Genomic DNA, 144,179 nt, shown 5'->3' on the forward strand with positions numbered 1-144,179 from the left:
GATCTCAGGGTCCTGGGATCGAGGCCCGCATCGGGCTCTCTGCTCAGCAGGGAGCCTGCTTCCCTCTCTCTCTCTCTGCCTGCCTCTCCATCTACTTGTGATTTCTCTCTGTCAAATAAATATAAAAAAAAATCTAAAAAAAAAAAAAAAGAATTCTTCACACAGTCTGCATGCATGTTCCTTATATATGACCTGCAAATATTTTCTCCCATTTAGTGGCTTGTCTTTTGACTTTGTCAATGGGGTCCTTGGAAGCACAAAACTGGGATATTTTGGTTGAGTCCCATTTATTTATTATTTTTTTTAAGTTGCTTGTACTTTGGTGTTTGGCTGAGGAGCCGTTGTTAGATTCAAGACCACTAACATTTACCTTTGTGTGTTCTTCTGAAAACTTTATCATTTTACTTTATTTTTATTTTTTAAAAGATTTTATTTATTTGAGAAAGAGACAATGAGAGAGAGCATGAGCGAGGAGAAGGTCAGAGGGAGAAGCAGACTCCCTGTGGAGCTTGGAGCCTGATGCAGGACTCAATCCGGGATCTCCGGGATCATGACCTGAGCAGAAGGCAGCCATCCAACCAACTGAGCTACCCAGGCATCTCGAACTTTATCATTTTAATGCTTACACATATGTATTTGATGCATTTGGGGTTATTTTCTCTGTATGGTGTTAGGCAGGACTCCTGTTTCATTATTTGCATGTGGCTGCTTGGGAGTAAAATACTGTTCTTACCCCCATTGAATTGTTTGGGAGTCTTGTCAAACATTAGTTGACTGTAATTTATTTTCCTTTTTTTTCCCCATTGAGGCATTTCACGTGCCATGTATATTATATTTCTAGGAAAAAGGAATCCCAGGATTTTCCCTCCTGCCTGGATTCTTCCTTCTTCATGGTGCATGATGCCAGAAGAATTTTTCCATGCAGTGAAACCAAACTGAGGGGATGGAAATATTCTGCCACTTTTCTAGATCTTTCAGTTATACAAGTCTAGGGCTGGTCATGCCACACTTGTTTAACTTGCCCGTGAGGTTCACAGCAGTTTTCCCAGCTCTGTGGTCATCAATAATTTCAAATTTGCCAATGTACTCATGCTTCGTCATCACAGTGAGGAAACGGGACGATGACTTTGGTGCAGGGCCTCCTAAGAACCTGACCTTCGCCCCCCCTTTCAGCAGTGTTAATGTTCTTGAGGGCATCTGTGGGACATTTGTTCACACTGTTACTGCGGCACGGAAAGATGGCAGAAAAAGCTTTTTTCCCTTTTATTAATATTTGGTCTTGTTCTCCTTCCCTTTCTCATAACCGAATGCGTATTTCCCCTTCGTCATTTGAAAACTGCATACTGTTCTCCAGCTGTTTTCCCCAGACGAGACCTTGTGTATCAAGAATCCTTATTTCACGGTTATTATACACAATCTTAAAGATTTATGACTGTCCGCTTATTTTACACATGCATACACACGAAGCACTAAATACGGACTTTATCTGAATGGCTAAATGTTGGCCAAGACAGAAGCCAGTTGTAGTGGGAACTGATAGGATAAAGATATAGTCTGAAGTTTTTGTTCTTTAAAAAAAGCCTTCATGGGGCGCCTGGGTGGCTCAGTGGGTTAAGCCGCTGCCTTCGGCTCAGGTCATGATCTCAGGGTCCTGGGATCAAGTCCCATGTCGGGCTCTCTGCTCAGCGGGGAGCCTGCTTCCTCCTCTCTCTCTCTCTGCCTGCCTCTCTGCCTACTTGTGATCTCTCTGTCAAATAAATAGGTAAAATCTTAAAAACAAAAACAAAAACAAAAAAAGCCTTCATGGGGCGCCAGGGTGGCTCAGTGGGCTAAAGCCTCTTGTTTTCAGCCCAGGTCATGATCCCAGGGTCCTGGGAACAAGTCTTGCATCGGATTCTCTGTTCAGTGGGGAGCCTGCTTCCCCCTCTCTGCCTGCCTCTCTGCCTACTTGTGATCTCTGTCTTTCAAATAAATAAAATCTTAAAAAAAAAAGGCCTTCATATTTTATTAAAAATTTTAGGTGTCCGAATTCAAAAGGTTAACAATATAGTACAATAATAATAATAATAATAATAATATATCATCTAATAATAAAATAATAATAATTTCTCCTGCATAGTCACTGCTGCACACTAGTAAAATGAGATGTTTCTTTTCTTTTCTTTTTTAAAGATTTTATTTATTTTATTTATTTGACAGACAGAGATTACAAGTAGGCAGAGAGGCAGGCAGAGAGAGAAGGAGGGAAGTGGGCTCCCCGCTGAGCAAAGAACCCGACGTGGGGCTTGATCCCAGCCAAAGGCAGAAGCTTAAACCACCCAGGCGCCCCGAGATGTTTATTTTCATTTGGGATTATGGAGGGGCAAGGTGTTTTTGGCTCTCCTGCTGAAGTAGGGACTCAGTCAGCATTGTCTCCACCTTTTCCCCTAATAGTAGCTCTGGAAGATGAAGACGTCCCTCCATCTCCCAGACATGAGGGTTTGACCAGGACATGGGATGTTATAAGCTCATTGACAGTCTCATGAACTAAGCCCTGGTTTATTGGTCACAGTCGTTCTCCAAGTATTTTCAGGAATAAACTTCAGGTGTTGCCCTTACTCTAATTTTTCTTTCTGAGATTTCTGACTGCAATTGCTACTTCCTGCAGTCACTCAAGGAGAAACGAGGCATGTGGCAGCGCAACAGTGTGTTTTTCTTTCAAGATGACAGAATCACTCTTGATTTCTGTACGCATCTCGGATTTTCATATACGAACATGAATTTTGGTGTCTACCCTGAGGAGATAATACATATGGTGTAAGCTACACATGTATTCTCATGACACGTCACCTGGGTTACCCAGAAGTTTCTGGGCCCGGCAGAAAGGCAGAAACCCAGGTGAATTCCTCATTGTTCCAGCAGGCTGTCAGCCCTCAAAGGCCTTCTGGATGTGTTTGTGCATCGCAGTGTCTGCTGTGTAAGATACAGAAAGAGCACAGTAGTTCAGGGGAAAAATATTTAGGAACACATTTTCCAGGAGGAACCAGGATTCAGTTTGGGTGACTCTTGACCATTTTTCATCTTCTGACGACTGAAAGTGGTAGTGAATCTACAGTCATGGTTTTAACATGCATTTCAAATGTAATGTGAGTTTCTATCAACATAAAACTATAAGAACTGTCTTCCTAAAGGGCATTCATGTAAGGCCCGTTATTTTCCAGCTTGATTAATGAAAACAAAATTTTTCTGTAATGCTTTCTTCCTACTCTGTATTAGTTTTCAGGACTGGATTGAAAGTGATTTATTGTGGATAGGGTTATACCTGCTCGTGGAATTTTTTTCTGTTCCTGGGTTTTTAAAGGTGGCAGAGTTGACTTTCTGATTTTAATTCATCTTCACTAGATGAAGAATTCACAAATAGGACTTTTTCTTGAAATAACCATAGCCTGGGGGCGCTTGGGTGGCTCAGGTCATGATCTCAGGGTCCTGGGATTGAGTCCCACATCGGGCTCCCTGCTCAGTGGGGAGCCTGCTTCACTCTTTGCCTCCCCCTCTGCTTATGCTTTCTCTAATAAGTAAATAAATAAATAACCTAAAAAAAAAAGAAGTTGTATTTGACTGGAGCTTCATGTGGAGTGACAGATCAACAGAAAGACAAAGGAATAAGAGACAGGAAGCAATGAAGGAAAACACAGAGGCGCACAGTATAGACAGATGTTCCTCAGCTTATGACGGCCTCGGCTTCTAATAAACCCATTGTTCAGCTGGAAATCTCTTTAGTTGAAAATGCATGGAAAACACCTAAGCGACTGAACATCAGAGCTTAGCCCCGCCAAACTTAAATGTCTTGAGAACACTTACAGTATTGCACAGTTGGGCAAAATCCTCTAACACAAAGCCTATTTCACAATAAAGTGTCTGGTATCTCATGTAACTTACTGAACACTGCACTGAAAGCCAGAACAGGACGGTTCAAGTGTGTTGGTTGCTGACCCTCGTGATCACGTGGTTTGCCTGGGGGCTGTGCTCGCTGCCTCTGCCCAGCATTACAAAAGAGGACCCTACTGTAGATCGCCAGCCTGGGAAAAGATCCAAACTAAATGCATATTACTTCTGCACTATTATAAAAAGTCAAAAAACCATAAACTGAACCAAGGTGAAGTCAGGGATCTTCTGTACCAGGTGTGTTAGGGAAGGTCAAGTGCTCCTGTCTGGCCAGGAACCATAGTGGTATGGGGGAGTTCTACAGCGGAGAACCACTAGGACTCAAGCACCAACGGTCACAGGTTACACCAGGAAGACTGGATGCTCTTCTGTGGGCGATGAGAAGCCACGAGCGACTCAGGAAGGCTGAAGAGCTCTGGGCAGGTGGGACAGCTGAGGGCTGCAATGAAGAGGGACAGGTGGAGCTGGGAGACCAGGTGGGGAGAGCCCGCTACCCTCGAACAAAAGGCAACAAAGGTCTGGACTGGGATGATGGAGATGGTGGAAGGTAATGGGATATTCATGAAACAGAACTGGAAAGCCATGGAAATGAAATAAGAGAGGGAGGGAAAACCGTTCATGACTTTAATTGCCATCAGTATAAAACATGTTGAATTAAAATGAATTGGTATTTCTAGACCCATGATGACATCACAATAATGGAAGGAAACCAATTTTGATTTTGAGCCTGGTTAAGGAGACAGTATAGACAAGAGAAAAGCAGAGGCTCTGGAGTCACACAAATGTCACCATTGAGATACGTCCCCACTCTTCATTCCCTTCCCTGTAAACCCAGGCAAGTGACACCTGCCTCACAGCACTGGTAACAAATAGGGAAGAGCACACGTTCCCACGTTCCCGGGTCAGACAGGACAGCCAGGGATCAGCGGCACATGAGGAGGTGACAGGTGGTCACTAAACTGAGCTCAGGTGCATACACAGCATTTTACGTCACCTTGAGATGGCTCCTCTTGTGACCTCTCGAAGAAGGTGGCAAGGTGAGGAACAAACTCCAGGAGCTTATTAGCATACATGATCTTCAGGCCGTCTGGATGAGACTCAACGATCTGCTCTACAATCACCTAGCAGAAGGAAGAGCGTTTTATTTTTATTTATTTATTTGTTTGTTTGTTTGTGTTTTTGTTTGTTTTTAAAGCACCTAAAAGAGAAGTATGAACTATACACTACAGAGAAAAGAATCGTGTAAACCTTAAAAATGCACTTCGTCCTTCCTCCTCCCCACTCAGTATGCTTTCTAAACAGGAGGTAAGTAACATTGGCATGAAAATCTAGGTCCTGGGATTTGGGAATACTGCTCCAACCCTGGGGGACACAGAGGCTGAGGGACAGAGACTGGCCTGAAGCTAAAACATCACGCACACTCATCTGCTTCCCTTCTGAGCTTAAAAGCAAAATACTGTATCTGCAGACAACAGCTCTGTATCATCTTCACCCTGGCCTTATCCTCTACCGTCTCCAGAACAGGGAAAGGGCTGAGATGGAAAGTGATGGAAGAAAACACATCTTATTTTGCTTTAGTATTTAATTTTTTTTGGTGAGGCTGAGTTGCAGGAGGTGAATGACAAGCATACAAACTTAAAATACAAACGTGGCCACAGTTCATTTAATGACATGGAAACGTAAAGTACTTCCCCAATTTAGCATATTAGATTCAGTTCAATGAAAAGGGCATAAATTAAATAACTAAAATATTTTCATTTAGTGACAAAGAATAATGTGATCTTTTTCACCCCCACAGAGAGAGCTATGAACTATAATAGGATACATACAAAGAACTGACAGATCATTTACTTTTAGTAGTCTTAATGAAGCTGAGAAGATTACTGAAATTAATCCTTCAATTTCATTTCTATCACTGGGATACTGTCTCGTTTTAAAACTGGAAGCCTTTCATCCTGAAGTCATGGTGGGTAGCTTTATACTTACCAGACAGAAAGAACACTCGCACTGGCAGGTGACTGGAAGAAAGCCCTCAAACGCTGAGACTGGCTTCATGACTTCTGTCCGCTTGAACTAGATGAAACCGACGCTCTCTAAGTTGGAAGCTGCTGATTGCTGGCGGCCTCACATGGTGCAGCCCATACTCCGGCCGCTCAGAGGCAGGATACACTGACTCCCTGTATTTTCCTGTATCCTTATAGGTCAAGAACACTGGGTAACCAAGTTCTGGACTTAAGGTACTACCCGGCTAACTCGCCCTTCAAAGCCCTTTATCTTTGAATATTCCCTCCCTCCAACCTTCCTAGCCTGGCAAACTCCCCCATGGTCTTCAAGACTTAGGCCACATCAATTCTGCGAAGACGCTTCCCCTCACAGACTTTCCCTGCGCACAGAGCTGTCTTCCAGCTCCTCCAGTGGGCACGGGCGCCTTGGTGGGGTCACGCTTTTCGGCAACTTCATTAACGTATAACTTATGGAAATGGAAATTGACCTGAAAATGTTCTGATCCGTACCTTCTTCCTAGGCAAGTCCCTCACCCCTACTAAATTAAGATGATACCTGAGTTATGGCATCACTGGAAGAGACCAGAGCGCATGCCTGATTCCTGCCATGCTGATGGGCACCAAGCGGAACCAACCTTTTCTTACAACCAGAAGATCAGGAACTAAGAGCATCTTCAAGGAAGAGCCCTGAGCTCTCTCGCACCCAGTCAAGAAACAAAGCCAGATTAGATGCTCTGTGTTTGTGGAATGAGGTGCATGGGGGCACAAACCTCATCCATGTATGGTTTCACCAGTACTTGACCGACTAACGCCTCTGCATCCCGTGTCTTGTCAATTGTAGCGTAAGTCTGGAGGCAGTGCCGTATGATGTCCACATTGGAAGTCTGAAGCCCTTCTAGCAGCAGGCCTCCCAGGGACTGCTGCAGCATGGCCGTAATGTGGGCTATACGCTGCAAGAACAGAGAGACCAGGAAAGAAGGTTCAGGTACCACAGTTTCTAAAAGCTCAAATATATGTGTATAATTTATATACATATGTGTTATATATATAAAGCGAGCCTCTAATTCTACCAGAATATATGTAAGATTAAAATCCCAACATTTCCTAGAGAATAACAATGAATCTCTTCTCCCCATGATTGCTTTCTTTCTTTTTTTTTTTTTAAGGTTTTTATTTATTTATTTGTTGAGAGAGAGCACAAGCACACAAGGAGACACAGGCAGAAAGAGAAGCAGGCTTCCTGCCAAGCAAGGAGCCCAAGGTGGGACTCAATCCCAGGACCCTGGGATCATGACCTAAGCCAGAGGCAGTGGCTTAACTGACTGAGCCACTGAGGCGTCCCCTCCCTATGATTTCTTTGAAAGTAAGTCGGCTTCATCAAAGTGAAGTTCAGACAATTACGGAATGACAAAAAGTTATTTGCCTCTTAAGCTACGGAGTAAATCTGACAAACGTGCATTTAAACCCAGTCAAGGGCTTTGGATAAATGAACTCTGACTACATCATATGATGTGTCAAGTTACATGAAATTCAGAATTAATTTTACTTGCATAGTTTGGAGACTACGCTTGTGTCTTTACACAAAATCTATCTAGTGTGACATAATGGAAGCAGGGTCCCAAGCAGGAGACACTGAAAAAAAAATAATTCAAAGCTAGCTTCAAAATCCTGTAGAGTAGCAATTATCAGGGGCAATGCTAGGTCAAACCAAAATCATCCAGGAAATTCGCAAACAGCAAATTGAAAATCGAAACCAACACTTGCTGGTCTTACTTTGTCCAGAAGAGGCATGTCTTTGCTCTGAACAGCATGAAAGTGTAACTGGTTAAATTCTGTGGCAATTCTCTCCAAAATCTGTCTAGTCCAGAGAGGGCTAGTAGAGACAATTAGAGAAATGTAATTCCCAAAGTTAAAAACCTGCCACCCCCACCGCCCCACATGCCTTACAGGGCTCAGGCACCTGCACCTGAACGCCATCAATTTTCATGACAAACTGTCTGTGCAGCAGGCCCCAGTGCAAGGGGTGAGGAGCGGGGAGGTCGTAGAAGCCACCAACGCAGCCTGGCCCGGGCCACAGGGCCCAGGCAAGGGGATGGAGCTATTTTAGGTCAGTGTGGGTACAACTGCATGATTCCTCCACGTTCCTCGGGCTCTCCCATTTGTGCCCTTCTTCTCCCTTCTTCTCCCATTCTCTAACCCCCTCCTCTCTCTTGCCCTGTCCTACCGTTCATACCCGAAGCCCCCTCTTCTTCTCTGCCTGCCTCATTCTCCCTCCCAAGTACCTCCCCAGTACCAACTACTGCTGTCTCCTCAATCAGCTAAAACTGACCGCCTAGCAGCAACCTGGGAAATCGCTCAGAGCAGCGGACTCCAAGTTTAAATTTACCCAACGGCAGAAAGAGCAAGCTCGGTGCTCCGGGAGCTGGTGAGAAATCACTCACAGTGCATCTGCCATCAAGTGGACTGGATACACTTCCCTCTTGCCCCCCACATTAGAAAGCGTCAACCCCATTCAAAAGGAAGTCGAACAGTGAAAGAAAAAAAAAACACACAACAAAGGCCCCAAAGCCCCTGCTGGGCTCTATGAGGCATCCCACATCTGAGGATGGGCAGTCAGGTAGTAAGGAAACACACTGTAAGAAAACCCAAAATCGCTGGAGACCTGCCATGGTGTGCCCCATCCCAGAGCATCAGAACTGGTGTGGAGGGAAGGCAAGCGCTTGGCACGACCAATGCAGAATCCTAATCCCAACCTCTACTGACTGATCCCATGTGCATTTCCTATTTATCCTTTTCTCGGCATTTCTGGGCCTGGCAGAGCATGATGGATTTACTGTGCACTGACGCTGCTCTGGCTTTCCTGACTCTAGAGCTCAGAGCTGCTCTTCTGGAGAAAAAAGTCCTCCAAGGTAATTCTGAGCAAGAAAGTGCACAATGTCTGTTTATCAAGGACAGTGTTGCAAAGGGACAGGATTGTAGACACAGAGCTCACTGAGGTGTTTCTATCCGATGAGCACAGCAGCAACAGCAAAGACGGGAAGAACACTGGAGGGCCAGCTCCCCAGGGGCCGAACGTGGACATGGCTGGAGGGGCTGCAGGCGCTGCCAAGGGCCGCAGTGAAGCAGAGCCGCTGGAGACACACGGGCTGCAGAAGGGCCGCGTGCAGACTGTCTGCTAAGTGTGGACGAACGGGGCAGAAGCACGAGTGCAATGGGCTAGAGACACAAGCACAGTGGAGGCTGACCACTTAGTTGAATGCCTTGATGTGAAAGGGGACAGAGACCTAGGACCAGAGAATCGCTTCCTTTGGGATGTGTCCGTTCTTAATCTCCATCATGAGACATGCGGAGCATATGGTCTCTCAAGTTCCTTCCAAATCTAAAACCTTAATTCCTAAAATTTAGAAACCTAACTCCGCCTGCAAGGGGAGGGACTGTTAGCGTCACACAACAGAGCACTCAGGGCACCAGGCGACCTTGACGCAGGCAGCCCAGCTGGTATGTGTAGGACCGGCCCCGGCTACTCCCACTGCACCACTGTGCGTCTCACAGTGCTGACAGGACCTAACTACTCATTTTCTGAGTCACTCATCTACCCTGGATGATTGAAAATTCACACCAGGAAGGGAACAAGACAATCACAGTGTAACAAAGAGAGCCATCATCTTTTTCCTATTTCATAAGTTTTTCCTTTCCTGTTTGTAAATTTCAACTGGATATGTCCTATACTGTTTCATAATAATATAATGCTGGTGCAAAATACATCAATGGTAATACTCTGGGCATGTCTAGGAAAAAAAATGAGATGGAGAAAAACCAAGATGAATGGTAGGTATGCCTTAAAGATCAACAGGACTTTGCTAGTCCTCAGGGAAGGTTATTCCAAATATACTTTTACACTGCAAGCATAATGACGTGTTGGAACTGTGGTCTATAACCAAAGCGTTTATAGGAACGTGTTATAGATTTTACCATTTCATGCTCTCCACTCTCCTGGAGCTACATTCTAGCCACAAACCTGGATTTTCTTCTTGTTCAGAAATGAATTCTAACTAAGCCGTCCCCGCCTAATTAGATTGGATGTGAAGTATTAATTTATGTGCTACTTAGTTAAAAAAAAATGCTTACCTGCTTGCTTCTAGTGCAGAGGTTTCTTTCGAACTTTGTGAATTTAAGATTTTTTCAATCTTTTCCACTGATCAAATAACTTGTATAAGCCTCAACACACACATCTATAAAAATAAAAATTAAGCAAACAAAAAAGTCACCATCTTTACTCTTAATCATCTTTATTTCCCATGCTAAATGCAGGAAAATATAAGACCAAAAGTTAACTTCAAATATATAGGGCATGCTATATTTTGAATATTTCTATGAAACACAGAATTCTCAAGAATGCAAATCTTAGTTCTAGAATAAGCATACTTCCATATTCTATTGCAAGTTTATAGAGGAAAAAAAAAAAACCCTAGACTTTGCTTTCTCATATTCTATACTCTTATTTCTTTTTTTCCCCATCCTGAATCTTTCTATGGGCATTTCTTTCCTATTTTCTTAAAAAAGATTTGTTTATTTGAGAGAGAGAGAGACTGCATGTGCGCGTGCAGGGGAGGGGCAGAGGGAGAGAGAGAATCTCGAGCAGACATCCTGCTGAACACAGAGCTCCATGCGGGGCTCAATCTCATGATCCTGAGATCATGACCTGAGCCAAAATCAAGAGTCGGACGTTTAACCAACTGAGCCACCAGGCGCCCCTCCATTTGTTTTCTTATGGCCCTTTATTCATGTTTTAACTTTGGCTTCCGATTGTACTGGCCCTCTCAGTTTACATGTGCATATAGCTATATGCCCAAGCACCAAATCATTAAAGACCTTTTACACTACAAATATTATCAAAGAGGTTGAGGGACATTATGAAAACTCTCATCCTTAAAGAACAAAAAAATACAAAGTCATCCATTCAATAAATAATAATAATAATGAACACCCCTGGGAGCTCGATATTCATTCCAACGGGGGGTGGGGGGGGCACGAGAAAATAAAGCAAGAAATACACCCTGCTCTCACAAAGCTTACTGTTTTGTCTGGAAGCGCACGACAAGCATTCTTTGGACAAAAGCTGTGAGGAGATCCAGAGGCGATTTAAACAGAAGGTCCCTCAAACAGGCTTCTCCCCGCTGAGATTTTAACAAATATGCTAATAATACACATAGAAAACATTGTACAGAGCAGCAGGCGAGAGTCAGAAGCCCAGACTCCAAATGCCCGCTGTGCCCCTACATCGTTATGCTCATGAATGATATCGGGGACACTTGGAACTGGAGATAGCACTAAGGGGCACACTCCCGGGGTGAGCCCTCAGATGTACAGAGCCATTGCCTGTCTCACACACCTGAAACTAAGCCAACACCGCATGCTAACTACTGGGAATTGAAAAAATTAAAGTGAACACCAGAACATAAAGAACACAGGATCAGAAAATAACAGCAAACCTACGGCAGAATCCTGAGTTTGCTTTGGAAAGCCCACTTCTCCCCTAGTCTCTAATATAGGCCTATTTTCTTTACAGGGCCGCTGACAATTTATACAGTCATTAACTGTCAAGCGCTGCACTGACAACAGTTATCACTGTTTCTTGTTCTGGAAAAAGTGGGTGATCTTGAGATCGTGTGGGTACCTCTGAAATTCTGTCTTCTTATTTCAGGTAGATAACGTGACATAATGCATAAAATGCACATGCGTGAGAGCTTTGAAAAAAAGCTAAATTTAAAAAAAAAAAGAAAAAAAGCTGAATAGTGCTGACAAGTTCGCGGAGACAAGAGGAGAGGGCTTCAACTGGCATGCAGCATAAGAAATCTACTGGAGGGTACCTTTTTCTTCCTTATGTCCTCTTGTTTACACATTCGTTCATCTACTGCCCGAATTCCTTCACTGACTGATGACCTGAGACTCTTTAAAAGAATAATAAAGAAAATGTATTACAGACATTGTTTTGTCACATTATCAATTTCCTACATCTCATTCAATTCCACAGAAATTAATACCTGTGCACCAGTACTATGCAGATATTGACAAAAAAAAAAACATGATATACCAGACACAGTTACTGTTGAGGGGACTCATGACCTGGGGGCATAATGACACGAAGGCAGGGTCGCATGGCTAGAAGAAGAATGACATATACAGTGAAAGTTATGGGGATGAGGGGGCTTAGAATGGAGAACAGATAATATGAAGCAAAGTACAGGAGAGTCTGGAAATGCGACGGGGCTCGAATCGGACTCTGAAAGCCATGTGTACACAGCTGCCGAGGTGGGGAGGGGATGGGGAGCAGATGTAAGTGCACACACACTCAGGGGCAGGGTCAGACAGGCACACAGCCATGTGCACTGCAGGCTTCCTTCTGGAGAGAAGCAGAAATAGGAATGGAGGGCCAACTTCACTGAGATGAAGTCTTTAGATTCTGCATATTTTGGAGAATGAAAGAATGTCAAAGCACTGATGCATGATGATGAAATGTGGGTATGGAAATACCAGGAATCAAGAATGAAGAACAGAAGACCAGAAAAAGGCAGAGCACAGAGGTAGAGAAACATGTCCAGAAGCTAATGAATAAAGAGATAATTAGGAATTAGGGCCAAAACAAAGGTTAACAGAAACAACTAGAATGAAGTAGGCAGATCACAAAAATTCCACAGGAAGGTGAATTAATTCACTCCATCAACATTATGAAACACCTCCTGGACGTCAGTATTGTGGCAGCCTACAGGGATGCAATGAAGACAGATATAGTCGTACCCCTCAGTGATCTGAGAATCTCACAGAACAGCTTCAGAGTTGGGACCAGAAAGGCAGGTCAGGCCTGTGGCTGAGCAGGACCAAAGTGGCCATAAAAACAGGCCATGGAAAAGGGAGGGTATATGGTGATGGCAGGGGGTGAGGTGGGACGGGAGCCTGTGTGAGTAGAGCAAATCTGCCTCCAGGGAGGGGGTTCGAGAGAAGAGTGGGAGGCCAAAGGAAGGCTAGGCTTGGGAAACAACACCACTATGAGGCCCCGGGAGGAAGAGGCACACCAAGGAGGCAGTGGGAGAGCCCCACAGCGGCTGGTGTGGAATCCAACAGCGGACCATGAAAATCCCTTCCATTCCAAGGAAAAGTATCTTTAACAAGATTTTGTAAAATTCAAATGAGACATAAACCATGGAAAGTATTGGCTACCTCAAGGCACAACTCAAGATTTTTACCTGTTTCACGAACTCTTTCCTGCCTGCCCCTCCCCTAGGCTTCTCAGCACTGATATTTCCATTACTTCGCATTTTTTTTGGTTCTAACCATGTACTGTGTCTTCCCTTAAATTATGTTCTCTTTATATTCTCTCTAGGATGCAGGCACTGTCTTAGGGGAGGGACGCAAGAGGCCACTCAAGCTAGAGGAGACACACAAGGAAGGATGGTGTTGTTTTTGACAAGTTTACGACAGGGCATCAGAAGGGACAGAGGCCGTAAGTCAGGGCACCAGACACAGACGGGGAGGGGGGCCGGAGGGGAGACAGGGCAGCACAGTTTTCTGTTAGAAGTGATGCCACAACTGCCCCTCCACTGTTCACCCAGGTGGAGTTCCTATTCCCAATGGCTTAGAGGTGGGGAGTCCCATTCCCACAACAGAGATTTTTCTGAGAGAACATGCAAATGTAACATTTATTAAGTATTACATTTTATTTATATTATCCTTCAGTTCCATTAGGGATTACACAGTTTTTGTAGATCAGCCCAGGAACCTAACCACACGTAGCTTACATGCGGTGGGGGGGGATCTTTACAAGATTACAAACTGTTAAAATACAAGTCATTCGTAAGTTAGAAACCACTTACATATGACCAAAGTGGCATTAATAAGTTGAATTTGGAAATATGCTTCCTCTCCCCTGACATTTTAAGGTTGTCTACTCTGAGAATAGGTCTTCTTCAATTCGAACATGTTTTTTTAGGTTTTTAGCATATGCAAAAACAAAATCATTTACAACACTTCTGAAGGTGAATATTATAACCATGAACCGTTAAAATACAACCACCAGTACCACCAAACTAACAGATGAAAAGAATTCTTAGAGAAAAGCCGAAGAGGACAACAGGCGTCAGAGCAGACTGTTTTCATTAATTGGGGACTTACCAGAACTTCTCATAACTGTCGCAAAGGCACAGAAAGTTGATTGAGGGCTTTGTCCATGCCAACCTAAAGGGGCACTTCCCCTCTACCACTGTTGCCAGACTAACCTTACCTATCCTGCAGGGTCAGGTAGGCCTGGCCCTTTATATGTTGCTCTCTTCTGAGTGGTTAGTATTTCATAGAAACTGTGCTTTGCTTTTGTCAGGATTTACCCTGGATTATCAAAACCCTTTCCTTGTGCCAGTGAAGCCTAAGAAACAGTCCTAATGAGAGAACCAGGAACTCAAACAGATCATATTTATCCTGAATGTTCTGTCCAAAATGAAAAATTCCTTTCTGAGGAGCCTCAAGATCTCTGAGAAGGGAAGTTTCACCAACTCTGTCATGTAGGGGCATCAATTCCGATTCTGTGTCAATTTTACTACTTTCCCAGCTAGTAATTCTCTACCTCAGAAAGCCCACTGTCAACCGTTTTCTCTTTCAAAGGCAGTTGCTCTTAGAGTATGCACATGACACTTGGAGCCTGCTGGTCCTTGGCTACTGCCCTCTGTACCTTGGGTCTAACAGCTAAAGGGCATCAAGATGAGCACGTCTCTTGTTCTAGGACTTAATATAGTTTGGGGCACATGGTAAGCAATAATCACTTCTTTAGTTGATCCAAGTGTTGGATCATTCTTAATTATTCTACTACCACAATTTACTTGTTCTAAGATTGGTCCCCCCCCCTCCATTTTAATATATCTTAAGGTGGCACTCACCTTGCACTTGATGACATATCCTACTTTAACTGACAGCATTTCTCTTTCTTAGTCGAACATAAACTATAGTGCATCTTACACTTGATGAAAGCTAGGATGCAATGAAATACTCTATTATGGTTACGATTCTGATATTTGAAATCCTCCGGTAGCTCCCTGTGCCCCCACAGTGTAGTACCTCACCTCCTCGCCATAGTATACAAACCTTCTCACCCCCAGTGTTAACCCCGGGGCTCAGCCTCCATCCCCAGGTGATGCTGCCAGATCAGCTGTCGGTTGTCATGAACTTGCTGTAGTTTCCCGAATGCACTGTGCTGCCTCCTGGCACTCTGAAACTTGACACACTCATCCTCATTCTTCGCTTTGCCCTTGTCTATCACCTCCCTTGAAAATCTGTTCCTAAGTGGCTTTTCCCAGCTCCCACCTACCCTTGGCAGTCTATTATCTCCCTGTGGTAAAGCCTGTCACACTGCACCATGGACATGCCCGTTGTCCCCCTGAGAAGAGAAAAGGGACAATGAGGGCCCCCAGCATTTGCAGCTCTAGTGCAGAGCCCCATGCCTGGCTTGCAGGAAATGCCAGATCATGAAGACAAACGGAGATCATCCTCTGGCTAAAACCAGCTCTTCTTTGCCTACCGCAGGATCTGGATCAATAAAGAGCAGCCAGTTATTATTGCTGTTTGTCTAGGGATTTTTACCCCATATATTTCCCAGGTCTCTACTCTTTTTGTGGCACTTTAATTCAGGCTTCAACCACTTCCTAGTCAGATCAGGTGAAATCATTTTCCTTCCCATACCCTCGATGTATTTCACATCTAGTAATTCTTTATTTAAAGATCTTATTTACCCATTTGACAGACAGATCACAAGTAGGTAGAGAGGGAGGCAGAGAGAGAGGGGGGAAGCAGGCTCCCCGCTGAGCAGAGAGCCCGATGTGGGGCTCCATCCCAGGACCCTGAAATCATGACCTGAGCCGAAGGCAGAGGCCTAAACCACTGAGCCACCCAGGAGCCCCCATATCTGGTAATTTTTAACCAACGTGGATTTGCTGCATCAAATAGTTCCTTCTTCTTCAAATATAAATATATAAATAAAGTGATCAAGTCACTCGCATGTCTTAGGAGAATGTCATACCTTTAGTAGCAAACTTGAAATCTTGGCCATTGGTTTTGATTTTTGTTTTGGTTAGATTTGGTTCGGTTTTTGTCATTTTAAAAATCCCTCCAGCCCTTGGCTCTGTCTGACCTGATTGCTTTCAGCTGTTTCTGCAACAAAATTGTCCCGGCAGCGAAAACTCTCATTGTTTACAGTGGCGCCCCCTTCTGAACACTTTGTTAATAAAAAGCTTTTTGTTTGTTTGTTTGTTTTTCGGCTTTGGTAAATGTGGAACAACAATGAGGTACTTCAAAGAGGTGAACCACAGATAAATTTCTCTAAGGGTGGGGTGAGGGTTACTCAAAAAGGAACTTGACAAGGCTTTTAAAGATATCGACAATCATTATAACATAACGTGACTGATTGTTACCGCGCTCTTAACTGGGCAAACACTTGTTGGCTTCCAAGAAAAACTAACATAGTTGAAATGGTTCTAGTGGCCTTCTAGCACAGGGTATGATGGGGTAGGTATTCTAGCCACTGGCTGTGCAAGGCATGAGGCCTATTAGTGATTCTATTTTTTCCTCTGCAGAATGGGTCTTTCTACATTCCAGGTCCTTTCTACCCCAATAAATAATGCGGCGATTCTCTCAGTGAGTTGTACTTTGGGTTTAAACAGCCAACTGTCTCTTAAAAAGGTCTTTTGTTTAAATTCCTTTAAAGAAAAGTCCTTTCAAAAAATTTTTTTTATTTTTTATTTTTAAATCCCATATGTTTACTCTGATCATGGAACTTTGTCATTTTGACCATCTCTGCTGATTAAAATATTCTTTTTTTTTTTTTTAAAGATTTTCTGTATTTATTTGACAGAGAGAGAAATCACAAGTAGGCGGAGAGTCAGGCAGAGAGAGATAGAAAAGCAGGCTCCTGCTGAGCAAAGAGCCCGATGCGGGGCTCAATCCCAGGACACTGAGATCATGGCCCGAGCCGAAGGCAGAGGCTTAATCCACTGAGCCACCCAGGCGCCCCTGATTAAAATATTCTTCATCATTAGCACCTACTGCTCTCCTCTCTTGGTGGTCTCTCCGGAAGGGGTCTTCTCTAGCTCTTCTAGCAGGAGATGGGCAGTTCCCAAATACCCCTGTACCAGACTAACCTTACCTATCCTGCAGGGTCAGGTAGGCCTGGCCCTTTATCTGTTGTTCTCCTCTGAGGGGTTAGTTTTTCATAGATACCGTGCTTTGCTTTTGTCAGGATTTACCCTGGATTATCAAAACCCATTTCTTCTGCCAGTGAAGCCTAAGAATCTGTCCTAATGAGAAACCAGGAATTCAAACAGATCATATTTATCCTGAATGTTCTGTCCAAAATGAAAAATTCATTTCTGAGGTGCCTCAAGATCTCTGAGAAGGGAAGTTTCACCAACTCTGTCATGTAGGGGCATCAATTCCGATTCTGTGTCAATTTTACTACTTTCCCAGCTAGTAATTCTCTACCTCAGAAAGCCCACTGTCAACCGTTTTCTCTTTCAAAGGCAGTTGCTCTTAGAGTCTGCACATGGCACTTGGGGCCTGCTGGTCATTGGCTACTGCCCACTGTACCTTGGGTCTAACAGCTGCAAGGCTTCAAGATGGGCACGTCTCTTGTTCTAGGACTTAATATAGTTTGGGGCACATGGTAAGCAATAATCACTTCTTTAGTTGATCCAAGTGTTGGATCTTTCTTAATTATTCTACTACCACAATTTACTTGTTCTAAGATTTGTCCCCCCCCATTTTAATATCTCTTAAGGTGGCACTCACCTTGCACTTGATGACATATCCTACTTTAACTGACAGCATTTCTCTTTCTTAGTCGAACATAAACTATAGTGCATCTTACACTTGATGAAAGCTAGGATGCAATGAAATACTCTATTATGGTTACGATTCTGATATTTGAAATCCTCCGGTAGCTCCCTGTGCCCCCACAGTGTAGTACCTCACCTCCTCGCCATAGTATACAAACCTTCTCACCCCCAGTGTTAACCCCGGGGCTCAGCCTCCATCCCCAGGTGATGCTGCCAGATCAGCTGTCGGTTGTCATGAACTTGCTGTAGTTTCCCGAATGCACTGTGCTGCCTCCTGGCACTCTGAAACTTGACACACTCATCCTCATTCTTCGCTTTGCCCTTGTCTATCACCTCCCATGAAAATCTGTTCCTAAGTGGCTTTTCCCAGCTCCCACCTACCCTTGGCAGTCTATTATCTCCCTGTGGTAAAGCCTGTCACACTGCATCATGGACATGCCCGTTGTCCCCCTGAGAAGAGAAAAGGGACAATGAGGGACCCAGCATTTGCAGCTCTAGTGCAGAGCCCCATGCCTGGCTTGCAGGAAATGCCAGATCATGAAGACAAACGGAGATCATCCTCTGGCTAAAACCAGCTCTTCTTTGCCTACCGCAGGATCTGGATCAATAAAGAGCAGCCAGTTATTATTGCTGTTTGTCTAGGGATTTTTACCCCATATATGTCCCAGATCTCTACTCTAATTGTAGCACTTTAATTCAGGCTTCAACCACTTCTTAGTCAGATCAGGTGAAATCATTTTCCTTCCCATACCCTCGATGTATTTCACATCTAGTAATTCTTTATTTAAAGATCTTATTTACCCATTTGACAGACAGATCACAAGTAGGTAGAGAGGGAGGCAGAGAGAGAGGGGGGAAGCAGGCTCCCCGCTGAGCAGAGAGCCCGATGTGGGGCTCCATCCCAGGACCCTGAAATCATGACCTGAGCCGAAGGCAGAGGCCTAAACCACTGAGCCACCCAGGAGCCCCCATATCTGGTAATTTTTAACCAACGTGGATTTGCTGCATCAAATAGTTCCTTCTTCTTCAAATATAAATATATAAATAAAGTGATCAAGTCACTCGCATGTCTTAGGAGAATGTCATACCTTTAGTAGCAAACTTGAAATCTTGGCCATTGGTTTTGATTTTTGTTTTGGTTAGATTTGGTTCGGTTTTTGTCATTTTAAAAATCCCTCCAGCCCTTGGCTCTGTCTGACCTGATTGCTTTCAGCTGTTTCTGCAACAAAATTGTCCCGGCATCGAAAACTCTCATTGTTTACAGTGGCGCCCCCTTCTGAACACTTTGTTAATAAAAAGCTTTTTTTTGTTTGTTTGTTTTTGTTTTTCGGCTACGGAAAATGTGGAACAACCATCCGGTATTTCAAAGAGGTGAACCACAGATAAATTTCTCTAAGGGTGGGTGAAGGTTATTCAAAAAGGAACTTGACAAGGCTTTTAAAGATATCGACAATCATTGTAACATAACGTGACTGATTCTTACCATGCAATTCACTGGGGAAACACTTGTTGGCTTCCACGAAAGACTAACATAGTTGAGATTGTTCTAGCGGCCTTCTAGTACAGGGTCTCATGAGGCAGAGATTCTAGCCACTGGCTGTGCAAGGCATGAGGCCTGTTAGTGATTCTCTTTTTTCCTCTGCAGAATGGGTCTTTCTACATTCCAGGTCCTTTCTACCCCAATAAATAATGCGGCGATTCTCTCAGTGAGTTGTACTATTGGTTTAAACAGCCAACTGTCTCTTTAAAGGACTTTTGTTTAAATTCCTTTAAAAAAAAGTCCTTTCAAAAAAATCTTTTTTTTATTTTTCATTTTTTAATCCCATAGGTTTACTCTGATCATGGAACTTTGTCATTTTGACCTTCTCTGCTGATAAAATATTCTTCATCATAAGCACCTACTGCTCCCCTCTCCTGGTGGTCTCTCCGGAAGGGGTCTTCTCTAGCTCTTCTAGCAGGAGATGGGCACTTCCCCTCTACCCCTGTTTCCAGACCAGCCTTACCTATCCTGCAGGGTCAGGTCGGCCTGGCATGTTATCTGTTGTTCTCTTCTGAGTGGTTAGTTTTCATAGATACCTTGCTTTGCTTTTGTCAGGATTTACCCTGGATTATCAAAACCCTTTTCTTGTGCCAGTGAAGCTTAAGAAACAGTCCGGATGAGAGAACCAGGAACTCGAACAGATCATATTTATCCTGAATGTTCTGTCCAAAATGAAAAATACATTTCTGAGGAGCCTCAAGATTTCTGAGAAGGGAAGTTTCACCAACTCTGTCATGTAGGGGCATCAATTCCGATTCTGTGTCAATTTTACTACTTTCCCAGCTAGTAATTCTCTACCTCAGAAAGCCCACTCTCAACCGTTTCCTCTCTCAAAGGCAGTTGCTCTTAGAGTCTGCACATGGCACTTGGGGCCTGCTGGTCGTTGGCTACAGCCCACTGTACCTTGGGTCTAACAGCTGCGGGGCATCAAGATGAGCACGTCTCTTGTTCTAGGACTTAATATAGTTTGGGGCACATGGTAAGCAATAATCACTTCTTTAGTTGATCCAAGTGTTGGACCTTTATGATTTATTCTACTACCACAATTTACTTCTTCTAAGATTTGTCCCCCACCCCCATTTTAATATCTCTTAAGGTGGCACTCACCTTGCACTTGATGACATATCCTACTTTAACTGACAGCATTTCTCTTTCTTAGTCGAACATAAACTATAGTGCATCTTACACTTGATGAAAGCTAGGATGCATTAAATACTCTATTATGGTTATGATCCTAATCCAATCCATTACTCTAACACTGACTACTACATAACCCTGTCGTTGATACTAATGTGGACTTTAAACCAATACCTGATCCTGACCGTAAACCTGACCCTGGCTCTAGACTTCACCTGACCTTGACTAAGGAAAACACCAGAAACCTAACTCTAAACCTAAAATTGACCCTGACCCTGACCCTAACACTAACCCTGACACTGAATGTGAGCCTGACCCTAACTCTAACCCTAAACCTAACCCTCCCTGACACTAACACGGACCCTGACCCGAAACCTAACGCTGAACCTAACCCTAAAACTAACCCCTAACATTATCCCTGACTATGACCCTAACCTGGTCTAACCCTAACCCTCAACCTACCTCTTCCCTAACCCTAACCACACTTTAACAATAATCCCGAACCTCTCCCTGACCATGATCATAACCCTAACTCTGAAATTTGCCTTTGTCAGATCTTAAACTTAAACCTGACCCTGGCCTTGACCTTAACTCTGACCCTAACCCAGACTGTAATCCTAACTCTGACGCAAACCGTGATGCTGAACAGAATCGTAACCCTAAAGCTAACCCTGATCCTGAACCTACTCATAAAACAGAACCTAAACATAAAGCTGACCTTACCATAACCATGAACCTAACCCTGACCCTGACCCTACCGTGACACTAAACCTGTCCTAAACCTAACCCTGAACTGACATGACCTTGCCCCCAAACAAAAACTTGAACCTGACCCTAAATCTGACCATCATCCTGAACCTGACACTAAACCTAATAGTCACCCTAACACTGACCCTGACCCTGACTCTGACCAAAACCCTAACCCTGACCCTACTGTGAGCCTGACCCTAAACCTAACCATGAACCTAACCCTAACCCTGACCCCTACCCTAAGCCTCGCTAACCCTGACCCCAACGAGGTCTAAACCTAAACCTGACCCTAAGTCTTTCTTCTCCCTAACCCTAACACTAACCTGGTCTAAACCCAGCTCTGTTCCCTCCAGTGGGAACAGCAGCTGCACCCAGGCCTCCCAAGGGCTGGGGGAAGGCTGTATGGGGGTCACTGGATGGGCACTGCATTGAGTGGAGTGTGAGCCTTGAGCAGCTTGGGGACCAGCGGCTCAGGGAGCTCTGGTGGAGCAGAAAGTTTGGTAAGGAGCCCCCAGGCAGTGGTGACCTCACTTCCCTGACAACAGAGCCCAACAGAATTGGAACATGTATCCAGGCACCCCATAAAGAGAAAACCCTCCTGTCCAGCTCATTTCTAGAAACATCCTAAAGGAAGCGACATGTTTTTCTGCTGTACTGAAGCCGAAAGGATGCAGGGAGAAGAGAGCTCGCCGCTTGACACGTCCCCTCCCTGGCAGGTCATATCAGGTTTCACCAATGCCTCAGGCCCTTTGGCTAATAAAATCAAAAGGTGACACCAGGGGGCTCAGAGTCAGAGAGTCCCACACCTTCTGATCCACTGGTGTAGCCCTAGGTCTCTTCGCAGTCTCTCTCTCACTGTGTGTGTGTGTGTGTTTGTGTGTGTGTGTGTGTTTGTGTGTGTGTGCGCCTCTGAGTGTCTGTGTCTTTGTGTGTATAGAGACCTGGCCATGCCATCATGGGTGGAGATGACCCAAGCAGGATCAGGCTGATGAGGGTTTAGATGTCTGGTGGGCAAGTCATGTTCACACCCCGTTTAAGGCTGGTTAAGTGGGATCGGGTGTAGGGTCTACACCCTTCTGCTCAGGGATTATCCTGAGACCTTGAAGAGATGGGTCCATAGCCAGGAGCGGGGCTAACCCCAACAGTAACCACTAACCCTGACCCTGACACTGACTGTGAGCCTACGCCAAACCCTAACCCAAGCCCTGACCCTGACCCTGTATGTGATCCTGACCTGAACCCTAAACCTAAACCTAAGCCTGACACTCACCCTGATGTGGACCCTGAACTAAACTTAAATCTGACCTTACCGTAACCATGACTCAAACCTAATCATGACACAGACCCTGACCCTAATCCTAACCCTGACGCTGACCTAACCCTGACACTAACCCTAACACAGACCGTGACTGTGAGCCTGACCCTTGCCTAAACCTAAAGGTAACTCTAACCATGACCCTAATACGGACCCTGAACCTAAACCTAACTCTGACCCTGACCCTAACACTAACCCCTACCCTAAACCAAACCCTAACACTGACCTTACGCTGTCTAACCCTAACCCTATCATAACCCTACTTCTAACTCTAACCCTAACCCCAATCCCAAACCCTACCGCCAAAACCTAACTGTGACACTGAACCGAACATTGACCCTAAACCAAAGCCTGACGCTAAACCTGACCCTGTCCCTGACCTTCACCTGACCCAGACCCTGACCCTAATCCTAACCATGACACTAACACTGACCACTACATAATCCTGTCCCTGACCGGAATGTGGACTTTAAACCAATACCTATACCTGACCCTAAACCTGACACTGGCGCTAAACTTCACCCTGACCCTGACCCAGACCATGACCATAAACCTAACCCTGACCCTTACAGTGACCCTGACCATGACCTGAACAACAAACTGACCCTGACTGTGAGCCTGACCCTAACACTAACCCTAAATGTAATCCTGACCCTGACACTAACACGGGCCTTCCCCAGAATCCTATCGCTGAACCCAACCCTTAACACTAACCACTAACCCTACCACAGACCCTGATCCTAACAAGCTCTAACCCTAAACGTCAACCAAACGCTAACCCTAACACTAACCCTAACTTTAACAATAACCCTGACCCTATACCTGACTATGATCATAACCCTAACCCTGAACTTTGCCTATACCAGACCCTGACACTATACGTGACCCTGGCCCTGAGCCTAAACCTAACCATGACCCTAACACTGACCACTACATAACCCTGTCGCTGACCCGAATGTGGACTTTAAACCAATACCTGATCCTGACCGTAACCCTGACACTGGCCCAAGATTTCACCCTGACCCTGACCAAGACCATGACCATAAATCTAACCCTGACCCTAACAGTGACCCGTCCCTGACCTGAACACTGAACCTGACCCCGACTGTGAGCCTGACCCTAACTCTAACCCTAAACGTAACCATGACCCTGACACTAACACGGGCCCTAACCCGAAACCTAACGCTGAACCTAACCCTAAAACTAACCCCTAACATTATCACTGACCCTGACCCTAACCCGGTCTAACCCTAACCCTCAACCTACCTCTAACCCTACCCCTAACCCCACTTTAACAATAATCCTGACCCTCTCCCTGAACCTGATCATAACCCTAACTCTGAACTTTGCCTATGTCAGCCCTTAACCTTAAACCTGACCCTGGCTTTGACCTTAACACTGACCCTAACCCTGACTGTAAACCTAACTCTCACCCAATCCATGATCCTGACAGAATCATAACACTAAAGCTAACCCTGATCCTGAACCTACACATAAAACATAACCTAAACTTAAAGCTGACCTTACCATAACCATGAACCTAACCCTGAACCTGAACCTAACCTTGACACTAAACCTGTCCCAAACCTAACCCTGACCCTGACATGAACCTTGCCCCCAAACCTAAACTTGAACCTGACCCTAAATCTGACCATGACCCTGAACCTGAACCTAAACCTAACCGTCACTAACACTGACCCTGACCCTGACTCTGACCATAACCTTAACCGTGACCCTACTGTGAGTCTGACCCTAAACCTAACCATGAACCTAACCCTAACCCTGACCCCTACCCTAAGCCTTACGCTAACCCTGACCCCAATGACGTCTAACCCTAACCCTGATCCTAAGTCTTTCTTAACCCTAAACCTAACACTAACCTAGTCTATACCCAGCTCTGTTCTCTCCAGCGAGGACAACAGCTGCACCCAGGTTCCCAGGAGCTTGGGGGAGGCTGTATGGGGGTCATTGGATTGGCACTGCATTAAGTGGAGGGTGAGCCTTGAGCAGCTTGGGGACCGGTGGAACAGGGAGCTCTGGTGAAGCAGAAAGTTTGGTAAGGAGCCCCCAGGCAGTGTTGAACTCACTTACCTGACGACAGAACCCAACGAAATAGGAACCTTTGTATCCAGGCACGCCATTACAGAGAAAACCCCCCATCCAAGCTCATTTCAAAGCAAATCCTAAAGGAAGCGACATGTTCTTCTGCTGTACTGAAGCCGGGAGGATGCAGGGAGAAGAGAGCTCGCCTGCCAGACACGTCCCCTCCATGGCAGGTCATATCAGGTTTCCCCAACGCCCAAGGCCCTTTGGCTAAAAAAATCAAAAGGTGACACCAGGGGGCTCAGAGACAGAGAGTCCCACACCTTCTGATCCACGGGTGTAGCCCTAGGTCTCTTCCCCGTTTCTACACCCTTCTGCACAGGGTTTATCCTGAGACCCTGAACGGATGGGTCCATGACCCAGGAGCGGGGATAACCCTAACAGTAACCACTAATCCTGACCCTGACACTGACTGTGAGCCTGCCCCAAACCCTAACCCAAACCTTGACCCTGACCCTGACCCTATCTGTGATCCTGACCGGAACCCTAAACCTAAACCTAAGCCTGACACTGACCCTGATGTGGACCCTGAACCTAAACCTAACATTGATATTACTGTAACCAAGACTCATAACTAACCATGACCCTGACCATGACCCTAATCCTAACCCTGACGCGGACATAACCCTGACCCTAACCCTACCCATGACCATGACTGTGAGCCTGACACTAACCCTAAACCTAAATGTATCTCTAACCATGACCCTAATACGGACCCTGAACCTAAACCTAACGCTGACCCTGACCCTAACACTAACCCCTACCCTAAACCAAATCCTAACCCTGACCTTACGCTGTCTAACGCTAACCCTAACCATAACCCTACTTCTAACTCTAACTCTAACCCCAATCCCAAATGCTACCGACAAACCTAACTGTGACACTGAACCGAACATTGACCGTATACCAAAGCCTGACCCTAAACCTGACCCTGGCCCTGACCTTCACCTGACCCTGACCCTGACCCTTATCCTAACCATGACACTAACACTAACCACTACACAATCCTGTCCCTGACCCGAATGTGGACTTTAAACCAATACCTATACCTGACCCTAAACCTGACACTGGTGCTAAACTTCACCCTGACCCTCACCCAGACCATGACCATAAATCTAACCCTGACGCTAACAGTGACGCCGACCCTGACCTGAACACTAAACCTGACCCTGACTGTGAGTCTGACCCTAACACTAACCCTAAATGTAACCCTGACCCTGACACTAACACGGGCCCTCCCCCGAATCCTATCGCTGGTCCCAACCCTAACACTAACCACTAACCCTACCACAGACCCTGATCCTAACAAGCTCTAACCCTAAACGTCAACCAAACGCTAACCCTAACACTAACCCTAAATTTAACAATAACCCTGACCCTATACCTGACTATGATCATAACCCTAACCCTGAACTTTGCCTATACCAGACCCGGACCCTATACGTGACCCTGGCCCTGAGCCTAAACCTAACCATGACACTAACACTGACCACTACATAACCCTGTCGCTGACCTGAATGTGGACTTTAAACCAATACCTGATCCAGACCGTAAACCTGACACTGGCCCAAGACTTCACCTTGACCCTGACCCAGACCATGACCATAAATCTAACCCTGACCCTGGCAGTACCCTGACCCTGACCTGAACACTAAACCTGACCCTGACTGTGAACCTGACCCTAACTCTAACCCTAAATGCAACCGTGACCCTGACAGTAACACGGGTCCTCCCCAGAATCCTATCGCTGAACCAACCCTAGCACTAATCCCTAACCCTACCACGGACCCTGATCCTAACAAGTTCTAACCCTAACCGTCCACCAAACGCTAACCCTAACACTAACCCTAAACTTTAACTTTAACTTTGACCCTATACTTGACTATGATCATAACCCTATCTCTGAACTTTGCCTATACCAGACCCTGACCCTATACCTCATCCTGGCCCTGAGCCAAAACCTAACCATGACCCTAACACTGACAACGATATAACCCTGTCGCTGACCCGAATGTGGACATTAAAACAATACCTGATCCTGACCGTAAACCTGACACTGGCCCTAGACTTCACCCTGACCCTGACCCAGGCAAACACCAGAAACGTAACCCTGACCCTAACAGTGACCCTGACCCTGACCCTAACCATAACCCTGACACTGAATGTGAGCCTGACCCTAACTGTAACCCTAAACGTAATCCTGACCCTGACACTAACACGGGCCCTGACCCGAAACCTAATGCTGAACCTAACCCTAAAACTAACCCCTAACATTATCACTGACACTGACCCTAACCTGGTCTAACCCTAACCCTCAACCTACCTAGCCCTAACCCTAACCCCACTTTAACAATAATCCTGACCCTCTACCTGACCCTGATCATATCATACCCCTATCTCTGAACTTTGCCTATGTCAGACCTTAACCTTAAACCTTACCCTGGCCTTGACCTTAACACTGACCCTAACCCTGAATGTACACCTAACTCTGACCCAATCCAAGATCCTGAACATAATCGTAACCCTAAAGCTAACACTGATTCTTAACCTACTCATAAAACAGATCCTAAACATAAAGCTGACCTTACCATAACCATGAACCTAACCCTGACCCTGACCCTAACCCTGACACTAAACCTGTCCCAAACCTAACCCTAACCCTGACATGAACCTTGCCCCCAAACCAAAACTTGAACCGGACCCTAAATCTGACCATGACCCTGAACCTGCCCCTAAACATAACCGTCACCCTAACACTGACCCTGACCCTGACTCTGATCGTTACGCTAACCGTGACCCTACTGTGAGCCTGACCCTAAACCTAACCATGAACCTAACCCTAACCCTGACCCCTACCCTAAGCCTTACGCTAACCCTGACCCCAACGAGGTCTAAACCTAACCCTGACCCTAAGTCTTTCTAAACCCTAACCCTAACACTAACCTAGTCTAAACCCAGCTCTGTTGCCTCCAGCGGGGACAATAGCTGCACCCAGGCCTCCCAAGGGCTGGGTGGAGTCTGAATGGGGGTCACTGGATGGGCACTGCATTGAGTGGAGTGTGAGCCTGAGCAGCTTGCGCACCGGTGGCTCAGGGAGCTTTGCTACAGCAGGAAGTTCGGTAAGGAGCCCCCAGGCAGTGGTGGCCTCACTTCCCTGACGACAGAGCCCAACGGAATTGCAACCCATGTATCCAGGCAACCCATTACAGAGAAAAAACCCCTGCCCAGCTCATTTCTAGGCACATCCTAAAGGAAGCGACATGTTCTTCTGCTGTACTGAAGCCGGGAGGATGCAGGGAGAAGAGAGCTCGCCCGCCAGACACGTCGCCTCCCTTCAGGTCATATCATGTTTCCCCAATGCCTCAGACCCTTTGGCTAATAAAATCAAAAGGTGACACCAGGGGGCTCAGAGTCAGAGAGTCCCACACCTTCTAATCCACGGGTGTAGCCCTAGGTCTCTTCCCCGTTTCTGTGTGTGTGTGTGTGCCTCTGGGTGTCTGTGTGTCTGTGTGTAAAGAGGACCTTGCCATGCCATCGTGGGAGAAGATGCCCCAAGCAGGATCAGGCTGATGAGGGTTTAGATGTCTGGTGGGCAAGTTATGTTCACACACCAGTTTAAGGCTGGTTAAGTGGGATCAGGTGGAGGGTCTACACCCTTCTGCACAGGGTTTATCCTGAGACCCTGAACGGATGGGTCCATGACCCAGGAGCGGGGCTAACCCTAACAGTAACCACTAACCCTGACCCTGACACTGACTGTGAGCCTGCCCCAAACCCTAACCCAAACGCTGACACTGACCCTGACACATTATGCCCCGCCCATGCTTAGGTACGAAGAGGGCACAAACACGCATTTTGACCCTCAGCGTGAGTCCTGTCCTCTAGTAAGTCTTCTCAGTGGCTGGACCATTAGACGTCATAATGGGCTTGCCATGCCCCTAGGCCCCAAGTTTTAACCAGCTTTCTGGTTGTCCCCTCGCCCCTCCCCAGGGCTCTGCTCTGGAAACTCTCTTTTGGTGGGACACCTGAGGTAAAAACAAAACAAAACCAACTCCTCCCATCTCAAAGAATAACCCCAAACTCTTCGGATCGGGCCAAATGCCCAGAGAGGAAGACTCGTCCATGGCCCATGAGGCCACCCGGACATTCCACGGCCATCAGTGACACAATATCCAGAGACAAAATCTTGAGCAAGCGTCTCACACTTGCCCCCTTGTTCATATCCTGAAGAGTTCTCCTCACTGTCTGTAGATCAGTCCTGCAATACCTACGACCCGAAACCTAAGCCGAGTTTGTGTTTTCAGACAACTGTCCCCACAGCCCTGGCCCACAAAACCTACAGGCACAGGTTCTTGGAGCCAAACCTGAGGACTGTACCTGGGAATTCTGCCCATTCCATTGGCCACAAACCTAGAAATAGGATGATAAACCTCCAAAGTGCCCGGGGCCATCCCAATAGTGTTGACTGCCCAGGAAAAACAAGGGCGGTCTGACACCAGCTGAGCATCTACCTGCACTTAGACCCGTGGACAGATGTCCCCAGAGGTAAATTGCAGTGAGCAGGCCCCTAGATCTTAATCGGATCCATTGCTTTGTTGTCCAGGCATCTCTCCTCAGAGGCCTGGATTCCAATAGCAGCATATGGCTGTTTCTTGAGGCACCCATCAGAAGAAATCTCGTCTCCACGTGGGAATCTTGCACGTTGGAGCTGAGTCAAAGCCTCTGGTTAGGAGAACCCTTCAGGGACCCTGTGCCACTGCCTCATTCCAAGTTCTCCATGGACACAAACCCACATTAGGACCCATCCACAAGAGAGTCCATTTCAACTCAACCCTCTCAGTTTCTCCCCCAGATCCAGCAGATCTAACCTGTCTTGTCACTAGGACACAAGAGGAATGAGAGTCGGGCTCCCCAGCCATCCATCCTTAGAACCCTACTTGGAATCGATCCGTATGGGAAGTCCTGGAGCCAACCAACAGGTCTCAATCGCCCTGCAGAAGAATCTTTACGGTTTGGAGAATCTCACAACTCCCATCGTGGGAAAAATTCCATGGCCTCGTGATCCACCACCTCTTCATGAAGAGGGCCATAAGGGACAAAAAATCCAACCTGAGCATTTGTCAGATCCTCACCTGATTTCAGATGCACGAGATCTTGTTTCATCTGCAGAGCGTACCTGCCATGTCCTTGCCCAGACCCTAAGGTTGCTTGTGTTCTCAGACTTCTGTCCTCAACTCCTGGCCCACAAGCCCTCCAGTTTGGCAGTTCCAGAACTACAATGCAGCCCTCTGCCTGCCCTCCAGAAGAAAAAACATTGCCCTCTGGGGCTAACAAGAAATCCCCGAAATATATGGGGGAAATATCCCTAGAAAAACAGCTATAATAACTGGCTGCTCTTTATTGATCCAGGTCCTGCGGTAGGCAAAGAAGAGCTGGTTTTAGCCAGAGGATGATCTCCGTTTGTCTTCATGATCTGGCATTTCCTGCAAGCCAGGCATGGGGCTCTGCACTAGAGCTGCAAATGCTGGGGGGCCCTCACTGTTCCTTTTCTCTTCTCAGAGGGACAACGGGCATGTCCATGATGCAGTGTGACAGGCTTTACCACAGGGATATAAAAGACTGCCAAGGGTAGGTTGGAGCTAGGAAAAACCACTTAGGAACAGATTTTCAGGGGAGGTGATAGACAAGGGCAAAGTGAAGAACGAGGATGAGTGTGTCAAGTTTCAAAGTGCCAGGAAGCAGCACAGTGCATTCAGGAAACTACAGCAAGTTCATGACAACCGACAGCTGATCTGGCAGCATCACCTGGGGATGGAGGCTGAGCCCCGGGGTTAACACTGGGGGTGAGATGGTTTGTAGACTATGGCGAGGAGGTGAGGTACTACACTGTGGGGGCACAGGGAGCTACCGGAGGATTTCAAATATCAGAATCGTAACCATAATAGTGTATTTAATTGCATCCTAGCTTTTATCAAGCGTAAGATGCACTATAGTTTATGTTCGACTAGGAAAGAGAAATGCTGTCAGTTAAACTAGGATATGTCATCAAGTGCAAGGTGAGTGCCATCTTAAGAGATATTAAAATGGGGGGGTGGAAAAATCTTAGAACTATAAATTGTGGTACTAGAATAATTAAGAAAAGTTTGAACACTTGGATCAACTAAAATTGTGATTATTGCTTACCATGTGCCCCAAACTATATTAAGTCTTAGAACAAGAGACGTTCTCATCTTGATGCCACGCAGCTGTTAGACCCAAAGTACAGAGCGCAGTAGCCAATGACCAGCAGGCCCCAAGTGCCATGTGAAGACTCTAAGAGCAACTGCATTTGAGAGAGGAAACGGTTGAGATTGGGCTTTATGAGGTAGAGAATTATTAGCTGGGAAAGTAGGAAAATTGACACAGAATCGGAATTGATGCCCCTACATGACAGAGTTGGTGAAACTTCTCTTCTCAGAGATCTTGAGGCTCCTCAGAAATGTATTTTTCATTTTGGACAGAACATTCAGGATAAATATGATCTGTTCGAGTTCCTGGTTCTCTCATCCGACTGTTTCTTAAGCTTCACTGGCACAAGAAAAGGGTTTTGATAGTCCAGGGTAAATCCTGACAAAAGCAAAGCACGGTATCTATGAAAAACTAACCACTCAGAAGAGAACAACAGATAAAAGGCCAGAACGACCTGACCCTGCAGGATAGGTAAGGCTGGTCCGGCAACAGGGGTAGAGGGGAAGTGCCCATCTCCGGCTAGAAGAGCTAGAGAAGTCCCCTTCTGGAGAGACCACCAGGAGAGGAGAGCAGTAGGTGCTGATGGTGAATATTTTATTCAGCCGAGAAGGTCATAATGACAAAGTTCCATGATCAGAGTAAACATATGGGATTAAAAAATTAAAAATAAGAAAAAGATTTTTTTAAAAAGACTTTTTTTTTAAGGAATTTAAACAAAAGTCCTTTTTAAGAGACAGTTGGCTGTTTAAACCAAAAGTACAAATCACTGAGAGAATTGCCGCATTATTTATTGGGGTAGAAAGGACCTGGAATGTAGAAAGACCCATTCTGCAGAGGAAAAAATAGAATCACTAACAGGCCTCATGCCTTGCACAGCCAGTAGCTAGAATCCCTGCCTCATGAGACCCTGTGCTAGAAGGCCGCTAGAACCATCTCAACTATGTTAGTCTTTCTTGGAAGCCAACAAGTGTTTGCCCAGTTAAGAGCACGGTAACAATCAGTCACATTATGTTATAATGATTGTCGATATCTTTAAAAGCCTTGTTAAGTTCCTTTTTGAGTAACCCTCACCCCACCCTTAGAGAAATTTATCTGTGGTTCACCTCTTTGAAATACCTCATTGTTGTTCCACATTTATCATAGCCAAAAAAAAAAAAAAAAGCTTTTTATTAACAAAGTGTTCAGAAGGGGGCGCCACTGTAAACAATGAGAGTTTTCGCTGCCTGGACGATTTTGTTGCAGAAACAGCTGAAAGCAATCAGGTCAGACAGAGCCAAGGGCTGGAGGCATTTTTAAAATTACAAAAACCGAACCAAATCAAACCAAAACAAAAATCAAAAATCAAAACCAATGGCCAAGATTTCAAGTTTGCTACTAAAGGCATGACATTCTCCTAAGACATGCGAGTGACTTGATCAATATATTTATATATTTATATTTGAAGAAGAAGGAACTATTTGATGCAGCATATCCACGTTGATTAAAAATTACCAGATATGGGGTCTCCTGGGTGGCTCAGTGGTTTAGGCCTCTGCCTTCGGCTCAGGTCATGATTTCAGGGTCCTGGGATTGAGCCCCACATCGGGCTCTCTGCTCAGCGGGGAGCCTGCTTCCCCCTTCTCTCTCTGCCTCCCTCTCTACCTACTTGTGATCTGTCTGTCAAATGGGTAAATAAGATCTTTAAATAAAGAATTACTAGATGTGAAATACATCGAGGGTATGGGAAGGAAAATGATTTCACCTGATCTGACTAAGAAGTGGTTGAAGCCTGAATTAAAGTGCTATAAAAAGAGTAAAGACCTGGGAAATATATGGGGTAAAAATCCCTAGACAAACAGCAATAATAACTGGTTGCCCTTTATTGATTCAGATCCTGTGGTAGGCAAAGAAGAGCTGGTTTTAGCCAGAGGATGATCTCTGTTTGTCTTCATGATTCGGCATTTCCTGCAAGCCAGGCATGGGGCTCTGCACTAGAGCTGCAAATGCTGGGGGGCCCTCACTGTCCCTTTTCTCTTCTCAGGGGGACAACGGGCATGTCCATGGTGCAGTGTGACAGGCTTTACCACAGGGAGATAAAAGACTGCCAAGGGTATGTTGGAGCTGGGAAAAGCCACTTAGGAACAGATTTTCAGGGGAGGTGATAGAGAAGGGCAAAGCGAAGAATGAGGATGAGTGTGTCAAGTTTCAGAGTGCCAGGAGGCAGCACAGTGCATTCGGGTAACTACAGCAAGTTCATGACAACCGACAGCTGATCTGGCAGCATCACCTGGGGATGGAGGCTGAGCCCCGGGGTTAACACTGGGGGTGAGAAGGTTTGTATACTATGGCGAGGAGGTGAGGTACTACTCTGTGGGGGCACAGGGAGCTACCGGAGGATTTCAAATATCAGAATCGTAACCATAATAGTGTATTTAATTGCATCCTAGCTTTCATCAAGGGTAAGATGCACTATAGTTTATGTTCGACTAAGAAAGAGAAAGGCTGTCAGTTAAACTAGGATATGTCATCAAGTGCAAGGTGAGTGCCACCTTAAGAGATATTAAAATGGGGGGGTGGAAAAATCTTAGAAGTATAAATTGTGGTACTAGAATAATTAAGAAAAATCATACAAGAACACTTGGTTCAACAAAAAAATTGATTATTGCTTACCATGTGCCCCAAACTATATTACGTCTCCAAAAATTTTATATCATTTGAGTATACATATATATAAAATTACATTTAAAGTTTTAAAAATATCAGCAAATATTTTCATTTAAATGCAAATTTCAAAGAAAATCTACTTTTCCAAACTCGACTTTTTATCCTATTGTTTTTTAATTTTGTCGACAACTGATAAAAAGTTTAGCGAGACTATAAATGTTTGATCGAAAAAAATGATTAATACATGTAGGTTCAAATTATTATGTTCCATTAAAAATGATTTATTCTTTGATGAACATCTGTTTGGTAATATGTTGTGTCCAGATATAGTAAATTAATGACATATATAAAATTATAGGGAAATGACACCTTCCGTTCCATTATGAGTAGAGCTTTTAAAATGCTATTTGTCACAACCTGTCATCTTGTCATTATGTAGCATTATGTAACATTTAAAAAATGTATACTCTTCACTTTGAAGTCTTTTAGAAATCTAAAATATGACTTTCTATGGTTTGTGTTTCCATATTCCTTTATTGCCAGTTTGAACAAATCCACATGCTTTGATTCAAAGGTAATAAATTCCTCTTATTTGGAAAAATGATGTTTATTTTTGTTCTCTCACCCTTAGCAGGTGGTTTCATTTTAGCACACTTCAGAGTTATAATTTCATGCTTATTAAAAACATTTATTATGATCTACGTAGATGAATGAAACTTTTATTTATTAAATTATTTGCCAAAAAAAATCTGTCATTTTTAAAAATGTATTTCCTTTGAAGGGTTATTTTAGAGCATTCAGAGAGGATTGAGGAGTGTGGTATTATGCAATTTTTAAGTAGGTATGAAGTGGTTATTTATATGATTGTTTCTTTAAGGCTTATGTATATTGTCCATTATATGCTATAAAATATTTTGAAAGTAAATTTAAGGCATGTTTTACATAGTTTCTTTTTTGGAAAAAAATATTGAAATGACTTATGAAATTCAGTATACTCTCAACATTATTTTTTTCTGAAATTTACAAATTGTCTACTGAACCTATTATATGGCAGATATTTTCCAAAGTGGTGGTATCATGATATATGCCAACAACAGTTTAGATTTTTTGTTGCTTCTCAATCTAGCTCAGACGAAGTACAATTAGCCTTTATAATTTTAGCCATTCTAATAGATATGTAAGCATGTCTCATTATGATTTTAATTTGTATTTCTTTAATGTCTAAATGTTGAGAAATTTGTCATGTGCTTATAAGCCATCCATATCCTTTTGGTGACATGTCTCTGCAATAATTTTCTTCACATTTAAAATTGGATACTCTGTTTGGTTATTAGTAAGGTTTTTTATTTTTATTCATTTTTTAATAATCAGAATAGATGTCCATTATCAGATATATAATTTGCAAATCCCTTCTCCATCTTTACGGTTTCTCAATGGAGCTTTGATAGCTGTGTCTTTCAAGAAATATGCTACTTCTTTCCTGGTACACGGATGTATGACTAGAACATTATCAATGTTGACCTTTGCAAAGAAAATCAAGGCTTAAGATATGTGTAGTCTGCGGTTGTTGGGAGTGTTCTGTAATATCAAGCATATCTAGTTAGTTGATAATTTTGTTCAAGTCTTACATATCTTACCAATTTGATGACCATTTGTCTATATAATCTTAAAATAAAAGTGTTGAAATTTTTTTCCATTTCTCTTCTAAGGTAGAAGTTATGATTTTTGTTCTTAGTTTTTCCCTATATATCACCAAATCTGTTATTAAGTATTAAAAGTCAAGAATTATTATACTCCCTGATGAATTCATCCTTTTACTCTTATGTAATTTTGACTTGATCTTTATGTCTGATAATGAAATTTGCTTTAAAATCACTTTTCATTATCTTGATATAACCACCAAAGTTATAGTGTGATTAGTGTTAATATAGCATATTTTTTCTTTTACTTTTTAAAGCACTTCTATATTTAATCCTGACAAAAAAAACAAAACAGCTTTTTAGCTCTGGAAGCACATTTCTAAATTATCTTTTTTTTTTTTTTTAAATGAAGCAGTAGCAATTTTTGTTAAGGGACCTAAACTGAAAGTAGGTTTAGAAATTTATTTATTTATTTATTTATTTATTTATTTAAGAAAAGATTTTATTTTGTTTATTGACAGCAAGAGAGAGAAAGAGAGAGAGAGAGAGTGGAAGCGCACAAGCGGGGGGAATCACGTGCAAAGGGAGAGGAAGAAGCAAGCTCCTTGGGGTGCAAGTAGTCCCATGCAGGGCTGGAGCCCTGTACACTGGAATCATGACCTCAGCCAAAGGCAAACATCTGCTTAAACAACTGAGTCATCCCGGCACCCCTAGAAAATTTAAAAAAAAAAAGACCTTTCAAAAACATTTTGTTTCTTTCTTTTTTTAAAATATTTTATTTATTTGAGAGACAGAGAGATAGGAAGAGGAACTATAAGCAGGGCAGAGGGAAAAGGAGAAGCAGGTTTCCCACTGAGCAGAGAGCCTGATGTGGGGCTCCATCCCAGGACCCTGGGATCATGACCTGAAAAGAAGGGACACTTCTGGAGGAAGCCACCCAGACACCTCTTTTCTTTGTTTTTAATATATGGCAACTGATGCTTCCCAGCCACGAGGAGCATATTACCCATTGATTAAATCTTTGATAACAACCTATTTAAAAAGGTGTGTAAATATATACTTACTCAGATTTATACACTTTGTGTTTTCTTCATAGTTTGGGGCTGGACCCCATGGTCACAACACTGCTTTCAGTCTTTGCCTTCCCATCTTTTGATACCAGGTATTTGGTCAGCAAAGCAAATTAGTATCAAAATTAATAAGCCCTTGGCACCATATCTCTGGAGCAGGGGTTGCTCTTAGCCAAGGCCCACAGCAGTTGACCTCCCCTCGCTAGTGCTATAGCACCAAGGACTAGGTCCCTGCCACCAGAACTCAGTCTTACATGTTATGCTAAGCAGACAAAACCAAAACAGGAAAGCTCCAACAGCTTTCACTGGCATGCCTCATCTCCCACTCCCTCAAAGTCCAGGCAGTACCAGATGCCAGGGAGGGGTCTTGGTCCAACATATGGGCGGGAAGGAAGTAGCCACAAGCAAGTACCTGCCTCTCTGTGCCTTTCTTTTATGAGCAGGTTGTAAGGAGGAGGAAGAGGAAGGGGAAGAGAGGTGAACTTCAAGGGGTGAAGGCCTCAGGTAGGCTTCTGGCTCCTGCCAGTAGGAAAGGGACAAAGGAGAAGGCAGTGAGTCTTGCAGGGAGGGTGGGGGGTAAGGGTTACAGCTTACGACGTAATCTGGACAGGAGTAATAGGGATACTAGTCATTTGAGTCCACCATTGGCAAGCTGGGCTGGGTGTCAGGGCAGATAGGCCTCCCTGGGCAACGGCACATGAGAGAAGGTGAAATTCTTCTCTGAGGAGCAGGTGGAGCTTCAGGTGTTGGGAAAGCATAGACAGTATTGTTCCAGGGCCAAGGACAGGTCCAGGTACTCCTGGTTGGAGGTCAAGGCCACAGTATGATCCAGGTCTTCTACCAGCAGCTTGAAGGAACCACATGCCAGCCACCCCTCATTATTGTGTATAACTGGTGCACTTATTGGCTTATCCATCAAATGACTCCTTCAGCAGCTTGAAAGCCACCTCCACAGGCACTCCAGGATATGGGAGGCTTCCAGATTGAAGATTTTGCACAGGATCACCCCAAAAGACCAGAAGTCACTCTGGTGGATGTAGCTCTGGTCAAACATGGCCTTAGGGACCATCCACTTCACAGGCAGTCCACTGTTGGTTGTCTTTTTATAGTAACTGATGTGGTGATATCTCTGGCAAGGCTGAAGTCAGAGATCTTCATCATGTTGTCCTTTGTCACCAGCACTTCCCTGGTGGCCAGGTCTTGGTGTATGCACTTCTTGGAGGCAAGGTACTCCATGCCTCAGGCTACCTGATAGGCACAGGATACCAGGTCCTTGGAGGAGAGTTGCTCTGCTGCATTGTGGCTGATATTGTAACAGTACTCCAGGTCAGGAGGCCTCTGGGCCTGCAGGTACTCCTGTATGTTGTCTTTGGAGGCATATTCCATGAGAGTGTACGAAGGACCATCCTGTGTGCAGGACCCAGCAGGATGATGGTGTCCTTGTGCTGTCCAATCATCTTCATCATCTCCATTTCTGAGATTAGGTTTAACAGGTCTTTCTCTGTTGCATCTGACTTCAACATCTTCACAGACACTTTAGTCAAATGGTTGGATTTGTCTTTGTCCAGCCCAATGGCCTCCTCCAACACCACCTGCCCAAAGTAGGCCTGTCTTAGGGGTCTGCCTAAACTGCCTACAACCAGCCTGTCTCAAGGCAGTTATGAACTCTAGATTATCCTCAAAAACATTAAACCACAAGCTAAAAATTCTATTCACTAGGTCTCTCTCGCAGTTCTAATTTTCTTATCTTTCATCATTTATCTTTTTCCTAATTCTTATTTTCAGTATAGTTTATTTTGCTTCCAGGTGTTTCCCCTGGTTTCTGTATGCTGTTTCATAGGGAAGAATTATCCTGTCATAAAATTATTTCTTGAGCATTCATTACATCTCTCAGTTAAAATGGGTTCTTTTATAGTATTGATTCATTTGAGTTTTCTCAAAATGGGAAGAATTTTCAAAATGGTGTTTTCCTCAAGGTTCAGAGTATGTCTTAGCCTCATCTTTAAGCTTTTTGAAATTCACTTTACAAATTCTTGTCCCTCTTTTTATCTTTTTAAAATAAAATGTTTTATTTTTACTATTTTTTTATTTGAGTATAGTGATATTCAGTGTTACATTGGTTTCAGGTTTTCAATATCTCCATACATTATTCTATGATTACTATAAATATAGCCACCATCTGTCACCATATAACACTATTATAATATCATTGATTATATTCTCTACACTGTCCCAGATCTCTTTTTAAAATCTCTAATTTTTATGTTTTCTGTTATTCCAATTTTCAACCATCATTTTACATGGTTACTTTAATAAAATATGCCTGATTACACACTCTTTGCTGAAAACCATAGCATTTGATTTATAGTAGTCTTCTTCTTCCTCTTTTTTTTTTAAATTAACATATAATGTATTATTAGCCCCAGGGGTACAGGTCTGTGAATCGCCAGGTTTACACACTTCACAGCACTCACCACAGCACATACCCTCCCCAATGTTCATAACCCCACCACCCTCTCCCTACCCTCCCCTCCCCCTGGCAACTCTCAGTTTGTTTTGTGAGATTAAGGGTCTCCTATGGTTTGTCTCCCTTCTGATCCCATCTCGTTTCATTTACTCTTTTCCTGTCCCCAAGCACCCACATTGCACCTCCAGTTCCTCATATCAGAGAGATCATAAGATAGTGTCTTTCTCTTGTTGACTTATTTTGCTAAGCATAATACCCTCTAGTTCCATCCATGTCATCACAAATGGCAAGATTTCATTTCTTTTGATGGCTGCATAGTATTCCATCATATATATATATATATATATATATATATATATATATATATATATATATATATTTATACCATTCATTTGTTGATGGACATCTAGGTTCTTTCCATAGTTTGGCTATTGTGGATATTGCTGCTATAAACATTTGGTGCACGTGCCCCTTTGGATCATATACTAGTCTTCTTTACCTCTATCAGAAGCCCAGGAAGCTTTATTTATTTATTTACTCACACAAACACATGATCCAACACAACGTTTTTTGTTGTTCAAATGTATTATAATGTCTTACCGCTTAACACTATGCTTACTGTTCTCTTTCACTGTCTGACTAAATCCTCATCATCACTATGCCATTTAATGACAAAGAACAATTGAACTCAGAGTTCTCTCCATATCAGGGAATGAAGACTCCACCCTTCTGTTTGTGCAGGTAAAATAAATGTTGATATTGTCTGTCCTGCACATACCCCATCCTGTTCACCGGAATATTCACCATCAAAATATATACAAAATAAAAACCATACCTCACCACTTCTATTATCACCCAGCATGCTAAAAACACCATCATATGTTCCTGAATTATTGACTTGATTGATAGCCCCACTTCCACACATACTGCACTCCTTTCTCCCTGCAAATTTATTTTGGTACAGCAACTTAACCTAAAAATCAAGTCAGATGATTTTATTCTGCTGTTGAAAGTCTTTTGGTATCTTCCCCTTTCATATTAAATAAAAACTGAAGGCATTTCAATGTACTAGAAGGTACAATACGTTCTTCCTCTCTCCACCACTATGAACTCCTCATTGGCCTCCTTGCTTTTCCTCAAAAGTAACAGACAAGCTTTTCACACAAAGTCTATATACTTACTTGCTCTGCCTAGAGCAATCTTTTTCTTTAATATTTGTATAACACCCTCCTTCACTTCCTGGGTCTTTGTGCAAATAACATCTCCTAAATGAGATATAACCACCCGACACAAAATAAAATTAACTTTCATCCCAGCATTCTCCAATGGCTTTTACCTTTCTTGTATTTCTTTGTAACACTTATCGCCATCAACCATCAATCATTATTCTATTACTGGTTTATTTCCTTATTTGAGACAGAGAGAGAGAGAATTGGGAGGGTGCGCAGAGGAAGAAGAAAACACCCCACTGCCTAGAAAGCCTGCTGGGGAGTTACATCCCAGGACCCTGAGATCATGACCCAAGCCAGAGGCAGTCACTCAATGGACTGAGCCACCGAAGCGCCCCTCTATTATTGGTTTATTTCACTATTATATTTCAAAAGAATGTAAGCTCTTTGTGGTCAGCTATTTTATATGTTTTATTAATTGAAGTATTCTCAGAAAGGTAGCTGGCAGATTGTAAGGGATCACTAAACTGTATTTTGTTGTTATTATTGGGCTCCTTTATGGGCTTTACCTCTTACGCTAGAAGTCTATCCTTCAGATGTAAGCAATAAGAATAGAACCCTGCTGCCGGGTTCAAATGAGTAAAAAGCCTGTATTAAGTGGATATTTTAAAAGCTAAATGAATGGCTTAATAGTTGTATATAGGGAGAAAGGGAACATATTTTCCACAGTTTAGAAGTGGAGTTCTTTTATAGAGTTCTTGTACAAGCCTACACTATTGAACGCTAATGGGCAGTTGTACATTACAATTATACAAACACTTTGGTATTTATATCATTTTTTTGTAATTCATGACTGGATCATTTGATTCCTTAGGAGCATTACAGCATTTCAACTTTTCACGTTCAATAAACTTATTGGAGTTGCAACCTTTTTTATTCAAATGGAGAAATAGTCATGATTTAATCTAAATAAAGTGTTATTGATTGTGTTGTTTTCTAGGAATGAGTCGCACATGCTAGTTTAAAAGTTTTGTTAAATTCCCAAGTCGGTCACCGATAAAAGCCTTTTGTAGATTAGTAACTTGATCAAAACAGAAAAGTTATGTAACACTCAATTGTTATACTATCTTTGTTTCCATCTTGCATTGTAATAACGCCCATCTTAACTCTATTTAAGACAAGTCATCGACAGATGGCTTTCTGGCATTGATGGCATGATATGAAATCTAGTATAACTAAAAGTTTTTGGTTTTAATAGCATATAAATCAATTTAGAAAAATATATGTATTTGAATATAAGGTAAAGTTTTAAATTATTTGGCAATAGTAAACTAAACTTTTTTTTGTAAATTTTTATTTTCTAAAAGTTTATTGAGCTCTTTTGCATATTGAAACAAGTTACAAAAAGTTAAGGTTTATTTACCCCAATTCAAAATTATTAGGAATATATTCATAGAGGTTGAAGTATTTAAAATATTGAACCCAAAATATTTTATTAGGTAAATTCATGAATGCTGAGCATTCACTGTTAAAATATACTAATACTATTGATAGACTGGTAGAAGCCTAAAATCAAATATTTATTAAATATTTATATCCATATCTTTTCATGGCTTGGTAATTCATTTCTCTAGCATTAAATAATATTCCATTGTTTGCATGTACTACACTTTATTTGACCTTTCACCTGTGGAATGATATCCTGGTTGCTTCCAAGCTTTTGTCAGTTATGAATAAAACTACTATAGACCTCTTTGTGGGTATAGATTTCATCTTCTTTGGATAAATACCAAGAACTGCTACTGCTGAATCATCTGGCAAGAATATGATTAGTTTTGTAAGAAACTGCCAAGTTGTTTTCCATTCTTTATTCTCAATAGACATGGAAGAACATTCCTGTTGCTCCACATCCTCACCAACATTTCGTGTTCTGTTTTCAGTGTTCTGAATTCTGGGTATGTACGGGTGTCTCTTTTTTGTTTTAATTTGCATTTTCCTGATGACATATGATGTGAAGCATCTTTTTATATGCTTATTTGCCATCTGTAATATTTTCTTTTGTGAGGTATCTGCTAAGGTCTTTGGCTCATTTTTAATCAGGTTTTTCCCCCATTGTTGAGTTTTAAGGGGTCTTTGTGTATTTTTGATTAACAGTCCTTTGCCAGATGTGTATTTTGCAAATTTTTTCTCATAGTCTGTGCTTTGCCTTTTCATTCTCTCGGCATTGTGTTTCACAGAGTAGACATTTTAAAATTCAGTGCTTGTGCTTTTGTAGCTAAAGTTATTGCCAAAACCAAGGTCATTTAAATTTTCTTCTATATTACCTTCTACATGTTTCATGTTTAGGTTTATAATCCAATCTGAGTTAATTTTTGTGAAGAGTGTATGATATCTGCCTGGATTTATTTTATTTTATTATTTTATTTTATTTTTATTTTATATTTTTACATTTAGCTTCACCATTACTCCAGAACCATTTGTTTAAAAGATTGTATTTTGCTCTCTTGTATTGCTTTTGCTTTTATATTAAATATAAAATATAATTGATAATATATATTCGGTGCCTTTAATCTAGTCTTTCTGTGGTATTACAATATCTTGCTTACAATTATCATTATGGTCAACTTTTTTAAAAAGATTTTATTTATTTATTTGACAGAGAGGGATCACAAATAGGCAGAGAGACAGACAGAGAGAGAGATGAGGAGAAGCAGGCTCCCTGCTGAGCAGAGAGCCCAATGCAGGACTCGATCCCAGGCCCCTGGGATCATGACCTGAGCCGAAGGTAGAGGCTTAACCCACTGAGCCACCCAGGCGCCCCATCGTTATGGTAAACTTTGAAGTCAGTCCTCAGTCTTTGTTCTCCTTCAACACTATGTTGACTATTGTGAGTCTTTGCCTCTTCATATAAACTTTAAAGTAAGTTTGTTAATATTAAAAAACAAAGAACTTGCTGGAATGCATTAATTGTATAGATAAATTTGGAAACCAGTGACCTCTTGAGCTTAGCAGGAGATAGACCATGGTCATCAGTTGTCACAGTGGTGCCTCTGGCAGAACCTTTTGCAAATCCCTAGGTAAAATGAGACCTCAAGAATCTGAGAGATGTCTAAGAAGTACTTGATACATCCCTTGGGTATGGTTTATTGAAGTGTCCACCTGTCTGAAAGCTGGGGAATCTAGATAAGGGAGGGAAAATTAGTTATGATAAAACATATCAACAAACATGAATAAATTTTGTAAAACTAATTGTCATGGCTCATATACAGTATGACCAACAGAGGGACAATCAAAAGGAAAGCATCAGTTATGTTTATTGTGAAATTTTTTTTATTCAAAATAAAGCAATGTGAGGGGAACACACTATGAGAAAATTACCATTTTTTAAATGGTAAATATCTTACCAAATGGAATAGGTTTTATATTCTAAGTAGTATATTGAACAGTAAAACATTGGGGTGCCTGGGTGGCTCAGTGGTTTGGGCTGCTGCCTTTGGCTCGGGTCATAATCTCAGGGTCCTGGGATTGAGCCCAGCATCGGGCTCCCTGCTCCGCAGGAAGCCTGCTTCCCTCTCTCTCTCTCTCTGCCTGCCTCTCTGCCTACTTGTGATCTCTGTCTTTCAAATAAATAAATAAAATCTTTTAAAAAAAAGAAAAGAAAATTAAAACATTAAAAAATAAAATTTTAATTTAAAAAATTATGTAATTTTTAAAAAATGTTAAAAATAGCAGAACCATTTTTCTTATAACTGGAAAATACATTGTATATATAGCTATCAAAAATAACTTGTCATGGGGGCGCCTGGGTGGCCCAGTGGGTTAAAGCCTCTGCCTTCGGCTCAGGTCATGATCCCAGGATTCTTGGATCGAGTCCCACATTGAGCTCTCAGCTCAGCAGGTTTCCTGCTTCTTCCTCTCTCTCTGCCTGACTCTGCCTACTTGTGATCTCTGTCAAATAAATAAATAAAATCTTTTATAAAAAAATTTAAAAAAATAACTTGTCATGTCTGGAATCAGGAGCATATGGAAAAAAATAATATCTGAGGACAATACTTCTGCCGTTTTGTGCCTTGTTAATATTTTTAAACAGTCAGGCAACTTTTAGCTTTATTGAAATACCTGCTAAGATACCAGCAGTGCCTTTTGGAGCCCTATGACTATAAAAATTAATTGCAAATATTCAAAATGTTTACTATGGTGTCACTATTTAGGGCCACCACCAAGTATGTTTCAGAAGTAAGCATAACTGTTACTCTTCTGTAAGGCAAAAGGGCATATTTTCAGGAGTTCCATCTGCTGTACCAGGAGGTGAATCAAGTAATGATTTTGTCTATAAAATAATTCACTTTTCAATCTAACATTCCTTATTCTAACATTATAATAATAAAAACCAGGAGGAGACTAAAACAAACAAACAACTACAACTACAACAACCAGCTTTTCCTTCAGTGGAAAAGTAAATAGAACCTTATGAGTAGCCTGAAATTTATTTTTAAATATTTTTAAGATAAACGTTTTTGTTAGAAAACCATATATTTTATATTACTAAGAAATAACAGGCAAAGTTTTATTAACTTCTAAAAAGTCTAGTTACTTCTATTTATCTATTAACTCATATCTTTTTGAAGTAGAACATGATCACAACTATTGTATCTACCCAAGTTTGTATGCTTTGGTTATTTTATGTTTGCTATTTCCTTGCTTAATTTTTACAATATTTGATACATAATAGTATCTTTAAGTCCATCTATGGTTTCACAGAATTTGTTTGAACTTCATAAAAATGTACCATACTTTTTGCACTGCCATTGTTTTACTTCTCTATTAACTTTCCAAGATTTATTCACTTTAGAGTGTGTAGCTATCATTTATTTTTATTCCTCCATAATGCTATGTTTACAAATTTGTATTTATCTGTACTTTTAAAATTATCTTAATTATAAACCATTTCTCATCTCACGTAACACTCATGTTACTTCTACACTTATCAGATATTATGTAACTGAAAACCACAACTCAGCAACAATATAGCACCATTTTTCAAAATTAAATGGCTTACCAGAATTCTTTAATTCTATCCTTTATTTGTATTAGATGACCCTTTATTCTGGTATTTGGCATTTTTCATATGGAGGAAAGCTTATAAGTTGATATTCCATAAATAGAAGGATTTATTATGATTGATTAATTATTTTCATTTAGAATGCATAGAATATGGTTGATTTACTATTTCTTTCTTACTCTCTGCCTGGAACATAGTGCTATCTATGTAATAGCCACTAAAATATTAAGTTAATCACCTAGACTTTAAACTGCATATTAATAGGAATAACATACAGAACTCTTCTCAGATTGGGACACCTGGGTGGCTCAGTCAGTTAAACGCCTGAGCCTTTAGCTCAGGTCATGATCTTAGGGTCCTGGGACTCAGTTCTGCAACAGAATCCCTGCTTAGCCGGGAGTTTGCTTCTCCCTCCCCCTGCTGCTCCCCCTGCTTGTGCTCTCTCTCACTCACAAATAAATAAAATTAAAAAAACAAATTCTTCTCAGATAGCTAATATAGAATATCGTCTTTGTATTCATCAAAGGGAAAGTGCCATATAATAATGAAATTCAGACTACTTCAAATTCATTTTTTAACCAGTAAGAAAGTACTGGAAACAAGCCAAAAATGTCTTTAATGAATCAAAGAAATAGATTGATTTTCAATATCTTAATGTTTCTAAAATAAATTGCAAGATTTTTATACTAGATATCACTGTAAATATTCATTATACAAGGATATTCTAAAAACAAACGTGAGAAAACTACTTGTCATATATGATGACAAAAACGAGTTTGACAAAAGTCAGTTTGGGTAAAACTTACAACACCTACCACCTGAAACTCTTGTTCTATAATTTAATTATTTTAATTTACAAAAATACAAAAATAATATATCAGAGTAAGTCTATTGATAGCTTTGAAGGTATGCTCTGGTTGTGCACTGTTTACTATTGAAAGGGGAATCAAATATGTGATGCTTATGGTGTGACTATATTAAAATTCAACAAGTTCAGAAGCATGCGAGGAATAGAATAAAGACAAAAGATGACCCTTACTTATCCTAAAGATAGACAATGGTATATATGTGCTAGTTGGGGAGAGAATCCAGTCAGTAGATGGAGGATGTGGTAGTGGAAAAAAAAAAAAAGACACAACGTTTTGGTTGAACGTTTAGCACTATATTTAACAAAGTGAAATTGTGAGTTAATAGCCTTGGATAAAATCCAAAAAATATTTTCAATTCATTGAAGATTATTTAGGAAAAACTTGAAAAATACAACTTGATAAGGATTCCAATAAAAGATTCATAAGCAATACAAGTTTCAGAATTTTTAGTATATTTTCCCTAAAAAGCCATTTGATTTAAATTAAAAAGAATTCTATTTACCTGCCACTTAAATAAGAGGAAATTATTTGGTTTTGTAATACGTCAATAAAATAAATTAACATATCTTTAGAAAACAGATATGCACACTAATTTAAAAATAATAGTGCTTAAGCTGTTCAGCAAACATTTGTAAAATTCCTTGCCATCAGCTAGCTCTGGAGTTCTGCTAGGTGAGTAAGGCCATGTATGTTACTGCTCAGAGTACTGACGCAAAGCAATTGTCCCCTTCACATCCATTTTTTGCTGTTGATAGGTCATGCTATGTTGTTTAGAGATACATAGATGGCCCTACATGAAGGCCTTTTTTTGTGTGTATACGGGTGACTGTGATTTAACTTTCAAATAAGATGGCTCCTGATTTACAATGATTCAACTTACAATATATTTGGCAAAGATGTGAAAGTGAAAGTGATTCAGTAGAAACTGTACTTTGAATTTTGAATTTGGGTCTTTATAAAAAGGGCCAGTGACAATGGGTATGGTGCCGTCTTGTGATGCTGGGCAGGGGCAGTGAGCCACAGCTCCCAGTCAGCTAAAAGATTACAGGGATGAACACCTGATATTCTTACAACCATTCTATATATAACCATTCTTCTTTTTTTTAGTGTAATATTTAATAAATTGCATGTGATATTTGATACCTTGTTATAAAATAGGCTTTGCTTAAGATGATTTTGCCCAAATGCAGGCAAATGTAAGTGTTCTGAGTTTGTTGAAATAAGCTTAAGGTAAGCTATGATATTTGATAGTTTAGGGGTATTAAATGCATTTTCAGTTTTTTATGTGTTTCTCTGTACATAGCCCCCTTGTAAGCTGAGGAACATCTCTATATGTATATGTAGCCTTGGTATGGCTTACATATTATTGGCATGAAACATCTAGAACAGTACGTGTGCCATATAATTGTCTACAACATCCAACAAGTTTCTTGAAAACTTGTGCCAAAGGGGTTATGTCTTTAAGGATTCTTATTTCAGAAGGGTTCTCTCAAACGTAAGATTTTTCAGAAGTTAAGTGAAATTCTGACCAAACTAAACATTTTTCCATTTTCCCTACTGAGCAAAGATAGCTAAAATCTATCTGCCATTTTCAACACTGTACTCAACGATTGTAATTCTAATTTAAGAACAGATGATTTATATCAAAACCACATGTTGGCCTAATCTTATACAATATTCATAAATCTCACTCAGAGCCTTGGACATTTTTATTTGTTGAGTCTATATGGTACTACGGACATTCATCTTTTTTGACCTCATAGCTTCATGTATGTCTATACTTTTGAAAATACATGCATCATAGTTCCATTGTAAAATGTCTGGGTTATAAAATGTGCTATGCTATCAAAATGGTAATAAGAACATACAAATGACCTGATGTAATGAACTGGACCAGATTGCCAGATATCACATTTCATACCAGAAAGATTCAGTGGTAAGTTTTAAAATGGCCAGCTATACTTCGACTGAATTATAACTCATTTAACTTCTTTCTTTGTGTACAGTATTATACATTAGTCAGTATGATAGTAAATAAGTACTTTGGACAGATGTAAATATGCTGTAATAAAAAATGTTTTTCTTCTTTCTTTTAGTCCTTTTTACTTGTAAGACTAGCCACAAATACCATGCCTCCTCCCAAATAATTTGCAATCTAAATTTATCTCTAAATGAATTTATTGCACAGAAAAAAAATATATATATATATACACTTACAGTAGACATGTTCAAAAATAGTTACACAACAGCAGGGCCCTAAATGTAAGCAGTATAGTTGTTTTGTTTTGTTTTTTTTTTTTTCTTTTAAAAAAGAGGTTATGTGAAATATTGGAATTTTATTTGGAGGCCTAGTATTTCAAGACAGTTAACCACACTTACGATGTCAACAGCCTCTTGTTGGCAGTATGATTTTATTGGCTCCATGGAATAACAGCAAGAATTTACTATTGCTTCTTTCTTTTTATTACACACACAGAAAAAAAATTGACACATTTGCTCAAGACCATCCAGAATCATTTTAACCTATCAAAATTGATGGGAGGCCTTCACTGCCAAAGTCACTGCTGGGTTTTCACAATTCATTGCAGACAATCTGCTACTCCCATTATGATAAAGGAGAGAAGAGTCATAATCAGGGAAGAAAGCTAGATTAATACTTGTAATTATCATTGAATTATTTAGCCTGCTATAGGATTATTATTATTAGTGTCATTTGATAATTTTCTCTCATTTTATTAAACACAACTGTGAGTAATGACCCTACCTAATATTTCTCTGTATTGGCTGACTAGCTAGCAAACATTTATGAAAATATCCATTAGCCACACATATAAAATGCTGCATTATGATGCTGTTGAATCAGAACATACCACTACCTGATCCTGTAGCTCTTTGAGGATTTGCAAATCAATTAATTATATGTTTCTTTGATTCTTCCCATACAATTAGAAAATTTATAATAGAGTCCATGAACATTATTAGTTTTACCATTTTAAACCAGCAATCACACTTTGATTTTTACAACAAAAGCAGAAATATAAACACACACATTTGGGTCAGTTTTCTGTTAGTCTGTCTGGACTTCAAAATTCTATTCCTCAAGATAATGCACACCAAAGTTCTGGATTAAACAAGAAATTAGATGGCACCTGAACACTTGGTTTCATATTCTCAAAAGGACTATGCAACCTATTTCTTACATTATGACATTGTTTTACAAAGATCCACACTTTTATAATGTACTAACATTATTTTCAATCATGATTAAAAATCAAACATAAAAATTTCTACTTTTTGCTTTTGCCCCCTCCATTTAGAACTTATTTATAGCCTGATAATTCAAAGGTCCCTATGTTTATGAAAATCTGGACAGAAATAGCTCTAAGATCCCATTCAGAACTTGATATTAATCTAAGTCTTTTGGCTCCATTTATCCTGAGAGCAAAGAGTAGGACAAAGGATTTGAGTACTGTTAGTTTATCTGGGAGATTATCCAAGGTAGAAAAGAATGGGAAAGTGATACAGTGAAGAAACAACTTTGTCAAAGAGGTACATTGTTGATATAATTGTTGTGGATAGAAAATGAAGGCTTGCATTTACTGAAAGGTCCTGAGAAACTTCTTTAAGTTGTCCTCATGAAGACCTGAAAACTGACAATTTTATCTATGGCTCTTATTTCCACTTCACTGAGAGCTGTCCTCAGAGGACATTAACTCTCCTCCACTTTTGGGTTGTGTTGGAGACATTCTAAAATGAGAGAGAGAACATGAGATGCTATCAGTGTTAAGTAACTGCAATTTCCCATGGAACTATCCACCACAGGTTTGGCTATAATCAAGTGTTGGGCCTTGATATCAGAGGGATTTGAGGCAGTATCATTTTAGGTTAATCATTATATCTGAAATTTCCAAAAACTTCAACTGATGAAACTTTGATTATAAATCTATAAATATAACAATAAATCTACAGTATTCAAATTATTATCATAGAAATACACAGACAAAGCATCAATGGATTAATATTTAAATGTTACAAAATACTGAACTGAAAGGATTTGGTCATAGAACAACGTGTAAGAAGTAGAACTTAGGTTTAGGTTAGAACTCAGGATGCATTTGAGACTCAGTTAAGAAATTGAATGGAGGGACGCCTGGGTGGCTCAGTGGGTTAAGCCACTGTCTTCGGCTCAGGTCATGATCCCAGGGTCCTGGGACCGAGCCCCAAGTCGGGCTCTCTACTTAGCAGGGAGCCTGCTTCCTCCTCTCTCTCTGCCTGCCTCTCTGCCTGCTTGTCATCTCTCTCTGTCAAATAAATAAATAAAATCTTAACAAAAAAGAAATTGAATGGATGTCTGACTATCTTATAGGTTTGCTAAAAATCAGTGACTTTGTGTTCACGTGTGGCTATGCAGGAATTTTTAACTTTCTCTAAGAAGTCATTAGATTTGATTATATAATGGCAGTAAAGGATGGGGAAAAGCAAAGTACAAACCCCATAAAGACAAAGACACTGAGTATGAGAAAAGAGTAATAGATAAGAAGAATCAATGCATTTGAGGAAAATGGGAATTGAAATACACAATGATTGTTGATTTTTTTAGATGGAGAAAACAAAACTAGCTTGCAAGAAGGAAATAACAGAAGACATGTTGTGATGTGAGACAGAATCCCGGACAAGGCAGTAACGTGGAATAAAGGAGTAGGGAGAGCATATCAGGTAATTTGGATAGGAAGGAGTTAGGAGATAATTGCTTGATAAATTTTATATGGCCCACTTAAATGCACAGATTTCTCTTCTTTAATTTATATGGAGAACAGGGTGTCCTTTCTCTTCCCTTTCTGAGCACCAGAGGTGTACTCTTTCAGACTGAAAACCTGAAAAGCTCAGGACTCAGTTGCTTAAGCACAGCTGAGAGGACATATTTCAATTAAGATTTACATTTTGCTGTAGGTAGTAGACTTTCAAAAGTGGTTTAACCATATTTTTTCATTTAACAAGAAGACTACAGAGAGTGTTTTCTGGTGTTGGTTCAGCGTCTTAAGAAAGTGAAGTGAACTATCTTAGAGGTTTTCATGGCTTTTTATTCACAGTTGCAAAAATTGCTGTTGGAGTTCTCACTATTAAGCCCACATTTCTGGCAGAAAGATAGAGGTAAAGAGAATGATATATTGTACGACTGATACTTTCTCATGTGGTTACAATATAAATAGAAAAGAGACAATAAAATATTTGATGTTGTTTTAAGTTTCCTTGTTGTCAATCCCTCAGTGCTTTCTGAGATTCAAGGAAAAAGTAAATGGATATTGACCTGGCAACTATCAACACCTGTCAGTCTCTCTTGGATAACCAATATCTCTATAATCTCTTCTTCCCAGTAAAAAAAAATAAAATATATTCATAACCCACACTGTGCCATATCAAGTTACTGCACCAAGATAAAATTACAATGATTTTCAGTTGTTCCAAATGGACAGAATACCCTTCCTTATGATATCATGTCTTATAAGATAGATAATTGGCTTGCTACCAATATACCCAGATGTGACTGTGGAAGAGACAGGAAAAAAATAATAATATTTATTTATTCCTTGGGTTGACTCTGTTTACTCAGATGCATTAGTATTAGAAAAGGTTGGTTTCGGACATTGGAATGAATTTACTTAATGGGTCTGATGTAATTGTGTTGGAGGAAATTTTTAATTTCTACAAAAATTATTAGAATTCTATCTTATTCTCTTTTGTTAATTTTCACATGTTAACAAAGCCAATGTTTTTTCTAGAAGACAAGATCTTAAATCCTAACAAAACTCAATTTTTTCCTTTTTTTTTTTTAAGTTTGAGAGCCTCATGTTCTCTCATGCTGCTTTAAATACCACTCAAAAAAAAGGAGCTAAATGGGGCAGTAAGACCAGACTTTTTATTTTATTTTATTTATCTTATTTTTAATTAAAAAATTAAAGATTGTATTTATTTATTTATTTGAGAGAGAGAGAGAGCATGAGTGGGGCAGGGGGAGGTAGCTGCAGAGACAGACTGAGAAGTATACTTCCTAATGAGCAAAAAGCCCGATATGGAGCTCGATCCCAGGATCCTGACTGAGATCATGACCAGAGACAAAGGCAGATACATGTGCAAAATCCCTTTTTTTCTGGGAAACAATACTTTACAAGAGATGTTTGAAAAAGTACTGGGAAATCCACTTTAATAGGAGATACAAAAATTTTATTGACTTTTGTAAAGCTACAGGGATCCAAATGATGGAAATCCCAGCCCGTTTAGGTTGTGGACCACAGAGTATTCCTCTCTGTAATATTTTATTTTCTTCCATGTCTACTAACTCCAGTCCAAGTTCACTGATCTCTTTTTAGATAGTGCAAAACATGGCAAAGAATACCAAACGAGTGCCCAATATTCTACATTTCTTATATCATTTCTAACATATAGAAGTGTGTTATCAAGGCTGGTTCTGTGAACAAACATAGTTACGTTAAAGTGTGTTTTGTTCTCCAAGAAATTAAATGCATGATTATCACACAATTATAAAATACTTGTGTCAAGAATTTTTATTCAAAAATTAATAAGAAGCAGATATTAAAACTAGTTCACATGGTTATTTGGGATATAAGCAGAGTTGTGCAGCAGAAGTGCTCTGGGCCCATCATTTGGGTTATAGAATTTATGTTTTCTAATGAAATATCACTAACTTGCATTATTGTTAACAAGAATCTTGTGCATTACCATCAGTTTTCTACATTATAACCTCTTGCTCTACAGTTTGTAAATAACTTTGTCAATAGCAAGCTAGTAAACAGGGTGACTCCAATGGATTGAGATAATCTCCAGAGTTTCTGCTACATAATGCCCAGGACTCCATTGAAAGGACACCTAAGAATTTATTTTGCCCAAAAATTTGATCATTTTTTTCACTGTCCTTACCTATTTTCCAAACCTAGTCCTTTTGCTTCACCTTTCAGTCTACGGACAACCCTGTATCTGACTGACTTGTTAATTCTGGGAATGTCTTGCAGATTAGTTTGCTTGCCACAGGTGGTTCCTGTAATTGATGTCTAAGAACCTTAATTAGTTAAGAAAACATTTTTAAATTTTCATTGCTATTTATTATTATTATTATTATTATTATTATTGCTAATATCTCTATTATAAATAATTCACAAGGGCATCTTTCTGACAAAAGACAAAGAGCTGGCTACTAGTAGAAAAAGTACTTTTGACTCTGTCAGTGAAAGTGGTAAAGGGATTTGAGAAAATAAGGCAAAGCACTGGAATTATGTGTTAAAACTTTAAATATTATAGACACATTTACTTAATTTCTAATACTGTTGTTGCTTATAATTAAATAAGATGTTTTCCATGAACCACGCATACAGCAAATATATTGTTTATACAGATTAAATTTTCATCAAAAGGGACACCTGGGAGGCTCAGTTGGTTAAGCAGCTGCCTTTGGCTCAGGTCATGATCCCAGCATCCTGAGATCGAGTCCCACATTGGGCTCCTTGCTCGGCCGGGAGCCTGCTTCTCCCTCTGCCCCTGCCTGCCATTCTGTCTGCCTGTGCTTGCTCTCTCGCCCACTCTCTCTGATAAAGAAATAAAATCTTAAAATAAATAAATAAATTTTCATCAAAAAATTGTAAGTGTATTTTATTGTAGGATCATGATCAGCATTTTGCAGATGAGAAAAGTGAAATTTAGAAAAGTATGTCTCTTCAAATCCCTCATACAATATCTGGCCTAGATAGAAGGATATACTATCACAATTGAGGAAGATAATTGAGATTACTTAAAATGATAAACTTTATAGGGTTTTTAAAAGTTTGCCACAGATTCAGATTCTTTTAAAATATATATCTATTTTGTGTAAAGAGAATGCACTGAGAAGTAAAAAGAAAGTGATATATCAGTGCTACCAACTAATGGCTATATATCATCACCTTATTTATGAACAATGAAACAGTGTGCAATATTTAAATAATTTTAAATAAATTCCTATTTATTTTATATATTTATAAATTTAAATAAATTCCTATTTATTTATTATGAAAGAAATTCCTCTAACAAACAGTATGTTTTGAAGGTTGCTAGCAGGAAAGTGTTGTACTTCATGGAAGTAATCAGAAAATATGATCTAAATTTCTGCTTTCAAGGGCGCCTGGGTGGCTCAGTGGGTTAAAATTCTGCTTTCAAGAAGCTATAACAGTAAGTACTGAGCATTAGCTATTATATGCTATGGATGAATAACTGAAATCTACATTTGAAACTAATGGTACACTATATGATAACTAATTGAATTTTAAAAAGTTAATAAAAAACCACTATTTTATAAAACAATATTCCCAACAGGCTCTTTTGCTTTAAAATACTCACTCTGTAATGAGAGTCATTACTTTTGTCCAGCAAATTCTTACATCACTGTTTATCCCTTCCCTGCTTTATCCCTTCCCAGTATCAAGAAAGGCTCACTTGGATTACCTAGAAGCCATGAGAAAGCTTGTAATAGATCTGGCTGGTTTTCACCAGCAATTTGACCACCATGTGCACAGGGAAGTCTATTGATAAAGGCTTTATTGCAATAAATTGCAAATACATGGATGATTTTGAATTCTCTTTCTTGAGGTCTTGTTTCATGATAATAAATGTAGGGTGGCTTTTTGGAATGGATGTTATTAACATATCTTCATAGTTCTAAGTACATGGAATTGTAAAATAGATAAATGAATGTGGCATTACTGACAACCGTCCTCATTTTGAAATCAAATTACAGTGTACTGAGCTGAGGAGGCAAAGCAGATTTGGGATTATGAGTGAAATAATTTTAAAAAGTCTTAGGGGTATGATCAGACTATTGGGTAATTCAGTAGAAAAATATCAACTGATTGAGATTCTGTGTTCCCTGATTTCAGAGAGACGTTAAGATAAATAAGTAACACGAGGAGACTAGGAAGCCAAACATAAGTGATACTTTTGTGCCAGGGTGTGTATACATCTGTTTATCTTCTTGCTTTACCACTAAGGTTGCTCCTAGAGGAGAGTTTAAATATGTGTTGGAGCTAATCTCTGTGGATTACACAAGAAACCACATCCTACAGCTCTCCCTGAAACACCGCTTATGATTTCAATGTAATTTGGTTTTTGCATTTTTAGAAATAACAAAATACTTTGCAAACTCATCTACTTTATTACCACCACAAGTGAGTCAGCTGACTCCACATTTTAACACAGTGACAGTCACAGAGGAATGGAGGAGTGAGTAGAGTTATCAATATATGTGCTTTAAAGAAGTATGACAGGGTAGCAGCTATTTCCAGGAACCAAAACATGGGTCAGCAGCTGTGCAGGAAAAGTGATGGAATAAATGACTCATTTCAGAGGAGTTCTATAACATATTAGTTCTATAATGGATCTTCAGCACCCAATTACCCGCTTTGATCTAAAGATAAGGATTTACAGTTAAGATCCCATTTATGATTTGTCTGGTAGGGTCTGAATCATGTTTACTATTGTTTTGACTATTACTTGAAACCTATAGTAGTACTTGGGATATGTGTTGTGTATTCTGTGAACATGTGCTATTTTTAGATTAGATAATTCCTGTCTCGAACCCCTGTTAATTTGTTTGCTTTTGTTTATTTGATAGTGCTTTCAGTAAATGGATATATCTGAAAAATTGCAAAGCCACTATTAAAATAAGTTATTATGATATATAGCATGGAATTGCACATTCCTCCTTTGAATCCGACAGAGCTTCACCATATCCTTGACAATTTGGGAAAAACACGCTATTATTTTTCTTCATAAAATTTCTCCTGTTAGGCTGTGATGGTTGTCATCAGCAGTAACTCCTCTGAAGGCTTTGTCAAAAGAGTTGAAAAAATTGGAAAGGTGTGAATGAAGCTGTTTGCTGAATATAAAGAAAAGAGCATTGAAGTACAATTCACACTCTTACTTCTCCTTCTATGCTTTCAGATGTTTGACATTTGAAAATTTTGCTTCTAGAAGAGATGCCCTATATAATTCTTACTTAAAGGAGCAAGTTGCTTTAATAATTTTTTTTATTATTCTACCATTCAAGTATTTCCATTTAAATTAAATTCAATACCATTTAAAAAAAATCAAAAGTGCAGCCAGTATTCAATTCCTGGGCTAAATAATTTTAGAAAGCTTTGTGTTATTGAACCTACGGGGTTTTTCTGTAGTTTTAACTCTTTCTTTCTGTGATTTTTCCCATTAGTCACATAAGTGACTGCAATATAACAGATAAAGGACTGAATAGAACAATCCTTGGCCTCATGAAGTTGAGAATCTAGCAAGGGAGTCAAACAATTCAATCATTCAGAGACAATTTATTGAGTCTGGCCCAAGATGAGCACAACAAAACCCCAGCCCAGAGGAATAATTTTAATGGGAGAGATAGATAATAGGTAAGCCAACGTTAAAAAGAAAAAAATCGTACTGGTTTTTCTTTAATAGTGATGCATATTTGAACTAAATAAGCACATTTTAATAAGAGCAGTGATTGAGAAGAGGTTTTGTAACTGAGTGGTCCAAAAGGGCCTCCCTGAAAAAGTCTGTTTTGAACAGATTTCTGAATAATATCAGCCAGGAAGCTGCGTAAAAATCTCAGGGATGGGTGATTTTTCCAGTCAAAAAACTGTAAAGGCTCCAAAGTCACAATAGAGCCATACATTTCTCTAATAAAGTAACTTCTGACAAAGAATGAGAAGAAATAACTAACCCAGGTTTGAAAGAAAAGGGACAGACTTTCTATGGAATTCATATTTAATTAAAGCTCTAAAGGTCAAAAATACAATAGAGCAAAATTCTGGTCCCGCTGATATACCTAATGAAAGTTCATAAACAAGGTGTGGGTAGCAAAGAGTGTGTGGGAATGTTGGTAAGGACAGTGGGCAAGAGTCATCCCTGAACATGTTCTTAAATGAAGCAATTCTTGTGTTGTTTTAAAGGGTAACTTGGAGTTTGCCTAAGTGATTAGAGAAGGATGCCTCGGCTTATGGAAGTTCAAAGCCATAAAGATGTGATAAACTACTGCAGATATTTTCATGTATATTTGTTGTTGCTTCTAGTAATGGTGATCTAAAAACTCCTACTTAAGACAACTTAAAAATCCAGACAAAATAGCTTTTAAAGTTAAAAATATCAGAATGATTATAAAAATAAGTGAGGGATTACTGGGCCAATACGAAACACAATGAGAGCCTAGAGATATATGCCCTGAAGCCATTTTAGCTATGAGAGCATTTGAAACTGCTAAAACACACTGAGCTGTGTTTTTAATAGACACTTGATACTAGAGAAAAAAAATTCAAAATCCAGCAGCAATCAAATTTGAGGACTTTGGTACAACCCAAATTTAAGTTGAGATCCCCAAAGCACAAGGAGAAGCAGAAATAAGACTAGAGCCTACCTTGCCTTCTGTGTAAACTGAGAAAGTCAACCACTGAATTTGGAGTATGATTGTCTTGTAAAGTCTCAGATATAAGAGAAAATCCTGCCAAGGAGGACCATACCATTATTATAGCTCTTAATTATTCCTACTCAATAAGAGTTTCAAATATAATGTCTTGAACATAACAAAATGTAACAAAGCACACAAAGAAAAACCATTAACAAGATTTGATAGACAAAATGGGATTAAGTATGATATTAAAATGATCAATAAAGATTGTAAAATGGCTTGATTACTCTGCTCAAAGAAATGAGAGGGGAAGCAAATTGAACAAAAAACTGAAACTAAAAAATGATATTGAGAAAGATTTTATAAATGAACCAAATGGATACTCTAGAACTTTAAAGATATGACAGCCAATTTAAGATACCCCAGGGGTGCCTGGGTGGCTCACTTAATTAAACCTCCAATTCTTTTTCCTTTTTTTTTTTTTAACACCTTAATTTTATTTTATTTCTTTCTTTTTGGCTCAGGTCATGATGTCAGGGTTGTGAAATAGAGCCCAGAGTTGGGCTTTGTGCTGAGCCTGGAGCCTGCTTAAGATTCTTTTCCTTTCTTTTTCTATCCCTCCCCTGCACTCTCACTCGCTCGCTCTCTCTTGCTTGCAAATAAATAGACAATAGACAAAGCAAAATAAAAGCAGATTATGAAAATAAATATAAAGTTTTTGAAATGAAAGCAAGTTCAAAATAAAATAGAGAAGACCTACACAGCTAAAAGTTCATTCAGGAAATCTATTCTTAAAGAAGTCAGTATGACACAATGTTAAGATATCAAAAGATTGAAGCATGTACTTTACAGAAAGGGAAATTCAAATGGCCACTCATAGGTAAAAACTGTTTATCTTTATTATGAATCTGGAATTAAATTAAATTAAATTAAAAATAAATTAAAACCTAGAATGGCATACTATTACACACTTACCATATTGGGAAACAGTAAAAATGTCTTGCAAGAATGTGAAAGAATGACAGTGCCCATAATAAAAACATTTGAGGTAGGTTGGACAATATTTAGAAAAATTAAAAATTAAAAAAAAATTTTGTCCATTCCTGGAAATACAACATGGAACTAAATGAATATTTTCACCAGGATATGAAAACAGATGATTATAGTTATTTCATTCATAACGGCATATCAGCAGTGGTATATTTGCACAATGTTACATTAAATAAGAGAGAATATTAACAAACTGGGAGAAGGGGCTAGGTTGTTATCATAAACAGATCTTCTATGGTGCTGATTATGTTCTATTTCTCAAAATCTTTAAGTTAAAAAATCTTCAAATTTATATCTAAATAGATAGATAGATAGATAGATGATAGATAGACAGATATCCCAGGAGCTGCAGTGCTAGGCTAAGACCAGGCTTTAAAGGGCTTTAAAGGGCTTTTCTATATTCTACTAAATACTTTAAACCATTCATTATATCATAGCTCAGTGTTCGAATCTCCATTTGTTTCCTCAGTTTTCTAATATTTATCTTAAGGTGACTTTATTGAAAAATAATTGACATATTATAATTCGTAAATTTAAGAAATGATTTCTTATAACACTGCAAACTTTTAACATTGTGTAAATTTTGTCTAAATATTTCTATTTTAACAAAGTCCTTTTTAATACTCAGAGACTAAAACTTAGAAAAATACTCTGATTGTTATGTCATTAGAGTGGAAAATATATGGTTACCCATTAACTAATGATATCCATATCTACATTAGCTCCATGACATTTTTCATTCTTGGGAGCTTTTGGTTAAATGAATTTTTTTAAGCTTCCTTTAAATGAAGCTTTAAGCCATCACCACATGAATAAAATTAAAGAACTAAATGAAAACAAGCCAAGTAATAGAGTAATAGAATGTGCAGTGGAAAGAGTACAATTCTGAAATCATAAAGCCTAAATTAGTGTGATGTATCTTTACTAGCCATGTAATCATAAACCAGTTATCTAAATGTGTTAGCCTCAGTTTTTTCACCCATGAAATGGTGATGATAATACTTATTATGCAGAATTGTTGTGTGGATGTAATGAAGCATGGAGCATGAGAGTCTCATATTCCATGCTAAAATAATAGCTATTTTTATACTTATAATAATTCTAATAATAGTAATTAAATTGTTTAAAATGGTAATATTCATTTATATTGAGGCATTGTATTGACTATTCATAGACACATTTACCAAAATAAATTTCATTTTACTTTACCCCCTCTGAGGCTATATATTCCTTAATTCAATATCAATCTTATTATGAATAATAATTATCATTATAAATATGCTGATTTTTCTTCTATTTATTTTTAGGGAAGTATCCTTTACTGTTGAACATAAAGAAACTTAAGCGAGTCTGTCATATTCAAAATTTGCATGCTGCTTTCTTATGAAACTAGATTATAGAGTTGTATGAAATAAATTCATGCAGTTAAGACATTTATGTTTGGAAAACTGGGTGGTCAGTTTAGTATTTCAAAAGAAGATTTTAAATTTAAACCTTAAAACTGAGCTCTTTCAGCCTTATTTATAGACCATCCTTCATGCTTCATAAGTATTCCTTCATTGTAAACTAACTAATAGTGTTTGTCACAGTGTGTATATAACTAAAATGGATTTTGTATTCTATTATTTCAGAGTTAGTTGCAGTTTCTACTTCCTTACTTCCTCTTTTGAAAAATAGATTAATTCTACAAAAGGTTATTTCCAGCTTTATTGAAAAATAATTGACATATTATAATTCGTAAATTTAAGAAATGATTTCTTATAACACTGCAAACTTTTAACATTGTGTAAATTTTGTACCATTTGATAAATTGGTATACATCTGCATTGCAATATAATCTACATAAAAATGTTAATACATCTACTATCTCATATAGTTGCCTCTGTTTTTTATGCATGTATTGTAAGGAATTTTAAGATCTACTCTCTTAGCAACTTTTATGTATATAGTACAGTAGAGATAAACTTCAGAGATCTTGTGGGTTTTGTTCCAGACCGCCTCAATAAAGTGATTATTTCGATAAACTAGGTCAAATCATTATTATTATTTTTTGGTTTCCCAGTGCAAATAAAAAATTATGTTTCCCAGTGCATATAAAATATAAACACTATACTGTACTGTTCAAAAGCATTATGTCTGGGCGCCTGGGTGGCTCAGTGGGTTAGGCTGCTGCCTTCGGCTCAGGTCATGATCTCGGGGTCCTGGGATCGAGTCCCGCATCGGGCTCTCTGCTCAGCAGGGAGCCTGCTTCCTTCTCTCTCTCTCTCTGCCTGCCTCTCAGTGTACTTGTAATTTCTCTCTGTCAAATAAATAAATAAAATCTTTAAAAAAAAAAAAGCATTATGTCTTTAAAGAAAAACAATGTATATACCTTAAGTAAACTAGTTCTGAGTTTTCAGTGGGTCATAAATACTGATCACAGATCACCATAACAAATACAATAATAATGAAAAAACTTGAAATATTGCAAGAATTACCAACATGTGACAGAGAGACACAAAATGAACAAATGGTGTTAGAAAAATGGTGGCAGCAGACCTATTTTATACAAGATTGCTATAAACTTTCAACTTGTAAGAATGTAATATATGCAAAATTTAATAAAGGGAAGCACAATTAAAAAAGTATGTATATATTATTAACTATGACCATCATGCTGTACATTAGATCCCCAGAACTTTTTCCTATTATAGTTGCAAGTTTGTACCCTTTGACCACCTTATTCCACCCCAGGTTCACCCCTTGTCAACTCAACTCTAAGTTTCCACTAGTTTGCTTTTTCTTCAGATTCTGTATGTAAGGGATATCGTAATACATAAATTAAAAAATATATAAAATCTTTGAAATATTTCACTTAGTATAATACCTTCAAGATCCATCCATGGTATTGTAAATGGCAGTATTTCTTAATTTTTCATGGTTAAGTAGTATTCCATAGTATATATTTACCATACTTATTTTATTCATTCATCCATTAATGGATACTGAAGTTATTTCCATCTCTTGCTTAGAGTTAATAATTTTATAATGAACATAAGAGTGCAGAGATGTCTTTGAATAGTGACTTCGTTTCCTTTAGCTATATCCCTAGAAGTGGGATTACTGAATCATATGGTAATTTTACTTTTAATAATATGAATAGTCTCCATACTGTTTTCCATACAAATTTATATCCCTATCACAGTGCATAAGTTCCCCATTTTCCCCAATATTTACCAAAATTTGTTAGTTTTAATTTTTTGGTAGTATATATTCTAAGAGGTAGTAATATCTTGCTGTGTTTTTCAGAGGTAAACAAAAACAACAACATAATGACTTTGCCCTGAGTTTTTTACGTTGAGCACTTTTTAATGCCCCTGTTGGTCATTTATATAACTTTTTTGAAAAAAAAAGTCTATTGAGATCCTTTTGCTTTTTTTTAATTATATATTTTTTTCTTTTTGTATCTGTTAGTTATTAACCTCTTTTCAGATATAAGTTTTGTATTTTCTTCCATTCTGTGGATTGTGTTTTCATTCCCTTTTTTTTTGTTTTGGCAATGCAGAAAATTTAGTTTGATGTAATACCATTTATTTATTTTTGCTTGTGTTTTTGGTCTGGTATCCAAAAAACTATTGGCAAGACCAATGTCAAGAAGAATTTTTCCTATGTTTTCCTTTAGGAAATTTAGTTTCATGCATCACATTTAAGTCTTTAATCTATTTCAAGTTAAGATTTATGAGTGATATAAGGTTCCAGTTTCATACTGTTTATGTGACTATTCAGTTTTAAATATCATTTACTGAACAGACTATCTTTACCCATTACATATGTTGGCCCCTGTCAAATATTAGGTGACTGTATGAAAGGATTTATTTCTGGACTCTCAATTCTGTTCTACTTGTTTATTGGTCTGTTTTTATGCCAGTATGCTTTATTGTTTTGAGCATGAGGGCTTTGTAGTATAGTTTCAAATCAAGAGTGTAATTTCGCTTCTTCATTCTTTCTCAGAACTGCTTTGATTATTTGTTGTCTTTTATGGTCTCATATAAATTTTAGGATTCTTTACTTACTTCTGTAAAAACACAATATTGGATTTTTTAAAAGATTATTTATTTATTTATTTGAGAGAGAGAGATGACAAGCAGGCAGAGAGGCAGGCAGAGAAAGAAGAGGTAGCAGCTTCCTGCTGAGCAGAGAGGCTGATGCGGGGCTCGATCCCAGGACCCTGGGATCATGACCTGAGCCGTAGGCAGCAGCTTAACCCACTGAGCCACCAAGGTGCCCCTAACATTGGATTTTTGATAGGAATTGAATTTACAGATGGTTTTCGGTAGTATGGACATTTTAACAATGTTAATTCTTACCATTCATAAATATGAGCTATCTTTCCATTTGTGTCTCCTTCAATTTCTTTATCAATGTCATAGATTATGGGGTACAGATCTTTCATAGTCTTAGTTAAATCTTATCCTATGTATTATATTAGTTTTGATGCTAGTGTGAATTAGATTGTTTTCTTTATTTTTTCAGATAGTTCATCATTAGAGTGTTAAAATGCTCCTCTCTTGTGCTTACTTTGTCAGCACATATACTAAAATTGGAATGATGCAGAGAAGACTAGCGTGATCACTGAGCAAGGATGACATGAAAAACTATTAAAAAAACGAAAAAAACCAAAATTCTTGTCTTCTATATATTGATCTTGTATTTGGCAGCTTTACTAAATTTGTTTATTCAAAAATTTTTATGAAGTTTTTAGGATTTTTTTACATGTAAGTTCATGTTATCCAAAAAAAGAAAATTTTACTTCTTCCTTTTTTTTTTATTTGGAGTCTCTTATTTTTTTGTGTTCCTTGTTTCTCTGGCTAGGACATCCAGTACTATGTCAAATGAGAGTAGTGAAAGTGGACACACTTGTCTTTTTTCTGATCTTTAAGGGGAAAACTTTCAAACTTTTTTGATTGAATATGAGATTAGCTCTGGGCTTGCAATATGTGGTTTTTCTTTAATGGATTTTTTAAATTATTTTTTTAAAATTTTTTATAAACATATAATGTGTTTTTATCCCTAGGGGTACAGGTCTGTGAATCACCAGGTTTACACATTTCACAGCACTCACCATCACTCACCATAGCACCTGCCCTCCCCAATGTCCATACCCCCACCATCCTCTCCCAACACACCTCCCCCCAGCAACCCTCAGTCTGTTTTGTGAGATTCAGTCTTTTATGGTTTGTCTCCCTCCCAATCCCATCTTTTATTTTTCTTTTCGTACGCCCGAAACCGCCTATGTTGCATCTCCACTTCATCATATCAGGGAGATCATAGGATAGTTGTCTTTCTCAGATTGATTTATTTCGCCAAGCATATTACCCTCTAGTTCCATCCACGTCATCACAAATAGCAGGATTTCATTTCTTTTGATGGCTGCATAGTATCCCATTGTACATATATACCACATCTTTTTTATTGATTTATCTATTGAAGGACATTTAGGTTCTTTCCATAGTTTAACTATTGTGGACATTGCTGCTATAAACATTTAGGTGCATGTACCCCTTCAGAATGCCACGTTTGTATCTGTACGGTATATACCCAGTACTACAATCACTGGGTCATAGGCTAGTTCTATTTTCAGCTTTTTGAGGCACCTCCACGCTGTTTTCCAGAGTGGTTGCACCAGCTTGCATTCCCACGTACAGTGTAGGAGGGTTGCCCTTTCTCCACATCCTCGCCAGCATCTGTCATTGACTGACTTGTTCATTTTAGCCATTCTGAAAGGTGTGAGGTGGTATCTCATTCTGGTTTTGATTTGTAGTTCCCTGATGCCGAGTGATGTGGAGCATTTTTTCATGTGTCTGTTGGCCATTTGGATGTATTCTTTGCAGAAATGTCTGTTCATGTCCTCTGCCCATTTCTTCATTGGATTATTTGTTCTTAGGGTGTTGAGTTTGATAAGCTCTTTATAGATTTTGGATAGATACTGGCCCTTTATCTGGTATGTCATTTGCAAATATCTTCTCCCAGATAACTTCTGACAGTCATCTTTTGGCTTTGTTAACTGTTTCCTTTGCTGGGCAAAAGCTTTTTGATCTGATGAAATCGCAAGAGTTCATTCTTGCCCTTGCTTCCCTTGCCTTTGGCGATGTTCCTACGAAGAAGTTGCTGCTGGTGAGGTCAAAGAGTTTGCTGCCTGTTCTCTCCTCAAGGATTTTGATGGATTCCTTTCTCACATTATGCTTCTTCATCCATTTCCAGTCTATTTTCATGTATGGTGTAAGGAAATGGTCCAACTTCATTTTTCTGCATTGGCTGTTCAATTTTCCTAACACCATTTGTTGAAGAGGCTGTCTCTTTTCCATAGGACATTCCTTCCTGCTTTGTTGACGATTAGTTGACCATAGAGTGGAGGGTGTATTTCTGGGCTCTCTATTCTGTTCCATTGATCTATGTCTGTTTTGGGGACAGTTCCCTACCATCTTGATGATGACAACTTTGTAATAGTGCTTGAAGTCTGGAATTGTGATGCCAACAACTTTGGCTTTCTCTTTCAATATTCCTCTGGCTATTCGAGGTATTTTCTGGTTCCATATATATTTTAGGATGATTTGTCCCATTTCTTTGAAAAAAATAGACGAGATTTTGATAGGGATTGCATTAAATGTGTAGATTGCTTTAGGTAGCATAGACATTTTCACAATATTTGTTCTTCCAATACAGGAGCATGGAACATTTTTCCATTTCTTTGTGTCTTTTTCAATTTCTTTCATGAGTACTCACTTTGGAGTTTTCTGAGTATAGATTCTTTGTCTCTTTGGTTAGGTTTATTCCTAGGTATCTTAGGGTTTTGAGTGCAATTGTAAATGGGATTCACTTCTTAATTTCTATTTCTTCAGTCTTGTTGGTTTAAAAAAATGCAACCAATTTCTGTGCATTGATTTTATATTCTGACACTTTATAGAATTCCTATACAAGTTATAGCAGATTTGGAGTGGAGTCCTTTAAGTTTTCCACATACAGTGTCATATCGTCTGCAAGCAGGGATAGTTTGACTTCTCTTTTGCCAATTTGGCAAAATTTGGATGCCCTTAATTTCTTTTTGTTGTCTGATTGCTGAGGCTAGGACTTCTAGTACGATGTTGAATAGCAGTGGTGATAACGGACATCCCTGCCGTGTTCCTGACCTCAGCGGAAAAGTATTCAGTTTTTCTCCATTGAGAATGATATTTGCAGTGGGTTTTTCATAGATGGCTTTGATAACATTGATAATATGTGCCCTCTATCCCTACACTTTGAAGAGTTTTAATCAGGAAGGGACACTGCACTTTGCCAAATGCTTTTTCAGCATCTATGGAGAGTATCATGTGGTTCTTGTTCTTTCTTTTATTAATGCGTTGTATCACATTGATTGATTTGCATATGTTGAACCAACCTTGTAGCCCTGGAATAAATCCCACTTGGTCGTGGTGAGTAATCCTTTTAATGTACTGTTGAATCCTATTGGCTAGTATTTTGGTGAGAATTTTCGCATCTGTGTTCATCAAGGATATTGGTTTGCTGTTCTCTTTTTTGATGGGATCCTTGTCTGGTTTTGGGATCAAGGTGATGCTGGCCTCATAAAATGAGTTTGAAAGTTTTCCTTCCATTTCTATTTTTTTGGAACAGTATCATGAGAATAGGAATTAATTCTTCTTTAAATGTTTGGTAGAATTTCCCTGGGAAGCCATCTGGCCCGGGGCTTTTGTTTGTTTGGAGATTTTTGATGACTGTTTCAATCTCCGTACTGGTTATGGGTCTGTTCAGGTTTCCTATTTCTTCCTGGTTCAGTTGTGGTAGTTTATATGTCTCTAGGAATGTATCCATTTCTTCCAGATTGTTGAATTTGTTGGCGTAGAGTTGCTCATAGTATGTTCTTATAATTGTTTGTATTTCTTTGGTGTTGGTTGTGATCTCTCCTCTTTCATTCATTAATTTATTTATTTGGGTTCTTTCTCTTTTCTTTTTGATAAGTCTGGAAAGGGTTTTATCAATCTTATTAATTCTTTCAAAGAACCAGCTCCTAGTTTCGTTGATTTGTTCTATTGTTTTTTGTTGTTGTTGTTGGTTTTTTGTGGTTTTTATTTGTTTGTTTATTTGTTTATATTTCATTGATTTCTGCTCTGATCTTTATTATTCCTCTTCTGCTGGGTTTAGGCTTTCTTTGTTGTTCTTTCTCCATCTCCTTTAGGTGTAGGGTTATGTTGGGTATTTGAGATCTGAGAGAGAAGCGTGGTTGCACACGTGTGTCACTGCGCTCCCCAAGAGCACGTCTGGGGAAGGTGCAGCACGCCACCCCAGGAGAAGAGAAGAATACGTTGGCCTTGTGGTTGGGAAAGGTCGCAAGCAGAATAGCCTGCCGTGGCAGGAACAGCAGGCCGGTGGCAAGACAAGTGTCACCCGCTCCCTGTGCAGAGAGACAAAGCCTGGTTCCTAAGGAGACATGAGGGGATGACTAGGGCAGGGATGCATGCTCCACTCTGAGGAAGGAGTCTGGGCAGAAGGCAGGTTTGTCCTGTGCCTCTGGTCCCAAGGGGACAGCATCTCCTTGACCACCTGTCCGTAGGGCCGCCTTGGGCTAGCTACCAGGCCCCATACCCGGAACTCGCAGAAATAGCTCCCTCGAGAAACGGGCAGTCAGATGCCATCTTCCTCCAAGATGTGACAGCGTTTTCGGTGGCAGGGGGTTTGCCGGGGAAGGAGTGGGGACAATCTCCCAAAGCTCCCCATTCCAGTGAACGGGCGGTGTTCAGGGATCCTGTCGCCTCTCCTCTCCTGTGGGGAAGGCACTGGCCTTGTCCGCGAGTCCGCCTGAGGGCCTGTGCAAAAGGCCAAGCGTTGCCTACACTGGGAGAATGTAGTGTGCATTGAGTGCCATCCTAGGCCACGCACGCTGCTGCAGCGTTGTGGCTGTGTCTGCTTAGTTTGGACTGGCAGGGTGAACCCAGGGTGCCAACATAGAGCCCGGGAAAGCAAGGCCCAAGAGGGACCAGCTCTCCCGCAGCTCTTCTTCCCTGATGCGACAGAGCGAACACCCAAAGCCTTGCTGAGGAAGCAGCAGCGAAGTGCCGTTCGCGCCAAGCTGAAAAGCTCTGTGAAAGCATAGCAGTCGCTGGGAAATCAGAGTCGTTTTTGTGGGCTGCTGTTGCTGCTTGCCTTAGCCTAGTATTCGCAGCATGGCGGGAGAAACCCTCATACAGTGAAAGGGTCTTTGCCTGGGCATCTCCTCTGAAAAAGCACAGCATTCTTTGGGAAATCAGAGTCGGGTCTGTGGGATGCTGCTGCTGCTTGCCTGAGCAAGACCCAACAGCACAGTGTAATAAACCCGCATGGAGCGAAATCCTCTTTGCCTGGGCATCCCCACTGCCTGAGAGAGAACCGTGGTTGCGCCTGTGGAAAGAACCTTAAGGAAGGGGACATGACTGTCACTGGGCTCCCCAGGAGCCTGTCTGGGGAAAGTGCAGCAAACTGCCCAGGAGAAGAGAAGGAGCCATTGGCCTTGTGGTCGGGAAATGGTCGCGAAGCTGGAGAGCTGGCCCTGGCAGGAACAGCGGGCCGGTGGCAAGACAAGTGTCACCCACTCCCTGTGCAGAGAGACGAAGCCTGGCTGCTAAGGAGACATGAGGGGGCGATTGGGCCGGGGAACGTGCTCCAATCTGAGGAAGGAGTCTGGGCAGAAGGCAGGCCTGTCTTGTGCCTCTGGACCCAAGGGGACAACATCTCCTTGGCCACCTGTCCAGAGGTCAGACGTGGGCTTGCCACCAAGCTTCCGGCCCTGAACTCGCAGAAACACCTCCTGGAGGAATGGGCAATCAGATGCTGTCTTCCTCCAGGATGTGGCAGCATTGGCGGAGGCAGGGGGTGTCCCAGGGAAACAGGGACAGTTACCGATTACTCCCCATTCCAGGGCACGGGCGGTGTGCAGTGATCCTCTCATGTCTCCTCAAGGATGGAGACGGCACTGGCCTAGTCCCCTGTCCACCTGAACGCCAGAGCAAAAGGGCCGGTTGTGCCTATGCTGAGAGATGGCATTGTGAGCAGAGTGCCATCCTAGGCCACGCACGCTGCTGCAGGGTCGAGGTTGTGTCTGCTTATTTCAGCTTGGAAGAATGAACCCAGGTTGTGAACTTGGAGCCCGGGATAGCAAGGCCCCAAAAGGCACCAGCTCTCTGGCAGCACTTCTTCCCTGACGCGACTGAAGCCTTGCTGAGGAAGCAGCGGTGAAGTGCTGTTCGCTTCAACCCAAAGCCTTTGCGAAAGCACAGCATTTTCTGAGAAATCAGAAGTCGGTTCTGCGGGCTCTTCTGCTGCTTGCCTGTGCCCAGTCTCTCGGTGGGAGAAACCCGCATACAGCAAAAGCCTCTTTGCCCGGGCATCTCCTCTGGGAAAGCACAGCATTCGTTGGGAAATCAGAATCGGATGTGTGTGATGCTGCGGCGTAATGCCTGAGCTAGTCTCCGCAGCACAGTGGAAGATACCCGCTTGGAGCGAAATCCTCTTTGCCCTATCACCCCTCTGCCTGAGAGAAGCGCGGTTGCGCCTGTGGAAAGAGCCTTAAGGAAAGGGACACGTCTATCACTGCGCTGAATGCCTGAGCTAGTCCCCGCAGCACGGTGGAAAATACCCACATGGAGCGAAATACTCTTTGCCCTAGCATCCCTTCAGCCTGAGAGAGAAGCGTGGTTGCACATGTCTGTCACCGCGCTCCCCAGGAGCAAGTGTGGGGAAGGCGCAGCACGCCGCCCCCGGAGAAGAGAAGGAGCCCTTGGCCTTGGGGTCGGGAAACGCTCGAGAAGCAGGATAGCCTGCCGTGGCACGAGCAGCAGGCCGGTGGCAAGACAAGTGTCACCCGCTCCCTGTGCGGAGAGATGGAAGCCTGGCTGCTAAGGAGACATGAGGGGACGACTAGGGCAGGGGCGTGAGCTCCACTCTGAGGAAGGAGTCTGGGCAGAAGGCAGACCTTTCCTGTGCCTCTGGTCCCAAGGGGACAGCATCTCCTAGGCCACCTGTCCCAATGGCAGACTTGAGCTTGCCACCAGGTGCGATAACCGAAACTCGTTGAAACAACCCCATGGAGAAACGGACAGTCAGATGCCGTCTTCCACCAAGATGTGGCAGCGATATGGGTGGCAGCGGGTGTGCAGGGGAAGGAGTGGAGACTGTCCCCCACAGTTCCCGATCCAATTTCACGAGCCGTGTGCAGGGATTCTGTCGCCTCCTCCCTCCTGTGCTGAAGGCACAGGCCTAGACCCCGAGTCTGCCTGATTGCCGGAGCAAAGGGCAAAGTCTTACCTACCACTGGAGATGGTAATAGGCATAGAGTGCCATGCTAGGCCACGCAAGCTGCTGCAGGGCTGTGACTGTGTCTGCTTAGTTCGGCATAGCAAGTTGAAACCCGGGTGTGAACTTGGAGACCGGGAAAGCAAGGCCCAAGAGGCACCAGCTCTCCCGCGGTTCTTCTTCCCTGCCGCGACAGAGCGAACGATCAAAGCCTTGCTGAGGAAGCCGCAGCGTAGTGCGGTTCGCGCCAAGTTGAAAACCTCTGGGAAAGCAGAGCAGTCGCTGGGAAATCAGAGTCGTTTCTGCGGTCACTTCTGCTGCTTGCCTGAGCCCAGTCTCGCGGAGGGAGAAACCCGCATACAGCGAAAACCCGTTGCCCGGGCATCCCCTCTGGGAAAGCACAGCTTTTGTTGGGAAATCAGAATCGGATGTGTGTGATGCTGCGGCGTAATGCCTGAGCTAGTCTCCGCAGCACGGTGGAAGATACCCGCTTGGAGCGAAATCCTCTTTGCCCTATCACCCCTCTGCCTGAGAGAAGCGCGGTTGCGCCTGTGGAAAGAGCCTTAAGGAAAGGGACACGTCTATCACTGTGCTCCCCAGGAACATGTCTGTGGAAGGTGCAGCACGGTGCCCATGGAGAAGAGCAGGAGCTGTTGGCTTTCTGGTCTGGAATCAGTTGTAAAACAGGAGAGCCGGCCCAGGCAGGCACAGCGGCCGGTGGCAATACAAGTGTCACCCGCTCCCTGTGCAGAGAGACGGAAGCCTGTCTGCTACAGAAGAGTGGATGAGTAGGGCAGGGCGCGTGCTCCACTCTTAGAAAGGAGTCTGGGCAGAAAGCATGCCTGTCCTGAGCCTCTGGGCCCAAGGAGACAGCAGCTCCTTGGCCACCTGTCCCTGGGGCAGACATGCGCAAGCCACCAGGAGCCTACGCTGAACTCGCAGAAACAGCTTTCTGAAATGACAGGGAGTCAGATGCCGTCTTCCTTCAGGATGTGGATGCTTGGAGGTGGCATGAGGTTTAGGTGATGGTGTGAGGACAGTCCCCGAAAGCTCCCTATTCAGTGCACGGGGGTGTGCAGGGATCCTGTCACGTCTCTTTTCCTGTGGGGAAAGCACTGGGCTAGTCCGCGAGAACGCCTGAGCGCCAGAGTAAAAGGCCAAGCGATGCCTACACCGGGAGATGGTAGTGTGCATAGGGTGCCATCCTAGGCTCCACACGCTACTGCAGGGTTGTGGCTGTGTCTGCTTGATTCGGCCTGGCAGGGCGAATCCAGGAGGCGAACATGGAGCCCGGGAAAGCAAGGCCCAAAAGGCACCAGCTCTCCCGCAGCTCTGCTTCCCTGACACGACTGAAGCCTTGCTGAGGAAGCAGTGGCGAAGTGCTGTTCGCTCCAAGCCAAAGCCTCTGAGAAAGCACAGCATTCGCTGAGAAATGTTCTGCGGTCTACTGCTGCTTGCCTGAGCCCAGTCTCGCGGCTGGAGATACCCGCATACAGCGAAAGCCTCTTTGCCTTGTCATCTACCCTGGAAAATGACAGCATTTGTTGGGAAATCTGAGTTGGGTTTGGGGATGCTGCTGCTGCATGCCTGAGCTAGTCCCCGCAGCACGGTGGAAAATACCCGCATGGAGCGAAATACTCTTTGCCCTAGCATCCCTTCAGCCTGAGAGAGAAGCGTGGTTGCACATGTCTGTCACCGCGCTCCCCAGGAGCAAGTGTGGGGAAGGCGCAGCAAACCGCCCCCGGAGAAGAGAAGGAGCCCTTGGCCTTGGGGTCGGGAAACGCTCGGGAAGCAGGATAGCCTGCCGTGGCACGAACAGCAGGCCGGTGGCAAGACAAGTGTCACCCGCTCCCTGTGCGGAGAGATGGAAGCCTGGCTGCTAAGGAGACATGAGGGGACGAATAGGGCAGGGGCACGTGCTATCCTCTGAAGTAGGAGACTTGGCAGAAGGCAGGCCAGTCTTGTACCTCTAGTTCCAAGGGGACAGCATCTCCTTGGCCACCTGTCCCAAGGGCAGATTTGGGCTTGACACCAGGTGCCATACCCACAACTCACAGAAACAACCCCATGGAGAAACGGACAGTCAGATGCCGTCTTCCACCAAGATGTGGCAGCGATGTGGGTGGCAGGGGGTGTGCCGGGGAAGGAGTGGAGACTGTCCCCCACAGTTCCCCATCCAAGGCACGGGCCGTTTGCAGGGATCCTGTCGCAACCTCTCTCCTGTTCTGAAGGCACTGGCCTAGACCCCGCGTCTTCCTGAGCGCCGGAGTAAAATGCAAAGCCTTACCTACCCCAAAAGGTGGTAATAGGCATAGAGTGCCATGCTAGGCCACGCAAGCTGCTGCAGGGCTGTGACTGTGTCTGCTTAGTTCGGCTTAGCAAGATGAACCCCGGGTTCGATCTTGGAGCTCGGGAAAGCAAGGCCCAAGAGGCACCAGCTCTCCCGCAGCTCTTCTTCCCTGACGCGACTGAAGCCTTGCTGAGGAAGCAGCGGCGAAGTGCTGTTAGCTCCAAGCCAAAGCCTCTGCAAAAGCACAGCATTCGCTGAGAAATGATCTGCGGGCTGCTGCTGCTTGCCTGAGCCCAGTCTCGCGGTGGGAGAAACCCGCATACAGCGAAAGCCTCTTTGCCTGGGCATCTCCCCTGGGAAAGCACAGCATTCGTTGGGAAATCAGAATTGGGTTTGTGGATGCTGCTGCTGCTTGCCTGAGCTAGTCTCTGCAGCACGATGGAAGATACCCGCATGGAACAAAATACTCTTTTCCCTAGCATCCCCTCTGTCTGAGAGAGAAGCATGGTCGCACACAACTGTCACCGCGTTCCCCAGGAGTACATGGGAGAAGGCACAGCAGTAGAGAAGGAGCCTCTGGCCTTAGGGTCGGGAAAACTGAACAGCCACATGCAGAAAAATGAAATTGGATCATTTCCTTACACCATACATGAAAATAGACTGGAAATGGATGAAGAAGCATAATGTGAGGAAGGAATCCATCAAAATCTTTGAGGAGAGAACAGGTAGCAACCTCTTTGACCTCAGCAGCAGCAACTTCTTCCTAGGAACATCGCCAAAGGCAAGGGAAGCAAGGGCAAGAATGAACTCTTGCGATTTCATCAGATCAAAAAGCTTTTGCCCAGCAAAGGAAACAGTTAACAAAGCCAAAAGATGACTGTCAGAAGTTATCTGGGAGAAGATATTTGCAAATGACATACCAGATAAAGGGCCAGTATCTATCCAAAATCTATAAAGAGCTTATCAAACTCAACACCCTAAGAACAAATAATCCAATGAAGAAATGGGCAGAGGACATGAACAGACATTTCTGCAAAGAATACATCCAAATGGCCAACAGACACATGAAAAAATGCTCCACATCACTCGGCATCAGGGAACTACAAATCAAAACCAGAATGAGATACCACCTCACACCTTTCAGAATGGCTAAAATGAACAAGTCAGTCAATGACAGATGCTGGCGAGGATGTGGAGAAAGGGCAACCCTCCTACACTGTACGTGGGAATGCAAGCTGGTGCAACCACTCTGGAAAACAGCGTGGAGGTGCCTCAAAAAGCTGAAAATAGAACTAGCCTATGACCCAGTGATTGTAGTACTGGGTATATACCGTACAGATACAAACGTGGCATTCTGAAGGGGTACATGCACCTAAATGTTTATAGCAGCAATGTCCACAATAGTTAAACTATGGAAAGAACCTAAATGTCCTTCAATAGATAAATCAATAAAAAAGATGTGGTATATATGTACAATGGGATACTATGCAGCCATCAAAAGAAATGAAATCCTGCTATTTGTGATGACGTGGATGGAACTAGAGGGTATTGTGCTTGGTGATATAAATCAATCTGAGAAAGACAACTATCTTATGATCTCCCTGATATGATGAAGTAGAATTGCAACATAGGCGGTTTCGGGAGTACAAAAAGAAAAATAAAAGAAGATGGGATTGGGAGGGAGACAAACCATAAAAGACTGAATCTCACAAAACAGACTGAGGGTTGCTGGGGGGAGGTGTGTTGGGAGAGGATGGTGGGGGTATAGACATTGGGGAGGGCAGGTGCTATGGTGAGTGATGGTGAGTGCTGTGAAATGTGTAAACCTGGTGATTCACAGACCTGTTCCCCTAGGGATAAAAACACATTATATGTTTATAAAAATTTTTAAAAAAATAATTTAAAAAATCCATTAAAGAAAAACCACATATTGCAAGCCCAGAGCTCATCTCATATTCAATCAAAAAAGTTTGAAAGTTTTCCCCTTAAAGATCAGAAAAAAGACAAGTGTGTCCACTTTCACTACTCTCATTTGACATAGTATGGGATGTCCTAGCCAGAGAAACAAGGAACACAAAGAAATAAGAGACTCCAAAAAAAAAAGGAAGAAGTAAAATTTTCTTTTTTTTTTTTGGATAACATGAACTTACATGTTAAAAAATCCTAAAAACGTCACAAAAAAATTTGAATAAACAAATTTAGTAAAGCCGCCAAATACAAGAACAATATATAAAAGACAAGAACTTTGTTTCGTTTCATTTTTTTAAATATGGAATGCTTCCCTGTTTTTCATGTCATCCAAAGTAAGCCAAAGTAAGCACAAGACAGGAGCATTTTAACACTCTAATGATGAACTATCTGAAAAAATAAAGAAAACAATCTAATTCACAATAGCATCAAAAATAATAAAATACTTAGGAATAGATTTAACTAAGAAGATGAAACTATGACATTGATAAAGAAATTGAAGGAGACACAAATGGAAAGATAGCTCATATTTATGAATGGTAAGAATTAACATTGTTAAAATATCCATACTACAGAAAACCATCTGTAAATCCAATTCTTATCAAAAATCCAATGTTAGGGGCGCCTGGGTGGCTCAGTGGGTTAAGCCGCTGCCTTCGGCTCAGGTCATGATTCCAGGGTCCTGGGATCGAGCCCCGCATCAGGCTCTCTGCTCAGCAGGAAGCCTGCTTCCTCTTCTCTGTCTGCCTGCCTCTCTGCCTGCTTGTCATCTCTCTCTGTCAAATAAATAAATTAAAAAACTTTAAAAAATCCAATATTATTTTTTTTACAGAAGTAAGTAAAAAATCCTAAAATTTATATGAGACCATAAAAGACAACAAATAATCAAAGCAGTTCTGAGAAAGAATGAAGAAGAGAAATTACACTTCTTGATTTGAAACTATACTACAAAGCCCTCATGCTCAAAACAATAAAGTATACTGGCATAAAAACAGACCAATAAACAAGTAGAACAGAAATAAATCCTTTTATACAGTCACCTAATATTTTACAGGGGCCAACATATGTAATGGGTAAAGATAGTCTGTTCAATAAACGATATTTAAAACTGAACAGTCACATAAACAGTATGAAACTGGAACCTTATATCACTCATAAGTCTTAACTTGAAATAGATTAAAGACTTAAAGGTGATGCATGAAACTACATTTCCTAAAGGAAAACATAGGAAAAATTCTCCTTGACATTGGTCTTGCCAATAGTTTTTTGGATACCAGACCAAAAACACAAGCAAAAAAAGCAAAAATAAATAAATCGTATTACATCAAACTAAAGTTTCTGCATTGCCAAAAAAAGAGAGAGAGAGAGAATGAAAACACAATCCACAGAATGGAAGAAAATACTTACAAATCTTATATCTGAAAAGAGGTTAATAACCAACAGATACAAATAGAAAAAATATATAATTAAAAAAATAGCAAAAGGATCTCAATAGACTTTTTTTTTTTTCAAAAAAGTTATATAAATGACCAACAGGAGCATTAAAAAGTGCTCAACGTAAAAAACTCAGGGCAAAGTCATTATGATGTTGTTGTTGTTGTTTACCTCTGAAAAACATAGCAAGATATTACTACCTATTAGAATATATAGTACCAGAAATGGAAACTAACAAATTTTGGTAAATATTGGGGAAAATGGGGAACTTGTGCACTGTGATAGGGATATAAATTTGTATGGAAAACAGTATGGAGATTATTCATATTATTAAAAGTAAAATTACCATATGATTCAGTAATCCCACTTCTAGGGATATATCTAAAGGAAACGAAGTCACTGTTCAAAGACATATCTGCACTCTTATGTTTATTATAAAATTATTAACTCTAAGCAAGAGATGGAAATAACTTCAGTATCCATTAATGGATGAATGAATAAAATAAGTATGGTAAATATATACTATGGAATACTACTTACCCATGAAAAATTAAGAAATACTGCCATTTACAACAGCATGGATGGATCTTGAAGGTGTTATACTAAGTGAAATATTTCAAAGATTTTATATATTTTTTAAATTTATGTATTATGATATCCCTTACATACAGAATCTGAGGAAAAGGCAAACTAATGGAAACTTAGAGTTGAGTTGACAAGGGGTGAACCTGGGGTGGAGTAAGGTGGTCAAAGGGTGCAAACTTGCAACTATAATACCAAAAAGTTCTGGGGATCATGATGATCATAGTTAATAAAATATACATACTTTTTTTTATTGTGCTTCCCTTTATTAAACTTTGCATATATCACATTCTTACTAGTTGAAAGTTTATATCAATTTGTATAAAAGAGGTCTGCTGCCACCATTTTTCTAACAACATTTGTTCATTTTGTGTCTCTCTGTCACATGTTGGTAATTCTTGCAATATTTCAAGTTTTTTCATTATTATTGTATTTGTTATGGTGATCTGTGATCAGTAATTATGACCCACTGAAAACTCAGAACAAGTTTACTTAAGGTATATACACTGTTTTTCTTTAAAAACATAATGCTTTTGAACAGTACAGTATAGTGTTTATTTTTTATATGCACTGGGAAACATAATTTTTTATATGCACTGGGAAACCAAAAAAAAAAAAAAAATAATAATTTGACTTAGTATATTGAGATAATCACTTTATTGAGGCGGTCTGGAACAAAACCCACAAGACCTCTGAAGTTTATCTCTACTATACTATATACATAGAAGTTGCTAAGAGAGTAGATCTTAAAATTCCTTACGATACATGCATAAAAAACAGTGGCAACTATACGAGATAGTAGATGTATTAACATTTTTATGTAGATTATATTGCAATAAAGATGTATACCGATTTATCAAATTGTACAAAGTTTACACAATGTTAAAAGTTTGCAGTGTTATAAGAAATCATTTCTTAAATTTACAAATTATAATATGTCGATTTTTTTTCAATAAAGCTGGCAAAAACTTTTTGTAGAATTAATCTATTTTTCAAAAAAGGAAGTAAGGAAGTAGAAACTGCAACTAACTCTGAAATAATAGAATATAAAATCCATTTTCGTTATATACACTGTGACAAAAACTATTACTTAGTTTACAATAAAGGAGTACTTATGAAGCATGAAGGATGGTCTATAAATAAGGCTGAAAGAGCTCAGTTTTAAGGTTTAAATTTAAAATCTTTTTTTGAAATACTAAACTGACCACCCAGTTTTCCAAACATAAATGTCTTAACTGCATGAATTTATTTCATACAACTCTATAATCTAGTTTCATAAGAAAGCAGCAAGCAAATTTTGAATAAGACAGACTTGCTTAAGTTTCTTTATGTTCAACAGTAAAGGATACTTCCCTAAAAATAAATAGAAGAAAAATCAGCATATTTATTATGATAATTATTATTCATAATGAGATTCATATTGAATTAGGGAATACATATCCTCAGAGGGGGTAACGTAAAATGAAATTTATTTTGGTAAATGTGTCTATGAATAGTCAATACAATGCCTCAATATCAATGAATATTACCATTTTGAACAATTTAATTACTATTATTAGAATTATTATAAGTATAAAAATAGCTATCATTTTAGCATGGAATATGAGACTCTCATGCTCCATGCTTCATCACATCCACACAACAACTCTGCATAATAAGTATTATCATCACCATTTCATGGGTGAAAAAACTGAGGCTAACACATTTAGATAACTGGTTTATGATTACATGACTAGTAAAGATGCATCACACTAATTTAGGCTTTATGATTTCAGAATTGTACTGTTTCCACTGCACATTCTATTACTCTGTAAATACTTGGCTTGTTTTCATTTAGTTCTTTAATTTTATTCATGTGGTGATGGCTTAAAGCTTCATTTAAAGAAGCTTAAAAAATTCATTGAACCAAAAGCTCCCAAGAATTAAAAATGTCATGGATCTAATGTAGACATGGATATCATTAGTTAATGGGTAACCATATATTTTCCACTCTAGTGAGATAACAATCAGAGTATTTTTCTAAGTTTTAGTCTCTGAGTATTAAAAAGGACTTTGTTAAAATAGAAATATTTAGACAAAGGTGATCAAAAGTCTGGATAGGTCACCTTAAAATAAATATTAGGAAACTGAGGAAACAAATGGAGATTTGAACACTGAGCTATGATATAATGAATGGTTTCAAGTATTTAGTAGAGTATAGAAAAGCCCTTTAAAGCCTGGTCTTAGACTAGCATTGCAGCTTCTGGGATATCTGTCCATCTATCATCTATCTATCTAGATATAAATTTGAAAACTTTTTTAACTTAAAGATTTTGAGAAATAGAACATAATCAGCACCATAGAAGATCTGTTTATGATAACAACCTAGCCCCTCCTCCTAGTTTGTTAATATTCTCTCTTATTTAATGTAACATTGTGCAAATATACCACTGCTGATATGCCGTTATGAATGAAATAGCTATAATCATCTGTTTGCATATCCTGGTGAAAATATTCATTAAGTTCCATGTTGTATTTCTAGGAATGGACCAAATCTTTATTTTTATTTTTAAGTTTTCTAAATATTGTCCAACTTACCTCAAATGTTTTTATTATGGGCACTTTCATTCTTTCACATTCTTGCAAGACAATTTTACTGTTGCCCAATATGGTAAGTGTGTAATAGTATGTCATTTTAGGTTTTAATTCATTTTTAATTTAATTTAATTCCAGATTCATAATAAAGATAAACAGTTTTTATATATGAGTGGCCATTTGGATTACCCTTTCTGTAAAGTACATGCTCCAATCTTTTGATATCTTAACATGTGTCATACTGACTTCTTTAATAGTAGATTTTCTGAATGAACTTTTAGCTGTGTAGGTCTTCTCTATTTTATTTAGGACTTGTTTTCATTTCAAAATCTTTATATTTATTTTCATAATCTGCTTTTATTTTGCTTTGTCTATTATCTATCTATCTATTTATTTGCAAGCAAGAGAGAGCGAGCAAGTGAAAGCGCAGGGAGGGATAGAAAAAGAAGGGAAAAGAATCTTAAGCAGGCTCCAGGCTCAGCACAGAGCCCAACTCTGGGCTCTATTTCACAACCCTGACATCATGACCTGAGCCAAAATGAAAGAAATAAAATAAAATTATGGTGTAAAAAAAAAAAAAAAAGGAAAAAGAATTGGAGGTTTAATTAAGTGAGCCACCCAGGCACCCCTGTGGTATCTTAAATTAGCTGTCATATCTTTAAAGTTCTAGAGTATCCATTTGGTTCATTTATAAAACCTTTCTCAATATCATTTTTAGTTTCAGTTTTTTGTTCAATTTGCATCCCCTCTCATTTCTTTGAGCAGAGTACTCAAGCCATTTTACAATCTTTATTGATCATTTTAACATCATACTTAATCCCATTTTGTCTATCAAATTTTGTTAATGGTTTTTCTTTGTGCGCTTTGTTACATTTTGCTATGTTCAAGACATTATATTTGAAACTCTTATTGAGTAGGGATAATTAAGAGCTATAATAATGGTATGGTCCTCCTTGGCAGGATTTTCTGTTATATATGAGACTCTACAAGACAATCATACTCCAAATTCAGTGACTGACTTTCTCAGTTTACACAGAAGGCAAGGTAGGCTATAGTCTTATATCTGCTTCTCCTTGTGCTTTGGGGATCTCAACTTAAATTTGGGTTGTACCAAAGTCCTCAAATTTGATTGCTGCTGGATTATGAATTTTGTTTCTCTAGTATCAAGAGTCTATTAACAACACAGCTCAGTGTGTTTTAGCAGTTTCAAATGCTCTCATAGCTAAAATGGCTTCAGGGCATATATCTCTAGGCTCTCATTGTATTTCGTATTTTGGCCCAGTAATCCCACACTTAATTTTTATAATCATTCTGATATTTTTAATTTTAAAATCTATTTTGTCTGGATTTTTAGTTGTCTTAAGTAGGAGTTTTTAGATCACCATTACTAGAAGCAACAACAAATATACATGAAAATATCTGCAGTAGTTTATCACATTTTTATGGCTTTGAACTTCCATAAGCTGAGGCATCCTTCTCTAATCACTTAGGCAAACTCCAATTTACCCTTTAAAACAACACAAGAATTGCTTTATTTAAGAACATGTTCAGGGATGACTCTTCCCCACTGTCCTTACCAACATTCCCACACACTCTTTGCTATCCACACCTTGTTTATGAACTTTCATTAGGTATATCAGCGGGACCAGAATTTTGCTCTATTGTATTTTTGACCTTTAGAGCTTTAATTAAATATGAATTCCATAGAAAGTCTGTCCCTTTTCTTTCAAACCTGGGTTAGTTATTTCTTCTCATTCTTTGTCAGAAGTTACTTTAATAGAGAAACATACAGCTGTATTGTGACTTTGGAGCCTTTACAGTTTTTTGACTGGAAAAATCACCCATCCCTGAGATTTTTACGCAGCTTCCTGGCTGATATTATTCAGAAATGTGTTCAAAACAGACTTTTTCAGGGAGGCCCTTTCGGACCACTCAGTTACAAAACCTCTTCTCAATCACTGCTCTTATTAAAATGTGCTTATTTAGTTCAAATATGCATCACTATTAAAGAAAAACCAGTACGATTTTTTTCTTTTTAAAGTTGGCTTACCTATTATCTATCTCTCCCATTAAAATGATTCCTCTGGGCTGGGGTTTTGTTGTGCTCATCTTAGGCCAGGCACTCAATAAATTGTCTCTGAATGATTGAATTGTTTGACTCCCTTGCTAGATTCTCAACTTCATGAGGCCAAGGATTGTTCTATTCAGTCCTTCTTTATCCTCAATGTCTGTTATATTGCAGTCACTTACGTGACTAATGGGAAAAATCACAGAAAGAAAGAGTTAAAACTACAGAAAAACCCCGTAGGTTCAATAACACAAAGCTTTCTAAAATTATTTAGCCAAGGAATTGAATACTGGCTGCACTTTTGATTGTTTTTAAATGGTATAGAATGTAATTTAAATGGAAATACTTGAATGGTAGAATAATAAAAAAATTATAAAAGCAACTTGCTCCTTAAAGTAAGAATTATATAGGGCATCTCTTCTAGAAGCAAAATTTTCAAATGTCAAACATCTGAAAGCATAGAAGGAGAAGTAAGAGTGTGAATTGTACTTCAATGCTCTTTTCTTTATATTCAGCAAACAGCTTCATTCACACCTTTCCAATTTTTTCAACTCTTTTGACAAAGCCTTCAGAGGAGTTACTGCTGATGACAACCATCACAGCCTAACAGGAGAAATTCTATAAAGAAAAATAATAGCATGTTTTTCCCAAGTTGTTAAGGATATGGTGAAGCTCTGTCGGATTCAAAGGACGAATGTGCAATTCCATGCTATATATCATAATAACTTATTTTAATAGTGGCTTTGCAATTTTTCAGATATATCCATTTACTGAAAGCACTATCAAATAAACAAAAGCAAACAAATTAACAGGAGTTCGAGACAGAAGTTATCTAATCTAAAAATAGCACAGAATACACAACACATATCCCAAGTACTACTATAGGTTTCAAGTAATAGTCAAAACAATAGTAAACATGATTCAGACCCTACCAGACAAATCATAAATGGGATCTTAACTGTAAATCCTTATCTTTAGATCAAAGCGGGTAATTGGGTGCTGAAGATCCATTATAGAACTAATATGTTATAGAACTCCTCTGAAATGAGTCATTTATTCCATCACTTTTCCTGCACAGCTGCTGACCCATGTTTTGGTTCCTGGAAATAGCTGCTACCCTGTCATACTTCTTTAAAGCACATATATTGATAACTCTACTCATTCCTCCATTCCTCTGTGACTGTCATTGTGATAAAATGTGGAGTCAGCTGACTCACTTGTGGTGGTAATAAAGTAGATGAGTTTGCAAAGTATTTTGTTATTTCTAAAAATGCAAAAACCAAATTACATTGAAATCATAAAGGGTGTTTCAGGGAGAGCTGTAGGATGTGGTTTCTTGTGTAATCCACAGAGATTAGCTCCAACACATATTTCACCTCTCCTCTAGGAGCAACCTTAGTGGTAAAGCAAGAAGATAAACAGATGTATACACACCCTGGCACAAAAGTATCACTTATGTTTGGCTTCCTAGTCTCCTCGTGTTATTTATCTTAACTTCTCTCTGAAATCAGGGAACACAGAATCTCAATCAGTTGACATTTTTCTACTGAAATACCCAATAGTCTGATCATACCCCTAAGACTTTTTTAAATTATTTCACTCATAATCCCAAATCTGCTTTGCCTCCTCAGCTCAGTACACTGTAATTTGATTTCAAAATGAGGACGGTTGTCAGTAATGCCACATTCATTTATCTATTTTACAATTCCATGTACTTAGAACTATGAAAATATGTTAATAACATCCATTTCAATAAGCCACCCTAAATTTATTATCATGTAACAAGACCTCAAGAAAGAGAATTCAAAATCATCCATGTATTTGCAACTTATTGCAATAAAGCCTTTATCAATAGACTTCCCTGTGCACATGGTGGTCAAATTGCTGGTGAAAACCAGCCAGATCTATTACAAGCTTTCTCATGGCTTCTAGGTAACCCAAGTGAGCCTTTATTGATACTGGGAAGGGATAAAGAAGGGAAGGGATAAACAGTGGTGTAAGAATTGGCTAGACAAAAGTAATGACTCTCATTACAAAGTGAGTATTTTAAAGCATAAGAGCCTGTTGGGAATATTGTTTTATAAAATAGTGGTTTTTTTAAATTAATTTTTTAAAATTCAATTAGTTAACATATAGTGTACCATTAGTTTCAAATGTAGATTTCAGTTATTCATCCATAGCATATAATAGCTAAAGCTCAGTACTTACTGTTATAGCTTCTTGAAAGCAGAATTTTTACCCACTGAGCCACCCAGGCGCCCTTGAAAGCAGACTTTTAGATCACATTTTCTGATTACTTCCATGTAGTACAACACTTTCCTGCTAGCAACCTTCAAAACATACTGTTCGTTAGAGGAATTTCTTTAATAATAAATAAATAGGAATTTATTTAAATTTATAAATATATAAAATAAATAGGAATTTATTTAAATTTATTTAAATATTGCACACTGTTTCATTGTTCATAAATAAGGTGATGATATTATAGCCATTAGTTGGTAGCACTGATATATCACTTTCTTTTTACATTCTCTTTACACAAAATAGATATATATTTTAAAAGAATCTGAATCTGTGGCAAACTTTTAAAAACCCTATACAGTAAAGTTTATCATTTTAAGTAATCTCAATTATCTTCCTCAATAGTGATAGTATATCCTTCTATCTAGGCCAGATATTGTATGAGGGATTTGAAGAGACATACTTTTCTAAATTTCACTTTTCTCATCTGCAAAATGCTGATCATGATCCTACAATAAAATACACTTACTATTTTTTGATGAAAATTTATTTATTTATTTTAAGATTTTATTTCTTTATCAGAGAGAGTGGGCGAGAGAGCAAGCACAGGCAGACAGAATGGCAGGCAGAGGCAGAGGGAGAAGCAGGCTCCCGGCCGAGCAAGGAGCCCAATGTGGGACTCGATCCCAGGATGCTGGGATCATGACCTGAGCCAAAGGCAGCTGCTTAACCAACTGAGCCGCCCAGGCGTCCCTTTTGATGAAAATTTAATCTGTATAAACAATATATTTGCTGTAATGCGTGGTTCATGGAAAACATCTTATTTAATTATAAGCAACAACAGTATTAGAAATTAAGTAAATGTGTCTATAATATTTAAAGTTTTAACACAAAATTCCAGTACTTTGCCTTATTTTTTCAAATCCCTTTACCACTTTCACTGACAGAGTCAAATGTACTTTTTCTACTAGTAGACAGCTCTTTGTCTTTTGTCAGAAAGATGCCCTTGTGAATTATTTATAATAGAGATATTAGCAATAATAATAATAATAATAAATAGCAATGAAAATGTTAAAAAGTTTTCTTAACTAATTAGGGTTCTTAGACATCAATTAGAGGAACCACCTCTGGCAAGCAAATTAATCTGCAAGACATTCCCAGAATTAACAAGTCAGTCAGATACAGGGTTGTCCGTAGACTGAAAGGTGAAGCAAAAGGACTAGGTTTGGAAAATAGGTAAGGACAGTGAAAAAAATGATCAAATTTTTGGGCAAAATAAATTCTTAGGTGTCCTTTCAATGGAGTCCTGGGTATTATGTAGCAGAAACTCTGGAGATTATCTCAATCCATTGGAGTCACCCTGATTACTAGCTTGCTATTGACAAAGTTAGTTACAAACTGTAGAGCAAGAGGTTATAATGTAAAAAACTGATGGTAATGCACAAGATTCTTGTTAACAATAGTGCAAGTTAGTGATATTTCATTAGAAAACATAAATTCTATAACCCAAATGATGGGCCCAGAGCACTTCTGCTGCACAACTCTGCTTATATCCCAAATAACCATGTGAACTAGTTTTAATATCTGCTTCTTATTAATTTTTGAATAAAAATTCTTGACACAAGTATTTTATAATTGTGTGATAATCATGCATTTAATTTCTTGGAGAACAAAACACACTTTAGCGTAACTATGTTCGTTCACAGAATCAGCCTTGATAACACACTTCTACATGTTAGAAATGATATAATAAATGTAGAATATTGGGCACTCGTTTGGTATTCTTTGCCATGTTTTGCACTATCTAAAAAGAGATCAGTGAACTTGGACTGGAGTTAGTAGACATGGAAGAAAATAAAATATTACAGAGAGGAATACTCTGTGGTCCACAACCTAAACGGGCTGGGATTCCCATCATTTGGATCCCTGTAGCTTTACAAAAGTCAATTAAATGTTTGTATCTCCTATTAAAGTGGATTTCCCAGTACTTTTTCAAACATCTCTTGTAAAGTATTGTTTCCAGAAAAAAAGGGATTTTGCACATGTATCTGCCTTTGTCTCTGGTCATGATCTCAGTCAGGATCCTGGGATCGAGCTCCATATCGGGCTTTTTGCTCATTAGGGAGTATACTTCTCAGTCTCTCTCTGCATCTACCTCCCCCTGCCCCACTCATGCTCTCTCTCTCAAATAAATAAATACAATCTTTAATTTTTTAATTAAAAATAAGATAAATAAAATAAAATAAAAAGTCTGGTCTTACTGCCCCATTTAGCTCCTTTTTTTTTTTTTTTTTTGAGTTGTATTTAAAGCAGCATGAGAGAACATGAGGCTCTCAAACTTAAAAAAAAAAGGAAAAAATTGAGTTTTGTTAGGATTTAAGATCTTGTCTGCTAGAAAAAACGTTGGCTTTGTTAACATGTGAAAATTAACAAAAGAGAATAAGATAGAATTCTAATAATTTTTGTAGAAATTAAAAATTTCCTCCAACAGAATTACATACAGACCCATTAAGTAAATTCATTCCAATGTCCGAAACCAACCTTTTCTAATACTAATGCATCTGTGTAAACAGAGTCAACCCAAGGAATAAATAAATATTATTATTTTTTTCCTGTCTCTTCCACAGTCACATCTGGGTATATTGGTAGCAAGCCAATTATCTATCTTATAAGACATGATATCATAAGGAAGGGTATTCTGTCCATTTGGAACAACTGAAAATCATTGTAATTTTATCTTGGTGCAGTAACTTGATATGGCACAGTGTGGGTTATGAATATATTTTATTTTTTTTTACTGGGAAGAAGAGATTATAGAGATATTGGTTATCCAAGAGAGACTGACAGGTGTTGATAGTTGCCAGGTCAATATCCATTTACTTTTTCCTTGAATCTCAGAAAGCACTGAGGGATTGACAACAAGGAAACTTAAAACAACATCAAATATTTTATTGTCTCTTTTCTATTTATATTGTAACCACATGAGAAAGTATCAGTCGTACAATATATCATTCTCTTTACCTCTATCTTTCTGCCAGAAATGTGGGCTTAATAGTGAGAACTCCAACAGCAATTTTTGCAACTGTGAATAAAAAGCCATGAAAACCTCTAAGATAGTTCACTTCACTTTCTTAAGACGCTGAACCAACACCAGAAAACACTCTCTGTAGTCTTCTTGTTAAATGAAAAAATATGGTTAAACCACTTTTGAAAGTCTACTACCTACAGCAAAATGTAAATCTTAATTGAAATATGTCCTCTCAGCTGTGCTTAAGCAACTGAGTCCTGAGCTTTTCAGGTTTTCAGTCTGAAAGAGTACACCTCTGGTGCTCAGAAAGGGAAGAGAAAGGACACCCTGTTCTCCATATAAATTAAAGAAGAGAAATCTGTGCATTTAAGTGGGCCATATAAAATTTATCAAGCAATTATCTCCTAACTCCTTCCTATCCAAATTACCTGATATGCTCTCCCTACTCCTTTATTCCACGTTACTGCCTTGTCCGGGATTCTGTCTCACATCACAACATGTCTTCTGTTATTTCCTTCTTGCAAGCTAGTTTTGTTTTCTCCATCTAAAAAAATCAACAATCATTGTGTATTTCAATTCCCATTTTCCTCAAATGCATTGATTCTTCTTATCTATTACTCTTTTCTCATACTCAGCGTCTTTGTCTTTATGGGGTTTGTACTTTGCTTTTCCCCATCATTTACTGCCATTATATAATCAAATCTAATAACTTCTTAGAGAAAGTTAAAAATTCCTGCATAGCCACACGTGAACACAAAGTCACTGATTTTTAGCAAACCTATAAGATAGTCAGACATCCATTCAATTTCTTTTTTGTTAAGATTTTATTTATTTATTTGACAGAGAGAGATGACAAGCAGGCAGAGAGGCAGGCAGAGAGAGAGGAGGAAGCAGGCTCCCTGCTGAGTAGAGAGCCCGACTTGGGGCTCGGTCCCAGGACCCTGGGATCATGACCTGAGCCGAAGACAGTGGCTTAACCCACTGAGCCACCCAGGCGTCCCTCCATTCAATTTCTTAACTGAGTCTCAAATGCATCCTGAGTTCTAACCTAAACCTAAGTTCTACTTCTTACACGTTGTTCTATGACCAAATCCTTTCAGTTCAGTATTTTGTAACATTTAAATATTAATCCATTGATGCTTTGTCTGTGTATTTCTATGATAATAATTTGAATACTGTAGATTTATTGTTATATTTATAGATTTATAATCAAAGTTTCATCAGTTGAAGTTTTTGGAAATTTCAGATATAATGATTAACCTAAAATGATACTGCCTCAAATCCCTCTGATATCAAGGCCCAACACTTGATTATAGCCAAACCTGTGGTGGATAGTTCCATGGGAAATTGCAGTTACTTAACACTGATAGCATCTCATGTTCTCTCTCTCATTTTAGAATGTCTCCAACACAACCCAAAAGTGTAGGAGAGTTAATGTCCTCTGAGGACAGCTCTCAGTGAAGTGGAAATAAGAGCCATAGATAAAATTGTCAGTTTTCAGGTCTTCATGAGGACAACTTAAAGAAGTTTCTTAGGACCTTTCAGTAAAAGCAAGTCTTCATTTTCTATCCACAACAATTATATCAACAATGTACCTCTTTGACAAAGTTGTTTCTTCACTGTATCACTTTCCCATTCTTTTCTACCTTGGATAATCTCCCAGATAAACTAACAGTACTCAAATCCTTTGTCCTACTCTTTGCTCTCAGGATAAATGGAGCCAAAAGACTTAGATTAATATCAAGTTCTGAATGGGATCTTAGAGCTATTTCTGTCCAGATTTTCATAAACATAGGGACCTTTGAATTATCAGGCTATAAATAAGTTCTAAATGGAGGGGGCAAAAGCAAAAAGTAGAAATTTTTATGTTTGATTTTTAATCATGATTAAAAATAATGTTAGTACATTATAAAAGTGTGGATCTTTGTAAAACAATGTCATAATGTAAGAAATAGGTTGCATAGTCCTTTTGAGAATATGAAACCAAGTGTTCAGGTGCCATCTAATTTCTTGTTTAATCCAGAACTTTGGTGTGCATTATCTTGAGGAATAGAATTTTGAAGTCCAGACAGACTAACAGAAAACTGACCCAAATGTGTGTGTTTATATTTCTGCTTTTGTTGTAAAAATCAAAGTGTGATTGCTGGTTTAAAATGGTAAAACTAATAATGTTCATGGACTCTATTATAAATTTTCTAATTGTATGGGAAGAATCCAAGAAACATAGAATTAATTGATTTGCAAATCCTCAAAGAGCTACAGGATCAGGTAGTGGTATGTTCTGATTCAACAGCATCATAATGCAGCATTTTATGTGTGTGGCTAATGGATATTTTCATGAATGTTTGCTAGCTAGTCAGCCAATACAGAGAAATATTAGGTAGGGTAATTACTCACAGTTGTGTTTAATAAAATGAGAGAAAATTATCAAATGACACTAATAATAATCCTATAGCAGGCTAAATAATTCAATGATAATTACAAGTATTAATCTAGCTTTCTTCCCTGATTATGACTCTTCTCTCCTTTATCATAATGGGAGTAGCAGATTGTCTGCAATGAATTGTGAAAACCCAGCAGTGACTTTGGCAGTGAAGGCCTCCCATCAATTTTGATAGGTTAAAATGATTCTGGATGGTCTTGAGCAAATGTGTCAATTTTTTTTTCTGTGTGTGTAATAAAAGAAAGAAGCAATAGTAAATTCTTGCTGTTATTCCATGGAGCCAATAAAATCATACTGCCAACAAGAGGCTGTTGACACTGTAAGTGTGGTTAACTGTCTTGAAATACTAGGCCTGGAAATAAAATTCCAGTATTTCACATAACCTCTTTTTTTTTTTTAAGAAAAAAACAAAACAGGGACGCCTGGGTGGCTCAGTTGGTTGGACGACTGCCTTCGGCTCAGGTCATGATCCTGGAGTCCTGGGATCGAGTCCTGCATCAGGCTCCCAGCTCCATGGGGAGTCTGCTTCTCTCTCTGACCTTCTCGTTCATGCTCTCTCTCACTGTCTCTCTCTCAAGTAAATAAATAAAATCTTAAATAAAAAAAAAATAAAAGAGTCACTTATAAAAAAAAAAAAAGAAAAAAACAAAACAAAACAAAGAAACTATACTGCTTACATTTAGGGCCCTGCTGTTGTGTAACTATTTTTAAACATGTCTACTGTAAGTGTATATATATATATTTTTTTTCTGTGCAATAAATTTATTTAGAGATAAATTTGGATTGCAAATTATTTGGGGGGAGGCATGGTATTTGTGGCTAGTCTTACAAGTAAAAAGGACTAAAAGAAAGAAGAAAAACATTTTTTATTACAGCATATTTACATCTGTCCAAAGTACTTATTTACTATAATACTGACTAATGTATAATACTGTACACAAAGAAAGAAGTTAAATGAGTTATAATTCAGTCGAAGTATAGCTGGCCATTTTAAAACTTACCACTGAATCTTTCTGGTATGAAATGTGATATCTGGCAATCTGGTCCAGTTCATTACATCAGGTCATTTGTATGTTCTTATTACCATTTTGATAGCATAGCACATTTTATAACCCAGACATTTAACAATGGAACTATGATGCATGTATTTTCAAAAGTATAGACATACATGAAGCTATGAGGTCAAAAAAGATGAATGTCCATAGTACCATATAGACTCAACAAATAAAAATGTCCAAGGCGGGGCGTCAGGGTGGCTCAGTGGGTTAAGCCGCTGCCTTCGGCTCAGGTCATGATCTCAGGGTCATGGGATCGAGTCCCACATCGGGCTCTCTGTTCGGCAGGGAGCCTGCTTCGCTCTCTCTCTCTCTCTCTCTCTGCCTGCCTCTCCATCTACTTCTGATCTCTCTCTATCAAATAAATAAATAAAATCTTTAAAAAAAAATGTCCAAGGCTCTGAGTGAGATTTATGAATATTGTATAAGATTAGGCCAACGTGTGGTTTTGATATAAATCATCTGTTCTTAAATTAGAATTACAATCGTTGAGTACAGTGTTGAAAATGGCAGATAGATTTTAGCTATCTTTGCTCACTAGGGAAAATGGAAAAATGTTTAGTTTGGTCAGATTTTCACTTAACTTCTGAAAAATCTTACGTTTGAGAGAACCCTTCTGAAATAAGAATCCTTAAAGACATAACCCCTTTGGCACAAGTTTTCAAGAAACTTGTTGGATGTTGTAGACAATTATATGGCACACATACTGTTCTAGATGTTTCATGCCAATAATATGTAAGCCATACCAAGGTTACATATACATATAGAGATGTTCCTCAGCTTACAAGGGGGCTATGTACAGAGAAACACATAAAAAACTGAAAATTCATTTAATACCCCTAAACTATCAAATATCATAGGTTACCTTAAGCTTATTTAAACATACTCAGAACACTTACATTTGCCTGCATTTGGGCAAAATCATCTTAAGAAAAGCCTATTTTATAACAAAGTATCAAATATCACATGCAATTTATTAAATATTACACTACAAAAAAGAAGAATGGTTATATATAGAATGGTTGTAAGAATATCAGGTGTTCACCCCTGTAATCTTCTAGCTGACTGGGAGCTGTGGCTCACTGCCCCTGCCCAGCATCACAAGACGGCACCATACCACATGTCACTGGCCCTTTTTATAAAGACCCAAATTCAAAATTCAAAGTACAGTTTCTACTGAATCACTTTCACTTTCACATCATTGCCAAATATATTGTAAGTTGAATCATTGTAAATCAGGAGCCATCTTATTTGAAAGTTAAATCACAGTCACCCGTATACACACAAAAAAAGGCCTTCATGTAGGGCCATCTATGTATCTCTAAACAACATAGCATGACCTATCAACAGCAAAAAATGGATGTGAAGGGGACAATTGCTTTGCGTCAGTACTCTGAGCAGTAACATACATGGCCTTACTCACCTAGCAGAACTCCAGAGCTAGCTGATGGCAAGGAATTTTACAAATGTTTGCTGAACAGCTTAAGCACTATTATTTTTAAATTAGTGTGCATATCTGTTTTCTAAAGATATGTTAATTTATTTTATGGACTTATTACAAAACCAAATAATTTCCTCTTATTTAAGTGGCAGGTAAATAGAATTCTTTTTAATTTAAATCAAATGGCTTTTTAGGGAAAATATACTAAAAATTCTGAAACTTGTATTGCTTATGAATCTTTTATTGGAATCCTTATCAAGTTGTATTTTTCAAGTTTTTCCTAAATAATCTTCAATGAATTGAAAATATTTTTTGGATTTTATCCAAGGCTATTAACTCACAATTTCACTTTGTTAAATATAGTGCTAAACGTTCAACCAAAACGTTGTGTCTTTTTTTTTTTTTCCACTACCACATCCTCCATCTACTGACTGGATTCTCTCCCCAACTAGCACATATATACCATTGTCTATCTTTAGGATAAGTAAGGGTCATCTTTTGTCTTTATTCTATTCCTCGCATGCTTCTGAACTTGTTGAATTTTAATATAGTCACACCATAAGCATCACATATTTGATTCCCCTTTCAATAGTAAACAGTGCACAACCAGAGCATACCTTCAAAGCTATCAATAGACTTACTCTGATATATTATTTTTGTATTTTTGTAAATTAAAATAATTAAATTATAGAACAAGAGTTTCAGGTGGTAGGTGTTGTAAGTTTTACCCAAACTGACTTTTGTCAAACTCGTTTTTGTCATCATATATGACAAGTAGTTTTCTCACGTTTGTTTTTAGAATATCCTTGTATAATGAATATTTACAGTGATATCTAGTATAAAAATCTTGCAATTTATTTTAGAAACATTAAGATATTGAAAATCAATCTATTTCTTTGATTCATTAAAGACATTTTTGGCTTGTTTCCAGTACTTTCTTACTGGTTAAAAAATGAATTTGAAGTAGTCTGAATTTCATTATTATATGGCACTTTCCCTTTGATGAATACAAAGAAGATATTCTATATTAGCTATCTGAGAAGAATTTGTTTTTTTAATTTTATTTATTTGTGAGTGAGAGAGAGCACAAGCAGGGGGAGCAGCAGGGGGAGGGAGAAGCAAACTCCCGGCTAAGCAGGGATTCTGTTGCAGAACTGAGTCCCAGGACCCAAAGAGCTAAAGGCTCAGGCGTTTAACTGACTGAGCCACCCAGGTGTCCCAATCTGAGAAGAGTTCTGTATGTTATTCCTATTAATATGCAGTTTAAAGTCTAGGTGATTAACTTAATATTTTAGTGGCTATTACATAGATAGCACTATGTTCCAGGCAGAGAGTAAGAAAGAAATAGTAAATCAACCATATTCTATGCATTCTAAATGAAAATAATTAATCAATCATAATAAATCCTTCTATTTATGGAATATCAACTTATAAGCTTTCCTCCATATGAAAAATGCCAAATACCAGAATAAAGGGTCATCTAATACAAATAAAGGATAGAATTAAAGAATTCTGGTAAGCCATTTAATTTTGAAAAATGGTGCTATATTGTTGCTGAGTTGTGGTTTTCAGTTACATAATATCTGATAAGTGTAGAAGTAACATGAGTGTTACGTGAGATGAGAAATGGTTTATAATTAAGATAATTTTAAAAGTACAGATAAATACAAATTTGTAAACATAGCATTATGGAGGAATAAAAATAAATGATAGCTACACACTCTAAAGTGAATAAATCTTGGAAAGTTAATAGAGAAGTAAAACAAGGGCAGTGCAAAAAGTATGGTACATTTTTATGAAGTTCAAACAAATTCTGTGAAAGCATCGATGGACTTAAAGATACTATTATGTATCAAATATTGTAAAAATTAAGCAAGGAAATAGCAAACATAAAATAACCAAAGGTGTGATCATGTTCTACTTCAAAAAGAGATGAGTTAATAGATAAATAGAAGTAACTAGACTTTTTAGAAGTTAATAAAACTTTGCCTGTTATTTCTTAGTAATATAAAATATATGGTTTTCTAACAAAAACGTTTATCTTAAAAATATTTAAAAATAAATTTCAGGCTACTCATAAGGTTCTATTTACTTTTCCACTGAAGGAAAAGCTGGTTGTTGTAGTTGTAGTTGTTTGTTTGTTTTAGTCTCCTCCTAGTTTTTATTATTATAATGTGGAATAAGGAATGTTAGATTGAAAAGTGAATTACTTTATAGACAAAATCATTACTTGATTCACCTCCTGGTACAGCAGATGGAACTCCTGAAAATATGCCTTTTGCCTTATGGAAAAGTAACAGTTATGCTTACTTCTGAAACATACTTGGTGGTGGCCCTAAATAGTGACACCATAGTAAACATTTTGAATATTTGCAATTAATTTTTATAGTCATAGGGCTCCAAAAGGCACTGCTGGTATCTTAGCAGGTATTTCAATAAAGCTAAAAGTTGCCTGACTGTTTAAAAATATTAACAAGGCACAAAACGGCAGAAGTATTGTCCTCAGATATTATTTTTTTCCATATGCTCCTGATTCCAGACATGACAAGTTATTTTTTTTTAATTTTTTTTATAAAAGATATTATTTATTTATGTGACAGAGATCACAAGTAGGCAGAGTCAGGCAGAGAGAGAGGAAGAAGCAGGAACCCTGCTGAGCTGAGAGCTCAATGTGGGACTCGATCCAAGGATCCTGGGATCATGACCTGGGCTGAAGGCAGAGGCTTTAACCCACTGGGCCACCCAGGCGCCCCCATGACAAGTTATTTTTGATAGATATATATACAATGTATTTTCCAGTTATAAGAAAAATGGTTCTGCTATTTGTAAACTTTTTTAAAAATTACATAATTTTTTAAATTAAAATTTTATGTTTTAATGTTTTAATTTTCTTTTCTTTTTTTTTAAAAGATTTTATTTATTTATTTGAAAGACGGAGATCACAAGTAGGCAGAGAGGCAGGCAGAGAGAGAGAGAGAGGGAAGCAGGCTTCTTGCGGAGCAGGGAGCCCGATGCGGGGCTCGATCCCAGGACCCTGAGATCATGACCCGAGCCAAAGGCAGCAGCCCAAACCACTGAGCCACCCAGGCGCCCCAATGTTTTACTGTTCAATATACTACTTAGAATATAAAACCTATTCCATTTGGTAAGATATTTACCATTTAAAAAATGGTAATTTTCTCATAGTGTGTTCCCCTCACATTGCTTTATTTTGAATAAAAAAATTTCACAATAAACATAACTGATGCTTTCCTTTTGATTGTCCCTCTGTTGGTCATACTGTATATGAGCCATGACAATTAGTTTTACAAAATTTATTCATGTTTGTTGATATGTTTTATCATAACTAATTTTCCCTCCCTTATCTAGATTCCCCAGCTTTCAGACAGGTGGACACTTCAATAAACCATACCCAAGGGATGTATCAAGTACTTCTTACACATCTCTCAGATCCTTGAGGTCTCATTTTACCTAGGGATTTGCAAAAGGTTCTGCCAGAGGCACCACTGTGACAACTGATGACCATGGTCTATCTCCTGCTAAGCTCAAGAGGTCACTGGTTTCCAAATTTATCTATACAATTAATGCATTCCAGCAAGTTCTTTGTTTTTTAATATTAACAAACTTACTTTAAAGTTTATATGAAGAGGCAAAGACTCACAATAGTCAACATAGTGTTGAAGGAGAACAAAGACTGAGGACTGACTTCAAAGTTTACCATAACGATGGGGCGCCTGGGTGGCTCAGTGGGTTAAGCCTCTACCTTCGGCTCAGGTCATGATCCCAGGGGCCTGGGATCGAGTCCTGCATTGGGCTCTCTGCTCAGCAGGGAGCCTGCTTCTCCTCATCTCTCTCTCTGTCTGTCTCTCTGCCTATTTGTGATCCCTCTCTGTCAAATAAATAAATAAAATCTTTTTAAAAAAAAAGTTGACCATAATGATAATTGTAAGCAAGATATTGTAATACCACAGAAAGACTAGATTAAAGGAACAGAATATATATTATCAATTATATTTTATATTTAATATAAAAGCAAAAGCAATACAAGAGAGCAAAATACAATCTTTTAAACAAATGGTTCTGGAGTAATGGTGAAGCTAAATGTAAAAATATAAAATAAAATAATAAAATAAAATAAATCCAGGCAGATATCATACACTCTTCACAAAAATTAACTCAGATTGGATTATAAACCTAAACATGAAACATGTAGAAGGTAATATAGAAGAAAATTTAAATGACCTTGGTTTTGGCAATAATTTTAGCTACAAAAGCACAAGCACTGAATTTTAAAATGTCTACTCTGTGAAACACAATGCCAAGAGAATGAAAAGGCAAAGCACAGACTATGAGAAAAAATTTGCAAAATACACATCTGGCAAAGGACTGTTAATCAAAAATACACAAAGACCCCTTAAAACTCAACAAGGGGGGAAAAACCTGATTAAAAATGAGCCAAAGACCTTAGCAGATACCTCACAAAAGAAAATATTACAGATGGCAAATAAGCATATAAAAAGATGCTTCACATTATATGTCATCAGGAAAATGCAAATTAAAACAAAAAAGAGACACCCGTACATACCCAGAATTCAGAACACTGAAAACAGAACACGAAATGTTGGTGAGGATGTGGAGCAACAGGAATGTTCTTCCATGTCTATTGAGAATAAAGAATGGAAAAAACTTGGCAGTTTCTTACAAAACTAAACATATTCTTGCCAGATGATTCAGCAGTAGCAGTTCTTGGTATTTATCCAAAGAAGATGAAATCTATACCCACAAAGAGGTCTATAGTAGTTTTATTCATAACTGACAAAAGCTTGGAAGCAACCAGGATATCATTCCACAGGTGAAAGGTCAAATAAAGTGTAGTACATGCAAACAATGGAATATTATTTAATGCTAGAGAAATGAATTACCAAGCCATAAAAAGATATGGATATAAATATTTAATAAATATTTGATTTTAGGCTTCTACCAGCCTATCAATAGTATTAGTATATTTTAACAGTGAATGCTCAGCATTCATGAATTTACCTAATAAAATATTTTGGGCTCAATATTTTAAATACTTCAACCTCTATGATTATATTCCTAATAATTTTGAATTGGGGTAAATAAACCTTAACTTTTTGTAACTTGTTTCAATATGCAAAAGAGCTCAATGAAATTTTAGAAAATAAAAATTTACCAAAAAAAAAAGTTTAGTTTACTATTGCCAAATAATTTAAAACTTTATCTTATATTCAAATACATATATTTTTCTAAATTGATTTATATGCTACTAAAACCAAAAACTTTTAGTTATACTAGATTTCATATCATGCCATCAATGCCAGAAAGCCATCTGTCGATGACTTGTCTTAGAGTTAAGATGGGCGTTATTACAATGCAAGATGGAAACAAAGATAGTATAACAATTGAGTGTTACATAACTTTTCTGTTTTGATCAAGTTACTAATCTACAAAAGGCTTTTATCGGTGACAGACTTGGGAATTTAACAAAACTTTTAAACTAGCATGTGCAACTCATTCCTAGAAAACAACACAATCAATAACACTTTATTTAGATTAAATCATGACTATTTCTCCATTTGAATAAAAAAGGTAGCAACCCCAATAAGTTTATTGAACGTGAAAAGTTGAAATGCTGTAATGCTCCTAAGGAATCAAATAATCCAGTCATGAATTACAAAAAAATGATATAAATACCAAAGTGTTTGTATAATTGTAATGTACAACTGCCCATTATCGTTCAATAGTGTAGGCTTGTACAAGAACTCTATAAAAGAACTCCACTTCTAAACTGTGGAAAATATGTTCCCTTTATCCCTATATACAACTATTAAGCTATTCATTTAGCTTTTAAAATATCCACTTAATACAGGCCTTTTACTCATTTGAACCCGGCAGCAGGGTTCTATTCTTATTGCTTACATCTGAAGGATAGACTTCTAGCGTAAGAGGTAAAGCCCATAAAGGAGCCCAATAATAACAACAAAATACAGTTTAGTGATCCCTTACAATCTGCCAGCTACCTTTCTGAGAATACTTCAATTAATAAAACATATAAAATAGCTGACCACAAAGAGCTTACATTATTTTGAAATATAATATTGAAATAAACCAATAATAGAGGGGCGCTTCGGTGGCTCAGTCCATTGAGTGACTGCCTCTGGCTTGGGTCATGATCTCAGGGTCCTGAGATGTAACTCCCCAGCAGGCTTTCTAGGCAGTGGGGTGTTTTCTTCTTCCTCTGCGCACCCTCCCAATTCTCTCTCTCTCTGTCTCAAATAAGGAAATAAACCAGTAATAGAATAATGATTGATGGTTGATGGCGATAAGTGTTACAAAGAAATACAAGAAAGGTAAAAGCCATTGGAGAATGCTGGGATGAAAGTTAATTTTATTTTGTGTCGGGTGGTTATATCTCATTTAGGAGATGTTATTTGCACAAAGACCCAGGAAGTGAAGGAGGGTGTTATACAAATATCAAAGGAAAAGATTGCTCTAGGCAGAGCAAGTAAGTATATAGACTTTGTGTGAAAAGCTTGTCTGTTACTTTTGAGGAAAAGCAAGGAGGCCAATGAGGAGTTCATAGTGGTGGAGAGAGGAAGAACGTATTGTACCTTCTAGTACATTGAAACGCCTTCAGTTTTTATTTAATGTGAAAGGGGAAGATACCAAAAGACTTTCAACAGCAGAATAAAATCATCTGACTTGATTTTTAGGTTAAGTTGCTGTACCAAAATAAATTTGCAGGGAGAAAGGAGTGCAGTATGTGTGGAAGTGGGGCTATCAATCAAGTCAATAATTCAGGAACATATGATGGTGTTTTTAGCATGCTGGGTGATAATAGAAGTGGTGAGGTATGGTTTTTATTTTGTATATATTTTGATGGTGAATATTCCGGTGAACAGGATGGGGTATGTGCAGGACAGACAATATCAACATTTATTTTACCTGCACAAACAGAAGGGTGGAGTCTTCATTCCCTGATATGGAGAGAACTCTGAGTTCAATTGTTCTTTGTCATTAAATGGCATAGTGATGATGAGGATTTAGTCAGACAGTGAAAGAGAACAGTAAGCATAGTGTTAGGCGGTAAGACATTATAATACATTTGAACAACAAAAAACGTTGTGTTGGATCATGTGTTTATGTGAGTAAATAAATAAATAAAGCTTCCTGGGCTTCTGATAGAGGTAAAGAAGACTAGTATATGATCCAAAGGGGCACGTGCACCAAATATTTATAGCAGCAATATCCACAATAGCCAAACTATGGAAAGAACCTAGATGTCCATCAACAAATGAATGGTATATATATATATACGATGGAATACTATGCAGCCATCAAAAGAAATGAAATCTTGCCATTTGCGATGACATGGATGGAACTAGAGGGTATTATGCTTAGCAAAATAAGTCAACCAGAGAAAGACACTATCATATGATCTCTCTGATATGAGGAAATGGAGGTGCAATGTGGGTGCTTGGGGGACAGGAAAAGAGTAAATGAAACAAGATGGGATCAGGAGGGAGACAAACCATAAGAGACTCTTAATCTCACAAAACAAACTGAGAGTTGCCGGGGGGTGGGGAGGGTAGGGAGAGGGTGGTGGGGTTATGAACATTGGGGAGGGTATGTGCTGTGGTGAGTGCTGTGAAGTGTGTAAACCTGGCGATTCACAGACCTGTACCCCTGGGGCTAATAATACATTATATGTTAATTTAAAAAAAAGAGGTTTTCAGCAAAGAGTATGTAATCAGGCATATTTTATTAAAGTAACCATGTAAAATGATGGTTGAAAATTGGAATAACAGAAAACATAAAAATTAGAGATTTTAAAAAGAGATCTGGGACAGTGTAGAGAATATAATCAATGATATTATAATAGTGTTATATGGTGACAGATGGTGGCTATATTTGTAGTGATCATAGAATAATGTATGGAGATATTGAAAACCTGAAACCAATGTAACACTGACTATCACTATACTCAAATAAAAAAATAGTAAAAATAAAACATTTTATTTTAAAAAGATAAAAAGAGGGACAAGAATTTGTAAAGTGAATTTCAAAAAGCTTAAAGATGAGGCTAAGACATACTCTGAACCTTGAGGAAAACACCATTTTGAAAATTCTTCCCATTTTGAGAAAACTCAAATGAATCAATACCATAAAAGAACCCATTTTAACTGAGAGATGTAATGAATGCTCAAGAAATAATTTTATGACAGGATAATTCTTCCCTATGAAACAGCATACAGAAACCAGGGGAAACACCTGGAAGCAAAATAAACTATACTGAAAATAAGAATTAGGAAAAAGATAAATGATGAAAGATAAGAAAATTAGAACTGCGAGAGAGACCTAGTGAATAGAATTTTTAGCTTGTGGTTTAATGTTTTTGAGGATAATCTAGAGTTCATAACTGCCTTGAGACAGGCTGGTTGTAGGCAGTTTAGGCAGACCCCTAAGACAGGCCTACTTTGGGCAGGTGGTGTTGGAGGAGGCCATTGGGCTGGACAAAGACAAATCCAACCATTTGACTAAAGTGTCTGTGAAGATGTTGAAGTCAGATGCAACAGAGAAAGACCTGTTAAACCTAATCTCAGAAATGGAGATGATGAAGATGATTGGACAGCACAAGGACACCATCATCCTGCTGGGTCCTGCACACAGGATGGTCCTTCGTACACTCTCATGGAATATGCCTCCAAAGACAACATACAGGAGTACCTGCAGGCCCAGAGGCCTCCTGACCTGGAGTACTGTTACAATATCAGCCACAATGCAGCAGAGCAACTCTCCTCCAAGGACCTGGTATCCTGTGCCTATCAGGTAGCCTGAGGCATGGAGTACCTTGCCTCCAAGAAGTGCATACACCAAGACCTGGCCACCAGGGAAGTGCTGGTGACAAAGGACAACATGATAAAGATCTCAGACTTCAGCCTTGCCAGAGATATCACCACATCAGTTACTATAAAAAGACAACCAACAGTGGACTGCCTGTGAAGTGGATGGTCCCTAAGGCCATGTTTGACCAGAGCTACATCCACCAGAGTGACTTCTGGTCTTTTGGGGTGATCCTGTGCAAAATCTTCAATCTGGAAGCCTCCCATATCCTGGAGTGCCTGTGGAGGTGGCTTTCAAGCTGCTGAAGGAGTCATTTGATGGATAAGCCAATAAGTGCACCAGAGAGTTATACACAATAATGAGGGGTGGCTGGCATGTGGATCCTTCAAGCTGCTGGTAGAAGACCTGGATCATACTGTGGCCTTGACCTCCAACCAGGAGTACCTGGACCTGTCCTTGGCCCTGGAACAATACTGTCTATGCTTTCCCAACACCTGAAGCTCCACCTGCTCCTCAGAGAAGAATTCCACCTTCTCTCATGTGCCGTTGCCCAGGGAGGCCTATCTGCCCTGACACCCAGCCCAGCTTGCCAATGGTGGACTCAAATGACTAGTATCCCTATTACTCCTGTCCAGATTCCGTCATAAGCTGTAACCCTTACCCCCCACCCTCCCTGCAAGACTCACTGCCTTCTCCTTTGTCCCTTTCCTACTGGCAGGAGCCAGCTGCCTACCTGAGGCCTTCACCCCTTGAAGTTCACCTCTCTTCCCCTTCCTCTTCCTCCTTTTTACAACCTGCTCATGAAAGAAAGGCACAGAGAGGCAGGTACTTGCTCGTGGCTACTTCCTTCCCGCCCATATGTTGGACCAAGACCCCTCCCTGGCATCTGGTACTGCCTGGACGTCGAGGGAGTGGGAGATGAGGCATGCCAGTGAAAGCTGTTGGAGCTTTCCTGTTTTGGTTTTGTCTGCTTAGCATAACATGTAAGACTGAGTTCTGGTGGCAGGGACCTAGTCCTTGGGGCTATAGCACTAGCGAGGGGAGGTCAACTGCTGTGGGCCTTGGCTAAGAGCAACCTCTTCTCCAGAGATATGGTGCCAAGGGCTTATGAATTTTGATACTAATTTGCTTTGCTGACCAAATATCTGGTATCAAAAGATGGGAAGGCAAAGGCTGAAAGCAGTGTTGTGACCATGGGGTCCAGCCCCAAACTATGAAGAAAACACAAAGTGTATAAATCTGAGTAAGTATATATTTTCACACCTTTTTAAATAGGTTGTTATCAAAGACTTAATCAATGGGTAATATGCTCCTCGTGGCTGGGAAGCATCAGTTGCCATATATTAAAAACAAAGAAAAGAGGTGTCTGGGTGGCTTCCTCCAGAAGTGTCCCTTCTTTTCAGGTCATGATCCCAGGGTCCTGGGATGGAGCCCCACATCAGGCTCTCTGCTCAGTGGGAAACCTGCTTCTCCTTTTCCCTCTGCCCTGCTTATAGTTCCTCTTCCTATCTCTCTGTCTCTCAAATAAATAAAATATTTTAAAAAAAGGAAGAAACAAAATGTTTTTAAAAGGTCTTTTTTTAAAAAAATTTTCTAGGGGTGCCTGGATGACTCAGTTGTTTAAGCAGATGTTTGCCTTTGGCTGAGGTCATGATTCCAGTGTACAGGGCTCCAGCCCTGCATGGGACTACTTGCACCCCAAGGAGCTTGCTTCTTCCTCTCCCTTTGCACGTGATTCCCCCCACATGTGCGCTTCCACTCTCTCTCTCTCTCTTTCTCTCTCTTGCTGTCAATAAACAAAATAAAATCTTTTCTTAAATAAATAAATAAATAAATAAATAAATAAATAAATAAATAAATTTCTAAACCTACTTTCAGTTTAGGTCCCTTAACAAAAATTGCTACTGCTTCATTTCAAAAAAAAAGATAATTTAGAAATGTGCTTCCAGAGCTAAAAAGCTGTTTTGGTTTTTTTTTTTTTTTGTCAGGATTAAATATAGAAGTGCTTTAAAAAGTAAAAGAAAAAATATGCTATATTAACACTAATCACACTATAACTTTGGTGGTTATATCAAGATAATGAAAAGTGATTTTAAAGCAAATTTCATTATCAGACATAAAGATCAAGTCAAAATTACAGAATAGTAAAAGGATGAATTCCTCAGGGAGTATAATAATTCTTGACTTTTAATACTTAATAACAGATTTGGGGATATATAGGGAAAAACTAAGAACAAAAATCATAACTTCTACCTTAGAAGAGAAATGGAAAAAAATTTCAACACCTTTATTTTAAGATTATATAGACAAATGGTCATCAAATTGGTAAGATATGTAAGACTTGGACAAAATTATCAACTAACTAGATATGCTTGATATTACAGAACACTCCCAACAACCGCAGACTACATATATCTTAAGCCATGATTTTCTTTGCAAAGGTCAACATTGATAATGTTCTAGTCATTCCTCCGTGTACCAGGAAAGAAGTAGCACTTTCTTGAAAGACACAGCTATCAAAGCTCCATTGAGAAACCGTAAAGATGGAGAAGGGATTTGCAAATTATATATCTGATTTTGGACATCTACTCTGATTATTAAAAAAATGAATAAAAATAAAAAACCTTACTAATAACCAAACAGAGTATCCAATTTTACATGTGAAGAAAATTATTGCAGAGACATGTCACCAAAAGGATATGGATGGCTTATAAGCACATGACAAATTTCTCAACATTTAGACATTAAAGAAATACGAATTAAAATCATAATGAGACATGCTTACATATCTATTAGAATGGCTAAAATTATAAAGGCTAATTGTACTTCGTCTGAGCTAGATTGAGAAGCAACAAAAAATCTAAACTGTTGTTGGCATATATCATGATACCACCACTTTGGAAAATATCTGCCATATAATAGGTTCAGTAGACAATTTGTAAATTTCAGAAAAAATAATGTTGAGAGTATACTGAATTTCATAAGTCATTTCAATATTTTTTTCCAAAAAATAAACTATGTAAAACATGCCTTAAATTTACTTTCAAAATATTTTATAGCATATAATGGACAATATACATAAGCCTTAAAGAAACAATCATATAAATAACCATTTCATACCTACTTAAAAATTGCATAATACCACACCCCTAGATCCTCTCTGAATGCTCTAAAATAACCCTTCAAAGGAAATACATTTTTAAAAATAACAGATTTTTGTTGGCAAATAATTTAATAAATAAAAGTTTCATTCATCTACGTAGATCATAATAAATGTTTTTAATAAGCATGAAATTATAACTCTGAAGTGTGCTAAAATGAAACCACCTGCTAAGGGTGAGAGAACAAAAATAAACATCATTTTTCCAAATAAGAGGAATTTATTACCTTTGAATCAAAGCATGTGGATTTGTTCAAACTGGCAATAAAGGAATATGGAAACACAAAAAATAGAAAGTCATATTTTAGATTTCTAAAAGACTTCAAAGTGAAGAGTATACATTTTTTAAATGTTACCTAATGCTACATAATGACAAGATGACAGGTTGTGACAAATAGCTTTTTAAAAGCTCTACTCATAATGGAACGGAAGGTGTCATTTCCCTATAATTTTATATATGTCATTAATTTACTGTATCTGGATACAACATATTACCAAACAGATGTTCATCAAATACTAAATCATTTTTAATGGAACATAATAATTTGAACCTACATCTATTAATCATTTTTTTCGATCAAACATTTATAGTCTCGCTAAACATTTTATCAGTTGTCAACAAAATTAAAAAACAATAGGATAAAAAGTCGTGTTTGGAAAAGTAGATTTTCGTTGAAATTTGCATTTAAATGAAAATATTTGCTAATATTTTTAAAACTTTAAATGTAATTTTATATATATCTGACCTATCAAATGATATAAAATTTTTGGAGACTTAATATAGTTTGGGGCACATGGTAAGCAATAATCAATTTTTTTGTTGATCCAAGTGTTCTTGTAACATTTTTTTAATTAATCTAGGACCATAATTTATAGTTCTAAGATTTTTCCACCCCCCCATTTTAATATCTCTTAAGGTGGCACTCACCTTGCACTTGATGACATATCCTAGTTTAACTGACAGCATTTCTCTTTCTTAGTCGAACATAAACTATAGTGCATCTTACCCTTGATGAAAGCTAGGATGCAATTAAATACTCTATTATGGTTACGATTCTGATATTTGAAATCCTCCGGTAGCTCCCTGTGCCCCCACAGTGTAGTACCTCACCTCCTCGCCATAGTATACAAACGATCTCACCCCCAGTGTTAACCCCGGGGCTCAGCCTCCATCCCCAGGTGATGCTGCCAGATCAGCTGTCGGTTGTCATGAACTTGCTGTAGTTTCCCGAATGCACTGTGCTGCCTCCTGGCACTTTGAAACTTGACACACTCATCCTCATTCTTCGCTTTGCCCTTGTCTATCACCTCCCCTGAAAATTGTTCCTATGTGGCTTTTCCCAGCTCCAACCTACCCTTGGCAGTCTTTTATCTCCCTGTGGTAAAGCCTGTCACACTGCACCATGGACATGCCCGTTGTCCCCCTGAGAAGAGAAAAGGGACAGTGAGGGCCCCCCAGCATTTGCAGCTCTAGTGCCGAGCCCCATGCCTGGTTTGCAGGAAATGCCAGATCATGAAGACAAACGGAGATCATCCTCTGGCTAAAACCAGCTCTTCTTTGCCTACCGCAGGATCTGGATCAATAAAGACCAACCAGTTATTATTGCTGTTTGTCTAGGGATTTTTACCCAATATATTTCCCAGGTCTTTACTCTTTTTGTAGCACTTTAATTCAGGCTTCAACCACTTCCTAGTCAGATCAGGTGAAATCATTTTCCTTCCCATCCCCTCGATGTATTTCACATCTAGTAATTCTTTTTTTAAAGATCTTATTTACCCATTTGACAGACAGATCACAAGTAGGTAGAGAGGGAGGCAGAGAGAGAGGGGGGAAGCAGGCTCCCCGCTGAGCAGAGAGCCCGATGTGGGGCTCCATCCCAGGACCCTGAAATCATGACCTGAGCCGAAGGCAGAGGCCTAAACCACTGAGCCATGCAGGAGCCCCCATATCTGGTAATTTTTAATCAACGTGGATTTGCTGCATCAAATAGTTCCTTCTTCTTCAAATATAAATATATAAATATATTGATCAAGTCACTCGCATGTCTTAGGAGAATGTCATGCCTTTAGTAGCAAACTTTAAATCTTGGCCATTGGTTTTGATTTTTGATTTTTGTTTTGGTTAGATTTGGTTCGGTTTTTGTAATTTTAAAAATGTCTCCAGCCCTGGGCTCTGTCTGACCTGATTGCTTTCAGCTGTTTCTGCAACAAAATCGTCCAGGCAGCGAAAACTCTCCCTGTTTACAGTGGCGCCCCCTTCTGAACACTTTGTTAATAAAAAGCTTTTTTTTTTTTTTTTGGCTATGGTAAATGTGGAACAACAATGAGGTATTTCAAAGAGGTGAACGACAGATAAATTTCTCTAAGGGTAGCGTGAGGGTTACTCAAAAAGGAACTTGACAAGGCTTTTAAACATATCGACAATCATTATAACATAACGTGACTGATTGTTACCGTGCTCTTAACTGGGCAAACACTTGTTGGCTTCCAAGAAAGACTAACATAGTTGAGATGGTTCTAGCGGCCTTCTAGCACAGGGTCTCATGAGGCAGGGATTCTAGCCACTGGCTGTGCAAGGCATGAGGCCTGTTAGTGATTCTATTTTTTCCTCTGCAGAATGGGTCTTTCTATATTCCAGGTCCTTTCTACCCCAATAAATAATGCTGCGATTCTCTCAGTGAGTTGTACTTTTGGTTTAAACAGCCAACTGTCTCTTAAAAAGCACTTTTGTTTAAATTCCTTTAAAAAAGTGTTTTTAAAAAAAATCTTTTTTTTATTTTTTATTTTTTAATCCCATATGTTTACTCTGATCGTGGAACTTTGTCATTATGACATTCTCAGCTGATTAAAATATTCATCATCAGCACCTACTGCTCTCCTCTCCTTGTGGTCTCTCTGGAAGGGGACTTCTCTAGCTCTTCTAGCAGGAGATGGGCACTTCCCCTCTACCCCTGTTGCCGGACCAGCCTTACCTATCCTGCAGGGTCAGGTCATTCTGGCCTTTTATCTGTTGTTCTCTTCTGAGTGGTTGTTTTTCATAGATACCGTGCTTTCCTTTTGTCAGGATTTACCCTGGACTATGAAAACCCTTTTCTTGTGCCAGTGAAGCCTAAGAAACAGTCCTGATGAGAGAACCAGGAACTCGAACAGATCATATTTATCCTGAATGTTCTGTCCAAAATGAAAAAAACATTTCTGAGGAGCCTCAAGATCTCTGGGAAGGGAAGTTTCACCAACTCTGTCATGTAGGGGCATCAATTCCGATTCTGTGTCAATTGTTTTACTTTCCCAGCTAGTAATTCTCTACCTCTCAAAGCCCACTCTCAACCGTTTCCTCTCTCAAAGGCAGTTGCTCTTAGAGTCTTCACATGGCACCTGGGGCCTGCTGGTCGTTGGCTATTGCGCTCTGTACTTTGGGTCTAACAGCTGCACGGCATCAAGATGAGAACGTCTCTTGTTCTAATACTTAATATAGTTTGGGGCACATGGTAAAAAATAATCACTTTTTTAGTTGATCCAAGTGTTAGAACTTTCCTTAATTATTCTAGTACCACAATTTACTTTTCTAAGATTTGCCCCCCATTTTAATATCTCTTAAGGTGGCACTCACCTTGCACTTGATGACATATCCTAGTTTAACTGACAGCATTTCTCTTTCTTAGTCTAACATAAACTATAGTGCATCTTACCCTTGATGAAAGCTAGGATGCAATTAAATACACTATTATGGTTACGATTCTGATATATGAAATCCCCCGGTAGCTCCCTGTGCCCCCTCAGTGTAGTACCTCACCTCCTCGCCATAGTATACAAACCATGTCATTCCCAGTGTTAACCCCGGGGATCAGCCTCCATCCCCAGGTGATGCTGCCAGATCAGTTGTCAGTTGTCATGAACTTGCTGTAGTTTCCCGAATGCACTGTGCTGCCTCCTGGCACTTTGAAACTTGACACACTCATCCTCATTCTTCGCTTTGCCCTTGTCTATCACCTCCCCTGAAAATCTGTTCCTAAGTGGCTCTTCCCAGCTCCAACCTACCCTTGGCAGTCTTTTATCTCCCTGTGGTAAAGCCTGTCACACTGCACCATAGACATGACCATTGTCCCCCTGAGAAGAGAAAAGGGACAGTGAGGGCCCCCCAGCATTTGCAGCTATAGTGCAGAGCCCCATGCCTGGCTTGCAGGAAATGCCAGATCATGAAGACAAACGGAGATCATCCTCTGGCTAAAACCAGCTCTTCTTTGCCTACCGCAGGATCTGGATCAATAAAGAACAGCCAGTTATTATAGCTGTTTTTCTAGGGATATTTCCCCCATATATTTCAGGGGTTTCTGGTTAGCCCCAGAGGGCAATGTTTTTTTTTCTGGAGGGCAGGCAGAGGGCTGCATTGTAGTTCTGGAATTGCCAAACTGGAGGGCTTGTGGGCCAGGAGTTGAGGACAGAAGTCTGAGAACACAAGGAACCTTAGGGTCTGGGCAAGGGCATGGCAGGTACGCTCTGCAGATGAAACAAGATCTCGTGCATTTGAAATCAGGTGAGGATCTGAGAAACACTCAGGTTGGAGTATTTGTCCCTTATGGCCCTCTTCATGAAGAGGTGGTGGATCACGAGGCCATGGAATTTTTCCCACGATGGGAGTTGTGAGATGCTCCAAACCGTAAAGATTCTTCTGCAGAGCGATTGAGACCTGTTGGTTGGCTCCAGGACTTCCCATACGGATCAATTCTGAGTAGGTTTCTAAGGATGGATGGCTGGGAAGCCCGACTCTCATTCCTCTTGTGTCCTAGTGACAAGACAGGTTAGATCTGCTGGATCTGGGGGAGAAACTGAGAGGGTTGAGTTGAAATGGACTCTCCTGTGGATGGGTCCTAATGTGGGTTTGTGTCCATGGAGAACTTGGAATGAGGCAGTGGCACAGGGTCCCTGAAGGGTTCTCCTAACCAGAGGCTTTGACTCAGCTCCAACGTGCAAGATTCCCACGTGGAGACGAGATTTCTTCTGATGGGTGCCTCAAGAAACAGCCATATGCTGCTATTGGAATCCAGGCCTCTGAGGAGAGAGGCCTGGACAACAAAGCAATGGATCCGATTAGGATCTAGGGGCCTGCTCACTGCAATTTACCTCTGGGGACATCTGTCCACGGGTCTAAGTGCAGGTAGATGCTCAGCTGGTGTCAGACCGCCCTTGTTTTCCTGGGCAGTCAACACTATTGGGATGGCCCCGGGCACTTTGGAGGTTTATCATCCTATTTCTAGGTTTGTGGCCAATGGAATGGGCAGAATTCCCAGGTACAGTCCTCAGGTTTGGCTCCAAGAACCTGTGCCTGTAGGTTTTGTGGGCCAGGGCTGTGGGGACAGTTGTCTGAAAACACAAACTCGGCTTAGGTTTCGGGTCGTAGGTATTGCAGGACTGATCTACAGACAGTGAGGAGAACTCTTCAGGATATGAAAAAGGGGGCAAGTGTGAGACGCTTGCTCAAGATTTTGTCTCTGGATATTGTTTCACTGATGGCTGTGGAATGTCCGGGTGGCCTCATGGGCCATGGACGAGTCTTCCTCTCTGGGCATTTGGCCCGATCCGAAGAGTTTGGGGTTATTCTTTGAGATGGGAGGAGTTGGTTTTGTTTTGTTTTTACCTCAGGTGTCCCACCAAAAGAGAGTTTCCAGAGCAGAGCCCTGGGGAGGGGCGAGGGGACAACCAGAAAGCTGGTTAAAACTTGGGGCCTAGGGGCATGGCAAGCCCATTATGACGTCTAATGGTCCAGCCACTGAGAGGACTTACTAGAGGACAGGACTCACGCTGAGGGTCACAATGCGAGTTTGTGCCCTCTTCGTACTTAAGCATTGGCGGGGCATAATGTGTCAGGGTAAGGGTCAGTGTCAGCGTTTGCGTTAGGGTTTGGGGCAGGCTCACAGTCAGTGTCAGGGTCAGGGTTAGTGGTTACTGTTAGGGTTAGACCCGCTCCTGGGTCATGGACCCATCCGTTCAGGGTCTCAGGATAAACCCTGTGCAGAAGGGTGTAGACCCTCCACCCGATCCCACTTAACCAGCCTTAAACTGGTGTGTGAACATAACTTGCCCACCAGACATCTAAACCCTCATCAGCCTGATCCTGCTTGGGGCATCTCCTCCCACGATGGCATGGCAAGGTCCTCTTTACACACAGACACACAGACACCCAGAGGCACACACACACACACAGAAATGGGGAAGAGACCTAGGGCTACACCCGTGGATCAGAAGGTGTGGGACTCTCTGACTCTGAGCCCCCTGGTGTCACCTTTTGATTTTATTAGCCAAAGGGTCTGAGGCATTGGGGAAACATGATATGACCTGAAGGGAGGTGACGTGTCTGGCGGGCGAGCTCTCTTCTCCCTGCATCCTCTCGGCTTCAGTACAGCAGAAGAACATGTCGCTTCCTTTAGGATGTGCCTAGAAATGAGCTGGGCAGGGGGTTTTTCTCTGTAATGGGTTGCCTGGATACGTGGGTTCCAATTCCGTTGGGCTCTGTCGTCAGGGAAGTGAGGTCACCACTGCCTGGGGGCTCCTTACCGAACTTCCTGCTGTACCAGAGCTCCCTGAGCCACCGGTGCGCAAGCTGCTCAGGCTCACACTCCACTCAATGCAGTGCCCATCCAGTGACCCCCATTCAGACTCCACCCAGCCCTTGGGAGGCCTGGGTGCAGCTGTTGTCCCCGCTGGAGGCAACAGAGCTGGGTTTAGACTAGGTTAGTGTTAGGGTTAGGGTTAACAAAGACTTAGGGTCAGGGTTAGGTTTAGACGTCGTTGGGGTCAGCGTTAGCTTAAGGCTTAGGGTAGGGGTCAGGGTTAGGGTTAGGTTCATGGTTAGGTTTAGGGTCAGGCTCACAGTAGGGTCACGGTTAGCGTAACGGTCAGAGTCAGGGTCAGGGTCAGTGTTAGGGTGACAGTTAGGTTTAGGGTCAGGTTCAGGGTCATGGTCAGATTTAGGGTCAGGTTCAAGTTTTGGTTTGGGGGCAAGGTTCATGTCAGGGTGAGGGTTAGGTTTGGGACAGGTTTAGTGTCAGGGTTAGGGTCAGGGTCAGGGTTGGGTTCATGGTTATGGTAAGGTCAGCTTTATGTTTAGGATCTGTTTTATGAGTAGGTTCAGAATCAGGGTTAGCTTTAGGGTTACGATTCTGTTCAGGATCTTGGATTGGTTCAGAGTTAGGTGTACATTCAGGGTTAGGGTCAGTGTTAAGGTCAAGGCCAGGGTAAGGTTTAAGGTTAAGGTCTGACATAGGCAAAGTTCAGAGATAGGGGTATGATCAGGGTCAGGTAGAGGGTCAGGATTATTGTTAAAGTGGGGTTAGGGTTAGGGCTAGGTAGGTTGAGGGTTAGGGTTAGACCAGGTTAGGGTCAGTGTCAGTGATAATGTTAGGGGTTAGTTTTAGGGTTAGGTTCAGCATTAGGTTTCGGGTCAGGGCCCGTGTTAGTGTCAGGGTCAGGGTTACGTTTAGGGTTAGAGTTAGGGTCAGGCTCACATTCAGTGTCAGGGTTATGGTTAGGGTCAGGGTCAGGGTCACTGTTAGGGTCAGGGTTACGTTTCTGGTGTTTGCCTGGGTCAGGGTCAGGGGCAAGTCTAGGGCAGTGTCAGGTTTACGGTCAGGATCAGGTATTGTTTTAATGTCCACATTCGGGTCAGCGACAGGGTTATATCGTTGTCAGTGTTAGGGTCATGGTTAAGTTTCGGCTCAGGGCCAGGATCAGGTATAGGGTCAGGGTCTGGTATAGGCAAAGTTCAGAGATAGGGTTATGATCATAGTCAAGTATAGGGTCAAAGTTAAAGTTAAAGTTTAGGGTTAGTGCTAGGGTTAGCGTTTGGTTGACGGTTCGGGTTAGAACTTGTTAGGATCAGGGTCCGTGGTAGGGTTAGGGATAGTGTTAGGGTTGGGTTCAGCGATAGGATTCTGGGGAGGGCCCGTGTTAGTGTCAGGGTCAGGGTTGCATTTAGGGTTAGAGTTAGGGTCAGGCTGACAGTCAGGGTCAGGTTTAGCGTTCAGGTCAGGGTCAGGGTCACTGCCAGGGTCAGGGTTAGATTTATGGTCATGGTCTGGTTCAGGGTCAGGGTGAAGTCTTGGGCCAGTGTCAGGTTTACGGTCTGGATCAGGTATTGGTTTAAAGTCCACATTCAGGTCAGCGACAGGGTTATGTAGTGGTCAGTGTTAGGGTCATGGTTAGGTTTAGGCTCAGGGCCAGGGTCACGTATAGGGTCAGGGTCTGGTATAGGCAAAGTTCAGGGTTAGGGTTATGATCATAGTCAGGTATAGGGTCAGGGTTATTGTTAAATTTAGGGTTAGTGTTAGGGTTAGCGTTTGGTTGACGTTTAGGGTTAGAGCTTGTTAGGATCAGGGTCTGTGGTAGGGTTAGTGGTTAGTGTTAGGGTTGGGACCAGCGATAGGATTCGGGGGAAGGCCCGTGTTAGTGTCAGGGTCAGGGTTACATTTAGGGTTAGTGTTAGGGTCAGACTCACAGTCAGGGTCAGGTTTAGTGTTCAGGTCAGGGTTGGCGTCACTGTTAGCGTCAGGGTTAGATTTATGGTCATGGTCTGGGTGAGGGTCATGGTGAAGTTTAGCGCCAGTGTCAGGTTTAGGGTCAGGTATAGGTATTGGTTTAAAGTCCACATTCGGGTCAGGGACAGGATTGTGTAGTGGTCAGTGTTAGTGTCATGGTTAGGATAAGGGTCAGGGTCAGGGTCAGGTGAAGGTCAGGGCCAGGGTCAGGTTTAGGGTCAGGCTTTGGTATAGGGTCAATGTTTGGTTCAGTGTCACAGTTAGGTTTGTCGGTAGCTTTTGGGATTGGGGTTAGAGTTAGAGTTAGAAGTAGGGTTATGGTTAGGGTTAGCATTAGACAACGTAAGGTCAGGGTTAGGATTTGGTTTAGGGTAGGGGTTAGTGTTAGGGTCAGGGTCAGCGTTAGGTTTAGGTTCAGGGTACGTATTAGGGTCATGGTTAGAGATACATTTAGGTTTAGGGTTAGGGTCAGGCTCACAGTCACGGTCATGGGTAGGGTTAGGGTCAGGGTTATGTCAGCGTCAGGGTTAGGATTAGGGTCATGGTCAGGGTCATGGTTAGTTATGAGTCTTGGTTAGAGTAATATCAATGTTAGGTTTAGGTTCAGGGACCACATCAGGGCCAGTGTCAGGCTTAGGTTTAGGTTTAGGGTTCCGGTCAGGATCACAGATAGGGTCAGGGTCAGGGTCAAGGTTTGGGTTAGGGTTTGGGGAAGGCTCATAGTCAGTGTCAGGGTCAGGATTAGTGGTTACTGTTAGGGTTAGCCCCGCTCCTGGGTCATGGACCCATCCGTTCAGGGTCTCAGGATAAACCCTGGGCAGAAGGGTGTAGACCCTCCCCCGATCCCCCTTAACCAGCCTTAAACCGGGGTGTGAACATAACTTGCCCACCAGACATCTAAACCCTCATCAGCCTGATCCTGCTTTTGGCATCTCCACCCACGATGGCATGGCCAGGTCCTCTTTACACACAGACACACGGACACCCAGAGGCACACACACACACACACACACACACACACACACACATCTGGAGGAGACCTAGGTCTACACTGGTTGATCATAAGGTGTGGGACTCTCTGTCTCTGAGCCCCCTGGTGTCACCTTTTGATTTTTTTAGCCAAAGGGCCTTGGGCGTTGGGGAAACCTGATATGAACTGCCATGGAGGGGATGTAACTGGCGGACGAGCTCTCTTCTCCCTGCATCCTCTCGGCTTCAGTACAGCAGAAGAACATGTCGCTTCCTTTAGGATTTGCTTTGAAATGAGCTTGGATGGGGGATTTTCTCTGTAATGGCGTGCCTGGATACAAAGGTTCCAATTCTGTTGGGTTCTGTCGTCAGGTAAGTGAGTTCAACACTGCCTGGGGGCTCCTTACCAAACTTCCTGCTTCACCAGAGCTCCCTGAGCCACCGTTCCCAAGCTGCTCAAGGCTCACCCGCCACTTAATGCAGTGCCAATCCAATGACCCCCATACAGCCTCCCCCAAGCTTCTGGGAGACCTGGGTGCAGCTGTTCTCCCCGCTGGAGGCAACAGAGCTGGGTATAGACTAGGTTAGTGTTAGGGTTAGGGTTAAGAAAGACTTAGGATCAGGGTTAGGGTTAGACGTCATTGGGGTCAGGGTTAGCGTAAGGCTTAGGGTAGGGGTCAGGGTTAGGGTTAGGTTCATGGTTAGGTTTAGGGTCAGGCTCACAGTAGGGTCACGGTTAAGGTTATGGTCAGAGTCAGGGTCAGGGTCAGTGTTAGTGATGGTTAGGTTTAGGTTCAGGTTCAGGGTCATGGTCAAATTTAGGGTCAGGTTCAAGTTTAGGTTTGGGGGCAAGGTTCATGTCAGGGTCAGGGTTAGGTTTGGGACAGGTTTAGTGTCAGGGTTAGGTTCAGGTTCAGGGTTAGGTTCATGGTTATGGTAAGGTCAGCTTTATGTTTAGGTTCTGTTTTATGAGTAGGTTCAGGATCTGGGTTAGTTTTAGTGTTATGATTCTGTCAGGATCATGGATTGGGTGAGAGTTAGGTTTACAGTCAGGGTTAGGGTCAGTGTTAAGGTCAAAGCCATGGTCAGGTTTAAGGTTAAGTTCTGACATAGGCAAAGTTCAGAGTTAGGGTTATGATCAGGTTCAGGGAGAGTGTCAGGATTATTGTAAAAGTGGGGTTAGGGTTAGGGTTAGGGTTAGAGGTATGTTGAGGGCTAGGGTTAGACCGGGTTAGGGTCAGGGTCAGTGATAATGTTAGGGGTTACTTTTAGGGTTAGGTTCAGCGTTAGGTTTTGGGTCAGGGCCCGTGTTAGTGTCAGGGTCAGGGTTACGTTTAGGGTTAGAGTTAGGGTCAGGCTCACAGTCAGGGTCAGGTTCAGTGTTCAGGTCAGGGTCGGGTCACTATACAGTCAGGGTAAGATTTACAGAAACAGCTGAAAGCAATCAGGTCAGACAGAGCCAAGGGCTGGAGCGATTTTCAAAATGACAAAAACCGAACCAAATCTAACCAAAACAAAAATCAAAACCAATGGCCAAGATTTCAAGTTCGCTACTAAAGGTATGACATTCTCCTAAGACATGCGAGTGACTTGATCACTTTCTTTATATATTTATATTTGAAGAAGAAGGAACTATTTGATGCAGCAAATCCACGTTGGTTAAAAATTACCAGATATGGGGGCTCCTGGGTGGCTCAGTGGTTTAGGCCTCTGCCTTCAGCTCAGGTCATGATTTCAGGGTCCTGGGATGGAGCCCCACATCGGGCTCTCTGCTCAGCGGGGAGCCTGCTTCCCCCCTCTCTCTCTGCCTCCCTCTCTACCTACTTGAGATCTGTCTGTCAAATGGGTAAATAAGATCTTTAAAAAAAGAATTACTAGATGTGAAATACATCGAGGGTATGGGAAGGAAAATGATTTCACCTGATCTGACTAGGAAGTGGTTGAAGCCTGAATTAAAGTGCTACAAAAAGAGTAAAGACCTGGGAAATATATGGGGTAAAAATCCCTAGAAAACCAGCAATAATAACTGGCTGCTCTTTATTGATCCAGATCCTGCGGTAGGCAAAGAAGAGCTGGTTTTAGCCAGAGGATGATCTGCGTTTGTCTTCATGATCTGGCATTTCCTACAAGCCAGGCATGGGGCTCGGACTAGAGCTGCAAATGATGGGGGCCCTCATTGTCCCTTTTCTCTTCTCAGGGGGACAACGGGCATGTCCATGGTGCAGTGTGACAGGCTTTACCACAGGGAGATAATAGACTGCCAAGGGTAGGTGGGAGCTGGGAAAAGCCACTTAGGAACAGATTTTCAGGGGAGGTGATAGACAAAGAATAGCGAAGAATGAGGATGAGTGTTTCAAGTTTCAAAGGGCCAGGAGGCAGCACAGTGCATTCGGGAAACTACAGCAAGTTCATGACAACCGACAGCTGATCTGGCAGCATCACCTGGGGATGGAGGCTGAGCCCCGGGGTTAACACTGGGGGTGAGAGGGTTTGTATACTATGGCAAGGAGGTGAGGTACTACACTGTGGGGGCACAGGGAGCTAACGGAGGATTTCAAATATCAGAATCGTAACCATAATAGAGTATTTAATTGCATCCTAGCTTTCATCAAGGGTAAGATGCACTGTAGTTTATGTTCGACTAAGAAAGTGAAATGCTGTCAGTTAAACTAGGATATGTCATCAAGTGCAAGGTGAGTGCCACCTTAACAGATATTAAAATGGGGGGAGGGGAAATCTTAGAACAAGTAAATTGTGGTAGTAAAATAATTAAGAAAGATCCAACACTTGGATCAACTAAAGAAGTGATTATTGCTTACCATGTGCCCCAAAGTATATTAAGTACTAGAACAAGAGACGTGCTCATCTTGATGTCCCGCAGCTGTTAGACCCAAGGTACCTAGGGCAGTAGCCAATGACCAACAGGCCCCAAGTGCCATGTGCAGACTCTAAGAGCAACTGCCTTTGACAGAGGAAATGATTGAGAGTGGGCTTTCTGAGGTAGAGAATTACTAGCTGGGAAAGTAGGACAATTGACACAGAATCAGAATTCATGCCCTACATGACAGAGTTGGTGAAACTTCCCTTCTCAGAGATCTTGAGGCTCCTCAGAAACGAATTTTTCATTTTGGACAGATCCTTCAGGATAAATATGATCTGTTTGAGTTCCTGGTTCTCTCATTAGGACTGTTTCTTAGGCTTCACTGGCACAAGAAAAGGATTTTGATAATCCAGGTAAATCCTGACAAAAGCAAAGCACGGGATCTATGAAAATCTAACCACTCAGAGGAGAACAACAGATAAAGGGCCAGGCCGACCTGACCCTGCAGGATAGGTAAGGTTAGTCTGGCAACAGGGGTAGAGGGGAAGTGCCCATCTCCTGCTAGAAGAGCTAGAGAAGACCCTTTCCAGAGAGACCACCAGGAGAGGAGAGCAGTAGGTGCTGATGATGAAGAATATTTTAATCAGTAGATAATGTCAAAATGACAAAGTTCCACGATCAGAGTAAACATATGGGATAAAAAATAAAGAAAAAAGATTTCTTTGAAAGGACTTTTTTTTAAAGGAATTTAATCAAAAGTCCTTTTAAAGAGACAGTTGGCTGTTTAAACCAATAGCACAACTCACTGAGAGAATCGCCGCATTATTTATTGGGGTAGAAAAGACCTGGAATGTAGAAAGACCTATTCTGCAGAGGAAAAAATAGAATCACTAACAGGCCTCATGCCTTGCACAGCCAGTGGCTAGAATCCCTGCCTCATGAGACCCTGTGCTAGAAGGCCGCTAGAACCATCTCAACTATGTTAGTCTTTCTTGGAAGCCAACAAGTGTTTGCCCAGTGAAGAGCACGGTAACAATCAGTCACGTTATGTTATAATGATTGTCGATATCTTTAAAAGCCTTGTCAAGTTCCTTTTTGAGTAACCTTCACCCACACTTAGAGAAATTTATCTGTGGTTCACCTCTTTGAAATACCTCATTGTTGTTCCACATTTACCATAGCCGAAAAACAAAAACAAAAACAAAAAAAACTGTTTATTAACAGAGTGTTCAGAAGGGGCGCCACTGTAAACAATGAGAGTTTTTGCTGCCGGGACAATTTTGTTTCAGAAACAGCTGAAAGCATTCAGGTCAGACCGAGCCAAGGGCTGGAGCGATTTTTAAAATGACAAAAACTGAACCAAATCTAACCAAAACAAAAATCAAAACCAATGGCCAAGATTTCAAGTTTGCTACTAAAGGTATGACATTCTCCTAAGACATGCGAGTGACTTGATCACTTTCTTTATATATTTATATTTGAAGAAGAAGGAACTATTTGATGCAGCAAATCCACGTTGGTTAAAAATTACCAGATATGGGGGCTCCTGGGTGGCTCAGTGGTTTAGGCCTCTGCCTTCGGCTCAGGTCATGATTTCAGGGTCCTGGGATGGAGCCCCACATAGGGCTCTCTGCTCAGCGGGGAGCCTGCTTTCCCCCTCTCTCTCTGCCTCCGTCTCTACCTACTTGTGATCTGTCTGTCAAATGGGTAAATAAGATCTTTAAAAAAAGAATTACTAGATGTGAAATACATCGAGGGGATGGGAAGGAAAATGATTTCACCTGATCTGACTAGGAAGTGGTTGAAGCCTGAATTAAAGTGCTATAAAAAGAGTAAAGACCTGGGAAATATATGGGGTAAAAATCCCTAGAAAACCAGCAATCATAACTGGCTGCTCTTTATTGATCCAGATCCTGCGGTAGGCAAAGAAGAGCTGGTTTTAGCCAGAGGATGATCTGCGTTTGTCTTCATGATCTGGCATCTCCTGCAAGCCAGGCATGGGGCTCTGCACTAGAGCTGCAATGCTGGGGGCCCTCAGTGTCTTTTTCTCTTCTCAGGGGGACAACGGGCATGTCCATGATGCAGTGTGACAGGCTTTACCACAGGGAGATAATAGACTGCCAAGGGTAGGTGGGAGCTGGGAAAAGCCACTTAGGAACAGATTTTCAGGGGAGGTGATAGACAAGGGAAAAACGAAGAATGAGGATGAGTGTGTCAAGTTTCAAAGGGCCAGGAGGCAGCACAGTGCATTTGGGAAACTACAGCAAGTTCATGACAACTGACAGCTGATCTGGCAGCATCACCTGGGGATGGAGGCTGAGCCCCGGGGTTAACACTGGGGGTGAGAGGGTTTGTATACTATGGCAAGGAGGTGAGAGACTACACTGTGTGGGCACAGGGAGCTAATGGAGGATTTCAAATATCAGAATCGTAACCATAATAGTGTATTTAATTGCATCCTAGCTTTTATCAAGTGTAAGATGCACTATAGTTTATGTTCGACTAAGAAAGAGAAATGCTGTCAGTTAAAGTAGGATATGTCATCAAGTGCAAGGTGAGTGCCACCTTAAGAGATATTAAAATGGGGGTGGGGGACAAATCTTAGAACAAGTAAATTGTGGTAGTAGAATAATTAAGAAAGATCCAACAGTTGGATCAACTAAAGAAGTGATTATTGCTTACCATGTGCCCCAAACTATATTAAGTCCTAGAACAAGAGACGTGCTCATCTTGATGCCCCGCAGCTGTTAGACCCAAGGTACAGAGGGCAGTAGCCAACGACCAGCAGGCCCCAAGTGCCTTGTGCAGAGTCTAAGAGCAACTGCCTTTGAAAGGGGAAACGGTTGAGAGTGTGTTTTGAGAGGTAGAGAATTACTAGCTGGGAAAGTAGGACAATTGACACAGAATCGGAATTGATGCCCCTACATGACAGAGTTGGTGAAACTTCCATTCTCAGAGATCTTGAGGCACCTCAGAAATGAATTTTTCATTTTGGACAGAACATTCAGGATAAATATGATCTGTTTGAGTTCCTGGTTCTCTCATTAGGACTGTTTCTTAGGCTTCACTGGCAGAAGAAAAGGGTTTTGATAATCCAGGGTAAATCCTGACAAAAGCAAAGCACGGTTTCTATGAAAAACTAACCACTCAGAGGAGAGCAACAGATAAAGGGCCAGGCCGACCTGACCCTGCAGGATAGGTAAGGTTAGTCTGGCAACAGTGGTAGAGGGGAAGTGCCCCTTTAGGTTGGCATGGACAAAGCCCTCAATCAACTTTCTGTGCCTTTGCGACAGTTACGAGAAATTCTGGTAAGTCCCCAATTAATGAAAACAGTCTGCTCTGACGCCTGTTGTCCTCGTCGGCTTTTCTCTAAGAATTCTTTTCATCTGTTAGTTTGGTGGTACTGGTGGTTGTATTTTAACTGTTCATGATTATAATATTCACCTTCAGAAGAGTTGTAAATGATTTTGTTTTTGCATATGCTAAAAACCTAAAAAAAACATGTTCGATTTGAAGAAGACATATTCTCAGAGTAGACAACCTTAAAATGTCAGGGGAGAGGAAGCATATTTCCAAATTCAACTTATTAATGCCACTTTGGTCATATGTAAGTGGTTTCTAACCATTCATTTCTAACGAATGACTTGTATTTTAACAGTTTGTAATCTTGTAAAGATCCCCCCCCCATCCCATGTAATCTACGTGTGGTTAGGTTCCTGGGCTGATCTACAAAAATTGTGTAATCCCTAATGGAACTGAAGGATAATATAAATAAAATGTAATACTTAATAAATGCTACATTTGAATATTCTCTCAGAAAAATCTCTGTTGTGGGAATGGGACTCCCCACCTCTAAGCCATTGGGAATAGGAATTCCACCTGGTGAACAGTGGAGGGGCAGTTGTGGCATCACTTCTAACAGAAAACTGTGCTGCCCTCTTTCCCCTCCCGCCCCCCCCCCGTCTGTGTTTGGTGCCCTGACTTACGGCCTCTGTCCATTCTGATGCCCTGTCGTAAACTTGTCATAAACGACACCATCCTTTCTTGTGTGTCTCCTCTAGCTTGAGTGGCCTCTTGCGTCCCTCCCCTAAGACAGTGCCTGCATCCTAGAGAGAATATAAGGAGAACTTAATTTAAGGGAAGACACAGTACATGGTTAGAACCAAGAAAAATGCGAAGTAATGGAAATATCAGTGCTGAGAAGTCTAGGGGAGGGGCAGGCAGGAAAGAGTTCATGAAACAGGTAAAAATCTTGAGTTGTGGTCGCCTGGGTGGCTCAGTGGTTTAAGCCACTGCCTTCGGCTCAGGTCATGATCTCAGAGTCCTGGGATCTAGTCCCGCATCGGGCTCACTGCTCAGCAGAGAGCCTGCTTCCCTCTCTCTCTCTCTCTGCCTGCCTCTCCATCTACTTGTGATTTCTCTCTGTCAAATAAATAAATAAAATCTTTAAAAAAAAAAATCTTGAGTTGTGCCTTGAGGTAGCCAATACTTTCCATGGTTTATGTCTCATTTGAATTTTACAAAATCTTGTTAAAGATACTTTTCCTTGGAATGGAAGGGATTTTCATGGTCCGCTGTTGGATTCCACACCAGCCGCTGTGGGGCTCTCCCACTGCCTCCTTGGTGTGCCTCTTCCTCCCGGGGCCTCATAGTGGTGTTGTTTCCCAAGCCTAGCCTTCCTTTGGCCTCCCCCTCTTCTCTCGAACCCCCTCCCTGGAGGCAGATTTGCTCTACTCACACAGGCTCCCGTCCCACCTCACCCCCTGCCATCACCATATACCCTCCCTTTTCCATGGCCTGTTTTTATGGCCACTTTGGTCCTGCTCAGCCACAGTCCTGACCTGCCTTTCTGGTCCCAACTCTGAAGCTGTTCTGTGAGATTCTCAGATCACTGAGGGATACGACTATATCTGTCTTCATTGCATCCCTGTAGGCTGCCACAATACTGACGTCCAGGAGGTGTTTCATAATGTTGATGGAGTGAATTAATTCACCTTCCTGTGGAATTTTTGTGATCTGCCTACTTCATTCTAGTTGTTTCTGTTAACCTTTGTTTTGGCCCTAATTCCTAATTATCTCTTTATTCATTAGCTTCTCTACCTCTGTGCTCTGCCTTTTTCTGGTCTTCTGTTCTTCATTCTTGATTCCTGGTATTTCCATACCCACATTTCATCATCATGCATCAGTGCTTTGACATTCTTTCGTTCTCCAAAATATGCAGAATCTAAAGACTTCATCTCAGTGAAGTTGGCCCTCCATTCCTATTTCTGCTTCTCTCCAGAAGGAAGCCTGCAGTGCACATGGCTGTGTGCCTGTCTGACCCAGCCCCTGAGTGTGTCTGCACTTACATCTGCTCCCCATCCCCTCCCCACCTCGGCAGCTGTGTACACATGGCTTTCAGAGTCCGATTCGAGCCCCGTCGCATTTCCAGACTCTCCTGTACTTTGCTTCATATTATCTGTTCTCCATTCTAAGCCCCCTCATCCCCATAACTTTCACTGTATATGTCATTCTTCTTCTAGCCATGCGACCCTGCCTTCGTGTCATTATGCCCCCAGGTCATGAGTCCCCTCAACAGTAACTGTGTCTGGTATATCATGTTTTTTTTTTTTGTCAATATCTGCATAGTACTGGTGCACAGGTATTAATTTTTGTGGAATTGAATGAGATGTAGGAAATTGATAATGTGACAAAACAATGTCTGTAATACATTTTCTTTATTATTCTTTTAAAGAGTCTCAGGTCATCAGTCAGTGAAGAAATTCGGGCAGTAGATGAACGAATGTGTAACAAGAGGACATAAGAAAGAAAAAGGTACCCTCCAGTAGATTTCTTATGCTGCATGCCAGTTGAAGCCCTCTCCTCTTGTCTCCGTGAACTTGTCAGCACTATTCAGCTTTTTTTCTTTCTTTTTTAATTTAGCTTTTTTTTTAAAGCTCTCACGCATGTGCATTTTATGCATTATGTCACGTTATCTACCTGAAATAAGAAGACAGAATTTCAGAGGTACCCACACGATCTCAAGATCACCCACTTTTTCCAGAACAAGAAACAGTGATAACTGTTGTCGGTGCAGCGCTTGACAGTTAACGACTGTATAAATTGTCAGCGGCCCTGTAAAGAAAATAGGCCTATATTAAAGACTAGGGGAGAAGTGGGCTTTCCAAAGCAAACTCAGGATTCTGCCGTAGGTTTGCTGTTATTTTCTGATCCTGTGTTCTTTATGTTCTGGTGTTCACTTTAATTTTTTCAATTCCCAGTAGTTTGCATGCGGTGTTGGCTTAGTTTCAGGTGTGTGAGACAGGCAACGGCTCTGTACATCTGAGGGCTCACCCCGGGAGTGTGCCCCTTAGTGCTATCTCCAGTTCCAAGTGTCCCCGATATCATTCATGAGCATAACGATGTAGGGGCACAGCGGGCATTGGGAGTCTGGGCTTCTGACTCTCGCCTGCTGGTCTGTACAATGTTTTCTATGTGTATTATTAGCATATTTGTTAAAATCTCAGTGGGGAGAAGCCTGTTTGAGGGACCTTCTGTTTAATTCGCCTCTGGATCTCCTCACAGCTTTTGTCCAAAGAATGCTTGTCGTGCGCTTCCAGACAAAACAGTAAGCTTTGTGAGAGCAGGGTGTATTTCTTGCTTTATTTTCTCGTGCCCCCCCCACACCCCGTCGGAATGAATATCGAGCTCCCAGGGGTGTTCATTATCATTATTATTTATTAAATAGATGACTTTGTATTTTTTTGTTCTTTAAGGATGAGAGTTTTCATAATGTCCCTCAACCTCTTTGATAATATTTGTAGTGTAAAAGGTCTTTAATGATTTGGTGCTTGGGCATATAGGTATATGCACATGTAAACTGAGAGGGCCAGTACAATCGGAAGCCAAAGTTAAAACATGAATAAAGGGCCATAAGAAAACAAATGGAGGGGCGCCTGGTGGCTCAGTTGGTTAAACGTCCGACTCTTGATTTTGGCTCAGGTCATGATCTCAGGATCATGAGATTGAGCCCCGCATTGAGCTCTGTGTTCAGCAGGATGTCTGCTCGAGATTCTCTCTCTCCCTCTGCCCCTCCCCTGCACGCGCACATGCAGTCTCTCTCTCTCTCAAATAAACAAATCTTTTTTAAGAAAATAGGAAAGAAATGCCCATAGAAAGATTCAGGATGGGGAAAAAAAGAAATAAGAGTATAGAATATGAGAAAGCAAAGTCTAGGGTTTTTTTTTTCCTCTATAAACTTGCAATAGAATATGGAAGTATGCTTATTCTAGAACTAAGATTTGCATTCTTGAGAATTCTGTGTTTCATAGAAATATTCAAAATATAGCATGCCCTATATATTTGAAGTTAACTTTTGGTCTTATATTTTCCTGCATTTAGCATGGGAAATAAAGATGATTAAGAGTAAAGATGGTGACGTTTTTTGTTTGCTTAATTTTTATTTTTATAGATGTGTGTTTTGAGGCTTATACAAGTTATTTGATCAGTTGAAAAGATTGAAAAAATCTTAAATTCACAAAGTTCGAAAGAAACCTCTGCACTAGAAGCAAGCAGGTAAGCATTTTTTTTTTAACTAAGTAGCACATAAATTAATACTTCACATCCAATCTAATTAGGCGGGGACGGCTTAGTTAGAATTCATTTCTGAACAAGAAGAAAATCCAGGTTTGTGGCTAGAATGTAGCTCCAGGAGAGTGGAGAGCATGAAATAGTGAAATCTATAACACGTTCCTATAAACCCTTTGGTTATAGACCACAGTTCCAACACGTCATTATGCTTGCAGTGTAAAAGTATATTTGGAATCACCTTCCCTGAGGACTAGCAAAGTCCGGTTGAACTTTAAGGCATACCTACCATTCATCTTGGTTTTTCTCCATCTCATTTTTTTTCCTAGACATGCCCAGAGTATTACCATTGATGTATTTTGCACCAGCATTATATTATTATGAAACAGTATAGGACATATCCAGTTGAAATTTACAAACAGGAAAAGAAAAACTTATGAAATAGGAAAAAGATGATGGCTCTCTTTGTTATACTGTGATTGTCTTGTTCCCTTCCTGGTGTGAATTTTCAATCAGCCAGGGTAGATGAGTGACTCAGAAAATGAGTAGTTAGGTGCTGTCAGCGCTGTGAGACGCACAGTGGTGCAGTGGGTGTAGCCGGGGCTGGTCCTACACATACCAGCTGGGCTGCCTGCGTCAAGGTCGCCTGGTGCCCTAAGTGCTCTGTTGTGTGATGCTAACAGTCCCTCCCCTTGCAGGCGGAGTTAGGTTTCTAAATTTTAGGAATTAAGGTTTTAGATTTGGAAGGAACTTGAGAGACCATATGCTCCACATGTCTCATGATGGAGATTAAGAACGGACACATCCCAAAGGAAGCGATTCTCTGGTCCTAGGTCTCTGTCCCCTTTCACATCAAGGCATTCAACTAAGTGGTCAGCCTCCACTGTGCTTGAGTCTCTAGCCCGTTGCACTCGTGCTTCTGCCCCGTTCGTCCACACTTAGCAGACAGTCTGCACGCGACCCTTCTGCAGCCCATGTGTCTCCAGCGGCTCTGCTTCACTGCGGCCCTTGGCAGTGCCTGCAGCCCCTCCAGCCATGTCAACGTTCGGCCCCTGGGGAGCTGGCCCTCCAGTGTTCTTCCTGTCTTTGCTGTTGCTGCTGTGCTCATCGGATAGAAACACCTCAGTGAGCTCTGTGTCTACAATCCTGTCCCTTTGCAACACTGTCCTTGATAAACAGACATTGTGCGCTTTCTTGCTCAGAATTACCTTGGAGGACTTTTTTCTCCAGAAGAGCAGCTCTGAGCTCTAGAGTCAGGAAAGCCAGAGCAGCGTCAGCGCACAGTAAATCCATCATGCTCTGCCAGGCCCAGAAATGCCGAGAAAAGGATAAATAGGAAATGCGCATGGGATCAGTCAGTAGAGGTTGGGATTAGGCTTCGGCACTGTTCGTGCCAAGCGCTTGCCTTCCCTCCACACCAGTTCTGATGCTCTGGGACGGGGCACACCATGGCAGGTCTCCAGAGATTTTGGGTTTTCTTACAGTGTGTTTCCTCACTACCTGACTGCCCATCCTCAGATGTGGGATGCCTCATAGAGCCCAGCATGGGCTTTGGGGCCTTTGTTGTGTGTGTTTTTTTCTTTCACTGTTCGACTTCCTTTTGAATGGGGTTGACGCTTTCTAATGTGGGGGGCAAGAGGGAAGTGTATCCAGTCCACTTGATGGCAGATGCACTGTGAGTGATTTCTCACCAGCTCCCGGAGCACCGAGCTTGCTCTTTCTGCCCTTGGGTAAATTTAAACTTGGAGTCCGCTGCTCTGAGCGATTTCCCAGGTTGCTGCTAGGCGGTCAGTTTTAGCTGATTGAGGAGACAGCAGTAGTTGTACTGGGGAGGTACTTGGGAGGGAGAATGAGGCAGGCAGAGAAGAAGAAGGGGCTTCGGGTATGAACAGTAGGACAGGGCAAGAGAGAGGAGGGGGTTAGAGAATGGGAGAAGAAGGGCACAAATGGGAGAGCCCGAGGAACGTGGAGGAATCATGCAGTTGTACCCACACTGACCTAAAATAGCTCCATCCCCTTGCCTGGGCCCTGTGGCCCGGGCCAGGCTGCGTCGGTGGCTTCTACGACCTCCCCGCTCCTCACCCCTTGCACTGGGGCCTGCTGCACAGACAGTTTGTCATGAAAATTGATGGCGTTCAGGTGCAGGTGCCTGAGCGCTGTAAGGCATGTGGGGCGGTGGGGGTGGCAGGTTTTTAACTTTGGGAATTACATTTCTCTAATTGTCTCTACTAGCCCTCTCTGGACTAGACAGATTTTGGAGAGAATTGCCACAGAATTTAACCAGTTACACTTTCATGCTGTTCAGAGCAAAGGCATGCCTCTTCTGGACAAAGTAAGACCAGCAAGTGTTGGTTTCGATTTTCAATTTGCTGTTTGCGAATTTCCTGGATGATTTTGGTTTGACCTAGCATTGCCCCTGATAATTGCTACTCTACAGGATTTTGAAGCTAGCTTTGAATATTTTTTTTTTTTCAGTGTCTCCTGCTTGGGACCCTGCTTCCATTATGTCACACTAGATAGATTTTGTGTAAAGACACAAGCGTAGTCTCCAAACTATGCAAGTAAAATTAATTCTGAATTTCATGTAACTTGACACATCATATGATGTAGTCAGAGTTCATTTATCCAAAGCCCTTGACTGGGTTTAAATGCACGTTTGTCAGATTTACTCCGTAGCTTAAGAGGCAAATAACTTTTTGTCATTCCGTAATTGTCTAAACTTCACTTTGATGAAGCTGACTTACTTTCAAAGAAATCATAGGGAGGGGACGCCTCAGTGGCTCAGTCAGTTGAGCTACTGCCTCTGGCTTAGGTCATGATCCGAGGGTCCTGGGATTGAGTCCCACCTTGGGCTCCTTGCTTGGCAGGAAGCCTGCTTCTCTTTCTGCCTGTGTCTCCTTGTGTGCTTGTGCTCTCTATCGACAAATAAATAAATAAAAACCTTTAAAAAAAAAAAAGAAAGAAAGCAATCATGGGGAGAAGAGATTTATTGTTATTCTCTAGGAAATGTTGGGGTTTTAATCTTACATATATTCTGGTAGAATTAGAGGCTCGCTTTATATATATAACACATATGTATATAAATTATACACATATATTTGAGCTTTTAGAAACTGTGGTACCTGAACCTTCTTTCCTGGTCTCTCTGTTCTTGCAGCGTATAGCCCACATTACGGCCATGCTGCAGCAGTCCCTGGGAGGCCTGCTGCTAGAAGGGCTTCAGACTTCCAATGTGGACATCATACGGCACTGCCTCCAGACTTACGCTACAATTGACAAGACACGGGATGCAGAGGCGTTAGTTGGTCAAGTACTGGTGAAACCATACATGGATGAGGTTTGTGCCCCCATGCACCTCATTCCACAAACACAGAGCATCTAATCTGGCTTTGTTTCTTGACTGGGTGCGAGAGAGCTCAGGGCTCTTCCTTGAAGATGCTCTTTGTTCCTGCTCTTCTGGTTGTAAGAAAAGGTTGGTCCCGCTTGGTGCCCATCAGCATGGCAGGAATCAGGCATGCGCTCTGGTCTCTTACAGTGATGCCATAACTCAGGGATCATCTTAATTTAGTAGGGGTGAGGGACTTGCCTAGGAAGAAGGTACGGATCAGAACATTTTCAGGTCAATTTCCATTTCCATAAGTTATACGTTAATGAAGTTGCCGAAAAGCGTGACCCCACCAAGGCGCCCGTGCCCACTGGAGGAGCTGGAAGACAGCTCTGTGCACAGGGAAAGTCTGTGAGGGGAAGCGTCTTCGCAGAATTGATGTGGCCTAAGTCTTGAAGACCATGGGGGAGTTTGCCAGGCTAGGAAGGTGGGAGGGAGGGAATATTCAAAGATAAAGGGCTTTGAAGGGCGAGTTAGCCGGGTAGTACCTTAAGTCCAGAACTTGGTTACCCAGTGTTCTTGACCTATAAGGATACAGTAAAATACAGGGAGTCAGTGTATCCTGCCTCTGAGCGGCCGGAGTATGGGCTGCACCATGTGAGGCCGCCAGCAATCAGCAGCTTCCAACTTAGAGAGCGTCGGTTTCATCTAGTTCAAGCGGACAGAAGTCATGAAGCCAGTCTCAGCGTTTGAGGGCTTTCTTCCAGTCACCTGCCAGTGCGAGTGTTCTTTCTGTCTGGTAAGTATAAAGCTACCCACCATGACTTCAGGATGAAAGGCTTCCAGTTTTAAAACGAGACAGTATCCCAGTGATAGAAGTGAAATTGAAGGATTAATTTCAGTAATCTTCTCAGCTTCATTAAGACTACTAAAAGTAAATGATCTGTCAGTTCTTTGTATGTATCCTATTATAGTTCATAGCTCTCTCTGTGGGGGTGAAAAAGATCACATTATTCTTTGTCACTAAATGAAAATATTTTAGTTATTTAATTTATGCCCTTTTCATTGAACTGAATCTAATATGCTAAATTAGGGAAGTACTTTACGTTTCCGTGTCATTAAATGAACTGTGGCCACGTTTGTATTTTAAGTTTGCATGCTTGTCATTCACCTCCTGCAACTCAGCCTCACCAAAAAAAAATTAAATACTAAAGCAAAATAAGATGTGTTTTCTTCCATCACTTTCCATCTCAGCCCTTTCCCTGTTCTGGAGACGGTAGAGGATAAGGCCAGGGTGAAGATGATACAGAGCTGTTGTCTGCAGATACAGTATTTCGCTTTTAAGCTCAGAAGGGAAGCAGATGAGTGTGTGTGATGTTTTAGCTTCAGGCCAGTCTCTGTCCCTCAGCCTCTGTGTCCCCCAGGGTTGGAGCAGTATTCCCAAATCCCGGGACCTAGATTTTCATGCCATTGTTACTTACCTCCTGTTTAGAAAGCATACTGAGTGGGGAGGAGGAAGGACGAAGTGCATTTTTAAGGTTTACATGATTCTTTTCTCTGTAGTGTATAGTTCATACTTCTCTTTTAGGTGCTTTAAAAACAAACAAAAACACAAACAAACAAACAAATAAATAAATAAATAAATAAAAATAAAACGCTCTTCCTTCTGCTAGGTGATTGTAGAGCAGATAGTTGAGTCTCATCCAGACGGCCTGAAGATCATGTATGCTAATAAGCTCCTGGAGTTCGTTCCTCACCACTGCCACCTTCTTCGAGAGGTCACAAGAGGAGCCATCTCAAGGTGACGTAAAATGCTGTGTATGCACCTGAGCTCAGTTTAGTGACCACCTGTCACCTCCTCATGTGCCGCTGATCCCTGGCTGTCCTGTCTGACCCGGGAACGTGGGAACGTGTGCTCTTCCCTATTTGTTACCAGTGCTGTGAGGCAGGTGTCACTTGCCTGGGTTTACAGGGAAGGGAATGAAGAGTGGGGACGAATCTCAATGGTGACATTTGTGTGACTCCAGAGCCTCTGCTTTTCTCTTGTCTATACTGTCTCCTTAACCAGGCTCAAAATCAAAATTGGTTTCCTTCCATTATTGTGATGTCATCATCGGTCTAGAAATACCAATTCATTTTAATTCAACATGTTTTATACTGATGGCAATTAAAGTCATGAACGGTTTTCCCTCCCTCTATTATTTCATTTCCATGGCTTTCCAGTTCTGCTTCATGAATATCCCATTACCTTCCACCATCTCCGTCATCCCAGTCCAGACCTTTGTTGCCTTTTGTTCGAGGGTAGCGGGCTCTCCCCACCTGGTCTCCCAGCTCCACCTGTCCCTCTTCATTGCAGCCCTCAGCTGTCCCACCTGCCCAGAGCTCTTCAGCCTTCCTGAGTCGCTCGTGGCTTCTCATCGCCCACAGAAGAGCATCCAGTCTTCCTGGCATAACCTGTGACCGTTGGTGCTTGAGTCCTAGTGGTTCTCCGCTGTAGAACTTTCTACTGTGGAACTTTCTCCCATACCACTATGGTTCCTGGCCAGACAGGAGCACTTGACCTTCCCTAACACACCTGGTACAGAAGATCCCTGACTTCACCTTGGTTCAGTTTATGGTTTTTTGACTTTTTATAATAGTGCAGAAGTGATATGCATTTAGTTTGGATCTTTTCCAAGGCTGGCGATCTACAGTAGGGTCCTCTTTTGTAATGCTGGGCAGGGGCAGCGAGCACAGCCCCCAGGCAAACCACGTGATCATGAGGGTCAGCAACCAACACACTTGAACCGTCCTGTTCTGGCTTTCAGTGCAGTGTTCAGTAAGTTACATGAGATACCAGACACTTTATTGTGAAATAGGCTTTGTGTTAGAGGATTTTGCCCAACTGTGCAATACTGTAAGTGTTCTCAAGACATTTAAGTTTGGCGGGGCTAAGCTCTGATGTTCAGTCACTTAGGTGTTTTCCATGCATTTTCAACTAAAGAGATTTCCAGCTGAACAATGGGTTTATTAGAAGCCGAGGCCGTCATAAGCCGAGGAACATCTGTCTATACTGTGCACCTTTGTGTTTTCCTTCATTGCTTCCTGTCTCTTATTCCTTTGTCTTTCTGTTGATCTGTCACTCCACATGAAGCTCCAGTCAAATACAACTTCTTTTTTTTTTTTAGGTTATTTATTTATTTACTTATTAGAGAAAGCATAAGCAGAGGGGGAGGCAAAGAGTGAAGTAGGCTCCCCACTGAGCAGGGAGCCCAATGTGGAACTCAATCCCAGGACCCTGAGATCATGACCTGAGCCACCCAAGCGCCCCCAGGCTATGGTTATTTCAAGAAAAAGTCCTATTTGTGAATTCTTCATCTAGTGAAGATGAATTAAAATCAGAAAGTCAACTCTGCCACATTTAAAAACCCAGGAACAGAAAAAAATTCCACGAGAAGGTATAACCCTATCCACAATAAATCACTTTCAATCCAGTCCTGAAAACTAATACAGAGTAGGAAGAAAGCATTACAGAAAAATTTTGTTTTCATTAATCAAGCTGGAAAATAACGGGCCTTACATGAATGCCCTTTAGGAAGACAGTTCTTATAGTTTTATGTTGATAGAAACTCACATTACATTCGAAATGCATGTTAAAACCATGACTGTAGATTAACTACCACTTTCAGTCGTCAGAAGATGAAAAATGGTCAAGAGTCACCCAAACTGAATCCTGGTTCCTCCTGGAAAATGTGTTCCTAAATATTTTCCCCCTGAACTACTGTGCTCTTTCTGTATCTTACACAGCAGACATTGCGATGCACAAACACATCCAGAAGGCCTTTGAGGGTTGACAGCCTGCTGGAACAATGAGGAATTCACCTGGGTTTCTGCCTTTCTGCCGGGCCCAGAAAGTTCTGGGTAACCCAGGTGACGTGTCATGAGAATACATGTGTAGCTCACACCATATGTATTATCTCCTCAGGGTAGACACCAAAATCCATGTTCATATATGAAAATCCGAGATGCGTACAGAAATCAAGAGTGGTTCTGTCATCTTGAAAGAAAAACACACTGTTGCGCTGCCACATGCCTCGTTTCTCCTTGAGTGACTGCAGGAAGTAGCGATTGCAGTCAGAAATCTCAGAAAGAAAAATTAGAGTAAGGGCAACACCTGAAGTTTATTCCTGAAAATACTTGGAGAATGACTGTGACCAATAAACCAGGGCTTAGTTCATGAGACTATGTCAATGAGCTTATACCATCCCATGTCCTGGTCAAACCCTCATGTCTGGGAGATGGAGGGACGTCTTCATCTTCCAGAGCTACTATTAGGGGAAAAGGTGGAGACAATACTGACTGAGTCCCTACTTCAGCAGGAGAGCCAAAAACACCTTGCCCCTCCATAATCCCAAATGAAAATAAACATCTCGGGGCGCCTGGGTGGTTTAAGCTTCTGCCTTTGGCTGGGATCGAGCCCCACGTCGGGCTCTTTGCTCAGCGGGGAGCCCACTTCCCTCCTTCTCTCTCTGCCTGCCTCTCTGCCTACTTGTGATCTCTGTCTGTCAAATAAATGAAATAAATAAAATCTTTAAAAAAGAAAAGAAAAGAAACATTTCATTTTACTAGTGTGCAGCAGTGACTATGCAGGAGAAATTATTATTATTTTATTATTAGATGATATATTATTATTATTATTATTATTATTATTATTATTATACTATATTGTTAACCTTTTGAATTCGGACACCTAAAATTTTAAATAAAATATGAAGGCTTTTTTTTTTAAGATTTTATTTATTTGAAAGACAGAGATCACAAGTAGGCAGAGAGGCAGGCAGAGAGGGGGAAGCAGGCTCCCCACTGAACAGAGAATCTGATGCAGGACTTGATCCCAGGACCCTGGGATCATGACCTGAGCCGAAGGCAGCGGATTAACCCACTGAGCCACCCAGGCGCCCCATGAAGGCTTTTTTTAAAGAACAAAAACTTCAGACTATATCTTTATCCTATCAGTTCCCACTACAACTGGCTTCTGTCTTGGCCAACATTTAGCCATTCAGATAAAGTCCGTATTTAGTGCTTCGTGTGTATGCATGTGTAAAATAAGCGGACAGTCATAAATTTTTAAGATTGTGTATAATAACCGTGAAATAAGGATTCTTGATACACAAGGTCTCGTCTGGGGAAAACAGCTGGAGAACAGTATGCAGTTTTCAAATGACGAAGGGGAAATACGCATTCAGTTATGAGAAAGGGAAGGAGAACAAGACCAAATATTAATAAAAGGGAAAAAAGCTTTTTCTGCCATGTTTCCGTGCCACAGTAACAGTGTGAACAAATGTCCCACAGATGCCCTCAAGAACATTAACACTGCTGAAAGGGGGGGCGAAGGCCAGGTTCTTAGGAGGCCCTGCACCAAAGTCATCGTCCCGTTTCCTCACTGTGATGACGAAGCATGAGTACATTGGCAAATTTGAAATTATTGATGACCACAGAGCTGAGAAAACTGCTGTGAACCTCACGGGCAAGTTAAACAAGTGTGGCATGACCAGCCCTAGACTTGTATAACTGAAAGATCTAGAAAAGTGGCCGAATATTTCCATCCCCTCAGTTTGGTTTCACTGCATGGAAAAATTCTTCTGGCATCATGCACCATGAAGAAGGAAGAATCCAGGCAGGAGGGAAAATCCTGGGATTCCTTTTTCCTAGAAATATAATATACATGGCACATGAAATGCCACAATGGGGAAAAAAAAAAAGGAAAATAAATTACAGTCAACTAATGTTTGACAAGGGTGCCAAACAATTCAATGGGGGTAAGAACAGTATTTTACTCCCAAGCAGCCACATGCAAATAATGAAACAGGAGTCCTGCCTCACACCATACAGAGAAAATAACCCCAAATGCATCAAAGACATAAGTTTAAGCATTAAAATGATAAAGTTCGGGATGCCTGGGTAGCTCAGTTGGTTGGACGGCTGCCTTCTGCTCAGGTTATGATCCCGGAGTTCCCGGATTGAGTCCTGCATCAGGCTCCAAGCTCCACAGGGAGTCTGCTTCTCCCTCTGACCTTCTCCTCGCTCATTCTCTCTCTCATTGTCTCTTTCTCAAATAAATAAAATCTTTTAAAAAATAAAAATAAAGTAAAATGATAAAGTTTTCAGAAGAAAACACAAAGGTAAATGTTAGTGGTCTTGAATCTAACAACGGCTCCTCAGCCAAACACCAAAGTACAAGCAACTTAAAAAAAATAATAAACAAATAAATGGGACTCAACCAAAATATCCCAGTTTTGTGCTTCCAAGGACCCCATTGACAAAGTCAAAAGACAAGCCACTAAATGGGAGAAAATATTTGCAGGTCATATATAAGGAACATGCATTCAGACTGTGTGAAGAATTCTTACAACTCAAATAAAAAGACAACCAAGTTAAGAAATGAGCAAAGAGGGGCGCCTGGGTGGCTCAGCGGGTTAAGCTGCTGCCTTCCGCTCAGGTCTTGAACTCAGAGTCCTGGGATCGAGCCCCGTGCTTTCTGCTCAGCAGGGAGCCTGCTTCTTCCTCTCTCTCTGCCTGCCTCTCTGCCTGCTTGTGATCTCTCTCAATAAATCTCTCTCAAATAAATAAATAAAATCTCTTAAAAAATGAGCAAAGAACTTGAATATACATTTCTCTAATATTCAAATGTATACATTAATATATAAATGTATATATAAATATATTTTACATGATCATATATTTATATAAACATATTTATGTAAATATATTTACATTCTTAAATATGTATTTAAATATCAATAAAATATGAAATATATAATATATATTTAAAGATACATATAAGGTATATATAAAATATATGGGACAATAAGCACGTGAAAATATGCTCAACATCACTAATCACTCGGGAAATGCAAATCAAAACCATGGTGAGATACCACCTCCCACCCACGTGGATGGCTACTATCAAAAACCCCAAAAGCAGGTGTTGGAAGGATGTGAAGAGCTGGAACCTGTAAATTGCTGGTGGGCTTGGAAAATGGCGCAGCCACATTAGAAATGGTTTAGTAGCTCCTCAAAATGCAGAACACAGAGTTGCCATATGACACACCAATATCACTCCTGTGTATAGAGCCAAGAAAAAACTATGCCCACACAAAAACTTGTGCATGAAGGTTTAGGGTTTATTCGTAATAGCGACAAGGTGAGAACAACCCTGATGTTCATCAACTAATGAAGAGATAAATAAAATGTGATCCATCCAGCCTGTGGAATATTATTCAGCCTTGAAAAGGAATAGAATTTTGATATGTGCCACGACACAGAGGAGCCTTGAAAACATTCTGCTGATTGAGAGAAGTCAGTCACAGAAGACCACGTATTGCATAATTTGATTTATATGGAATTTCCAAAATAGCTAAATCTACAGAGACCGAAAGTAGATTAGCGGTTGCCTAAGACTGGTGGTGATGGCTAAAGTTTTCTTTTGAGGATAATGAAAAAGTGTAGGTAGTTCAGTATAGTATAGTTAAATATAGTGAAAGCCATTAAATTGTTCACATTAGATGGTGAGTGGTATGGCCTGTGAATTATATCTCAATTAAGCTGTCATCGAAAAATGCAAAGAACTTCTCTATTTATCAAGTACAAAAAGAATGAACTTGATTAAAAACATCAAAAATGGGGAAAATAAAAACAAAATAAGATGGGAGGAATAAAATTATGACTGTTTATCATTAATTTAAATGTGTACAGACTGACTTTTTCTATTAAAGCGCCTATCAGGAGGTTACAGATCCACGCTGTTCAAGAAACATACTTAAAATGCAAAAGGGATTGAGAATGTATCAGGTGAGGAGATACCATGCAAAAGAGAAAGCCGGAATGGCAAACTTCATCGCAGACAAGTTGGGTCTAAAGTTATAGGTACTAAGATGAAGAGGGACATTTTTAAAGGCAGAGTTTGGAAAGAAGATGTAAAAGGTATAAGCAGGTATACATCTAACAACATAATACCTGAAGACTCTAAAAATGCAATAACAAGGTAAAATTTTAGCTTTTCAAATGGGAGTATCTACTAGAAGGAGGGAAAAACAAGGACACACAGAAAATAGACATCCTGGGGCGCCTGGGTGGCTCAGTGGGTTAAAGCCTTGCCTTCGTTCGGCTCAGGTCATGATCCCAGGGTCCTAGGATCGAGCCCCACATCGGTCTCTCTGCTCCGCGGGGAGCCTGCTTCCTCCTCTCTCTCACTCTCTGCCTGCCTCTCTGCCTACTTGTGATCTCTGTCTGTCAAATAAATAAATAAAATCTTAAAAAAAAAAAAAGAAATTAGACTACCTTGTTTCCCTCGGAAAACATTTCTTTCTTACACCTAAGGAAAGCCATGTTTGTAAAGATTAATTGCATACTAGGCAACAAAGGAAACCTTTACAAGCCTTCCAAATTAAAGATTTAAAGAACAGTTCTTTGATCACAATCCAGTAGAATCAGAATTAGATAACCTGGTAACAAAAAATTGAAACTACATACAAGTTAAGAAATACAGTCTTCAGTCAAAGAAGAAATCATAAGACGACTGAAGAAAATCTTGAAAGCAATGGAAAGGAGACTATTTCATACCAAAACTTACAGAAGACACCAGAAGTTATACTCTAAGGAGACTTTAGTGTCAAATGTCTTCAATTTCAAACATTTTTTTAAATAAAAGAAAGTACTCATTTAAACCCATCAGAAAAGGGCAGCTCAATCCAAAGAAAGGAAGTAGTTATAATAAAGATAAATTTTTAAACTAATAAAAAATATCAGGGGCAAATAAACTCAAAGTTGTTTCTATGAAAGACTAATGAAATAATAATAATAAAAAAAACTTCACATGCCCTATTAAGGATAAGAGAGGGGGAAGATGGGGTGTGGGAGGAGGTGGGGAGAGGGAAGGGGAATGGGGAAAGGGGGGTTTCAGGGAGGAGGGGACAGAGAGAGGGAGAGAGTTGCAAAACAGATAAGGATTGGGAAGAGATATATAAAAGCAAATGCATAATATAAAAGAATCACTAAACTGCAAGGCACTTTATACTAATCAATTTGATAACCTAGAAGAAACGATGATTTCCTAGGAAAACAAAATCATCCAAATGATACAAGAATGGAAAATTAAGAAGATGAGTTCCAAGATCAGACAGGTTTGCAGCTGGATAACTGTCATTCTACTGTTAAATGGCAACAGGCAATTAAACAATAATAAGTCAATTCACTTGATGAAGCTGAGCACAATTTTAATACCCAAACCTGAGAGGGAGGAACGGGGAAGCTATTAACAAATCTGGCTTAGGACAGATTAGTTAACAGAAACTGAACTAATGTTAGCAAATAACAGAAGTCAGGCATCTATCAAAGGACTATATCCTGAGACCAACTTGGATTCATTCCAGGAAAATAAAGGGAGCTCAAGACCAGAAAATCAATAAGATTTACCTCATCACTAAATTAACTGTGAAAAAAACTCTTAAGACCATAGCAATAAATGCATTTGATAAAAAAAATAAAGGCAGCTGATAAAAGGTGAGCAGCCATTCTTTATAAAAATGAAGATAAAAACAGAAGGACGTTATGCAGGAGGGATTATTAACTGGGAAGCACTAGATCAAGAGGTAGATAAAATGAGCCCATATTTGTTAAACAGTGACAGAGCCCCATGCGTGCGTGGATAGAGGCGAATGAGCTCATGGATGAGCACCAGGCTGTCAACAGGTATTATAGGGACAAAGGCAGCGGTGAGGAGAGGAGAGTCTTAACAACAGGGAAGAAGATAAAAGGAGGATTGCAGTTAAAAATTGTGCATGATACAAACACATGCAAATAAGACCGGATATTTTCCGGTATATAGTTTTTTAAAACCCTGCACACATTACTGGAACTACCAACTCTTGCTTTCAGCTCCGCAGCCCTCGCGTGCTTTCCCAGTACCAGGATGCAGGGGTAGATCCTCCGTTGGTGACATCCTATGTCATTGTACTCCTAAAGGGACAGGTGAAACAGCGCAGGGGCTTGAGGTCGGAACTTAGGCATCGCTGCACCCACCCCAGCTCCCTGCTCGCCCAGCCCCCACTCTGAAGCGGCGGGCACTTGGAGCTGTTAAGAAGCAGGGATCTGAGCAGTTCTCTGGTTTCCCCTGGAGCCATCTGCATCCATCATATTTCCCACAGCTCTCCCCGAGTGTTGGTGCTGGCTCCCCCCGAGTGTTCCTTTAACTCCAGGCATACCCTTCTTATGACAGCACCTAGTACTCCCCGTCACAGTGCTCTGTCTGTCACATGCATCCATTGTTCAACTTTGTGCTGGTTGAGGGCTGGAGCCCCCTCCTGTTAACTTCTCAAGTTCGTTTCTAATGCAGCAGCACCTGGCACTTAAGCACCCTGTCAGTACCTGCCAAATGAATGAAATGTACTCAAAACATAGTATGAAGTCTGCGTTCTGAAACTCCTTTTTGGAGCTGTTTGCTATCATTTTCCCAGGCAATTAAAAAAATTTCCAGCCTTGCTGCCAATAACCTGAAGGGGTAAAGGAATGCCGGCATGCCCCATGGAACATGTCACTCTGGATGGTCCTTCAGCAGCAGGGACTTTGATAGCGCTCTTCCAAACCCAGCAGGATAATGGAATGGGTATGTGGCTGAGTGCCTCCCGGGTCTGACCCTGTGTGACGCCACCGGGTGCCTGCAGCTGCCCTCTGGAAGGTGTTGCTTTTGCCTCAGAGCCGGAGGGCACCAAGCATATGTCTGTCTGCAAAGTCCTGGGCACCACATCACAATGCCTTCCTGAGAAGCAGAATCAAGGACAGTTGCTGATCTTCATTCCTTCCCACCAAAGGTATCTCATACACCATCTTTGGAAGTTGGAACCAGGGGGGGCCTGGGTGGCTCAGTCGGTTAAGTGTCTGCCTTCAGCTCAGGTCATAATCCCAGGGTCCTGGGATCGAGTCCCACACATTTGCCTCCCTGCTCAGCGGGGAGCCTGCTTCCCCTTCTCCCTCTGCCATTCCCCCCACTTGTGCTTTCTGGCTCTCTGTGTGTCAAATAAGTGAATAAAATTTTTTTAAAAAGTTTGGGCCATACTCTTTAGCCATTCTACCTTCCCTGGGGTAATTTGCCACCTCCCTGAATTTACCTGAATCTTTCCCAAAATCTACTTATCTTCCAGCCTTCGTGACCATAATGAGTCTATAAATTTTCAATAGACAGTGTGAACTTACACTTGCTAATATTTGCATAACATGCACCTCTTTCGATCTCAAAGAAAAGCTTTGCACCGCAATGGTCTCTAATCTCCAATTAGGTTCTGTTCCGGGATCCCACTGGAATTCTACGCGCCTGTCCCCTAAGATCCCATAAATTGTCGTCCAGTTTCCCAGCCAGCCAAGGAAAGCACATGGGAAATCTTGCTGAAGTATGAGTAAGAGCCAACGAAAGGGAACATATTTATCTGCCTCGAATGCTGGGACCTGAGGAAAGCAAGTTTCATTACAGACAAATCAGGAAGGAGGTGCAGATTGCTTTTTATGTCACTCTGGAGTGGAGGTCTGCCATTGATCATTAAGGCCATTTCCTGCAATGCACTCACCAAAGTGATACTCACTTCGGAGTGGACAAAACTTAGGAAATGGCCAAGGGGAGCTCTGCTTACACTTTACACTCTCAGCATTTATTTGTATTATTTTCTTTATAGGGCAGTATAGAGACCTGAGACCACATTGAAAAAGCAAAGCTTGTCATCCTGTGGCCTTGGGTCAAGAATAGAGATAGTGCTGCTCATGTCAGTTTCAACCTCCAGTGGCCAAGGGTTTGATCTGATGCTCTTTCAGTTTTCACCATAGCCTTTCTCAAGCTCAATGGCCAATAATCCCACAGGAGGAGATTTTAGGGCCCTCTCAAACTTCTGTTTTGCTATCTCTCCTCAGCCTGCTTCCTCTGCAAAAGTCACCACTTTGCCTGTGCATCTACCACCTCTTAGAGCCTTTGGAATCAGCCACGAATTGCAGTGCTGATTCCTTCCATGACCACATATTGTTTACAGGAAAACTCTTCTTCGTTATGCCTTGCCAGTCAGAGTGACGGTTTCATCCGCAACCTGGACCAGGTTCGGGAATGTTCTACACATAAATGTGAGCAAATGTCTTCTGTATTGAGAGACATGTACAATCTGTAAATGGAATCTATTGAAAAACCAATACATAGGGTACACTTATGTCCTGACCCAGCTGGAAGGAGGCAATTCATTTCTATCTTTCAGAAAATTGGTGTAACACATTGATTTTCATAACAAAGAAAGCAGTTTTGTGTCCTCTACCAAAAGACTGTCATAGTAAGCAATAAATTGCCTCTTTGGGGTGAACAAATTAATAAGATATTTTCTAAATTTCAAAATAACAAAGACAGAACGATGTCTGTAATGCTAAGTGCATCCCCTTAGTGGCAGGGCACTGTGTCATGGACCACCTGAGCAATGACACATGGCGGCCGGTAGTCTGATTTGTACATCAATTCACCTGGCAACCTGTTAAAAGAAAGTCTTGCACATGACAAGCTTTCAATAAGACACTGACAAGATGGCCAGGAAGCCCCCTTCGCTGGCTTTTTCAGGTGTCCAGACATCTAGTCAACCTACCTCACCAACTCATCACCATGCTTACTGGAGTAAACCCAATCTCTTCCTTCCCCCCTGGAGATGGGAGAAGAGCCACTCACACGTTTGTATGGAATTCTCATTCCCCCTCGCTCTGTCCCCACATGGCGCTGTCCGTGTAATAAATAAACAAATCTTCATGTCACCCGGAAGTTCCTGGGTCACAACTCGGACAATTTTGGGTCACTACAGCCTTTTGTTTTTCTCTCCACCTTAAGCCTTCTGGGCGACCAACAACTATCTAAAACTCATGTTGCTGCCATATGCTGATGTTCTGCTTCATCTTCCCAGTAAAGTTCAGTATTTTTCCCTAAAGTTTGGTTTATCAGTATGTTCAGCGTCTATCTCCAGCTAGGGTCATGATCCCAGGTCCTGGGATCAAGTCCCACTCTGTACTTCCTGCTCTGTGGGAAGCCTGCTTCTGTCTCTGCCTCCCATCTCTTATGAATAAATAAAGAAAATCTTTAAAAAAAATTAAAAAAAACATTTCTATCTTCCCACTTTTAAAGATTAATTCTAGGAATTATTGCTATAAATCCAGTGTCCTATCTCTTTCTTAAAAAGTCTTCTCCAGGGCACCTGGGTGTCTCAGTTGATTAAATGTCTGACTCAAAATTTTGGCTCAAGTCATGATCTCAGGGTCATGGGATTGAGCCCTTAGTGAGGCCTCTGTGCTCAATGGGGAGTCTGCTTCTCTCCTTTTCCCTTTGCCCCACCCCCCCTACTCACATGTGCACACACGTGTTGTCTCTCTCTCTCTCAATAAATAAATAAACAAATCTTTAAAAAGTCTTCTCCAAAGGGAGTTTGACAAATAGTCCAGTAAGGGGCTGGAAGAAAATATTATAAGTTTTATTCATATTTCATGTCATCCATTTAACTGTTTAGCTTTTGCATGCCTTTTATAATAATTTGGTAGAGTAGTAGAGTTTATAATTTAAAATTTGCTTAAATTTGTGCTATGTCCGCAAATATTTTTTGTATGTATGTATGTATGTATGTATGTATGTATGTATGTATGTATTTATTTATTTTTGTGAAAGTGAGGTGCACAGTAATAAAAGGAGATCACTGCTCCAGGGACCCAGATATTTCCCCAAGTCCTGTTTCCTTCCATTCCCTCTGGGCTTCATTAGACCCCCTTAACACCAATCTTGTCCCTAAAACACGCCCTCTGCAGCACCAAGTTCAAATGCTTAACTCGGGCCATCACTGCAGGCTGTACCGGGATGACCTTAGGGAAAAGGGTGGTGGGTCTCACGGGTTAGCTGTGTCACCTCCATGAACAGTCCTTTGTTCTGAACAGCTAGTGCAGCCCACGTTTGCAATCACAGGCTCTGGCACCAGAGTGGGCGTAGATCCCAGCTGGCCCCTCAGTAGCAATATGGCTTTGGGAAAGTTGTGTCATTTCTGGCCCAGACTTAAGGCTCATCCATAACGTGGAGGAGAAGACAGTGTGACCCTCAGTGGGCTGTTGAAAGGATCACGAGATGGTTCGACTCAGGTGCTCCGAGGTAGCCAGCACACAGTAGGCCCACAGTAGAACAAAAAGTTGTTCTATTGATCTTATAGTTACTATTACTCCTACTAACAAAACTAACTGATCATTTGAGATGATTTTCAAGCGAAGTGTCTTCGCCTGGATTTCTAAGATTAACCTACTTCAAAATGAATTCTGCTCTACTGTGAAAAACGAGCTAACCAGCAGGTTTCTTCTGCATCTTTTCTGAACTTTTTAGGATCCTCTCTAGAGAAAGGTTCTAAAGGAAGGCAAAGTGCAGAAATACTCTTGCTTCAAAGGATGTGTAGGAAATGATTAATTTTGCCAAAAAACAGTGCCTTGAACATAAAAGATGTTTGACGAAGCTCACTGTAGACAGTGTATCCCTCCAGGATTCATAAGTTGAAAACTCAATGTCCAAAGGGACATAACTAGGAGATGGGGTCCTTGGGAGATGTTTAGGTCATGAGGGTGGAGTCCTCATGGGCGAGATTAGTGTCTCCATAAGAGAGACCCCACAGAGATCCCTCGCCTCCTCCACCTTGGAGGTTATAGGGAGAAGATGGTCATCTGTGACCCAGGAAGTGGGCACTTGAACAGACACGGAATCTTCCAGGGTCTTGATCGTAGACTTCCCAGCTTCCAGAACTGAGAGAAATAAGTATGTCTTTAAAGCACCTAGTTTATGGTGCTCTTGTTACATCAGCCCAAACTAAGGTAAAGCTTGTCTCTTATACTGAAAAATAACACAAATGTTAACAACAATTTAAAAAAGGAACATTGTGGCCAATGACATGTAAGGAACATCATCTCTCCTCTACAGAGCCAAGAGCTTAATTAGTTTCGGGCAACTCAGTAGAGTATGATTAAACCAAAGAGCAGCAAGATGTCTAAATGCTCAAGTCCTCTGCCTCCTACTTTTCTGCCAAAACAAAAGAAAAGCCCTAGGCTGGTTTTGGTTACCACCAAGCACAAAACAGCCAAATTCCAAATTAAAAAGCTCTGGGGTTTAATTGTGGATGTATGGAATTACATAGAAGCTCTCTTTGATCATTCCAAAGGATGTTTCCCTCAAAGGTTACAAATACATCTCAGCCTACCAACCATCTCAGGCCTACCACAAAAATTATATATATACACTTTTAGCATTTTAAAATGTGTCTATATTTCAGTTTCGGATCCAGTTTTGACTATTGTTATGGGCTTAGTTGGATGCCCCCAGATTCCTACGTTGACGTCCTAACAACCAGCATCTCAGAATGTGGCAGTATTCAGAGACAGGATTTTTAAAGAGGTGATAAAGGGAAAACGAGCTCACTGGGGGTGGGCACCAAGCCAACAGGACTGGTGTGCTTACAGGAAGAAGAGATTAGGACACAGACAGTACAGACTGAAGGACAATCGTTTGAAGACAGAGTGGAGAACACAGCTATCTGCAAGCCAAGGAGAGACGTTTGAAGATTCGAACCCTACTGCCACCTTGATCTTGGACTTCCAGCGCCCAGAACCATGAGAAAATAAATTGTATGTTGCCTAAGCCACCCGGCTGTTATTTTGTTTACGACAGCCCATGACTCAGAAATTTGAGGACCTCCCCACCAGACTTTATCCTGAAGTTCTGTTTCAGCTTCAGGGGCTTGTGTAATACTACTGTATCAAGGAGGGAGGCTCCTGCCATTCCCTGCACTGGGTCATTGAGACACTGCACAGCTGTCCCCAGGGCTGGCTACATAATTTACAAGCCCCATGCAAAATGAAGATATAGGGCCCTTTGGGCAAAAACAGGGAGGAAGTGTTTGTTAAAGGTACTAAAATAGAAAGCTCATTTCCTCCACCATCTGTCTTCTGAAGGGGCATGGCTGCTGTTTTCTATTTGCATTTAATGTCATTCCAAGCAAATAAAAATTTTATAATGTGATTATGGGCATGATTTATGCCATTCATCTTCGCAGGGTGCAATGTCAGTGTTAAATAATTCACGCAGGGAATTCCACAGCTGGGGCAAACCCACGTGCCCTCTTCTTATCAGAACCGTAGAAATCCTGCACAAGACCAGCTCTGCCATCTTTACCTCACCTGGGGACTCACACCTGTTCCACCAACCCTGCTGCCCTCGGCTTCCTGATGATTACGGAACTTGACAGGATCAGGAGCCAGGGGCTGCCTTTCTTTCCCTTCCCTCCTAAGTCACCACTTCCAAGGCTTGGCTAACACAGGGAGGTGACATGAGTGAGAAAGGACAAGACAGGGTTCTGGGCTGCTCACAAGAGGCCACCGCCTCCTGCCGGTGCTCAGAGCAAGCTCTGGTCTGTAGGGAAGGCGAGCTCCGGTTGACTCGGTCATAGACATCACGTGGTCAGTGAGTCTCGTTGACCACCACTCACGAGGTGTCCATTTCCATGCTGTGCTCACCGGGCAGGGCGAGCAGTACATGCAAATGAGCAGTACAGGCAAGGAATGGTGGATACCCACAGTGGGCTGTCCCCTCCACTATGTACGTGCTCCACTATCCCACCTGTTATGCCCCAATAATGGGTCCATGATTAAAAGAGCGAGACTGATACAAAGCGAAGGTCAAACAAAGCTTTATTTTGCACCAAGCATCAAGAATCAAACTGACCAGCCAGGGCCGCTTTTCTTACAGAGAAGTCAACCCCTCTCTCCTTTACAGACTAGCTTTTAAGGACATAGGCCATGCGGTTGGGCCTGGTCATGCACAGGTGGCCAATGAAATTGTAACACACAGAGAAAGCTGCACAGTGATGCTAGGTGACCAATTGAATTACAACTTACCTTTTAGTAGATATTTGACCTAGCCTATCACCTTGGTTAGGATTTTCGCCCAAAAGACTCACAAAGGGCGGGACCCATACTCCTTGGTAGCTAGGGAGACAGTATGCAGCCCTCCACTGATCAGATGTCTTACCTGGCCTGACCCACCCTTGTATTTGGGCTTTGTTACCTGAGGTTGATTTCCGGGACTTGTTTTTAAGTAAGTCCCCTGGGAGAAGGGGAGCAGGGACAGCTTAAGGGTTAAACAACAAGGTTATTGTGTAACCTCAATGGAAGCCTCTGGCTAAAATATAAAAATATAAAGTAGGTCCTTACACCACCCACTTCGCTCAAAAAACACAAAGTCAAAAATAAAACTGAGTAATTCCTAGACATTGAGAGAGAAGCACACTGACTTCACCTTAGAACCCTTCTGAGGGCGGTGCTTGGCAGGGTAGGGGGGTGTGAGGGGGTTGGGGGTGGATAATGGGACCTCTGAGGGTGTGGCCAAAGCTCAGGGCCATTTGGGAAGGGGCTTTCTGGGGGAGGGGCCCTTCTGGGAGCAAAGCCCTGGGTGGGGGCATTCCCTCTGGGGGCAGGGCTGGGAGCAACCCCAGAAACCTGGCCCACAGAGAAGCTGGTCCTTTCTCTCCCTCTGCCCCCTTTCCCCAGGGACCCCTAGGCTTTGGAGACTAAAGTCAAAATTAAAGCCATATGTCTAAATGGTTCATACTGTGGTTGGGTAGTGTTTTTAACATATTAATTGACTGGTTTTTCTCAGTATTTGTCAAACCTTAACCAACTCAAGGCTTTCTCTTAAGCAGCAGCGCAAGGCAGGCCGTTCAGTTGGGTCAAGCTGTTTGGTGATTCTTTGTAAAAACCCACCCTCTTGCGCTGCTCAGGAGGGCAGTGTTGCATCCTAGGATAAACATAAATATATATCAAATGTGTTTACAAGTTATATTTATATGTATACATTCAATTCTCTGTTTACATATATATGTATAAAATAAAAATAAAAATATTGTTTAAAAGGCTGTTTTCCGGAGTGCCTGGTGGCTCGGTGGGTTAAAGCCTCTGCCTTCAGCTCAGGTCATGATCCCAGGGTCCTGGGATGGAGCCCCTCATTGGGCTCTCTGCTCAGCGGGGAGCCTGCTTCTCCCTCTCTCTCTGCCTGCTTCTCTGCCTACTTGTGATCTCTGTCGGTCAAATTAATAAATAAAATCTTTTAAAAAAATGCTGTTTTGCAGGGAACCTGGGTGGCTCAGTCCTTAAAGCGTCGTTTTTCCACTCAGATCATAATCTTAGGGTCTT

Source organism: Mustela nivalis, assembly GCF_964662115.1.
Source record: "Mustela nivalis genome assembly, contig: HAP1_SCAFFOLD_211, whole genome shotgun sequence".
In the NCBI taxonomy this organism is placed as follows: Eukaryota; Metazoa; Chordata; class Mammalia; order Carnivora; family Mustelidae; genus Mustela; species Mustela nivalis.